General features: G+C 51.2%; 5 protein-coding genes across 10 annotated transcripts in view; 3 read left to right on the forward strand and 2 right to left on the reverse strand.

Moving 5' to 3' along the window:
* THOC3 (THO complex subunit 3) overlaps positions 1 to 396 on the reverse strand; it is a 10,175-nt gene extending 9,779 nt beyond the window's left edge. Inside the window, exon 1 of the mRNA XM_039878318.1 lies at positions 75 to 396. Within this exon, the coding sequence (XP_039734252.1) occupies positions 75 to 341 (267 nt within the window). The 5' untranslated portion in view covers positions 342 to 396. The remainder of the gene's footprint in view (positions 1 to 74) is intronic.
* Positions 397 to 13,476: 13,080 nt separating this feature from the next.
* On the forward strand, positions 13,477 to 51,431 carry SIMC1 (SUMO interacting motifs containing 1). Of its 3 annotated transcripts, XM_039878332.1 has the most exons (11): positions 13,478 to 13,712; positions 19,388 to 20,788; positions 23,439 to 23,671; positions 24,415 to 24,484; positions 28,061 to 28,215; positions 32,708 to 32,860; positions 34,573 to 34,701; positions 41,957 to 42,113; positions 42,243 to 42,327; positions 47,399 to 47,732; positions 47,921 to 51,431. In XM_039878332.1, exons 1-10 carry the CDS (start codon positions 13,584 to 13,586, stop codon positions 47,698 to 47,700), a joined length of 2,814 nt encoding a protein of 937 aa, XP_039734266.1. In that variant the 5' UTR covers positions 13,478 to 13,583; the 3' UTR covers positions 47,701 to 47,732; positions 47,921 to 51,431. The 3 variants fall into 3 exon arrangements, with proteins under 3 accessions (XP_039734275.1, XP_039734266.1, XP_039734260.1); XM_039878326.1 differs by having other exon boundaries at positions 47,399 to 51,431; XM_039878341.1 differs by lacking the exons at positions 41,957 to 42,113; positions 42,243 to 42,327; positions 47,399 to 47,732; positions 47,921 to 51,431 and adding an exon at positions 34,951 to 36,598 and having other exon boundaries at positions 13,477 to 13,712.
* Positions 48,338 to 60,786, reverse strand: KIAA1191 (KIAA1191 ortholog). Of its 2 annotated transcripts, XM_039878356.1 has the most exons (9): positions 60,569 to 60,786; positions 59,370 to 59,482; positions 59,027 to 59,113; positions 56,475 to 56,653; positions 53,922 to 54,048; positions 51,871 to 51,995; positions 50,042 to 50,148; positions 49,728 to 49,870; positions 48,338 to 49,625 (listed from the first exon to the last, which is right to left on the reverse strand). In XM_039878356.1, the coding sequence occupies exons 3-9, from the start codon at positions 59,052 to 59,054 to the stop codon at positions 49,417 to 49,419; spliced, it is 918 nt and encodes a 305-aa protein (XP_039734290.1). In that variant the 5' UTR covers positions 59,055 to 59,113; positions 59,370 to 59,482; positions 60,569 to 60,786; the 3' UTR covers positions 48,338 to 49,416. The 2 variants fall into 2 exon arrangements, with proteins under 2 accessions (XP_039734290.1, XP_039734296.1); XM_039878362.1 differs by lacking the exon at positions 59,027 to 59,113.
* Positions 60,787 to 63,888: 3,102 nt separating this feature from the next.
* On the forward strand, positions 63,889 to 73,270 carry ARL10 (ARF like GTPase 10). 2 transcript variants are annotated; one of them, XM_039878383.1, is made up of 4 exons: positions 63,889 to 64,160; positions 64,727 to 64,928; positions 67,995 to 68,170; positions 68,614 to 69,864. In XM_039878383.1, the coding sequence occupies exons 1-4, from the start codon at positions 63,978 to 63,980 to the stop codon at positions 68,656 to 68,658; spliced, it is 606 nt and encodes a 201-aa protein (XP_039734317.1). In that variant the 5' UTR covers positions 63,889 to 63,977; the 3' UTR covers positions 68,659 to 69,864. The 2 variants fall into 2 exon arrangements, with proteins under 2 accessions (XP_039734317.1, XP_039734308.1); XM_039878374.1 differs by lacking the exon at positions 68,614 to 69,864 and adding an exon at positions 69,894 to 73,270 and having other exon boundaries at positions 63,891 to 64,160.
* Positions 73,271 to 78,041: 4,771 nt separating this feature from the next.
* On the forward strand, positions 78,042 to 91,167 carry TMEM130 (transmembrane protein 130). 2 transcript variants are annotated; one of them, XM_039878396.1, is made up of 8 exons: positions 78,042 to 78,168; positions 83,173 to 83,478; positions 84,484 to 84,640; positions 86,039 to 86,205; positions 86,623 to 86,707; positions 87,121 to 87,323; positions 89,261 to 89,373; positions 89,792 to 91,167. In XM_039878396.1, exons 1-8 carry the CDS (start codon positions 78,084 to 78,086, stop codon positions 89,978 to 89,980), a joined length of 1,305 nt encoding a protein of 434 aa, XP_039734330.1. In that variant the 5' UTR covers positions 78,042 to 78,083; the 3' UTR covers positions 89,981 to 91,167. The 2 variants fall into 2 exon arrangements, with proteins under 2 accessions (XP_039734330.1, XP_039734340.1); XM_039878406.1 differs by having other exon boundaries at positions 89,828 to 91,167.
* Positions 91,168 to 120,721: the final 29,554 nt, after the last annotated feature.

A 120,721-nucleotide genomic window follows, 5' to 3' on the forward strand; every position in this document is an offset into this window, starting at 1 on the left:
CCCTTTCTCGCCTCATCACACCTCGCTCCATCCCAGCCCTTGTCCCTGGCCTTGGCCGGGCCCTGGCAACTCACCAACCGGTCCTTCTCCAGCAAGAAGACGCTGGCCGTCTTGTCGAAGGACCCCGAAGCCAGGCGACGCCCGTCGCAGCTCCAGGCCACCGAGTGCACCTTGGCGCTGTGCGCCGGGAACTCGCGCGTCTTGCTGTGGCCGCGAAACAGCTCCTGCATCCCGAGCACGTAGCGCGTCGGGCCGCTGCTCACTGAGCACCAGGGGGCCATGGAGCCGGGGCCGCTCTGGCCCAGCGCCGAGGGCCCCATGGTCGCCGCGGGGACTGCCATGCCGCGCTCGCGACCGCCCGCGCGGACGCCGCCGCCTCGGCCGGGTCAGTGCCGCCTCAGTGCGGTCGCGCTCGCCGCCGCCGCCGCCGCCGCCGCCGCCGCAGCACGCATGCGCGCCGCGGAGCGGCGTCTCCGCGCAGCCGCAGTGCGGCCCGCCCGGAGAGGGCGCGCAAGTCCCGGCGTGCCGCGCGCGCGCCTGCGCCTTCCCGTGCAGGGACGGTCCTGCTTTAAATATACATCGCCGTTAACGATCCCAAGGTGTTTAAGGTTCCTGTTTCCCCTTTACCTACTGCCTGGCAGGTATATTTGTACCCCCATCTAGTCGAAGACGGAAACTGACGCCGTCCTTCTAAACTTCAGTTCCCCGTGAGCAAAACACCTTTTTTCTAGGGTTGCTGCCCGCCCCTCACCCCGCCTTGAGTGCTCGCGGCGTTTCACCTCTTGCTGGAGAAGGGCCAGCTGGTGAGCTCGTCCCGAGTAAAGGGATAGGGGATTAGAGATAGCGGGGTGTTGAGAAGGTTGAGATCTTTTTTAACAAGCAAATTCTTTGTTTTTAAAGGATACTATATGCACATGATTATATGCAAAAAAGAAAAAAAGTAGGAAAGAAGAGTAAAAAATAAACGTCCTTATTCCTCACCCTTCAAACCTTAAGCACACGTCCAGCAGCCCCGTGCTGAAGAAACCGGTGGTGAGCTGTCAGCTACAGCCAAGACTCTGGAGAAGGGCTGGGGGCTGGGAGAGGTTTTGGGTGATGAAGAGGTGGCTGGAAATCTGTTTAAAAATGAATCTTTTGTGAACATGACAATTATCTCAAAAAGTTTAAAAACAAAATTTAAAGGTAATACACTTGGTGACAAATATAAACTGCAAAAAAAGAGTGAAGTTTCCCTCCCTTGTATGTCCCCAAATTCTCCTTCAGAAAAATATTGTTAAATTACTTGTGTTGCCTTCTAGAGATAGTATGAGTGTAAATAAGCACCTTGGGAGAGTTACATAGGTGAGTGTACATCCTTTTCCCCCAAGAAAAGGTAGCATTCATTACCCAGTTTGATTTCTATCATAAACACATGTAAGAAATGATTTCTCATCAGTATATGCATATGTCTCATTCCTATTGGATGTAGTCTTTAATAATATATACGTATAATCATTTATACATCCATATTCAACTGATTATTCAGCTGGTTCCACAAGGGGAAAAAAAAAAACTTTTTTTCTTTTTTGTATCTATATGAGATGATGGATGTTAACTAAACTTAATGTGGTAATCATTTCATAATATATGTAAGTCAAATCCTTATGCTGTACACCTTAAAGGTATGTAGTGTCGCATGTCAATTATATCTCAATAAAACTGAAAAAAGAAAAGATATGAAATACATAATTGTGGAGAGTGGGAAATCAAATTGATTAGGAAACTGGAGAATTGGAAGTGTCGAGGGCTGATACGATGTTGATAATCACATTAGCCTGCTGGAATGAAAACAAAAGACTCTGGAAAATGGAAAGTAAATGCTATCGGATTCAAAGAGAAAATCATAACCTCAAATATCCAGAGGGGAACATCGAAACAAAAGGTAAGAACACCTTGAAGGTTCTCCAAACTCAGCAGTGGACATGGTGAAATAGGAATGGTACCTGGCTAGGGCACCTGATAAGGTAATCCTGCCCAGCTTTTGCCAAGCAACTGGCAGGCAGAGGCTTCTGCCTCCAGGTAAGAGCAGTGAGAGTGAGTATAAGCACCTGAGAAAAGACAGGCGGGGTGTTGCGGTGCCCATGGCAATGATGTGGTTGTCTCAGGTCCAGAAGACTAGATACTAATATACCTCCCCAATCCAACAGCAAGTCTCTTTCCTGAAATTACTGGCAAAGAGTGGCGATAAACAGATCCAGCACTCACATGTGAGCTAAAGGGGAACTTCAAAAATTAAGGTGAGCACCCAACCCAAGACTGAGAAAACATCTGAGGAAAACTCTAACATCAAGAATGAGAAACACCACAACTCCATAAAAGAGGGAAGTAACACCTAAGAAAATAGAACTAACAGAGCAAACATAAGATGACTCAGTTCTTCTCTGAGTGAGGATGATGAAACTGGCTCAGAATGTCTCACACCTGAGCCTCAGCTTCGATATTCACAAACTAAAAATTTGCCTCTTTTGTATTCTGGTTCTATTGTGATAGTGTTCGGTATAGGATAACTCAGAGTCTAGCCATCTGAATGGAGAAAGGGTTACATATCAAGTAAAAATACATGGGTTTAAATATCAAAATATTTTCCCAGCACACCAAACAAAAGATTGTGCTGTGTGTGTTACAATATTAATGTAACAATTCAAGATGAAAAGCACTAGAAGGGACAAATGGTGATATTTTGTATGAATGAAAGGACAATTAACAAAGAAGTACTGAATTACATATCTCACATCAGAGCTTCTAAATGTATAAAGCAAAATTAATATAAATATCAGACTTTTGAGTTAAGATGATGAATTTTCTCCTTCAATACCTAATGAGATGAGCAATAAATGGTATACACACAAACACGCCCTCACACACACACACACACAAACACACACACATCATCATCATCATCAACATCAGCCAAACTAGATTGGTGCCCAAGAAAATAACCCGATTTGTCGGGAGCAAATGGAGAAGTCCAAATTAGCTCAGCTCCTACCTTCAACCTCACCTCCCAGTAGCCTTATTGGTGAACTGATAAGATACTGAAAATTCTTCCTAATGCCATAGGACCTGGAGTGATCCAACCTGAATGAGAATCCTTATCATTGACCTCTTCTAGGAAGAAGTATATATTGTTCCTAAAGAAGAACGAGGAAGGTAAGCGATGAGACTGACTCTCAAACAAAAGGGGAAATTCCAGAATGACCCACTGACCCGGGAAAATGTCCCAAAGAAGAGAAAATTCAAATGGACGATAAACTTTGAAAAGATTGTTTTAAAGTCCACTGACCAAAGGCCTCCAGGAGCATATCCATATTTAGAAACTAGATTCACTGGCCTTGCTGCAGCAAAGGAGAAAGTTCTCCAGCAGAAGCAAGGAGGCCACAAGGGGACCAAAAGGGGGTTCTCTCAGGATTTAGACTTGTGCTGGATTAGTCCAGGAATATTCTCCGAAGCAAATTTTTTCATTCATAAATATTTCAGTGTGCATCTCTACTATTATCGCATCTTAGAAATAACAAAAATTCCTTAATTTAATGAACTATCTAGTGTTTAGATTTCCAACTGTCTTATAGATGTCATACTTCTTGATTTTATAGTTTGAATCGCCATCCAAATGAGGTTCATATACAGCTTTTTAAAGTAAGTAACATGGCCTTATATATTAAAAGCAAAAAACATACATATGCCTTGATCTAGTAATCCTAGTCCTAATAACCTAATGTGGAATCTACGAGAATATGTATTGTGGTGCTGTTTGTAATGACAAAAAAATTTGGAAACAATTTAAACGTCCATCAATGGAAGAAGGGTGAATAAATGTGTATTTGATATTATGGATAACTCTGTTGCCATTGAAAAGTCAAGTTGGATCTGTAGCTACTGACCTGGTTGGTTGTCCTGGTGAATTAAGCAAGAAAGAATATAGTAACCAAGAAATATATATCGTGTATGATCTCACCTTTATAAAATCAAATGACGAATTCACGATATTTTATATAAATTATATACATTTATTTATATGGGTCCATATATGTATCTGTATATCTTTGTAGAGGTTTACATTATTATGGAGAAAAATGTGTGGGCTTACATACCTCCACAAATGGCATTGGGTACATGATAGGATTCAAGAGGAATGCATAAGGCAAGAGGAAATGAGAATAAAAACTGATTAGCAAAATGGGAAAATATCTGTGGTATATGTTAAACGAAACGTAGAAATAAAAATTCTTCAAATATAATATTGTATGTCAACTATAATTTTAAAAAATCTCTAGCCATAATATTGCTGCAAGTATATAAAACCGAATTTTCATGTAGCAGAAACAAGGATAAAGGAAAACTTGATTTAAGTAGTAGATTTTTGTCTTAGATTTTTTTCTCACAAGAAAGTAACAGGAAAAAAGAAAAATAGATTAATATTATGTGTGTATATATTCACAGTAATTGAATAAATGCATATTAGAACAATAAATAGAGCAAACCAATTTTTGTCTATTTCATTTTGTTTATCAATAACACTAATACAGAAAATGTCTGTTCAGATAATTATATCGTGCAAAACGGTGTTAATAGCCCTAGTTCTTTGCCGACTCACGGCAGACCTCACACTTGCTCACAACCGCCCCAAGCAATCCTGGAACACCTAGTTTGGTGCCCTGTCGCCAGATAACACTTGTAAAACTAAGGTTGGCATTGTGGTCATTAATGCAGTTTGGCCTGAATTGGTGTTTTAACCCAATTACACAAATCAGAAATTTAAACCTTTTCACTCTGTATTTTCTACTACACTTATTGCTAAGGGAACAAGCTGTTAGGTACAAAGATAGGATTTATGCAGTTCACCCTCCCCCAAATCTTTTCCTACATTCTTCTCATTGAATGGATTGCTTTGTGCACAGGTTCTTTTCAACTCTGGTTCCCTAGGAGTCCACCAGTCCCACAGATAAGCTGACTCAATTTTCCCACTACTTCCCTGCATTCGATTTAAATTCGTAAAGTACCGTAATGCCACAGTTTCTTCAAACAGTACCCACTGACTCAGACGGCTGTAAACAGAAATATGAAGCCAACTTTAAAATCGCACGGCCATAAAATGATTCAGAATGCGCTCAGAATTATTTTTAATACTATTGTTCACTTGAAAATCACAAAATATATTGTTTTCCTTTTTTTCCCCACAGAATTCGCAGACTCCCACGGGCACCCAAATAGAGGAGGAAATTTAGAGTTTTAAGCCGCTTATTGATGAAAGCAGCGATAAATAACATCATCGATGGGCGATAAATAACATCATCAATGAGCCTGAGAGCTCAACTTTAGTTTCGAGCTGATTGGCCTTGTAATTAGGAGGGACTATTAGTTCCTCCTTCTTTTTCCCCCTCTCACTTTCCCACTTGGAACATCCCCCCATCACACAATGTTATTTTGAAAAATTTGACAAAGAATTCAGCTTTAAATCAGTAATTCTACTTCCGGAAATCTAACTTAAAGAGATATTTGGTCCAGAGTACGAAGACGCCAGTACAGGGATGCCTGAAATGACTGTATGATATCGTAAACATCCTGTGCTCGTTATTCGGTAACTAGTTGAATAAATTATCCAAGCAACGTAATACTTTGCTCAGTAAATGTTAGCTATTCATACAGATTCTAGTAATAGCTATTGAAAAAGATGAACAGCCTACGAGGAAAAAAATGGTAAATGTGTTATGAACCGTTTAAAAAAAACGACAACACTACGAATGGCCAATGAGCATTTTAAAAGTATCTCAACTTCATAATAAAGTTAATGCAAATCAGAACAAGACACCAATTTTAATTTATTTGATTAGCAACAAGCGAAACGTTTGATAACCAGTGCTTGCAGAATTTCAGAAAACAAGCACTCTCGACACTTCTGTTGGAATGTTTTCTGGTGCAACCCTTCTGGATGACAATTTGGTCATTTCTATCAACATGTAAAACACTTAAACTCTTAAACCCAGTCGCCGGTGCTTAAGAATTCCTCTGCTGGCCAGATTTGTTAAGTACAAAGATGTTCTTATATCATTATTGGTAATAGTAAAATCAAAACCACACAATAAACAAACAAAACCCTAGAAATAACCAAAGTATTCATCATGGGGAACTAATTAAATTGTGGCACATCCTTACAAATGACTTTTTTATGCAGGAGTTAAAAAATATTTTTAGATAAAAGATATTTTTATCTTGCAGTTATAGAATGATCCCCAAAATATATTAAATGAAAAAAAAAGTACATAACCGTATAGTGTATAGGAAATAGGAATAAGAATATGTGGTATACAGTAATTTTGTATGTTTTGAAGGATTCACAAGAAACCCTACTTATTTAGGTATTTGGGTATTTAGACTTGGGAAGGCTAAATCTCTTATCTTTTTGTAACTTTTTGTATCGTTCCAATTTTTTTTTAGTATATGTGCTGCCAAAGGGAGCACTTTTTGTAACTTTTTGTAGCATTAATTTTCTAATCTCATAGATACGTTTCTTTTAATTTTACAGACTGTTCATCGAATGAATCAGGGATAAGAGAATGTAATATATTCTTTTGTTTGCTTCTTTGTGCTTTTTTATAAAATAAAAAGAGCGATGTCATACTATTTTGAGAATATTATTATGAGCCAATAAAATGGATGATGTAGATAATGTAGATCTATATTCACTGACACAGAAAACTGTAAAAACATACTTCTTAATTTAAGAAAGGCCAATTGCAATACAATGTACATAGTATGATCCCATTTACATAAAATTGCGTATGCATTTGTACCTGTGGGTATTAAGCCTTGAGAGATGTCTGCAAAGTGGTTATCTAAGTGTGATGCGTTTACACGTTTTGCTTTGTAACCATTCTGAATCGCTTTAATTTTCTCAAAATGAGGATGTGTCATCTTTGAATGTACAGGAGGATAAAACAAAATTTCTACAAAAGCTTTGACATTAACTTGATATCTCAGCAAAGTAGAAGCTGGGAGGGGAAGAGGGAAAGGGTAAGAAAGAGATTTATACGAAGTCGTGTACCCTGAGCAGCTCCCTACAAGAACAGTCCAGAAAGGCTAGGAGTGACCTGGAATCCAACAGCGGGGAGAGAGGATTCCTAGTGTAGGGGAGAAACCTGAGCTGGCTCGCTTTAGCATAAACGGAAGCAGGTCTGCAGGCACCAACCCTGCCATATAATGAAAAAAAGAGAAACGAGAGAAAAAAAAACTTTTAAAGATGGATATCCACCAGAAAATCCCCATTAATAAGGCAGGAAGCCTTATTGCTTAGAACATTTTTACAGGAAATGATGGTTTCAAATCTCTATACTAAAGCACTTACTCTTTGGATAAAGCTAAAAATATACATCATTTTGATAAGTACATATGAACACAGATAAATGGGTAGAAGGGTCTGGAGGAGTAAACAGAAGAGCTGAAGAGAGGGAGTGTTTTAACTTGTTAATAAAAGGAAAATAGTCACATATTTTCATTGTGGTAAAATATACATAAAATTTACCATTATAATCATTTTAAGTGTACAATTCAGTGGCATTAATATTCACAATATTATACAACCATCACGACTATCCATTTCCAGAGCTTTTCATCATCCCAAATGGAAACTCTGTCCATTAAATAACTCCCAATTCTCCCTTTCCTCCAATTCCTGGTGACCTCTATTCTATTTCCTGTCTCTATGAACTCGCCTAATCTAGGGACTTCACGTAAATCGAATCATACGATATTTGTATCTTTGGCTGGCGTATTTCATTTAGGGTCATGTCCTCGAGTTTCATCCATGTTGTAGCACGGGTCAGAATTTCCTGCCTTTTTACAGCTGAACAGAATCCCACTGTGTGGATGAACCACATTCCCTTATCTGTTCGTCTGCTGATGGACACTTGGCTTATTTCCACATTTTGGCTATTATCAATAATGCTGCTATGAAAATTGGTGGGTAAGTGTCCGAGTCCCTACTTGCAATGCTTTTAGGCAAATACCTACGAGTAGAATTGCTGAATCCTATGGTAATTCTAGGTCTAATTTTGGGGTGAACTGCCAGACTCTTCTCCACAGCGGCTGCACCCTTTTACATTCCTACCAGTAATGCACGAGGGTTCCAATTTCTCCACATCATCACCAACACTTGTTTCGTTTTTTTTAAATAACCATCCTCATGGGTGATGGTAGCTCATGGTGGTTTTGATTTGCATTTCCAGACATAATTTTTTTCATGCATAAATTTTTAATTAAAAATAATTTGTAAAAAAAGAAAGTAAGGGATTAGGGTTTGTTTTCTTGATTCACAAACTAGGGATACCTCCCTCCTTCACTGAGAAGTTCTGTGAAAACGGAGGCCATGGCTGTTACATCCCCAGCTCCAAATAAGGTGCCTGGCACCTAGTAGGCACTTGATAAATCCAGCATTCATTGGATGAGTAAATAACTGCATTAGCCTCTCAGTTTACATGAGATTAATGTATGCTCTGAGGGGGATAAGTCTATGAAGAAGTGTCGCCTTGAGAAATACACATGCACACACACATATTTACCCAGCCATAAAAAGAAAGAAATCCGACCATTTGCAACAACGTAGACAGACCTCGAGGCCTTTACGCTAAGAGAAATAATTCAGACGGAGAAAGACAAACACTCTACGACCTCACTTAGGTGTGGGATCTAAAAACCTCGAACTCATAGAAACAGAGTAGAATGGTGCCAGCCAATTTCCAGGGGCGGGAGACACGGGGAAGATGTTGGTCGAACAGCACCAACTTTCAGTTCTAAGATGAATAAGTTTCAGGGATGTGATGTACAGCAAGGTGGCTATAGTTACTACTGTGTTTAATATAAGAATAAAACAGTAATTAGGTGAGGCAAAGGCCATGTTAGCTAACCTTATTGTGGTAACACTTTGCAATATATATGTGTATCAAAACGTCACATTGTATACCTTAAACTTACACAGTGTTATGTGTTAATTATATCTCAATAAATCTGGGGGGAGGGAAAATGAGACTTCATACGGGAAGAAAAAAAAGGAAAGAAAAATACACAAAACATACTAATTTCTGAAAAAGACACCATTGTTTTGGAAGTCTTCGGTAAACGACATATTTCAAGACAGATCTGGGATGGCCAAGAGAACTGACCCTACTTACAGTTTTAAGAAAAGCAAGTTCGGGGCCAATATTCATCCATCTGCATTGCCAGATGAGGACAAGGTATTTTTCAAGTGTACTCATATTACACAACGAGGAACCCTGTTTTTCTGAGTTGCAGGCAGGGTGGCTGATGAGAAAGATATATGCGATAAAACTATTGTACCCCCTGAAGTCATATCACTATTTTTATGCTTGAAAGTCAGTTACTAAGATTAATCACTTTATCAGAAATTCCAAAACAATAGTAGATATTTGAATTTTTTTCCACTTAGTCCTTTTATCCATGGATGAACATTATTTCTCCCCAGCTGAAGAAGATGGGGTCTGTTCAGCTTGTTCCCCCATTCTCTACTCATGAGTTTAAAGGGTAGCACATTATTCCTCTCCCCACTCCCCATTCCCCAGGTCACCACCATTGACTTGGACAAGCCCCTGATGCCCTTGGCGGGAAGGAAGGGAGGAAAGAGGCAGTTGGTGCTGAGAGAGAGGCACCCAATGGGAGCTGCTTTCATCCCTTCTTCCTTGAATTGTGCGTTTAAATGCTTCATGTACGAGTCAGCTGGAGAGCACAGAAGGTGGTTGAGGCTGAAAGCTTTTGCTGGCACCCGGCAAGAAGGCCCTCCAGATAAAGACCCCCAACAACAAAGGCTATGTGTTAGATTGCCCCAGGCAGGAACTGGTGAAGATGTCTGGGAGAAAGGGATTGGGCTGACCTTTCCCAGGTTAGGGAGTGTACAGAGGAGGCCCCAGAGAGTAACGATGTGCCCAGTCCAAGTAAGAGAGCTGGCATCTATATGCCTGCCACACTAGGAAAACTGTTACTGAAGTAGCAACAATCACCAGAAGGAGAACAGACAACCCCTAGAGACTGTGTCTTGCAAAGAACGTTCCTTCCCACTCCTCCTCGCCTCTCTCTGGGAGGAGCAGGAGCCAAGCAGAGACAAAGGAGATGCATTACCACCTGCTCCACTAAGAGCTGTTGTGTTAGAGCCTCAAGCCCACCTGCATCGGGAGAATGGGGAGAGCAGTGAATTAAATATGAGGCTAAAGATTTAAAACGGGCAGGCCTAAGTCCTAACACTTGGAACAAGACTGCATTAGTTACTGAGAGTGACTGCACCATTACGGGACCAGAGTAGAATGGTCTTCAGGGAACCTGCCACCTAGGGAACAAGAGGGTTGCTAGAGACAGCGGTAATGGTTATTGGGGGGAGGGGGAAAGTTTCCATATTTATATCTCACAAGTTCAGACTTCTCAGGCTGGTTATATACTTTCATAACTTATAATTATTTAATAGTTTATTGTTTGTCTCTCATAAACTATAAGCACCATGGACCACAGACCATGTCTATATTGTTTACTACTTTATCCCTTGAGAAGACAGCATATGTGTCCAACCATTTGTTAAACAACAATTTCTTATCTTCTAAAGATACAAACGAAAATGTCTACAGAATAAACAATGTGATGTCTAGGATTTACTTTAAAATAGTTCAGGAAGGCAGGGGTGAGAGAGTGGGTGGACATATAAGTAGAACAAGATTGATAATTCTTAAAGCTGGATAATGGGCACACACAGTTCATTATAATCTCTCTCTCTTTTTAAAACTTTGAAAAATTGTCGTAAAATCATAATTAACTTTCTTAATTTAAAATTTCTCTCAACGTAGTATGAAAACATCCAAATATACATAAAAGTCTAAGGCGAACACTTATATAAATACCGTGGAGATTTGCAGTGTTAAATCCATCTACACGTTTATCCATCTATTTCTGATGCATTTCAAAGTTATTTGCACACAGCAGTACATGCCACTCCTCAACAATACAGTATATCATAGAGTCCAAAATTCTTTCCATTTTTTTAAGGTAAAATTTACTTACAGAGAAATCACATATTTAATATATATAAATATATTATATATTTACTATATATAACTTTTATCTATATAATCTACAAAAATACACATATATACTTACATTTGTTTTTATATTCTGAAGTTTATAGTATTTTGTGTTTTCCCAAAATTCATATGTTGAAGCTCTAAGCCCCAGTGTATTTGAAGATGGGGCCTTTGGGAGGTAATTAAGGTTAGATTAGGACATGAGGATGGGTCCTTCATTATGGGATTAGTGGCATCATAAGAAGAGGACATCTCTCTCTCTCCCTTCCCCCCACCCCTACTGGGGAAAGGCCATGTGAGGACATAGCAAGAAATCTGCAATCCAAGAAGAAAGCCTTCACCAGGAACCAAACTGGCCAACACCTTGATCTTGGACTTCTCAGCCTCCGGAACTGTGAGAAAATGACTCTCTGTCGTTGAAGCCACCAGTCTATGATATTTCGTTATGGCAGCCCGGGCAGACTAAGACATCGTGTTATTAGGAACCAACAAAGGAGGCTTGATTACGTACGTTCTTAAAGATCACTGGCCGAATGTGGAGGAAGACAGGAAAAAGGACAAGAATAGATTCAGGAAGACTGGATAGGAGACTGTAGTAGGCAAGGTCAGAGATGATCTTAGCTTATCTAGAAGCATAACAACGGAGGCCAAAAGAAGTGAATGGATGCAGGAAATATTTAGGAGTTAAAAGAGACAGGACTTGTGGACGAGAAAAATATAGAAATCAAGCATAACGTTGCGATTTCTCACTTGAGCAATTGCTGGCTACTGGTAACTCCTCTCACTGACATAGGGAACGCAGAAGGAAGAGCAGGCTTTTTTTTTTTGGCGGGGGTGGGGGGAATTCAGTTTTAGACATATCCAACTTGAGATGCCTGTGAGAGTCAACAGACATTTGGATACATGCATCTGGCGCTGTGAGGATGGGGTGGGCTGGAGATAAACCTGTGGGAGTTGCCGGCATAAAAATTATCATTAAAGCCATGGGAACAGTTAAGATTGTGCAGGGAGAAGTACGTGAAGGCGGCCGATATCAGAACTCTGAGGAGTTTCCAGGTTTAAGGACTGGGGAAAAGAGCAGGAATCGGCTAAGGAGCCTGAAAAGAAGCTTTATGAGCAACACCGATTCACAGAAGCCTAGAGAAGATCATGTTTCAAGAAGCAGGGAGTTACACAAAATAAACGTTTAATGGCACTTGGTGAAGACATCACAAACCGCTTCACAATGAGGATGTGATTTCAGCCATTCCGCCAGGACATCTGAACTCCGTCGGCCATGCACTGCCTGTCCGCCAGACCAGTGGTTTTCAGTGTGTGGTCCTCCGAAGAGGAGGATGGATATCACTTGGGAACAATCCGTGTTTTAACAGGCCTTTGGGGGTGATTCTGATGCTCACTGAGGTTCCAGAATCCTGGCACTAGACAAGGCTCAGGGAGCACTTGGTAACCATTCTTCTAGGAAGCACTTCCCTTTCTACTAAATACCTTTCCCATTAGATTTGTTAATACATTTTACCAAGCTGCTGGAGCCTGAGAAGCAGGATTTTGTCAATACCCAGCATTTATTGTAACGGAGATCCTATCTTGATTTTAATGTTCCTGCCCTACAACCAGCCAAGACCTACCACCTTCCCTCTACTGAGTGTATCTCTTTCCATCTTCGTAACTGTGCTCATTCATAACATCTAATTACCAAGGTGTCTGCTACCTCGTGGCTACTCCTTGTGCATATTTTTGTTTCTGATTCTGCTACCAATTGAATAAGTCTCAGTCTCACAGTGTAAATCCGTCCGTGACATGGATTGTTGATGAAACTGCAAACTGGTACAATTTAGGAGAGTAATTGGGCATCATCGATCGAAACAACAACGAACACATCACCTTTGACCCAGTAACTCCACTTCTAGGGGTTTATCCTACAGATGTACTTGCACATGTGCACAAAGAAGTGGGGCCTTTCCCCTCGCCTTCTCAGGCCAATGCCGGGTCCCCCACCCTCCAGGGTCCCCTCCGAGTGAGTCAGGGGAGTCGTCTCCGTCAGAGGCCTGTTCACACCTCACTTCACACTTGAGTCAGTCGGAAACAGCTGGGGAATCCCTCGCAGGCGCAGCGTGTCGCACGTCCTCCCCCAACAGCGGTCCAAACCGGTTTGCGACTTGGTTTTCTCTCTGTTCTCTTATCTTGGAAAGGGAGGACGAGCTGCCACGGCCAAGCTCAGTTACCATGGCCTTCACCGCGCGGGCGCAGCCCGCGGCCCCGGGGCGGGGCCCAGAAGGGGCGGGTCCCGGCGCGAAAAGGGGCGGAGCCCGGGGCGGGAAGGGGCGGAGCCCGGGGCGGGAAGGGGCGGGGCCGGCGGGGTGATGGCCAGGTTTGTCGCCGCCGCCGCCGCCGCCTCAGCAGCAGGAACCGAAGTCGCCGCCGCCGCCAGGGTCGCCGGCCACCCGCGCGCTGGCTCGGCCGGGGCCCGCAGCCATGGAGGACTTCATCGTGATCTCGGACGACAGCGGCTCGGAGAGCTCCGAGGGGACCCGCTCGAGCCGGGCGCGGAGGCTCCGCCGGGCCCTGTCCCGGACCCCCGGCGCGCTGTCCCGCCGGACCGTGGTGAGTGAGAGCCGCCGCGGCCGCAGCCTCGCCTCCGCTCGGGCCGCGCAGCCTCACGACCTTCGGCCCAGTCCGCTGTCCCCAGCGTCCCGGCCGCCCACCGGGTGGCGCCCCACGGCTGCAGCCGCTTCCCGCCTCGGAGGAGCGCTGCGGGCCGGGAGCGTGGCGCCCAGGCCTCCCGATCCCGCGGAGGCTGGAGAGCGGCGGCCGGACACATGGGCGACGTCCAGGCGCGCCCGGTGCGGGGGGCGCTAGAGCCCACGGCAGGCGGCGGTCTCAGGCCCGGCCGCGGGCTTCCCCAGGCCTCGGCGGCGGTGGGGGCTGGAGGTCTAGGGGGACAAGGGGTCCTGGTGGGGAGCCCCCTACCTCGAGGCCCGGACGCGGGAACGTGTAATTGTTTGGCTTGGGGTGGGTACAGATGTGTGCAGGGAGGTAACGGGAGCCCAGGCTGGGCGGGAGGGTACGAGGGAGGGCATTGCGGGCCTGGGCCAGATGGTGGCCGCGCTCCAGGGCCTGGCAGCCGAGCGAGGGGCCCGATTTTGGAGTTGAGCAGGAGGCGATTTATATAGCTTAGCAAACATTTACCGAGCTCTGAAGGAAGAGGGAGAGAGGTACATCTCGTACTATTTCTTTTTCCCTTGGGCTCCAGGTCTTTGTCCTTCCTGAGATGGTAGATAAAACGTCTCTGGTCCTTGCCTGTCTAGAATCCTCCACAGATATTTATCAGACCCCTATTATGGGCCAGATGTTTTAGTGGCTGGGAATAGAGTGGAGAATACAACACTCGTGGTCCTAGAAGGTGACATGTTCAACAAGTGGCTATTGAGTTCTCAATGGACAGGCTTCGATCAGAAGACTCTCAGCATCAGACTTCGAACAATCTTCCCAGCCACCCAAAGCCACACCCCAGAAATAAAAGAATGATCACGCTTATGTTATTTTTGTAGATCTGTAACATATAGTTTAAGGAAAACGCCTTTATTCATGTGCAAATACTCCTTCAAGACAAATCTAGCTTCTGCTCCTCCTTCCCAGCCAGTCTGGTCCCTAAGCCTCCACCGTGAGCCCCATCTGTGTCCCAGGTATAGTGCGAGGTGGCATGCAAAACCAATTAACATAGTGTGTCGCCATGGTTCAAGCAGGAGGGGTTCTCAATAAATCTCAGTAAAGACTTTAGAGGAGACGGGCAGACAAGAGATTTTCAAGGTAGAAGAGATCCGACTCGGTAAGTGAGCGGATGCACCTACTCCCGTGGCGGTACGTGGGGCAGAGTAGATCCAAAATAAATATTTGTTGGATGAAAGAGTGATTGAAGGAATGGCGCAGAGAGAGCAGTCCCTGTGAATGGTCGGTAAGTGAGAGCGAGCACAAGAGTAGGCGCAGGCTTGGAATGGAGGGGATGCTGCATTCGGTCCGGACCCACTGGGTTTAAAGTGCTGATGGGAAATGTACATGGTTGTGGCCAGCCCAGAGAATCTGACCTCCAGAGAAAAGTCAGGACTGGAGAGGTTTGGTGATCATCCAGACTGAAAGCATCCAAGGCCTCATAGTGACTGAGATCATCAAGGTAGAGAGTATAGAGAGGAAAAGGTGGACGGAGCAAACACTGCAGAATAACTCACGGCCGCTTCTCCTCCTGGTTGCTCCTCTTTCTACTGCCCTTTCTCTCAATCCCCCTTGAACTTGGTCCTTCCTATCTGCCTCTTTTCGTCCCAGGTACTGTCCCTCTTCCCTTATCCCAGTCTGTTGTGGCCCTTCACACATGCAGGTGTGCGCGCTCAAACTGCTCCCCTCCCCACGACCACCCGACCAGGCCTTTTGATCTTGAGCCTTTCGAGTTGATGACAAATGAAGGACAAATTCCAAAGAGAGTAACAACCAATTTAAATCTTGCTTCTCCAGATATTTTTACTCCGGCTTTCTAAAAACCCCAAGCTTTTCTCCTTTTATCTTTCTTGCAAATTAGATAAGGGTGGTAGGATAACCATGTAAAAGATCAGAAGCATTGAGAGACTTGAAAGTTTATAAAGCCTCAAGTGACTTTGTCTAGCTTTTCCTCAAGGCCCTGGGTGGGTCAGGACCCCCACACAGCGGCTGCGTGAGCTTGGCCAGTTCTGTCACCTCTGTCAGCATTTGCTCTTGGGAACATTGATACCTACCTGGCAGGACCGTTAGAAGGTTCATAATGAGGCAATGCCCAGCAGAAATGAGAGCTTTTGCTATACTTCGTGTTCTCAGCCACGCCTGACCTTCTCAAAGCTTGGCAGGCAATGAAATACATAGTTTTATCATTTTTTTTCTTTCGTATGAATATTGACTAAGAGGAAGCAACTTGCTTGAATTCAGGAAATCTGAAAGCTATCTTCAGTTCTATAGTTCACATTTCTGAACTGGTTCTTAACCTGGGTTTAGTCTTCATTAAGTTGATGAATGTGTCTGTTTTCGATGATCTATTTCTTTGTCTTCTCCGCTTATAAAAGAACATGTTCAGATGGTCAGTTAATTTTGGTCGACCTATTATAAAAAATTTAGAAATATATAAAGAAGAAAATTTAAATTGCCCTTAATTTTATTATCCAAAGATAACCAATGTTAATAGTCTGTCTAAATTTTCATTCATAATGTACACGTACGCACATATCCATGTGCACCCCCATATGTGTTTTTGCAGAAATGAAGTCTTGCTATATATGTGGTTTTTTTGCTTGCCTTTTTCTATTAATGTACTTTTTTTTATCTCTTTCAACATCAATACATATGTCGTCACTAATATTTTGAATGTATTTTATTTTACAGATTTATAATTATATTTATGATCTATTAATGGTATCATGCTGGTGTTTCTAAATGTCCTTTGTACTTTCAAATAGTTTGTGTAAAATCGGAATCATTTCTTCCTTGAATTTTTAGCAGAACTCTCCTTTTAAAATCAACTGGGTCTGGCATTTTCTTTGAAGGAAAAATTTTAACTTCTGACTTTCTTTCTTCATTGGTTAAAGGACTGTTTTGATTTTCCCGTTCTTCTTGAGTCAACTTAAAAATAGCTTTTTAATACGGAAAATTTCAAACACGAAAAAAATGGAGCGAATCATAATGATCCCCCATATACCTAGCACCCAATTGACTCAGTTTTGCTAAGCTTTATTTTTCTAGGAATGTATCTATTTCATCTAAGTTCCCAAGTTTTTTGACATTAAGTTATTCATAACATCTTCTCATCTAATCTTGAAAATACCCGTCATTTTGTGCCTTTTCATTTCTGATACTGGTTACTGTACCTTCTCTTTGTTTTCTTAATTTTCGGACCGGATGTTTGGCAGCATTCGTAGCCTTTTTGGGGAACAAACCTTTGACATTACTGCCCTTCTCTGCTGAGTGTTCTCCGTTTCCTCCATTTCTGTTGTTTTTATTATTATCGCCTCCCTTCTGCTTTCTTTGGGCCTGTCCTGTTCTTTTTGTCGTCTGAAGGTGTTTGCTTAACACATTCATTTCCTTTCATTCTTCTTTTCTAATTAAGTGTCTAAGTCTTGACATTTTCTTCTAAATTGCTGCAGGTCGTATGTGTTAGTACCTAGTATTGTCGTTATTGTTAAGTCCTACAATTTTTCTAATTCCTATTTCTTCTTTGATCTCTGAGTTATTTGGTCATACTTCTTAATGTGCAGTTGTGTGGAGTTTTCCCTAATTATGTTTTTGTATTGATTTCTAACTAATAGTATTTCGGTCTGAGTAATATCAATCTTTTGCCATTGACCGAGATGTACTTTGACTCCTAGTACGTGGTTAATTTTTGTAATTGTGAATAATTATTTTATCTGAGTCCTTCAGATGAAGCTTGTGAAATGTGTTTGAGTCTATCGTAGCCTTAATAAGTTTTTGTTTTCATAATCTATTGATCAAGAAAGACTTGCAAAAATTTCTCACAATGACTGAGGACATTCCTGTTTCTCTTTTTACTTTTGTCTGTGTTTGCTTTGGGGAGATTATGTTATAGGCATACGATTTTTAAATTATTACATCTTGATGAAATAAATCTTTTATTGTGCAGTGGCCCTCTTTATCTATTTTCATTGAAGTCTATTCTGTCTCATATTAGCATACCTACACTGGCTTTCTTTTAGTGGGTTTTTCCTTGTTATATCTTTCCCCATGTTTTTATATTTATATATCAATCTAGCTTTTATTAAGTTGGTTGCTCAGAATATCTATTTAAGTCTTTACGATCAGAAATGGAACTTTAAACAAAAAGAATAGTGGAGTCGATTTGCTAATAACTTATACAGGATATTGGCATGCATGTTCATGAGTGATATTGGTCAGTAATTAAGACGACGTTATTTATGATATGCACTGAGATGATTTTGAGAGTGAAAGGGAGTGCTGATAATAATTGCACTAGGATAAAAGGCATGGTCCAGGGCAAAGAAAGATCATCCTATCAATTTTTCTTTAGATCCCATTTTCATGTTGCATTTCAGCGCAGCTGGCGTTGGAAGAAGAGGTGAATTCAGACCCCCAGTGGCCTCGTAGCTCTCCACGTTGAGTTCAGCTAGCAGTAGAGAGCCCCCAAAGGCAGTGATGCCGTATGGCTGCTTCTTAGGAAGGGGATATTAGGTTTCATCAGGCAATCCCGATCCAGCGTGAGGTGCATGCCGATTCTCACTAGACCCACCTAGAACCCTGTGCCCTGCTTTGGTGCTGTTGACAGTGATGACGGTCACATCTGTTAAGAAAAACAGCATGGTAGCTGTGGTAGCCCCGCAATTGATACCTAACATACCAGTGGCAAGGTCCCCAACCAGGTCAGGAGACACCTGGCAGGGAGAGCACTGTCGTTCCAGGCTCAAGGCACAGAGGTTGATTACAGTGCCTCTGGCTGGCGTCTTCAGGCACAGAGGTTGATTACAGTGCCTCTGGCTGGCGTCTTCAGGCTTTGGGAATCGTCTCATCATTTTGCCAAGGAATGTGAGATGGAGATAGGAGGCTTTCCAGCAATTCATCTAGTTAGAGCTCAGACTTACCCTGCTGGTTTCATAACTCTGGTTGTATTATCCTCCGAATCTGACCGTAGGCTAATATAGGCCCTCACAGGGAAAGAAGGAAGCAGACCTGGCTTTGCATGTCTGTCTCTGCTACGTAGCTGTATAATCCTTGGGTAAAATAATCTAGTGTCACTGAACTCCAGTTTCCCCATCTATCTGATGGAGGTAATAATGCTTACCTGACAGGGTCATCGTGAAAATTAAAGAAATGAAAAGCACGCAGCATGTTCTTGGCACATAGTAGATTCTCTTATATTAGCTTCCCTTATTCTTTAGTTTGTGTTGTAGGTTGTCCTGGGTATTGGCTTCTCCAGACAAAGGTTACTTTTTACTTTGTGACTTAAGGTTGAAAATCTCCCCTAGTACCTCCCCGTCTACCTTGAGTCAGGAAATATTTCCCACCACTATGCCCTCAGTCATACACATGTGGCATGGGATAATTTAAGAAAGTATAGAAATTAACAGTAGTAAAATTTCAACCCAAGGAAATAAACTAATGTTTATGTTACATAAGATATATATATTGTCAGAAAAGGTAAGATGTGCTTATCCTTAAAAGCTGAGGCTTAAGTCTTCTTAGATAAAGCTGAGATTCCCTTCTTGACCCCTTATCTTCTCACAATCCTCCTACAGGACTTCATTGACTTAACCAGAGAAGCCAGACCGAGGGCAAAGGAGCGCAGTGGGCTCTGTGTGATTGACCTGACGAGAACTGAGGAAGAAAACAGACCTATCGCCACCCTTGACTTGACTATAGAACCTGTCGCTCCCTCCCAGAAGGAGCCAGCCAGTCTTCAGACAAGTGCAAGCCTCTCCAGCAAAGAGGTGACAGAGAGGTGGGTGGACAGAAGTGCTCGGCCTGCGGCCCGGAGAATCATTAACAGCGATCCTGTGGACCTGGAACTTTTGGAAGAAACTGTATTTGAAGGTCCCCAACCCCCTCCATCCATCCATGAGGACTCTGTTTATCCAGCAGAGCCAAACTGTAGCTCAACCACATTCAAAGGTGACCTCGGCTTCTTGGCCAGCCTCCAGCTATCATCAGATGTTCATTCCCTCTCCCCAGAAAGCAATAATGGTAGCAGCAGCAATCAAAGGGCACCCTTGCCATGCCCACAGCAAGATGTGCCTTGTCCACCACAAGCCTTGCCATGCCCCCTGCGAGCCCTGCCATGCCCACCGCGAGCCTCGCCGAGTCCACCGCGAGCTTCCTCATGCCCACCGCGAGCCTTGTCATGCCCATCACAAACTGCGCAGTGCCACCTGCAAGCTTTGCCTCGCCTGCCTCAAGAAGCACCATGTCCTCAAGATGTGCCGGGCCCTCGGAATGTGCCACGCCCACCTCAAGACTCATCACGACAACCTCAACACTTACCAAGCCCACCTCAACACTCACCAAACCCACCTCAGCACTCACTCTGCCCACCTCAGGACTCTCTGGGCTTACCTCAAGGTGTCCCAGGCCCACCTCAAAACATGTCATATCCACAAGATGTGGCACACCTGCAAGACATGCCACGATCACCGGGTGACATGTCGCAGCCACCAGAAAACATGCAACACTCATCGGGAGACGTGCCACAGTCACCAAGAGATATGCCACATCCACCTAGAGAAGTCTCACACTTACCGGGAGATGTGCTGTGTTCACGTGGAGACATGCCGCCCTTACCTGGACACTCACCTCACTTACCGCGCGACAGGCCTGACTCTCCCCAAAATGACATACGGAATGGCGACATTCCTATGGACATCTCCGCTCCACCCTCTCCAAGCTGCTCGCCTAGCCCAGAGTCCCCGCGGTCTGAAACTTCCTTAGAGAAAGTTCCCTGGCTCTCTGCCACAGCACCTCCGGCCAGAAAAGAGATTTCCCCATCAGAGCCTGCCAACCCCGGGCCTGCCCAGGTACAAGCACGAACGCCAGAAGGTGGGTTGTACAGCAGACCATGCCTGCATAGGCTGAAGTACTTCTTACGACCTCCAGTGCATCACCTCTTCTTCCAGACACTAGTACCCGATAAAGACCTAAGAGAGGTGAGCTAACCTGTCTTCCCCTAGGGATTAGAGGTCCTTTTCACAGGGCTAGCGTAAGGTTAGTACGCGTGGGAGAACAGGTCCCTTAATAACCTGGCCTTTATATCTTTCCCCTACGTGTGGAACCAGTGTAGAGTCAGATCTGGGTTCGACTTTCAGTCCCACTCTTAAAAGCCGGCACTGGAGACGTCAGTTTACCTCTCTGAGCCTTAGCTTTCGGTGGAGAGAAGAACGTGAGAGAACGTACGGAAAGTGCCTGCAGTGTCTGGCTCATCACAGGCCTTCATCAGGTGCTTCTCTTCCATCCCTGTGTCTTCACAACGCCCTTATTACAGCTCCCGTGTACAGAAGTAATAATACTCTCGACCCTTCAGTGCCTCCAAAGTTGTTATTCCAACTTTTGGGGAGGAAATTCAATTTTAAGATTTTCGTGGGAATGCTATTTCCCGTGGGTCTTCATTGATCTCTGAGAACTAAACCAGATGTGTAAGAAAAAAAAATTACGGCCACGTCCCACAATACGAAGCAATTTTCTCATCCATAAGCACGTTCCTAACGTCGAGAAAACCGGCTTGGGCTAGCTCAGGATCACAAGGTGTGTTCTCCTTGTCGGAGCCATCAGTGATCCAGCTTGGCACATCTGGCATTCACCTTGATCTGGCCTTGGCCAGTAAGTTGTTTTCTCTCGTTTTAGTTGTTGTTATGACTTCTGATATGTTCATTTCTTCTTCCGAATGACTCCCAATCCCTAGCCCCTTCTCTGTTTTCCTGTGGGTTCGGCTCAGGTTGGTGATATGTGTGCTCATTGTCAAGGGTGCTTGGGGGCCTTGAAAGAGTTTGTTTTCCTCCTCAAGGCTGTAGTGCACGACTGGAGAAGCCATCGGGAGATGCAGGTGGAGAGACTGTGTCCCCCGTCTCTGTACACGTAGCTCAGATTATAAGGTGGCAATTAGGCGACATAAAGTGGATTCTCCTTTATTTCTCTTTCTTACCTCAGCCATCTGGAAGACATCCGTACACCTTTTCTGTCCCTCCTGTGATTTCTTTGGGGCCTTGAATAAGTATTTCTTCACTGAGTCACTTTTCCCCTCTAGAACTTCTTAGCCAGTCCCCACGATGCCACTTACCAGCCATTGGCCTTAACTCCTCTGAGTCTCTTTGTGTAGCTCTAAACTAAGTCGTAAAGCCCAGATCACAGAGTTGTTTGACTTAAACGTAAACACATAAAGCATGAAGCCGCCTTTCAGGGCTTGTAAAAGTGCTCTATAAATATTAGTTCCTTTTAAAGGTACAGGCATCAGAACAATTGATAAACTTTATCTGTTTGTAGATGTCCCCTTCTGTAGGCAGGAAACAAATAATACAGGTTCGAGATTGTAAAATGCACCACACGTGTAATAGTCACCAACGCAAGATTTTTGTTCCCTCATCTTCTCTTGCTCTTCATTACATGCCACTTAGTCTTGGTCTCTCATCGGCGACATCAGGGCTTACCCTCAGGTGATCTGAGACACGAAAGGTACCTGCACCTTCTGAAAGGGTGATTCTAGCCATCGCTGTCTTACTGTTACGCATAAGCTGTCAAGTCTCTGGTTTAAAATGAACACTTCTCAGATTTTAAAAATAATGCTTGCTTAATAGAAAACATTTTAAACTATGAAATATAAATGTAGTTACCCCTGCTGTTATCAGTCAGCATTGATTATTATTAATAATTTGGTGTTTTTCCATCCTGCTTGCCTTTTATACATATTAAAGTTTTTTAATAATTGGGATTTGATGTTGTTTATGGAGAGTACAGGTTTACGGGATGGATCTCAAGTGATATCACTGATGTCTGCCAGCTTCTGCCATGAGTTGCATGGCAAATGCTTACTTTCTAAATCTCGGTTTCCTCATCTGTAAAATAGGAATACGAATAGTATGAATCTCCTAGGGTTGTGAGAATTGAGGATAAGTTAAACATTCACAAGTTGTTGTTTTATAATTGTTATTACATTCCTGTATCAAACAGAGTTTTTAATGTTTGTTTTCCTTCTGTTTATGAAAGTAATAGATAGATGTCTGTTATGGAAAAATCGAAAAATATAAAAAATGTATATAGACGAAAAAAATCATCCATAATTCTGCCACTCAGATAATAGGAAAGCGCTTTTCACATATTCTCTCCCAGTCTTTATATACGTACTTTTGGTGGGGAGAAGGCGATGATATTTACTGTTGACTCCAAAATCAGCAACGTGAGATCCTTCAACTAACAATCGAACATGTATAGAACATTTTTCTTCATTTCTTTATTTTGGTATCTGATATAATATTATGACTACTTCTAAATATCTTATCACCTTTACTCCAAAATCAATTTCAGCTACCTCTTGACTCTTGTACATTTCTTTCTGTGCTATATTTTAATGCAGATGATATTACATTACATGTAGAACTTCGAATGCTTATTTTTTAACTTAATATAAGCATCATTTTCCCATGTCACTAAAAGTGTTTTAGCTAAGGCTGTCCAGACTCTCCTTTTTTATGAATATTTCAAATGCATGGAAAACTTCGCTGTCTTCAGCCTATTTCCAGAACCTCTTGTGTTTGTCGTGTTTGTCCATAGAAACCCATCCTAATTTATTTCTTTTTATCTCTACAGAGTAAAGGTCAAAAATTAGAACCCATCCCTCATCGAAGGCTAAGAATGGTAACAAACACCATTGAAGAAAATTTTCCCCTGGGGACTGTGCAGTTTTTGATGGACTTTGTGTCACCCCAGCATTACCCACCCAGAGAAATCGTGTCTCACATCATCCAGAAAATTCTGCTCAGTGACTCTGAGACCGTGGATGTCCTGAAGGACGCCTACATGCTGCTCATGAAAATTCAACAGTACGAACCTCAGATGCTGGCAGACCTCCTGGGGGCCTGGACTCGGGGCCTGCTTTCTCTTGCCTACATTTTATTCAGCTAACCGTTAGAGAGGGTGACATAGCATATTACTGTTATTTGGGTTGCAACAGGAAACCCAATCCAAATTGCCTATAACAGCTAGTAAAAGAGAATTTAATGACTCATGTTACTAGAAACCTAGGATGAGACGTGACTTAATTCAGTTCAAAAACAATTACAAGGATCCATGTTTCGGCTCTGCTTTGCTTCCGTTTGCAGGCTCCACGCGGTAGCCTTCTTGGCCTCTGGCTTGTATGATATTCTCAGTGGGAGAGAAAGTTCGCTTCCATTATAATCACATGAGTCTTGTAGGTTTTAATTGCATAATATGAGACATGGGCCCACCCTTGAGCCAACGCTGAACTGGTCTAGAATTTCGTGACTGGCTCAACATGCTCCGCAGGCTTCATGCCCGGGTCTTGGTAGGGAAGGTTGTGGGCTATATAATCAAGAGTCAATTTCTTCAAGGTAAAATTGGGGTACAGATAGCCCCCAAAAGAGAAGTGACTACTGGGTAGCAAAAAAAAAAAAAATGTCCCGCTATCCTCAGATGACGCATTTTATCGAAGGGCGGGCAAGAGCGTGAGGATAAGAGGAGGCTTCTCGCTTCTGTCGTCTTCCAGATCCCGTCCCTTCTTCCACTAAACTCTCCAGAATGCTAATTGATGTCGCTTGACTTCCAGGCTTCATCCAGCTAATGCCAAGACAGTGGAGTGGGACTGGAAGCTGCTCACTTACGTCATGGAGGAAGAGGTAACACGACAATGATGAGGGTGTGTCTTTTGCAAAGGAAGTTGTAACTAGAAACAAGTAATAGCAAATCTGGTAGTAAGGTCTTTGGCATTATTCTCTCCTTATACTCTCCTCCCCACCAAAAAATTCCCTTTGGAATGGTATGTGCTGCCTTCCAGTTCAAGATCGAATACATTCACATATCCCTCTCCTTCTTGAGAGCTCATTAAAAATAACAGTAAATGAGTAGGGAAAGTTATAAATCTGTGGCAATGACAATAAGGGATGGACAATATATGTGAATGAAGATTGGAAGGTCTCTAGGCTGTGTAACAGCGAGGACCGAGGGAGCCGGCAGAGGGAGCCAGAGAGGCTAGAGTACACGTGGAAGGAGCTGCAGCCACGGCGGGAGGAGATCTGCCCACTGCAGCAGAGAGCTTTTGGACTCAGAAACACAATACATAAGAAGGTTGGAGTCAAATATGGACTGTAAATTCGTTGATGATTTGTAGATGACAACCTTTCCGTTCTTGAGTACAGAAGGTTCGGTTGCCAGGTAACCATATTACCTAACCCTTTAGGCAAAAAGCCAGAGGATTCATTGTCCAAAGACACTGAATGACCATCTGTCATACGTGAAGGCAGCTGGCGTAGAGCTGGTACTCCAGAAAAAACTCCTGCATGCCCACCTTTAGGCATCCCTACACTTGCCAGCTTTTCTGTCTGCTCACCCCAAAGCCCTTGGATGGAACAAATTATTTTCAGCTTAGAATTCTATACTCAACTGAACTGTTAGTCAAGTGTGAGGGGAACATAAAGACATTTCCAGACATGTAGGTGAAAAATATCCCCACACCTTATTTCTTAGGAGGTTCGTTGAAGATATGCATCGAAAGAATGGGGACATAATCCAAAAAAGAGACACAGGATCCAGGGAACACTGGTCTCATCCAGGAGAGTAAGGTTACAGTGGACGGTAGAACTAGAGAGTGACCAGTCCAGACTGGAGTGAAATAGAGAGCTTGAAGAAGGATGATCTGGGAGACATCACTTAGACGGTAGATAAGGAAGCTCCAGGCCCTTGTGGCCCCGTGGAGACACCAAGTTAACAACCACATATGGACCAGAACACCTTTGTGACAACTGTAGAGACCGATTGAGAAGCAGCCGTACCCGTGCCAATACGTAACCGAGAAGGGACTCCACAGGAAGGAGTAGGAAAGTCTGTGATGTTTGTGTGTGACATCAACAACCAAAAGGGGTGGGGACAGAGCTATGAAGGAGCAGAGTTTCGGTATGTTAGTACGGTGGATTTTTTTGTATATTATTGAAGTTAATCTGCTATAAAGTCACATTAGAGTATTATAACTTTACAGTGTTGAATGTAATGATCCCCATGGCAACCACAAAAACAGTAGAATATACCCAAAAGGAAATGAGAAAGGAATTTAAACGTTTCACTACAAAAAGTTAACTGAAGAAAAAATAGTAATGCAGGAAATTGGGGACAAAAAAGCTATAAGGCATTTAGGAAACAAATAGCACGAGTACAGAAGTAAGTCCTTTCTTATCAGTAAGTGGATTAAATTCTCCAATCAAAAGAGAAATTAGCAGAATGGATAAAAACACATGATCCAACTACATGCTGTTTACAAGAAACTCACTTTAGATCCAAAGACACAAGTAGATTGAAAGTAAAAGGGCAAGAAAAGATACTCCATGCAAATAGTGACCAAATATGGCTGTAATCATAGGAGACAAAATAGACTTTAAATCGGAAAATGTTACAAGAGACAAAGGAGGACATTCCATATTAATAAAAGTGTCAAGATAGCTAGAAAATGTAATAAGTACAAACATTTATGCATCTAATGACAGACCATCAAAATATGACCCAAACACTGACAGAATTGAAGGGAGAAATTGTTCTATGTTCATAGTTGGAGACTTCAGTACCCCACTCTCGACGATGGACAGAACAAACAGATGGAAGATAAGAAGAGAGAGAACTCAAGACAATAGACCGAAAAGATCTAACGGTTATATACAGAATATTCTTCCAAAAACAACAGTATACACATTCTTCCCTGCACATATGGGACATATTCCAGGACAGATCGTGTGCTAGGCCACAAGTTAAGTCTTAATAGATTTTAAAAGATAGATGTCACACAAGATATCGTCATTCTAGGAAGCTGGCATCACCCTGATATCAAAGCCAGACAAAAAATACTACAAGGATACTACAGACCAATACCCTTTGTGAACAGCGATGCAAAATACTCAGCAGCATGTCATAAGGATTATACACCGTAACCAAGTGGGATTTATCTGGGAATACAAGGACGGTTCGACATAGAAAAATCAATCAATGCAATACATACATTAACAGAATAAAGGGCCAAAACCACATGATCATTTCAATTGATGCAGAGTCTCCAACACCCTTTCATGATAAAAACTCCGAACAAACTAGGAGTGGAAGGAAACTGCCTCGTCAAAGCCCTATGTGAAAAACCCACAGCAAACATCCTACTCAGTGGTGAAACACTGACACCTTTTCCGCTAAGGTAAGGAACCGGGCAAGGATGCCTGTTTTCATCTAGTCATCATTGTACCGGAAGTTCTAGCCAGAGCAAGTAGGAAAGGAAAGGAAATAACATTATCTGTGTTCACAAAAGACATGCTCTTTTATGTAGAAAACCCTAGAGATTCCACACAGGACAACCTAGAACTGATAAACTTAACAAAGTTACAGGATACAAAATCAACAGGCAAAAATCAGTTGCATTTCTCTATACTAACAATGAAGAATCTGAAAAGGAAATTAAGAAAGTAATTCCATTAAAATAGCATCGAGAATAATAAAATGCTTAAGAGTAAACCTAATCAAAGGTGAACAACTTACACACCGAAAACTAGAAAGCATCGCTGAAAGAAAATAGATAAATGGTAGGATGTCTTATGTTCATGGATTGGAGGACTAAATGTTGTACAGCTGTCCGACTACTCAAAGCAATCCACGGATTCAACACAATCCCTGTTCAAATCCTAACAGCGTTTTTTGCAGAAGTAGAAAAACCCATCCTAAAATTCCTATGTAATCTCTACCTGTGTCATTTGGGCTTCATCAGTTAGGATCATCTCACCTGTAACCCAAAATCCAGCCCGGGCTTGCCGACACAGTTAAGGATATGCATCAGCTCGCACTCCTAAAAGTTCAGCAGTTGGGCGGGGGGGGAGGGGCGGGGACATTGCAGTTACTCAATCTAGCAGCCCAGCAATGTCACTTAGGAACCAGTTCCTGTCTTTCTGGTCTGATAGCCTCAGTTTGGGGTTTATTCTGAGACTGATAGGGTTAGTAAGAGTGAGAATGACTTCCTATGGCCATCTCTTAAAATCGGAAAGTCCTCAGTCTTCGGGCTGTAGCATTGCCCTATGTGTCCTCTTTTGTAATGACCTAGACTGCCTGCTCTCTGCCGTTTAGGGACAGACACACTTGTTGACTCGTGGCCTTCCTTTGGACTTAGTATCTATGAGAGTACTGCTCACTGGCATTCAGGAAATAGGAAATACTTCTCGTCTTTTCTGCCGTAGGGCCAGAACCTGCCCGGGCGACTCCTATTTCTGCGTTACGTCGTGCAGACCCTGGAAGATGACTTCCAGCAGATCCTGAGGAAGCAGCGGCAGCACCTGCAGCAATCCATTGCAAGCACCGTGCTGTCCTGTGACAAGCAGCCCCACAATGTCAGGTAACCGGTCCCCTGAGCCCTGGGGTGACAAGAGGCAGGGGCTGTAGGTGGGCCAGAGAACATCAGGTGGATGAGATATTCTAGTCGGGACAGTGTGACAGAGATAGTTATTGAAACTGTCGGCAGTCCTAATACATTCCCTGTCTGTCCCAAGCGTACATCAGGCACTGAGCTGTGTGCTTTTCTCTCAAGGCCATCAGACTTCCTTTGGCTTCTTTCACTATTGTCCAAATAACTTCACGAGGTCCAAGGAGAGACCTTAACGCATGTAAAACTTTTCACAGCTTTTATAAACACAGATTTATCTCCATCCTGCTGTGTAACTCAAGATAAACGTTCGTCACTACTGCTTTCTGAAAAGTAATATTATAATAATCAGTCACGTGGCTGACAATGAGGTATAATAAGGCTGCAGGCATGTGTTCTCTTTTTTTCTAGAATCAGGGCAGCTTCAGAGAAGGCAACCACCATATCCTTGTATCAGGGGGAAAATGTGATTTCGAGGGTAGGGCCCTCCTGCCGGCACCTCCCTCTTGGAACTGTATGATCCTTGCTTCTTTTGAAAATGGTTCTTGCCAGGCTAATCCACCAGCATTCCTTATTTCAGAGTATCATTGAAATTCTTCCACTCGTTTTTGTGTTCCCATATGTTCTCGTGTATTTGCTAAGAATAGTTTTACAGGCCAGCGTGGGATACTACTATAACGGCTTTAATGAAAGAAGGAGGCAGTTTCTTCTGTTCGCAGTGGCGGTCAGCTTCTGCGCCTTAGTCTTCATGTCTGTGTCATTTCCCTAGTGCCATTTTATAGAAAGTTTAAACATTCACCAGTAAAGGGGTAGAAAATCAGTAAGCAGAAAATCTACGAAGAGCATTGGATAGCATAGGTGGGTTTTCAATGAAAAAGTAACGGTTCGGACAGTGACAGTGACTGTCGGCCACTCTGCCATGTGAGCGCAGGCTCTGGGTTGGGTGGGTGACGGGAGGCACCGTCCCACCCTGACTGGTGTCATCAGCTGCTTCGTTTCCACCTGTCCTGCTGTGGGCCTCCCGCTGTGCCGACTGTGGCCCTTGGGTTTCAAGAAAGGCATTGATGGCCTCGAAATGCAGGCCAGGTCCTCCGTTGTATGCTTTATCGGTGAAAAATATCATCTGTTGCAGATGGAGGGAAAACCAGCTGTCTTTGATTCAGTAAGAGATGGCTATGAGATTAAGACTATGGTTACACGGATGTATGCACGTGCTTGTCGAAACTCCTCAAAGACCTTTGCGCAATTTATGGTGTATAAATTATACCCCACAGATAACTATTTAAAAAGAGAGATGGTAAGTCAGTCCCCTTAAGACCCCTTCGTAAGGGATTTTGTTTTCCCTTTTAACCGTGCATACAGAATAAACTAGTTCTACAAGATGTAAGAAATCCGCCAGTTCCCAGGTCACGTCACATGCATTTCCTTTTCCCCAGGGGTAACTACTTTCAAGTCTTTTATTTAAGTGATTCTCTGGAAATTTACCTCTGTATGGCTAAATAACCTGCTCACTTTGCTAATTCTTGATTTTTCATTATTAGCCATTATCTACTGATTTCCCACGTGAAAGATGAGGAAATAGCTCCTTTTCCTCCCTCCCTCTCCCTCCTCCCCCCCGCCACCCCCCGCCACATTTCCCAGCCCCATACCATGAATATAGTTAGGTCATCATTTTGCATAGGTCAGAATGCAGTGTTTCCATTACGATGAGCATGTGTGAAAGTCAGAGCTGAGCCAAGTACTAAACGACGAGTACTTTTCCTTTCATACATACCTTTCTGTTTTCCTTAAACTTAATTAATAATGGTCCTATTTTTAGCTTCCTTGTATTCTTTGTGCCTATCAGAAGTCAACCCTTAATTCTCTGCCCTTTGGTCTGAATCTCCCCTCGAGATGTCAGTTTGCACTGGACACTCTTACTAATTTCTTCGTCGTGAGGGTCTGTGGCGAACACTCTTTCAGTCTGGATGGCGGGTCCTCTCTGCCAGTCTTTGCCTTGCGTGTGAGTGAGAAGTCCCTTCGCGTGTGCCCAGCGTTGGGTCTCTAGTTTGTTTGTCCCTCATCTTCTCTTTCTTTGTTTACTTCCTCGTTTTGACGGATCAGTCTCCAGAAGCTTCTTAGAAAGGTGCGTGGGAAGTACAATTTTTGAGATCATTTATGTCTGAAAATATCTTTTTCTTCCCACACATTGATAACTGAATATAGATATTTCGGTTAGAAATAACTTTTCTAGAAAGAGTGTTGAAGGAAATCTTCCATTATCTTCTAGCTTCCAGAATCGCCGTTAGGTCATAAGCTACTTCGATTATTGATTCTTGCTCCGGGCCCCGGTTTTGAGCTCTGGAAGTTTCTGGGATTCTCCTTTGGCCCAGTATGCTTTCCGCAGGTCTATACTCATCCACTGTGCAGGGCATCGCGTGGGCCATTTCAGTCTAGAAACACGTCCTTCATTCCTGGAACATAGTTTCATTTCTGTTTTAGTGGTTTTAACTTCTAAGAGTTTTTTACTTATTTCTGTAAATGTTTCTCTTTAAAATTAATGAATAGTATTCGGTTCTTGTTTTCTTCTTTCATGGATCCATATCCTCTCATACTTTGATGATACTAACGATAGCTTTGTGTTTATTCTCTGCATGATGTCTGTTTTTGAGTTGCTTTGGGGCCAGGTCGGCTGTTGCGGTCTTTAGCTCTCATGTTCGAGTACTTCCACAGACGTCTGGTAAACCTCAGTAGTCTGTCCACATGTAAGGGCGACAGACTCAAAAGCTTTTGGAAGCTCGGGAGGACCTGTCATTTCTGAACTTCCCTGTAGGTGGAACTGGCTGCCCGTTGGCTAGACGGTACCCTGTCCGTGTCTTCAGGTCCTTCCTGTTGGGCTGGGTGCGTTTTCCATAGGAGACTTCCGGTCTCCCACGTGAACGATAAAGACTGGGATGCAGGGTTTGGAGGCCAGGTGTGGGGCGATGGCGAGGGTCTCTGCATTCAGCGTGCGCCTGTCCACTTAGCGGCCTGTTTCTGCTCTGTGCCTTTGCCTCCTATCTGCGCCTGGTGTCCCAGTCCAGAGACCCTCTGTTTGACCCCTCCACAGACTTAACCTGTAGCCCGCAGGGTCGGGGAAGAAGATCTAGGGGTCTGAAAGTTTCTTAGACATCTTATGATTCATCATACCTATTTTAACTTACGCCTTCCACCCTCACTACAGAGGAACCTCGTACTGCCATTTGCAGAGCTCATTGCAGATTCTTTTTTTTTTTTTTTACTATTTTTAAAAATAGGATTAAATAAGATTACTCTTCTCCACTGCTGGTTTAGGATTCAGCTTTCCCGAATCCGCCGTCAGTTAAAATGTATCCTTTTGCCAAAGTCGTAGACTTAGATTAAACATTATCCTGGACATGATCCACTTGCCTTATTTACTTAATTGGTTACTTTCGTTAATTGGTTACTTTTGATTTCCTAATCAGCATCTCTTAGCCAGCCTCCCAAGTTAAAGGCTGGGACCTTGACCATTAATCTGCATTTAACCACATATCCACCCGTCACCTACTTTTGCACCTTCTTGCACCCAATATAATCAGCATCCTGAATGTCTGTCGTTTCTTTTCCTTCTTATGTAGTTTTATTGCATCTGTATGTGTTCCTATCAAGTATATATTTTTCTTTTAGTTCCTTTTAGCTGTATATAAAAGGGTATCATGCTGTATGTAATCTAGTATATAAAAAAATCTTTTATTTTTCACTTACTATTACGGAGTACTAAGATTTGTCCACATTATTAGCTGTTACTGTAGCTTATCCATTCTCACTATGTAATATTCTATTTTGTAAATATACTTCATTTTTCTTCCAGCTTCCAAAATTTCCTCCTTATCTCCCCTTGCTCGTGGAATTTTAAAAATTATTGTAGTACTAGCAGGATTTTAGGAAAGAACAAAATTAGATGTGTGCGTTCAAGCTACCATTTTTACCTGAGTTACCTAAGTGACTGTCAAAAATAATTTCGATTATGTGAAGTGTTTTTATTGTCCTAACTTTTAGAGCCTACACCCTGTATAAAATATGACTCCACTGTAATACTCTAAACTTCAGTTATTAGCATTAATAGATAATACCTAATAAAAGAAAGCCGGCAAAGGCTTCTGTGGACATCCAATCCAACCTACAACCTTGTCAAGGAATGTTCCTGGTCAGGAAGCCACAGATAATATTCTTTACCTCGGAGATAGCTTTCAAGAATTATAACTCAAAGAAAAACGTGGCTGTTTCAGTTAGCATTTGTAATCTTACTGCAGTTAAATATGTGGTTTCCATTAGACTCATTTAAATGTCGGAAATAGCTAAGGGTCCTCTTCGCTGCCATTGGGGAAATCTAGGGGTCTCGGAGCCCAGGTCAAGGCTGCAGTTCTGAGCACCATGCAGTAAAACAGACGGTTAAACTTCCCTCCTCATCCCTTCTCCGTCACAGGGACGTCATCAAGTGGCTGGTGAAAGTGGTAACGGAGGACGGATTGACTCAGCCGCCGAATGGGAGTCAGACCTCTTCAGGGGCCGGAATCCTGAAGGCCAGCAGTAGCCCCCATCCTCTCCAACCGGACCTGGCAAAGAACGCCGCTCAGCTGTAAGGGGCGGAGCTTGCCGTCTTTCCTGGGGCCCTGGGGATTTACCGGTGGCCAGAACAGCGCCACTCCCTAAGAGCGGTTTCCCCCAAATGACCCAGCCATTTTCTGACTAAAGACCATCCTGTTTGCCCGAAGGCTGACTTTCTAATCCCAAAGGTAGCTCAAAAGCAGGTGCCTGCCCCGTACATGGATAAGACTGCACTCAGTGAATACAGACTGGCAAAGCCGGAGCGCGACAGAGGGACACTGCGCACCCTTTCCTGGACTCCAAGGGACGGTGGGGGTTAGAGCTGCTCGTCCCTTCAGCCACCGGCTGGCAGAAGAGAAGGAGCCGTGGGCAGCGGTGTCCCGCGGTCTCCGGTCCTCGAAGACCTCCGTCTCTCTCCCCAGTCTGGCAGGTTCTAACCACACCGGCTCAGGCCAGGGCACGTCAGAGCACCTCAGGGCACACCGGAAACAGTCCTGGCCTTTCTTCTCTGGGGTCGAGGGTGGTCTTGGCATTTTTTGAGAGACGCCAGGATTTTAGGGGCTGGAGCTGCCCTTGAATAGTAGTAACTCACCCTCCTTGTCAATCATACTGTTAAAAGCCGTCACACTGACATTTCAAACACAGCATTTGTGCCTAAATTTACAATGCTGTATTATAAACTCATTGCACCAAGCTGATTTTCATATAAGACCTATGGGTTTTAACTAATTTAGAGATAATCTTGTTTCTAAAGGGGGAATGTTTGGAACAATGAAGCATTTACTTGGACAGATTGAGGAGTCCAAGAGAGAGGCAGACACCATTCCTCCAACAGAAGCTAATCTCATAAATAATAATAATAATAATAATAATAATAATAATTTATTATAAATAAATATTAGTAGAAACAAAAATAGGATCCTCTCAAAGTCGGTTTATTATGATCTTAACAACAATGATAAGCGCTACCATTTTCCGTTAATGAGTGCCCATCTGCCAGATGCCCTACGAAGCACTCACAACTTTACGAAGTAGGTGGCATTAGTAATTTGTCAGAAGTCGAACAGCTTGTCATTGCAGCCCAGGAATCCGCCAAAGCCCCGGTCTACCTATTCGTATCACTGGCCGCGGATGTCCTTCCATCACAGATAATACCTACCGCACGCTAGAAAAGGCTGACTGTGGCCAGGCCCACCTTTCTGAGGGGCGGCCTGATTCCTTCTGCCCCATCAGCCTGCTGAGCTCTGGTGGGAGAGGGGGTCACGTTCTACCAGTGAAAGTTCTGAGACCAGGCTTAGCGAAAGACTGGTGTAAAGGAGCCAGTAACAGGAGAAAACTGTGCGGTAATTATCTATTTTCCCCTGTCCTGTGTCAAAGAAATTCACACAATTGTTAGCCATTCTGGATCTGTTTCTTCACCTATAAAACTAAGAAGTCAAAGGTTAGATGACCTTTAAAGTCTCTAGCTCCTTAAGATTGTATGTTTCTATTTTCGAATTTAAAAGCAGCTTGCTTTTGCAGCGCAACCCCAGGTTCTGAGAGGTTCAGATAGTATGATCTGGCAGAAGGGATTCAGGTAGGTGACATCGCTAAGTCAAAGCATGCTGGTGGCTTGAGTAGTCCTCCCTGACCTAGTGTGTGCGTTACGAGGCCCTGTAGTACACTGGTGGGGACCTCCTCCCGGCCAGCAGGTGGCTCCTCGCCAGACCTCCCGTTCACTTGTGTTCTGTGTTCTGGACCCAGGATTGTGTGCCAGCTGCAGAGGATGCTGTCCATAGCCGTGGAGGTGGACAGGACCCCCACCTGCAGCTCCAATAAAATCGCCGAGATGATGTTTGGGTTTGTGCTGGACATTCCTGAGAGGAGTCAGAGGTGAGTCTTAGTTTCATTTTTTTATTCTGGGAACATAATTTCAAAAGAAGATCTAAACAGTTGTTAAATTGGGGAGGAAAAGAGGTGGAGGGATAGTCCTGTCTCTTTAACCTTTTGAAAGAAAGTTCTCGATTAATTATTACTGTTTGCCACTGGGGCACAGTTTTGGGGGGAAGAGGTAGGCTATCTTAAGTGGAGCCTAAATTTTCCTACTTTGTCCATCTGGCTAACAATTTACTCGTCCTTCAGGGTTCACCTGTTAATCGTGACCTTCTTCCCTGACCCTCAGCCACAGGGCCTGGCGTGAACATTCGCGGAAGGCTTGAGAAATGAATGAAATGGGCATGTCCCATATCAGGGGAAGAAGAGGTGACTCAGGAAGGCGCGGGGTTGGACCTGTAGAATGAGCCCAGATAGTAAGAATATGGAATTCCGTTTCTTTAAGCACGAATTAGTGAAGCATCTATCAGGAGGAGATAAAGAAATAAGAGTTCTTGGCTAGAACTAATGATTCCATCTTTGAACCAGTAATTTTAGAATCCAGAGGAAGAAAAATAAACTAGAGTGAATATGAAAGCATGAATAGTCGCTGGCACAGGAAGTTACTTTGAGAGGGCCATCGTGCAGCGGTGGCTCTTAGGGAAGTTATCTCTGTCAGCTCCTTGTCTGCTTCTCATCTCCATGCTCTGCTCCCAGTTATCAGCCAAGACTATTCTTGTACAGCTCTGCTTCCTCTTATTAAAAGAATGTCATGCCAAATGGCACTGTAATAAAGATTTAATTAAAATACCCTGCTAAGATTAAGACGAACATTTATTAGGTCCCTACAGTGTGCCAGTCATTGTCACATTAATTATCTCATATTTCCATGAAACTTTATAACATTATTCCTACTTAATGAATGAGAAAAAGTAATGAAATAACTCGCCCACGGTTACCCAGCTAATCAGATTCGGAATCCAAATGTAAACCCAGGACAGCTTAACCCCGAGTTCAGCGTCTAAAGGAGGCAGCGGGTTAGAGCGGTCAGGATGAAGGACGTGCACGCAGACGCCGCGCTCGCTCCACCCCCGTTCCAGGAGCTTCTGGTTTAGGTTTCACTCTCACACCTTCATTCATTTAAGCCCAGATTCTGGTGAGAGATGGGAAATCTAAGCAATGGGTAACTGTGAACAAACTTAGACTTAACATAGACGAAAATGATGTAAATCAAACCTGGCCCGACTTTAAAACTCTCTCAGAGGGGCGGACTGGCAGCCACCGAAATTATACTAGAGGATACTTTCTTTGGCCTTTACTTTGGTTCGTTTTAATTTTTTAAAGTTTAGGTATAATTTATATGTGTTAAATTATATAAACTAACTTACATAAGTATCATTCCGCGAGTTTTGACAAATGGATACACCCGTTGTGACCTATCATTTTCTAATAGCTCATCGATAATATATAGAAATCCTGCAACCTTGCTGAATTCACTTATTCTAATAGGAATATTTTTGCGGTTTCCTTTCTACATACAAAATCATATTGTCTGCAAATAAATATAGTTAAACATCTTCCTTTCCAATCCGTACGCCTTTTGCTGCCTCCTCTTGCCTTATTGCTTGGGCTAGTGCCTCCAGCCGTCATCCTGGTGGGGGCACAGTCAGGCCTTGACCGTTAAGTGTAACGCCACCTGTAGATGTCTCATGGGTGCCTTCGTCAGATCGAGGGAGCCTCCTTCTATTCCAAGCTTATCGAGTTATTGAACTTCGTGAAATATATTTTGCGTATCTATTGAGATAATCATAGCTTTTTCTCCTTTCATGCGTGTGATGAACCACACTGGTTAATTTCCTAATGTTAAACCAACCTTACGTTCCTAAAATAAAAAACCCTATGTGGTTGTGATACGTTATTCTTTTTGCTTATTGACAGATTCAATTTGCTAATATTTCGTTAAGGGCTTTCACGTCTATGGTGACTAGAGATATTGATCTCTAATTTTATTTTCTTATAATGTTCAACCTCACTCATATTTAAAGAAATGTAAATTAAAACTGCACTGAGATACTATTTCTCACCTATCTGAATAAGTAAAAAATGTAAAATATACTAATACAATCCATTAGTGAGGCCTTAAGAAAGCAGATACTCATACATCACTGGTGGGAATGCAAAGTGGTACGAGCATCGTGGAGGGGAATTTTGCAGTATCTAATAAAACTAAATGCGTATTTACCTCTCGACCCAGAAACCTCACTTCCAGTAATTACCCTGAATACACAGTTCTAACAATATGAAAATATATATGCACAAGGATATTCACTACAGCACCGTTCGTAACTGTAACATATTAGAAACCACCCAGATGCCCTCGAATAAGACAGTGGTTGAATATCTGTGGTACATCTACACAATTGGGTATTATACAGCTGTAAGAAAATGAAAATTGAATAATTTCTATGAACTTAATTCCAGAATATGTTAAGAAAAAACACAAAATACCAAAGAATATGCATAGCAAATATTTTTTTTTTTTGTAAGGAAGAAGGAAAAAATTCCAAATGTACATGGTTTTGACCATTTGTGAAAAAGAAAGTTAAGAGAAACCATAGACTAGTCAAATGGCTTGCGTCCAGCAGGCGGATGGCAGCTGGAAAGGTGGCGGGGTGCGGGGTGCGGGCGGGAGTGACAATGGCGGTTCAGGCGGCGGTGTGGGTGGCGGCATACTTTCCTGAGTGTGCTTCTTTGTATCGGTGTAACTTTGAGACTTTCAGAGCCACATTAATGTTTTACATACTAAAGAAAAATCAGCAGCGAGTTGCAGGAAGGGGTGGGGGGAGCGTAACAGAATACCACCAGACACAGATGCACCGAACTGTGTTTTAAGACGATAACTCCTGAGTCTGGAGGGTAGCGGGGAGGTGCAGGACAAGCCCGAGTAAACTTTTTTTTTTTAACTTTTTAAATAGTTATAGATTCACAGGAATTTACAGAAACTAGCAGAGAGGTTTTATATTCCCCTCAGCGATGACATGTTGTTAACTGTATACGACATCGCAAACAGGAAACTCACACTGGTGCCCTCCACAGACCGTAGTCAGATTTCAACCCATTTCCATGTGTTCGTCTGTGTGGAGTTCTGTGCAGCTTCGTCACCTGCGTAGATTCACGTAACCACCAGCACAGTCAAGATATCCAGAACTGCTCCATCGCCACCCCAATCCCTTGTGCTAATTTTTTGGGCCACGACCATCCATCTTCCCCAACCCCTGGCAACCACCAATCTGTCCAAGTAATTTAAAACATAATATCTGGACTAAATGCCCTCGGGCTAACGACAGAATGAACTGTAAATAAATATGGAACTCTAGTCAGCAGCTGTCTTTTCACGGAAGTCTGAGTTAACAATTCAAAGATGACCTTACGTGTATTCTAGGATTAAATAAGTAAATATGTTATGGATAACGAGAGCCACATTCCTCGCTGTCAGAGGAGAGAGTTACACGTGTGAAGAGGGGAAAGTGCAGAAGGAGCCCTGTGGTGCCGGATTGGAGTCGGAGGTGTCAACATGAACCGTGGTCTCTAATTGAGATAGAGATAGGAATAAATAAATGTAGATGTGAGGGTGCTTTACATGTACCGTATATACACGTGTGTGCGCGCACGCGCACGCATTCCTACCTCTGGCCACCGGGAGCACAGAAACGATTACACCTTCGTAGTAGTGTGCATACCTAGCACTCAGATCTTCGTTTTTAAATACTGGTTTACGCTAACAGGACCCAGAGTTCTGTGAAGAAATGGCAGATTCTGGAGCTGAGGTAGGGAAAAGTATGCAAGATGAGCCTGGAACGTCTTGTGCCCAGAAGTGAGAAATGTTCAAAGAAGGCTCCAAACATGTCAGAAGACACCGGAGCCAGCTTAAAGGCCTTCCACTAACCAATCCGATCTCCATTTTTATAATTTTGTCATTTCAAGAATTTCGTATAAATGGAGTCATACAGTGCGGAAGCCTCTGGGATTGGCTGTTTTCACTCGGCATAATTCTCTGGAGAGCCAATCAGCTTATTGTGTGTATCAGTAGTTCATTCCCTTTTTTTTTTTTTTTGCTGAATAGTATTACGGTGTGTGTGTACTGTGGATTTTTTTTTTTTTTTAACCATTTACTCATTGAAGGAGATCTGTGTTGTTTCCAGTTTGGGACTTTTGTGAATTAAGCTGCTCTGAACATTCACGTACAAACTTTCATGTGGCCGTTAGTCATTTCTCTGGAATAAATACCAAAGAGTACAATTTTTGCATCATACAGTAGTTACCTGCTTAGTTTTTTGAAGAAATTGCCAAATTGTTTTCCTGACTGTCTGTACCATTTTACGTTCCCACCAGCAGTGTGTGACCGAGGTGGTTCCTCTGCATTCCGGCCAGCCTCTGCTAGACTTCCCATGTGGTCCATTATAGTTTCCATTTCTCTTCCCCGATAGTCCCCATCTAGTCACTCATTACAGACACCTTGGTTGGTTCGTTTGTTGGTTGGTTGGTTTTTTAACCTCGAACATATTTATAGTAGCTGTCCTAAAGTCCTTGTCTAATAATTCCAACACCTGTATCACCTCTTAGTCTGTTTTTCTGGCATTTTGCTCCCGGTTATGGATCACATTTTCTTGCGTTTTCTCTTATCTAATCATTTTTTATTGTGTGCTGGACATTGCGAGTGATGCATTGTTGAGAGTCTGAAATTTGCTGTCTTCCTTGAAAGGGTTTCGAGTTTTATTCTGGCAGGCATTTGATTTGCTGGCAGATTAGCTTTCTCCTATCGAAGCTTGTTTCTAGGGTTTGTAAGGGCTGGAGTCTTGAGGCTTAGTCCTTCTGGGGTCTCAGCTGACGGCCCAGGTGTTTAGTGAGACCCCTTCACTCTGGCTCATCGAAGCCCCAAGGTCTTAGCACTGGGAGAGCTCCAGAATCCCGCTCAGCTCACAGCCCACCAGTAGCTGTTCTGACTTTTGGAGCTTCTCCCTGCACCTGGACCAAGGGGGCCCCTTACTTACATTTCTAGAGCTCCCTCTTCTCTGACACAAATTGCACCTCAGCCATCCTTAACTCCAATCTCTGTTTACTCTGTCCAGCAAGTCCACTGCTTTCTGTTTGGGACCCACACTGTCCTCTGGCTTAGTTCAAAAATGCCACTAGCAAGAAATCTGGGGGACGTAGTGTAGCGGTTAGCACGTCTGCTTTACACACAGAAGGTCCTGGGTTCACGTCCCAGTGGAGCCACGGTCCATGGTCTATGGCCATGTAACCCAGAACAAGCCCTGTGTCTGATCTTGGAAGCTAAGCAGAGTCGGGCATGGTTATTACTTGGATGGGAGACCACCTAGGAAGACCAGGTGCTGTAGGCATAAATAATAATAATAAATATATAAATAAAAAGAAATCTGGGGTAAAAGTAAAAATTCACCTTTCTTTCCCTTCTCTCAAGAACAAGTCTTTTATAGCAGCTAGTCCAATGCCTGAAAATAGTTCTTTCATGTATTTCGTCCAGTTTTATAATTGTTTATAACAGGAGGGTAAATTGAACACTAGCTACTCTGTTAAGGCTGAATCTGGATGTTGGCCTTCTTCCGCGTCTTGTTTTTTAATTTCGAATTTGAATTGCTAGAGATAATTGTACCTCCACGTCCTACTATGTCCACTACAAATCACTTTCTTGTCCTCTATATATCTCTGAGTTTGCCATCTGTGAAGTATCAAATGAGGACAAATGCAGGCCCTGGAATAAAAATTAGAAAATACAGTTTTGAAATAAAAAGTTATTGAACAGGAAAACTGCCCCGTGAGAGTAACAGGCCAAATACAGAGCAGAAATTAGACCTTGAAAGAATTAGGGGATATCTTGTGACTGTAATCATTTGGAATTCTTTGCATTAAAGAAGAAAATTTGTCAGAGAGGATATAGAAAATGGTTTTTCAAACATTAAAGAGATCAAATGGATTTTCACAAATTTTATACTTTTAAAAAAATTTGAGTAATAAGAAGCAAAGTTTAAAAAATATTCATTCTGCTTTTTAAACTTTGCTTTTATACAAATTATATATGTGCCTGATGGAAAAACAAAGGGAAATGGCTAAAAAAAAATGGATCGTTTGTTATTTCTCATTTTTATAAGTAACAGTGGCACGAAGAGGCCCCTATTTTTCCAGTTGTTGCAAAACCACGAAGGGGCGGGGTGTGGCGGGTGTGGGGCCAGCTCCGCTGTGGTTGACCAGGCACAGGCCAGTCCTGCTGTCCCTCTGCTGCCATCTCCTTATCTGCCCTCGAGCTGTCTGCTCCCAGGACTGCCGTGAGTAGCAGACTGGCAGGGGCTGCCAAACCAGCCCTCAGGCAGAAAGCTTTGGGCAGCTCAGAGGGGCTTCCGTGTGTCTGAGGTCCCTGGTGGGTTGCTTCTGGTTTGGGGAGCCCGGTGAGCGGCTTCACCTTCCTGGAGCACAGCTGGCTCCCCTGCTCTGAGCCTCTGCATAGGCTCCAGCCCGCCCTTGCTGGTCAAGCCCTGCACCGCTGGAGTGACAAAGTCCAGGGCAAGAGTCCCACAGGGAGTCTCAAGTCCTAGACTTGAATTTAAGACTCTGCAATGCCATACCTGTGTATTTTTTATGTCTTTGTTTTTAACCCGTTTTTCCCTCTGTTGAAATGCCTCCTGCCTTGGGCCTTCTTTAATCCTCCTTGACCCCTGCCACCGGTGCCTGCTCCTTCGTAAAAGGGCCACTTCCAGTCCCCTGGCCAAATGTGCTGTCTTCTTGTATCGCTAGAGCACCACGGCACCCCGCATATGGGGACACTGGCCCTGCGCTGTATTTAGGTTCCAGCTGGGTACCTCTCGGCCCTGTTCAACTGTCGCCTTTTTGAGCTCAGCACTCTGTTATTTATCCTGATACTCTCTGCTGTGCCAAACAGCATCTAGCACATTGCGGACATCGGAAACGTTTATTCTCAGTAGTAATTCTCTTAGTCACAATATAAAGTGATTCTTTTTAATGTGTCCTAAACACGTCTTTTCCAAATGTCAAAGACTCCCCCGCCCGGGAGTCGTTAATTCATAAACAAATCTGTTTCTGCCTCGTCCACAAGCCTCATGATTTCTTAGGCATCCACCACATTCCTTCTCAGCCGCCTCTATTTTCGGGCAAACGTTGGAGCGTTCGGGGGGAATTGTGGTATATGCTCCCTGAAATAACGGCAGTAATGGTTAGCTCCTCTTCCCTCTTCCCCACGTAGGGAGATGTTCTTCACTACCATGGAGAGCCACCTTCTGCGCTGCAAAGTGCTGGAGATCATCTTCCTCCACAGCTGCGAGACGCCCACCCGCCTGCCCTTGTCTCTGGCCCAGGCCCTGTATTTTCTGAATAATTCCACGTCACTGCTCAAGTGTCAGGTACACGTGTCCCTGCCTCGAACACCTTTCTCCTGATCCCTGAGCCTAACGGAAAAGTGACTCAAAAACTGTACGAGACATTCAGGCGAGGAAGGCATTTATCACCGAGTGCTTTCTCTGTCTCCGCAGTCGGATAAAACGCAGTGGCAGACGTGGGATGAGCTCGTCGAGCACCTGCAGTTTCTGTTATCCAGTTATCAGCATGTCTTAAGAGGTAAGGAGCGCCGAGTACAAGTGAGAGGTGTGGGGATCTGACAGCAGGTGTCACTGTGAATTAAAGGTACAGAGGGTTCTCGTTCGTTAGCCTACGCAAAACATCGTTCCTTGGCTGTACCTAGAAGGGACGAGGAATGACGTAGCTGGAGCCGCTGCTATGAGATAGAAGAATTCGCAGACGCTTGTTACGGCGGGTAACACGGTGGCCCTCCCAAGTATTAGGCCGTGTTGGTGGGCAGGAGTCCTCGCGACGTGAGACGTGGTCACTGCCGGCCTGGCCCATCACCACGATGTCTTTGTTGGGTCGGTTACGCACTGACTGCAGACATTGTCAACATCCGTCTGTGTGGCGCAAATACAGAGCAAATCTGTGGCAAGGCGGGAGTGTTTGCAACAGGTGTAAGGTAGCCTAACGTCTGTCAGCGGCTCTGCTCAAATCACAGGCGAAGCTGGGGACCGTCAGGCTCCTGAACACCCAGGAGACAGCTACTCATGAGGATAATGGTGCAGGAGCTGCTTCAAGTGGGAATGGTTTTCTGGCCAAGGATTAATGAGGGCCCTGGGAAAACCGATGTGCTTGTTAATTACAGGAGGAAAGACGGTAACTTTAGAGGCGAGAAAGCACATTCCTGTTGACATGAGGCCCGCACTGTTCTTGCCAGAAATCCAGACCTAAATCTAATCACCAGAAAGGTCAGACAAACCTGTTTTGAGGGACCTTTTGTGGAATAACTGGCCTGTACTCTTCAAAAGTGCCCATTTCTTAAAAACGAAGGACGACGGAGGAACTAGTCCCCGTTAGAAAGAATCTAAAGCACATGAATACTAAATGCAAAACACGAGCCTAGATGGGATGTTGAACAGAAAGAAGCTACAAAGTACATTACTAGGATGATTGGTGAGATTTAAATAGATGAAATAGAATTGTGTTAATAGTAAATTTCTAATTTTTGATAATTATGGAAGTAAATGTTCTGGATCCTGGGAAGTCCATACTGAATCACTGGTGGGGCAGAGAGGCAGAGTGTCTGCAGTTCATTCTCAGGCAGGAAAGGGGAACAGTATGTATGTAAAATTCATCGGCCGTGACCTTGTCGCGGCAGATTTAGGTCAGTAACGGCACTTGGGAAGGTAAGACTGTGCTTATACCCGCGGGCCTGGAGCTGAGGAAGCTGCTGTAGACATGGGAACAAAGCACTGCACTTTAGAAGCCAGGGTTTAAGTCCTCGTCCCAGCTCTGCCTCTGTGTTGGCCAGCTAACCTCACGTCTCTTGACCTGTTTCTTCCTTCTGTCGAGCGGAGACAGTAATGTTTAACGTGCCAAGGCCGACTGCAAATGGTTATAAGTAGAGGTCAGCAGGAGCGGACCTCTGCCCGGCCGGGAGGAGGCCGCGAGGAGACTGTGCTTCAGGCTCTTGTCACTAAAACTTAACGACGTGCACCATCAAGGCCACGACACGTGGTTGTGTAGTCTGTGCGGTTGGAGCACTGTCCACAGAACCTGTCCTTCTTAGAACAAAGCCCCAGGGGTAAATTCCGTGTGTCCGCGGCCCCACTGAGGTTTACATCATCGTTTCTTTTGGCGATCTAGCAGAATGTTTAATGTTAAAGCAGCTTGGTTTGGTTTCAAGTTCACGTTTAACACTTGCTATTCATTCGTTTTGCTTCCCAGGGACTACACTGGGGTCAAGGGCAATAGGGGCTTAATTAGCATGGACACGGGATTGGTTTTCTTTCAGAATATCCTTATGCTCGGAATAAGGGTGAGGAAGGCCTCAGACCAGCACATTGAGTAAAGGGGCTGTGTTCCACGCTGTTTTATCCTTGACATCCTCTCCAGCTTCTTTAGAGACCAAGAGTTAAGAAGGAGACAAAAATATTTAGAACCAGTGGTTTAAAAACAGTGTCCTACAAAGAACGCTGTACTCCAAAACAGTTTCCTACAGTGTCCTACAAAAGACACAGCTGCGGTGGCCTGAAATGGCCCTCCGTGTTCCCGTCAGTGGGTATTTGACAGTGAGGACTCTGCCTCTTCTGGTGGTCTGAGGACGTTGCTGAAGTCACTGAGGTCAGCCTGCACTGTGCAGCTCCAAGGGTGGGGGGGAAGGGAAGCAGTTCAGCCTTGTCGCATGTTGGGAGAGAAGAAAGGCTGGGTGAATTCACATACACTGGCTTCTGTCATCCCCCGACCTTGGGAAGGTATCACCCCCTTTTACAGATGGGAAAATAAAGGCCGAGAGAAGAGTAAACGCAGAGCCAGGACTTGGACATCGGTCTGTCGCCGGAGTCCGTGCGTGAAAACGCACTAGGTGGAATGGCTTTTCTGTGGGGTCGCTGGGTGAGCGTCTACGGGATTTCCATTTCTCAACTCTGTACATGGTTAAGTCACTTCCGTTGAGACGCTTGACCTTGGGGAGAAGTGGATCCCAAACCTCCACATTTTACAAATGTTTCCACTGATGGCAGAGCGGTGCCACCGAGGCGTGGATGCTGGGCCGGCTGTTGAGCTCCCATTCTCCGGCTGCGAGAAGCAACCCCCCACCCCAGTTTCACAGCGGTGCAGCTCAAGTTGGAGCCTGAGCAAAATTATAAATTGCTATGCGCCAGGTTTCCTGATACTTGTGAATAGTCGGAACCTCATATTTTGAAACTATGAATTCTAGGGACATAAACGTAATACTTTGTAAGTGAACAAAATGCATGCCTCTCTTGAATTCCACTCTGCTGGACCGCTTAGCCAGGGGGGCCCACGGAAGCCCAGCATCGGTGTGCTCCTAGGAGAGTCACACACACGGCCTTTCCGCAAAGAGCCCAGTCCACAGAGGGGAGAAAAGCAGGTGCTCGTAAGGTCAGCTAACTGCACACGTTCACCCAGGCAACTGATATTTACTGACTGCCTGCCTCTCCGCCTGGCTCGCTGGGCATCAGTAAACCCCACGCCGCCCCTTCCCTTCTGGGGCTTACTGCCGAGTGAAGGGATGGCCCTTAAAGAATCCCACAGGTACCATAGTCACAGTTAAATGTTATAAAGGGAAGCACAAGTGCACAAAGTAGCAAGACCTAATCTATTCCTGGCGGGACCTGGGAAGGCCTTCCGAAGAAGTGGTCCTTCAGCTGAAACATGAAGCTCCGGTGTTAGCCCAGCGAATAGGAGGGCAGTTTTCCAGAAAGAAAACACAGCAGGGTCAAGGTCCCTGAGGCAGGAAGTTGCTTAGTGAGTCCGAGGAACGTAGAACGAGCTAGCAGGACTGGGATGTAGTGAGCGAGGGAGGAACAGCCAGAGATAAGGCTAGAAGAAGAGACAGGATGGGGCGCAAGGGGCCTCTGGGCCAGGTTAAGGGATTTCAGCTTGATGCCAAGAGTGAAGAAAAGCCATCGAAGTGGTTTTAAGTCAGTCAGGTTGCTCTCCCCGATGCGGGGCAGATAGTTTGGTGCCCAGGGTGTGGGTGGGATGGCAGGGAAGGAACAGAGCTATGAAGATCGATTTGACAGGACCTGGGTGACCGAGCCTGAAGGATGACTCCCAGGGTGCCTCCATTACCGATATGCAGATAAATGGAGAAAAAGATCTGCAGAGAAAAGAGCTCGGTGTGACTTCCTAGGGTGGGGAGTCCAACAGCGATGACGATGGTGATGGTGGCTGTTAACTCTTTGGTCTCCTTTGATCTAACACGGTTCCTAGCCTTTGTCTTTCCTAACACAGACATTTTGGAAGAGCCCGAGCCAAATGAGTCATAGAATTTATAAGTCATAGTCCCATAATTGGGGTTGTCTAATTATTTCCTCATGATCAGATTCATGTGAATCCTACTGGCAAAGACATTGAATAGATGAAGATGTACCCTTCTCCCCTGGCGCATGACGTCCCATGACTAGTAACACTGAGTTTGATCACTTGGTTAAGGTAGTGTCAAGTATTCCGAGGGTAAAACTTTTGAGACTGAATATCCTGTTCAAGCCTTTCACTCAATGATGTAGCATCCGTGATGGTTCCCACCCAAATCAATCATTATATTAGATTGAAAGGTGGTTGGTTGCTTTAGTTATACGTTCCTTCTACACTTAACTGGCCTTCTGGAAAAAGGGCCCTTCCCTTCTCCCTCTCCTTTGTTTTTAACTGTGGACTCAGGGCTTTTTAAAATTCGATATTATAATCCGTTTTTTGTCATTTCTTACGATCACATTGTCCCAAAAATGGCCAACAGGAGTCCCCTTCAAGCTGGCTTCTTTTTTTGACACGCCCCCTCAGTTTTTAAGCATTCCCTTACTTCCATGTAAAGGTGTTCTAGGTTCACCTTGTAATTTCCTTACCACGGTCCTGGAATCAGCTTTTTCTCCCCAAAATTTCTCATTTCTCAGTGGGGAGTAGGGAATAGTATAAGAAACCAAGATCTGGGTGTTAAGTATGCTGATTGCTACTGGGGTGTCTGCTTCTAGGCCCTTTCTGACAAGAGCTAGCAAATCATATAATTTAAAAAGTGTATGAGTTAATACTGATACCTGTTTCCGCTCCCACAGAATTTTTCCTCTCCTCCTATTCCATAACTGAATCTCTTCTCCCATAATACGAACACTTTTTCTGAACACAAATATAATTACTCATTTGTTCTATCCTATCACACATACCCAATGGTTCCTTTAAAACAGAATTACTACAATAAACCAAAACCCACAAACTTACTAAGTAAAAGTTCAATATTTCTTTGCAATTCTTCCATACTTAGGATTAATCTCCCTGAAGATATCCAAAATTCACATGAATATTTTTCAAGTGGTTAATTTAAAATAGTTTCATTGTTTAATATAGATTCACTATTTAAGTCAACAAAGGAAAAAACTAAAACATAATATAAATTTGTTTTAATACGAAAAACTTGAGGGCCACAGAGAACCAACAACAATGGACCTTTTGAACACAGAATGACCACAGGTCCTCGCGTGGCCTTTGCCCTGTATCCCCGTAATCAAGTCTTTGCCCAGACCCTACCCACCAAAATGGGACTTCATCGTCTTAAATGAGAAAGGACTAAACAATTCAGAACAGTCAACCGACTCTTTCCTTCTTGCAGAGCACTTACGGAGCTCCGTGATCGATCGAAAAGACTTAATAATCAAAAGGATTAAGCCCAAGCCCCAGCAAGGCGACGACATCACGGTGCTAGACGTGGAGCAGCAGATAGAGGCCTTCCGCGGCCGCCTGGTCCAGATGCTGGGGGAGCCCCTCGTCCCCCAGCTCCAAGACAAGGTGCACTTGCTGAAGCTCCTGCTCTTCTATGCCGCGGACTTGAACCCCGACGCAGAGCCCTCCCCCCAGGACCTGAAGCAGCCCCTGAGGTCCTTCTACGCCCTCAACACCAAGAATACCTCCTGAACTCCGCCTGCAACTACTTGGAAGTTCTAAAAGTAAAAAAAAGTAGAAATTTTATAGGACCAAACCTGTCTTATTTATCTGTAGGTTATAACAACTTTCTCTTTAGTAAATATCTCTTTTTTTATAATCCTGTTCTAGCCTATTCTCAAATATGGCTTAAGTATATACGAGGTGTATATATTTTTTAATAAATTATTTATCTATACCTTTTTTGAAACAGGTAACACTACATGCACTTATACGTTTAACATTTCCATTCAAGATGTGAAAAAGAATCCCTCTGCTGAACAAATTCTAGACATCAATGTTGTTACTCAAGGTACTGACGGCCTGTTTCAAAAGAGAGAGACATATTCACTTCTCCCTTGGAACACAAACATCGATGTAAGACCTGTTATACTGCCCATGAACTTGGCTCTGTGGCCAGTGTATTAAGATCTAATGTAATGGGGGAGGAGGGGAGGTCAGGAACAAAGAGATGAGTGTGTTACAAAAAAATACGATATTAAAAGGATATAATAAAGAGGCAATGGTTTTTCAAAACACCAAGCTCAGCGCTCAGGCTCCATGACTGTGAGTGGGCAGAAAGGAGTGACTTCTCTTAACAGTGCGAAAAAAACAGCCGTCCACCCTGGAAAGCAGTACGGACTTTTATTGTCAAAACGAGTAGAGTGCAAGCCTAACAGAAGACAAATAAATTAACTGTCTGATCATTTGAGACTGCGGGGCCTCGCTACTGAAGGCCAGCTCAGCTCCTGCCGTGGATGTGCTTCTGTCCAAAGCAGAATCCGCCGGGATTTGAGACCGCGTTCAGGACAGTGACCGACAACAGACACGGGGAGACGGGAACGGTGCTTTCCCAGGCTGGTCCCCTCAGGAGCCCCGTGCCCACGCAGGACGAGGCCCGGCTGGGGAAGTGACTGCGAGCCGAAGTTTTTCTCGTTCGCCCACCTCTCCGGTCCTGGCCCCTAACCAGGAAATCGGAACCGGGTGACACGGGTCTCACACGAACCTCAAGACTAGCATCTACGTGTCGTTCCCACCTTCCTTCCTTTAAAAAAGCTTCACGTCCCTTTACCTACACCACACCAGCAGGCTGAATTTTCTCCCTTAGCAAGTTTTCAACCAAATTGGAGTTAAATTGATCTCACTTTCAAGTGCTACAAGGACGTGTGGGACCTGCGTTTGCTCAGGCCCCGCAGGGAGGACCGGCCCGGCCTGGGAGCAGGAAGAGGGTCCCCGCCGCGGCCGGCTTCTGCGTGTGCCCGATCGCAAACAGACGGCAGGTCCCCGGGCTGACGGGGCGGAGCGCACAGCAGCACAGCCCAGAGGGCTGAGGCCTGGCCAGCGAGCCAGCCACGCTCACCGGCTCGTGGTAGAGGGGTCCAGGCCTCGGTCAGGGAGCAACTCAAGTGTCTACCTAGTAAGCAGTGGTCAGTCTCGTCTAGGCTAAATGACACAAAAAATAGCAACAAGGCCCCAGACCTCACTGCCGGGAGTATTCGGTCTAAACTAACGTGACACCCGATGGCTCCCTCCACAGGACAAGCTTCACACTGCTGATTCTCAACAACCCGCCCTGTCTCCAGCTCCAGCCTCGGTTCAAGTGATTTAAAAGACAGACAAAACTCCCAAAACCTCTCCCATGTCAGAGCCAAGGTAAAAAGGAAACGGGTGCCAGACACCCTCTATCCAGAGTCCCTAGAAGAGAAAGCTCTAGAAGCCGGAGGGCGTGAGCACATTCAAGTCGCGGGGTTTGAGGTTATGGGTGCGTGGCGCTGGTTTCTTCACTTCTACCACTGGGCCGTCCAGCTTGGGTGGCTTGAAGGCAGCGGGGTCTTCAGCTGTTCGGGTGGCCTGCACTCGGATCAGATCCATGGGAGAAGGCTTCTGGGCCCCTCTGTAGGCCTGGGTGGCAAAGCCTCCTGCAGAAATAAACCAGGGCAAAGGATTTCAAAATCAGGAGGCAGCTCCCAACACGCAGTAAGACGCCCGCCACACTGCTTTCTCTGAAGGCGCCGCCTTACCCGAGTCGACCTTCTGGAGGGCCCTTGATCCAAAGAGACTCCATTTATCTGCCGAGGTTCTGTCTTTATCCCCACTTCCAGAATCCATGGTGCTAAGATACGGGCCGGGTAAGGCTGCAGGAGGCCCAGAAGGGAACCAGCCTCTGCAGAGAAAGAATGAGACCCGTCCTAGTACGGCCTCTTCCCGCCCCTCCAGGGGTGTCTCGTGCCGACTCCCCTTTTCGCTCTGAGAACACAGGCTCGGGTCCCTGTCCCACGTGAGCGCTGCCTCCCGTGAGCACGTGGCCCCCCGCACGGCCCCAGGAAGGGCTCACCTGGGCTTCTGCTTAGGGGAAGAGTGCGGGGTGCCACCGGGGCTGGACTGGGCCGAGGCCGGCTGCTTCTCTTCTCTCGTTCGCTCTCTACTCTGTAACGTTAACTTCTGTTCAGGTGGGTGAGAAGAGAGACTTTTTAAAAATCGAAGCCAATGTTAAACGGCAAAGTTTGGGTATAAACTACGTGGTTCACACCCACTTTGGGCAAAAGGAAAACGCTAATAGGCGGCATAATTTTGGATCAGGACAGATGTTCCTTTGAGTTTGCCATTCTAGATTCCCTCTTTCAAAACACTGTATTCACTCGACAGTGCCTCTCATGCATCTCTGTACTAAATACCACGCTAGAGCTTGCAATTCTCCCACGCTCACCCGGCCGGCAAGCGGAAGGGCCAGGAAAGCAGCAGGCTCCCTGGGCCTGTGCGTGGGGCCTGGCAGGCCGCTGCTCCCCCGCCACGCTGGCCCCACGCCCTCCCTCGTCCCTCCCATCACCATCGCCAGTGGCTCTGGGTTCCCTCCGCTGTACACCTGCCTCTACCTACGGACTAGCAGTCTGCTGGGGGAGAGACAGATTGACTTCCCACTGCTAGATCGCGATCCCACAGTCTCTATGCGCCACGTCCGGTGGGCCAATGTTTAGCCCCAGCTACATTCCAAACGACCATGACTGAATTTTCTCAAACACCCAACACATCGATTTACAGAAGCTGGCATTTCAGCCATCCGCAGGCTCCGTTCCTGTGGCTGAGATGCGGTACTAGGCAAAAGTCAATCCTACCACTATATGGGGAATCACTCAGCTGGAATTCTGACTGACACCTAACCTGGGAAGTTGTCAGTGTCAGAGACCTCTCTGGAAGCACCTGTCCTGTCTGACAGCTTAAAATGGCACCTTGATTCCCCATAGCACTGGTTCTGAAACTCAGTGCAAAACCCTCTGGGATGCGCACTACGAAATGCGACAGCCCCCCACGGGCCGCCAGCCGCACACTCCCCCTCCCACGTAGTGGGCGCCACCCTCCTCGCCACCCCTTCAGGGCCGGGTTCTACGACAACTCCGGAATGTGGGGGACCGAGAGAGAAAAAGGCCACAGCGGACCTGAGTTCAGGTGCTGTGGCTAGTTAAATACATGAACTTGGACCTCAGTCTTCATTTATAAAACATGGAAAATTGTATCCACCCCAAAGGATGAATACGAAGATTAAGTGAATGATTAATGAGTGCTGCATAAACCACGAAGCACAATTAAGTAAAAGTGGTAGTCCCTGAAATAAAGTCATTTGGAATTATTTTATTCATACAGCGATTTGGTCCCCATTAACCTTACCAAAAATTATTCTTCATTTATTGCAATTTTACAAATAAAAGAGCGAAAACATTCCGATTCTACATTTGCTTTTAATTTTTTTAAAGAGTAAACATAGAGCATGAGATTCCTCTCCAGCTCAAGTGTCACCTCTGTCGGGACTGCCCGACCCTCCTCTCTCCTCCTCAGGGTCGAACACTGGGACACGAAGAGACCCACGCGGCTCTGCTGTCCCTAACGTGCTCACACCCATCACATGCCTAAGTGCAGAAGCTCGTTTCATCCTCCTACCAGATGCCCTGGCTCTGCAGACGGATAAGCAGAACCTCCAGGCCTAAAAGCCCTGGAGCACAAGGTGCCACCACGGGGCGGGGGACAGCAGTCCTAAGTTCCTTGCCCCGGTCTCCTTACATCACTCCACAACCCCAACTAGCTGAGCTGGTAACTGCTAACCCGCAGCCCCCTCCCAAACGACGAGTGACGAGGGCTTGGCTTTTCTAAGTCCCTAAGAAGCAGACTTACGTGGAGCGCTTCTGCCACGCACAGGTACTTGGTCTCCTCGGTGGTGAGGCCCTTGTGGGGTGTGTAGCCGGCCTCTCTCAGCCCTGCCTGCTGCTCAAAACGCTGAATGCTCTCCTGAGTCTGTCCTGGGAACAGGAGACGACAGTCACGCCCATCCCCGTCTCCCAGCACAAACTGGGGGAGGACAACGCAGGTATCCGCCGCCCTCCCCAGAAGCAGGCGGCCACGCCGAGCATCCGAGGAGCACTCCTCAGAGTGATGGATCGTGCGGAAGTTCTCTAGCCAGGAGGCCTCCCTCGCACCGGACGAGGTCACTCCCGAAGGGACACACTCCTTCTCTTCCTCTTCTTCGAGCACTGACGCTCTCTTTGTACTTAGAAATGCAGCATGGAGAAGCCAGCTGACATTCAGAAATAATGGAAGTTCTCCAAATACAGTTTCCTAGGAGACCCACCAAAGACTTTGCCGAAGAGAAACGGGCCACATTTCAGCAGGATGGCACCCAGATGCCAATGAGATCCAAACCACAGAGAACGTGCCTTGAGCTGGCCAAGGTGTACCAAGCCGGCATGTCTCGTGCGTGAACGTGCCTCCCCCGGTGCAGGCACGGCCCATGGGCCACTCAGCATCAGCACAGCTTGACCAGCTCAGCTCGTAATCGGTCAGTTATCCCGCGGCATAACTGACAGCTTCATCTGCACACACTACGTTAACACACCCCTACACACAGGAATGCGACAGCTGTGGACCAGTCCAGATGACGGATGTCCTTTACGACTGACTTAGTCACTCCCTTTGAGGGGACGTTTTATTTCCTTTACGACTTAGTCACTCCCTTTGAAGGGATGTTTTTACTTCCATCAGAAATAGAACCATAGAGGGGAAAAAAACCTAAATATATAAAGATGTTTTCCAGTCTTACTAGGTAGCCACCTGAAAACTTAAAAGGCGGGAAAGGGTTTAATGCATCACGGTACCCCCACACTAGGATTTTAAATGCAGGTATTTTTTTAAAAATTTTAAGATTATAGAGACATCAAAAGCTCGCAGCAGTATTAACTGAAAAAAAGGTACGTCTACTACATCTGCAGTTCTAAAACAATGCACGGGTATGCGCAAGTGAATAGCCACGTACATGTCAGAGTGACAAGGGCACTCGGGGACGTTAGAGCCTTCTGTGTGCCGCACGCCACTCTCCATAAGGAAGTGCGCCGTGCAGAATGACGACCTCTTGCTCTGCTAGATCACAGGCTCCAGCTTGCAAAGTACAAGCAGCAGTTGCTGATTCAAACGGTGCGTTTCCATGTGATTAAGAGAAAGTCCAAGTAAGAGTCTGGACTTTTGATTCTTGGGCGAGGTCTCCAGGAATTGCCTACGACAAACTGATGCTCCCTAGAGCAGATAAACGAGGGCGTCCGATTTCAAAACGGCGCCCCTACGTGCCCTGTCCCTGGCAGAGGCTGCTGCTGACAAGCGGAGCTGTGTGTCTAATAACTGTTAGTGCCCCACAGCAACTGGAGGAGCCCTCCAGAGCCAAGGCTTTAAAAGAAATTTGAGCTCTCACTTCTGGTCTCATTAGGACCACAAATCACACATCGGTCAGTAAGACTAAAGAAGCCTCACACACCAAACCTGCATCAAGGTCCAGGAAGGAGAACAACTTTGAGACGTTTAACTGAAAAATGATAACACAGGCAGGTGGGGGATGCCTCTGAGTGTCCCCTCCAGCAGCAGCTCCCGGCCACTGAGTGAGCACCGGGTCATCTAACCCTCCCTCCACCTGCCAGCCAGTCTCCATCACTAGGTAACGTGCCCCAGACCACACAGACGTGGGCAATGAAGGCCCTAGCAGCCGGGCAGCAGAACTGCACCTCCGTGACCGTGACCGAGACAAAGCTTCCACCTCAGCGGAGCTTTAGTGCTGGTGACTCGGCAGCCACGCTGACCTCCGCCAGGCACATGCAGGACAGGCTAACGCAGGCGTGTCTGCGGAAACCCCTAAACTCTTGCTGCCCCATCTCCACTCTGTCCTGAGGGTGCAGAGCGCTTACTTGTGATCAGAGAATTCATGATGACATGGGTGGCTTTAGCCTTCACCACGGGGACTTTGTCCGTACTGTCAGTGGCTGATGACAGGGTCACGGCAGGGGAGGAGACACTGGCCTCTCCTTCCTCCACCTGTTTGAGAGGAGAGAGGCAAGGAGGCACTGAGCAGAGCTGGGGAATCACGCACCCAGCCTTTGGGGAAGAAGCTACTGAAATTCCTTGAATGGGAAACTAAGGAACTACCTGAAGGGAGGAGTTTATACCATCCATAGTGACAAGAGATAAAGACGTTACATGAACAGCTCGAATTTATACAAGTGGGAAAGCCAGAATTTGAAGCTCGGAGGTCCCCGACCTTCCCAGCCCATTTGTCCCATCGGACAACACTACAACCTATTGCTAAGCACTAACCTTGTCCAGGCCCAAGGCCGGCTTTTGCTTAACCCATCAGCGCATTCACTAGGCAGTTCTCGCCTCTAGGCCATGAGAATCCCCCAGAGGGCCTGGTACACAGAATGCTGGGCCGGAGCTGATTCAGTAGGCTTGGGAGGGGCTCCCAAATTTACATCTCTAACAAAATCCCAGGTGGTGTTGATGCTGCTGGACCCCGGACCAAATTTTGACCACGGTTCTAAAGGTTCAAGGAATGGTCTTTAAAAATAATAATAAAAAATCTAAGTGGCTCCTAATCCTCCACGTGAGCCGAGTTCGCCGCCGTGTCATCCACACTCAGGACTGGCAGGGAGGAGAGAACGGGGTTTGTTCTTTGTCTCTGCATCTCCAAAGGAACGGAGAAAGCGGGGAGCACAAGTACTAAGGGTTGTGTCCCCATCGCAAAACAGGACTCATGCTTTCAACGGCGACCCTGCTGGAGTAAAACTCGCATTTCCGCCCCCTTCCCCCGGGAGACGGCGGACGTCAGGGCAGACGTCAGGGCAAACGCAAGAACGCGCATAACCGGGCAGGCTGGGCTGTCCTTTGAGCGCCCGGCCTGTGCCTCGCGAAGCGGGCAGCAGCCTGTCAGTGAAAGCGTGGCGCTGCCCTGAGAAGCACTGTCAGACGCGGTGCTTACTCATTCTCTGCTCCCGTCTCGGAGTCCACCGCCTGGGCGCTGTTCCCCCAGCTCAGCCAGTCCCCTTTATACAAAATGTTTTCTACTCGAGAGCTGACTGGGTCAGGTCTCATGAGATAGCGGACATCGGGAATTTCCCACAGGGAAGGGTGCGGGGGACCCATTAGAAAGGAAGAATGACACGGCTCAGCCTAGTGACAGTTACGCTGGGAGCCGGGAGTCCTGATATGTCAGGGACACACCTAGTACATGTCAAATCTTTTATTTAACCCCCACGACATCTCCACGACAAAAGTATTCTCATCTCTCAGATGGAGAACTGTGGCTCGGGGGTGAAGCTGTCTACCCAAGGTCACTGCTAACACATAGACCATTAGGGGATTCACACCCAGGTCTGCCTGCTGTGGACTTCCTGTCCGGCCCAGAGCTGTCCCTCAGCTCAGAGTTCAGTGAAATTGTGGCTGCAGGTTAAACAGCCTCATGTGAACTAGGCAGGCCTAGTTTACTCAGGCAACAGTACCCCCTTTCCTGCATTTCTGGTGACTGGAGAGTCAGAAGTGACAGAGACACGGTCCCTGCAGGCAGGAAGCCAGTGACGCCTGCAACGAGCATGTGCGAACCTGTGAAGCTGGACTGCACAGAAGGGCTGCGTGAGCAGGTGGAGGCGTAACACGGCGTGTGGTGTCTGTGGGTGTGCGAGGGGCCGCAGGAGGGGGCGGGCCTCACAGAGAAGGCCCCTCGGAGGTGGCTGTGGCAAGCGGGGGCGTAAGACGTGTGCCGGAGAGAGCCGATTTCTCCCACTTGCGACAAATGTTTTTCTGGAACCTGCTTTATGCCAGGTCCTCTGCTCAATACTAAAGCTAGGGTTCAAAACTGGCCACGACTCCTGCCCTCAAGACGCTAATGGAAGGTGACAAAGTAACAGGGGGCCTGTGACAGGCCCACGCTGCGGTGGAGAGCGCAGAGGGAGAGGTGACCGTCTCGTTGGGAGGACAGAGGAAAAATCTGTACAGGAGACTGTCTGTGCTACGGCCTAATGGACCATTTGTCAGGCAGTGGGGTGGGAGGAGGACGGGGGGACTGTAAACACTCCAGGCAATCAAGCCCTTGAAGCAAAGACCCGAGGCATCAAACTCCCTGTGAAGCGTGCGAAGCCTGAGGCAACGTTCAGGGCTGGGCCAGGGCAGGGAGCGCACGCAGGCCCAGGATCCCGCGGAGCCAGACCAAGGAGCAGCCAGACCAAGGAGCGTGTGTCTGACACGGGGAGGTGGGGTGAGGGAGGTGGAAGGAGGACGGAGGAGACTTGGGCAGAAGACGTGACCATTCTAGTTTGAATTGAAAAGAAAAAAAGGCCCACCGACTCCAGCTGAGGCACAGAAAACACATACAGGGACTGGTGGTGGCCTGAAGCCACTGAGGCTTCCAGGGCTGCGGAAGGAGAGCGAAGGGGCTGGGCTTGCCGGGGGCAGTCCGCGGGGTCAGGTACCTTGGCGAGATGCTGGTACTTGCGCTCTGGAATCACTGGCTTCCAGGGGATGCTGCCCATGTCCGCTGGAGGAGGAGTTATGGGCGCAGGGTCCTCCAGGGCATCATCATAGCTGAATGCCCGGCGGTACATCCCGATGGGCAGGGACATCTTGCCCAGAGGCCCACTGGGCTCAAGAGCTAAGAACAGAGACACCTGTCAGGATGGGTTCAGCGAGTGAACACACTAATAGCTTTAAACCGACCTGCAGGCAGGAAAGCTCTGAAACACTCTTATTCTAGGACCGAGCAATAGCCTGTTCTGGAATAGAGAACCCACTCAAGGAAATGTAATCCGTAGTACTAATTCCTTCCTTGGATTCTCCTCTTAACCCACTTAGTAACCCTAATCCACTTAAATGGATTAGGAAACCGAAGTTCAATATAAATTTACCTGAGCAAGGTCACACAACTTCAAAGTGCAGTAAGGTCAAAACCCAATCCCGTCTGCTTTCAAAGCTTGTGTTCTTTATGTCATGGGATCCGCCCCTACGCAATGCCAGCTCTCAACTTATGCAAGACTGAAGACACGAAGTTCTTGTTCCCGGTTTTTAGATGAGGAAAACAGTCCTAGAGCTGAACTGATTTGCCTAAGTTCATATGGACAGCAGCCAGCCCTCTGCCTCCCTACCTCACTAAAGACAAGAGCACGATTAACAAGAAGTATTTAAAACACTATGCTGTCCAGGGTTATCACTTGTTTCATGTGTTCTGTACGATTTAAACAGCAGAGCCAATTACCAGCACAGAAACTGCTCTCATAAAGCACTGCCAGCTGATCCTGCCAGTCCCGTCCACTGGAACTGACTGGAATGTCCCACAGTGAGGTGGGCACCCCACTTCAAGGGCACTCGGCTCTGCCAGACTAGGGAGCAGAGTTCATTCTGTTTACTAAGCCTTTCACAACAGAACTACTGTCCAGATCCTGCCTTCGGCGTGACATTTGCCTTTTGCTAAAATTATACAATCACTCTCCAAGACATCGACTTGAGGGGCACGAAGTCCAAAACCAGCAAAGACACTTCGTTTAAACGGCAAAGGGACCAAGCAGGTACCGTGATCATTACTATTACTAGTAATTACTAATAAATCCGTAAAAACAGAATGAGGATTAGTGGCTGCCAGGGCTGGGGGAGATGTTGGGGAGTGGGAAGTGACCACTCATGGGTATGAGGTTTTATTTTTAGGATGATGAAGATGTTCTGGAATGAGACAGTGGTCATGGCTGCACAACCTTGTGTAAACTAAAAGCCACTAAATTTTTCATTTTAAATAGATGAATTTCACAGTATGTGAATTATCTCAAAACAAACACACGAGCAAATAATAATTGCCAAGTACTCTTCCTTGCCAGGCATGTACATCCCTCATCTTACCTAATCCTCATAAAGCAGATTTTCTTCCCATTCTCCAGCTTAGGAACCTGAGGCACAGATCTTAAGTGACACCCAACCGGTACACGTGGTGGGGACTAGAACGCATCTCAGCCAGCGTCACCCGTGACGGGCACTGCTCCATGCTCCCCACATGACAAGCATTAACATGATGAGTGTCACGCTAAGGTCTGGGCCGGACACAGGAGTTTATGGTAACCACACGACAACGAAAGACAAACTAAAACACCAGCTGATGAAGTCAGACACTGGAGAGGGACCGATACTGAGAGACATGGGGAAACGCCTATTACTCTAGTTAATTTGGGAGCAATTTCAAAAACATCTTAAAGGCTCCCAAGCGCCATCCCGACAGCCTTCTTAAAATAAATAAAGTCAGCTAATATATTTACTAGGATATACATTCCTACAAACAGAGACCCCGAAATTTTCTGGGCAGTAAGTGCTTATTCATCACTACCTTTTAACTCACATTTTCACATATTTAACGTTTAATCTTCACATCAGCCCTGAGAAATAGGCACGATCATCTATATTTCACTGATTATCTAAAATTGGGTGATTCAGATTCGATTAAAAATCACTGCCCTTCTCACTAAAAAGTCCAAGGCGGGATCAATGACTTCAGTAACCCAAAATTATTGCTCTATACAGATCCAGACTCATCAAATGCCACTGTGAGCATTTTCATGACCAAGTTCAATTTGCTGCCTTTAAATCAGGCTGGTGCCTTTTTGCCTAGACCTCCATTCCACCTGTCCCCTACGTCCCCTAAGAAACGAAGTGAGTTTAATCATTTTGGTACATACTACTAGAACTACCCAATTTCTTCTGAATTCTTATTTGATGCCCTAGAAAAGTGATAAATTTGTCACACCCTTGAGGGAAATGATTGCTCTCTTTTCAGTTAGATTTTGGGTTCATACCCTGGCTGGGTGGTTAATAAGGTAATATTAAAATGATGCCAATCCATTAAATCTAAATACTCTCCTGGCAGCAGAGAGTAACCATCGATATCAGAAAAAGTGGTTTCTGTCTAGCTCAAAATAAGGGCAAAGCATGACTTGACCAAAAAGAATTAAGGGCAAAACATGACTTGACCAAAAAGAATTAAGTTTACCAGGCACTTCTGTTTGTCTCGAAGCCATTGAAAGACTGGGATCCAGGTGCTTTTTCTATATAGATTTCAGAGCTGAGTCCCTGCCACCTAATAAAAATAACAAAAAGCATTTTCTTACAGTGAACACCAAAGAATAGCTCCAATGCTGTTCTTTTGATAGGCACACAGTTTTATGGCTTGTTTACAAGGTTGAAACACACATAAAAGAGCCAACGGGTAAGAAACATGACAGAGGAGGGAAAAAAAAAAAAAGGCTAAAGTCAAAGGTCTCACCACACCTGTGGCTGATGTCAACACCTATGATATGACAAAGACGATATACCTAGCGAAAAGGTCACCTTACCGGAGTGAAATGAGGTGACGATTATGCTGACAGGCAGATATTAATGAGGAGCATGGTCCAGCTGCAGCACATTAGCAAAGGTGCTCAGGAAGAGTCCGTCCATTCCAGAGGTTCTAAGAACAACAAACGACCCGCATTGGTACAGCCCTTCACAGTCTGCCAAACACCTTCCTGTGCAGTCATGTATTCCCCATGGCACAGTCTTACAAGAGGGATTTACCAGTTTGTGTGTTTTCATGTTAAAGCTAGGGCTCAGGGTCCAAACAACTTGACCCACAGCGAGGGGCTAGGGACCACAGCAGGCAAACTCATTCTTTGCTGCTAACACTGACTAATATTTATAAGGATTTTATACAACATTTATCTTGTGTTTTAACCCTTGCAGCAACCCTGCAGAGCAGAAATTATTTATCCCCGATTTAATAATGATAAGGAAACTAAAAGTTAGGAGATAAGTGATTTTGTCCAGGATCACAGATAAGTGGCCCATATGCAAGACAGGTAGCTCCACCCCCGTTTTACAGGGGCGTCCAAACGAAGCCCTGAGAAAGCCACATTATTTGCATTCCAGCTTGCTACACTGTCCTCCTACCCTGACGGAGCTCAGAAGGCACACTAGTTAGTTCTTCTTAAAGAGCATCTCGGAATCCAAAGTTCAGCCATCTTCCGGGTCCGGGAGCATTCCGAACCAGACCATCCCCTTCCACTCCCACTTCCCCGTCCCCTCCCCGGCAGAGTTTAAGTATCTCTTACACGGGATAAAAGACAAGGAAGGCCTCCAGGATTTGAAAGGCCAGGTCTGACCCAACCTCCTGTCCCACCCTACAAGGCAGAGAAATAATGAGATTAGGGCCGGGGCCCCGCACGAGTCCAAGATTCCCCGATGGCAGGGCAAGTAGGAGGCTTAAGAGGTGACGGGGAGGGCGAGGTAGGGGGTCCCGGGCTAGGCCGGTTTGATCAAGTATAGACGAGGCCCCGTGCCTGGCTGGGCTGCAGGGGCATCATCAGAGAGAAGGCCCACTGGGGACCCCAGAATGTGAAGCGAGAGACGCAAAGGCAGACCGGCCAACGTAAGAGCATGGAAAAGGTGGAAGGGAGAGGCCCGGGGCCAGGGCCGTGGTGGGCGGCCAGGAGCGAGCCCCTCAAGATGAGCGGAGGACGCAGCCCCGGGGACCGCCAGGCCCGGCCCATCCGGTTACCTGTTTGTTTCGCCGTCGTGCAGCTGCCTGCAGCCCGAGCTCCCGCACTAATGGGGCTCCGAGCACCCACGTCTCCCGAGAACCTGTGGCGCGGTCTGGACACAAACCATGGTGTAAGCGGTGCTGTTCCCGTAGTGACACCGAAGGCCTCGGGTACGGACTAGAAAACGACAGCAGCCAGCGGGCCGGCGGCCTCCGTGATAAAGCCTCCCAAGATCGCGTCACGTCGCGCGAGACTTGGTCCGGAAAGCTCTCAGAGCATGCTGGGATTTGTAGTCCATGATCGGAAAGGCCCCAGGACCTTAGGGGCACTTGAAAAGAGCGGGGACCCTCTTCCAGGAATAGCTGGGTTAGGCATAGCTCATACAGAACTAAAAAAGGGAGCAAACCCCATCTGCCTCCCCTAGGCGAGGCGGGCCTAATGTCATTTTCCTTTTACACTAAGGAAAGTGATGCTTGAAGAGATGCCAACTCAAATGTCGCATACTGAAGGCAGACTCATTTTTTTCCTATAGAGTTTACAAATATGATAAAGCTTTAAAGCTGAGAAAGTAAAAGAAGATTTTAACAAATCTACCCACGTTCCTTTCGACCGCACAGCCCAAGCTTGCCATCACAGCTCATCTCCAGAGGGCGATGGGGCCTGAGGGGTGGGTGTCACACTGAAGTTTCAGCATTTGACACTTGTCAGGCCTACTGGCAGGACTGAGAGACTGTCCTCAGGCAATTTTAAACCTGAGTGCCATTAACAGGCCACCACTCATGAGTGTGCTGTGAATTAAAGTCTTTCTCAAACTCTATAATTAGCTTATGAATATCACAATTACACTGCAGCGCGATTTTTTTTGTTGTTGTTGTTAAGTGTTACTTTGTTAATTTGGAAATTTTAAAATACTGTATGCCATAATTTGTTATCCTCTGTGGAAGCAAAACTGACACCTTGCCCTCCCCTCTTCCATCAGAAGGGTTACACATCACCCTTCAGTCAGCAGGGGAGAAAACAGCACTTTGCACCCTTATGTAAACCAGAAGACAGGATCACCTTATCCCCAAATAATGGAAAACTCAAGACTTTCCTGGAAGTTATTGACTTTCTGACAAACAATTTTACCCCTGACTTTTGTGGCACTGATGTCCGAAGCGAGGTCGTGATCGAGACAGACAGTAGCCACGTGAGAAAAGTGCTGTTTTGCACGAAGGACAGACTAACTGTAAACTTTTAACCTTCACGATTTTATGGGGTTTTCCTCTTTATATGGATATCGTATTTTTTTTTATTGGGGAGCTTATTTGTTTGAAGCCTAGACTCTCTTAGAAGCCTTCTTTGCAAGTAAACTCGTTTTCTAAATGATTTGGTTGCATAACTAAGGAGGATTCAGTCAGTCACAATGGAATCCAATCCACGAGGCCAAAGCTTCTCAGCTGTTTGAGCTCAGGCCATCTTTCTCAGCTCCTCGGGCAGATCTCTTGTGGCAACAGAGGTTCTGCTCTACCTCTTTTCTGTGATTTTCTTTCTGACTCTGGTTTTGGTTCTTAGCCAAACCTGCTTCCAATTCTGTGCAGTCACTTTATTTCCCCAAGAGCAGCGGCACCATTGGGAAGTTCTTCCTTGAAGTCTGTGTGGTTCTTGTCTGGGGGCAGACAACAGTCAAGGGACCCTGTGTGTGGCCGACCAGGGGATCTGGCTGCCTTGGTATGTATTGTTGTTTATAACATACACTTACCAGGAAACTAATTTTCTAAACGTTTTTGACTCTGAATTGTCCTTTTGGACTTCCTTGAGCATTTCATACTTTAATAAACTTGGAGCCTCAAAAATTGGAATTGACCAGAGTCTCTTGTGCATCCACTCTGGATGCCCATATCATCCTAGATTCCTATTTCATGGGGGAGGAGGCGCCTCCCTTCCTGCAGACATCTGCCATCTCTGGTCAGCCCAAGCCCTCAGAAAGACTCACTCCCTAGCCGACTTGCCAGTGTTCTCACCGCCCATCAGCAAGACGAGAACTTGGTGCTGGGAAGGGGGGGTGGGGAGAGAAGGGAAGGGAGCTTCTTGAGGGGGTGGATTTTCTGGGAGTCTAAACTGGGGAGCTCTTCCTGGAAGCCTACCCTTATGTCATTATAGATGAGGCATTCTACCCAGTAGTGCTCAGGAATTGTCCATTTCCAATGCACATTTGGACCTTGGCAAAAGTACCTCGGTTAGAGAGCGGGAGAGTTAAAATTCAAGCCCCAGAGTGTCTGGCTGATAGTTTGGCTGTTGGCTGTCTTTGGCCTCACCTCCTCCACTTTTAATATTCCTGGGGCAGGAAGGTTGAAGGCACAATCCCAAGAAACACCTGGAAGCAACAGCTCCCTCTAGTGGTGAGGAGGAAGACTTCATTAAAGAAATAAAGGATGAGGATCAATAGTCAAACTGTCCTTAGAAACCCACTCACTTATCCAATCAGATATTACAGATGGTGTAACTAAGATGCAAAGGACAGAAGGAACCAGGCCAACGTCACACAGCTGATCTGGGGCAGTCGGTTAGATAGAAAACGTGTTCTTGTGTCTTACTTTTTATCAAGCACTATGCTGGGTGTTTGGGATACAAGGGAGGGACAGTCCCTAACTGAATTCTGTCCTACCAAAATTCACATGCTGACGTCCCAGCACCCCCGTACCTCAAAATGTAATAGTCCACGGTCTTTCAGGAACCCCTCCCCCGAAAAAAAACTGAGTCCTAAAAGAACTGGCTCCAAAATTTAAAAAAAACAAAAAACACTGTAGAATCAATATTAGTATGTTTAAATGTCTGCACCACAGATTATTGTCAACTTCTTTTATGGCAACATACGATTTTCATAAAGATGACATCTGAAAACAATTTTGGAGTTATATTTCTCACCTTGAAATAAATCTCCAATGAGCACCTTAGTGCTCAAAAAAAAAAAAAGGAAAAGAAAAAAGCCCCACAATCACAAATTAGATAAGTTACTGCAGCCATATCCTCTCCGAGCTCGTGAGAGATGCTCAGGAAACAGGTCGCTTGGGTTTGCAGCCTGCACCGATGCACGATAGTGCGACCTGGACCTGTTTTCCCTCCTACGACGCAGTGTTTTAAGGGGTAACCGAGAACAGCCGTGAGCCAGCCCCTCAACACACAGCAAGTGCTCGGTGGATGCCTATATCCCCGTCTCCAGTCCTGCGCCCATCGCTCCCTTCCGCATCTTGCAGAGCCGGCGGGAGGTCCCCGCACTCGGGCCCGGCGCCGGTGCATTGTGGGGCTTGTAGTGCGGGGCTGGGCTGGGCTGGGCTGGGGTGGGTGGCTGGGTGGGCGCGGCCGCGGCAGTCGCAGCGGGGCCATCTTCGGCGAGCCGGCTGGCCCGCCCTGTGCAGCCCACACCCGCGCCCCGCGCCCGGCCCGATGGCACCGCGGCCGCTGAGCCCCTTGGTGCTGGCACTGGGCGGCGCCGCGGCCGTGCTCGGCTCGCTGCTCTTCATCCTCTGGAAAGCCTACTTCGGCCGCGGACGCGAGCGGCGCTGGGACCGCGGCGAGGCCTGGTGGGGCGCGGAGCCCGCCCGCTTCCCCGACTGGGACGAGTGGGAGGTGAGTGCGGAGCGCGGGGCGCGGGGTGCGCGTCCGCGCGGGGGCCGAGGGGCGCACCGCGCCTAGGTGCAGGGCTTGCCCGCAGCCCCCGCGCGGGCAGCCGGGCCGTTGTGAGCCCCGGAACTGAGGGCCGGGAGGGCGTTTGAGGGGTGGGGTGCGGCGCCACCGCGGGATCGGGCGTCCTCCGCGGCGCCGGAGCTCGGAGGGCGCGGCCGCGGGCGCGCGCGGGGTGCTGCCCGTCCCGTCCGGCGCCTGCGCAGTGCGCGCGGCCCGCCCCCTCCGCAAACGCGTGGCCACGCGGCGCGGAGAGGTTCTGTCCCCGGATTCCGTGGGACCTAGGGCCCTGGGACGCGGGCACGAGGAATTTGCCCGAGGTCACTCGGGGAAAGCTTGGAAAACGGGGTTGGGGATTCAGGACCCGAAGCCGCGTTCGTCCCGTTGCACCAGGCGGCGCCTGCCTACCCTTAACGGTTGGAGGGCAGGGATGGGCGCTTTGTGGCCTTCAGCACGCCCTCGGGCAGGGCCAGGAGGGTGAATGAGGCCACAGCCTTACCTGTGCCCCGCAGCCCGAGGACGAGGACGACGAGGAGCCGGCGCTGGAGGAGTTGGAGCAGCGCGAGGTGCTGGTGCTGGGGCTGGACGGCTCTGGGAAGAGCACGTTCCTGCGCGTGTTGTCCGGGAAGCCACCGCTGGAAGGCCACGTCCCCACCTGGGGCTTCAACTCCGTGCGCCTGCCCACCAAAGACTTCGAGGTGGACCTGCTAGAGAGTAAGCAGACCGCCCCCTTTCCCCCCCCAACACACGCACCGTTCCCCTGTCACCCGAATGGGACCCAAGCGGGGTCTGCTCAGCCTCCTGAGCGTGGCTCCGAAATGCACGTGTCTGCAGGACGCGCGCCTGCATGAAATCCTTCCCCCGCCTCCTTGGGGCACATAGAGAAGTCCAAGCTCCATGTTTGGATGCGGAGGGCCCTTCGTGAACAGGCAGCTCCAGCTTGGTCCTGATGTCCCTCACCCCTGCTGAAGCCCACCTTCCTAACACGGATACCAATAGCTAAAGTTTCCCATGTGCCAGTCGTTGGCAGGCATTCCAGCCCTGCCTCGCTTAAGGACAGGGATAGGGTCTGAGAGATACAGACGGGGATCTCATCCTTACTGGAACATCACTGCACTTACACCTGGGCGGTCCAGCCCACTGCACACCTAGGCTGTGCTGCGTAGCCACTTGCTCCCAGGCTATGTGCCTGTGTAGCATGTTCTGAATACCGTAGGCACTAGTAATGCGTTGCTCTGTGACGTCACTGGGCTCCCTTATAATCTCATGGGCCCACTGTCATATAGGAGGTCCTACGTCGACTGAAACATTATGTGGCCCATGACTGTCCTTAATGAGACCCTCCCAGCAACTCCACACAACTGGAGAGTTAGTACCCTCGTTATATACACGGGGAAGCCGAGGCCCAGCAAGTTAATTTATCTACGTTCACCTAGCTAATGCGGACCCAGCTCTCGAGGGCAAGCTGCATGCTATGGTGCTTGTTTCTGAAGGACACGTGCTGTTTCATATCTTTTGCGAGCAGTTCCCTTCGTCTGAAAAGCCCTTCTTCCCTCGATAAACTAATACTGATCCTTCAAGGGTTAGGCTGAGCGTGATGTCCCTGTGACATCTTCTCTGATTCCCAGGCTAAGTTAGGGCTTCTCTCCTGCTGCAGTATTTGCCACGTACCAGCCTGTACCCCCGACTAGGTTTCTGGGATACAGATGGGTAGGACCAAGCCAGTACCTGCGAGAGCTTGTTGAAGGAGTCATCAGGATGGTCTTAGCAGCCCCCTGCCCTTGGTGTTAGGCTTGGGATTCTGAGAGAAGACAGCAGTACTTAGCCACCTGTGTCCAGCCAGACTCAGTGAGGAGAGACAGGTGGACTTCCTGACAGCCAGAGGACTCCGCCCATAAACACGGGGTGGGTTTAGTTAAGCGCTAGGCAGGGGATCGGACTCCGAGGGCCTGCCCGTTGGCTTGAATGGGCGCCATTCCTCTGATTTCGGGCGCTTGCTTGCTGGTCTGTCCTGGCTGCATCTTTCCTCCCTGCTTATAGCAAACTGATATTCATCTGGGGGTCAGTCCTTCAACAGACTTTCCCAGGGACACAGAGAAGGGTCAGCTGGGGGTTCTACACTTGAGGCCCACTCTTCTGGCAGAGATGGCGCCCCCTCCTCCAGCCCCAGGAGAAGGGGTTTGGTGTTTTCATGTTCGCCGAGGGTCTAACCAGTACCAGTCCAGCTTCCACAGGGTCACTCGGCCGGGATCCAAGCCCAGTTCTCCCATTCGAGTCCTGGGGGGTGGGGGGTGGGGGGCCTTCCCTTCCCACAACCCCCACTTTGCTGTGGTCTCCTGCAGTGTCAGTGCTGGAGCCCAGCCGAGAACAGGCCTCTGTGGATGTCTGATAACGCCTCCCTCCCCCCATCCATATCCGTTTCATCAGCTAGGCCCGTCTGCCTACTCCTGCAGTACATTCTGGTCTGTCCACTTGTCCCCACCTCCACCACCGCCTGCTTGGTCCAAGCCGCCATCACCTCTCAGTACTGCAGCAGGTCTTCTGCTTCCACTTCTGTCCCCAGGGTCAGCCAGTGTTATCTCTCAGATCATGTCACTCTTGATGAAAACCCTTTAAGGGGCTCCCCACAGCTTCACTGTGGTCTTACCGGCCCTGTGTGGTCCAGCCCTGGCCACCCTTACCGATGTCATGGCTTTGTATGGCCTATATATCTCTGGCAGTGCCTCAGCCACCCCGGCCACTTGTTTCTCAAACACGTGGAGCTTGCTCTTCCCTTCCCTGCCTCTCCCCATGGCTGGTTCCTTCTCATCGTTCCAAACTCGGCTCACCTGCCACCTCCTTAGGGAGACCTTCCCGGACCATTCGATCCAAAGCCACCCCCTCAGCCCCTTTCGCTTTCTGTCCTTCCTTTCTGGAACGTGTTTGTGGTGTTGCTGTGTCCATCCTGGCTGCGGGGGCGGCGGGGGGGTGGGGGGGTGGGCACTCCTTGCACACAGGGCCCCTGCCTGCCTGGTTCCCCTCTGTATCCCCAGCACCCAGGTCAGTGCTTGGCACCTGGTAAGCACTCAGTAAACACTTGTTGAGTGCCTGCTGTGTGCCAGCATTGTGCCGAGGGCTTTGAGGGGACCCAGAGGTAAACAGCTCTAACTCTCAAAGAGCTTAGAGTCTGCAAGTGTCAGAAGTATAACCAGAAACACCAGGATGCACAGTGACCAGTGGGGGCTGAGCAGAGGGACGGGAAAGCAGTCCACGTTGGGGACGCTCCGCGGGCAGCTATGTGGTGGTAGGCGCGGCTATGGCGTTTCTAGGGAAAGGAAATGGGGTGTCCAGGCTGAACAAGAGGAAGAGAACAGAGAATAGCTGGGCACAGGCAGGGCAGGCAGTCCTGGCCTCTGACCACAGCCCCCGTGACCCAGGAGGAAGCTAGGGATTGGCAAGAGGCAGAACTGGAGAGTACTCTTTGTTAAGCACCTGCTATGCACCAGTCCTCTGGAAGGTGCATGGCATATGGTACCTTTGGGTTTTGCTGCGACCTGTTAGGTAAATTCAGTGAGGAGGACACCGATATTAGAAGGTGGCGGCTGCCCGGGGAGCCCCAGCTGTCAGCTGGAGCCAAACCCAGTCTGATTGGCTCTGGGATCCACAGTCTTTTCCTGGCTCCAGGCTCCTGGTTCCTGGCCGGCAGGTCCTTGAGCAGCTGGAAGGTGGGTTGGGGTGGGGCTGGGAGTAAGGGAGCCAGGGCCCGGCGAGGCTCTGAGCTGGCCCCTGGCCTCTCCTTAGTTGGCGGCAGCCAGAACCTGCGCTTCTACTGGAAGGAGTTTGTGAATGAGGTGGACGTGCTGGTGTTCGTGGTGGATTCGGCTGACCGGCTACGGCTGCCCTGGGCCCGGCAGGAGCTGCACAAGCTGCTGGACAAGGACCCTGACCTGCCTGTCGTCGTGGTGGCCAACAAGCAGGTGAGGGCCACAGGAGGCCGACTCAGGCCGGTAGGGCTAGATCCGCAGATGCCTGGGCAGGAGCAGCTGCACTTGGGAGAGCCCAGACCATGACCTGGAGCACTTGACGGAGAGTCTGTCCCCACCTTTTCCGCCTGTGCTCTGTCCTCATCCTGTCTGCCTTCTCATTTGCCTCCCCGTCATTTGTCATCCTGGAGAAATGAGAAAAATAATCGTTAAGTATCCACTAGATGCCAGGTGGGGTTTTGAATGACATTTGATATTATGCTTCCATTGACCCTCAAAGGTATGGGACACTAGTCCTATTTTATGGATGGGGAATCTGAAGCTGGGACTGTGGAATCTCCCCAAGGTTGTACACCTTGAAAATAGTGAGACTGGGGTGTCTCATCCCAAACACTGTCCCTTGTTCATTCCGCCCTCCTTGTGACTTCTGGTTCTAGATCAAAGAGCTAACACTGGGAAATGCTAAGAAGTTAACAGATTAAATAGTAACTAACATTGACTGTGCTCACGGTATGCCAGGCTCAGGGCTGAGCACCTGACGATCACGGCCTCACTTCGGTCCTACAAAACCCTCACCGCAGACCTTGCCCTGACCCTTCAATGCCCAGAGTAACAGCTGGGAGGCGGCAAAGCCAGGACCCGGGAACTCAGATCGCCCTCAAAGTTCCCGCTCTTAACCACCACGCTGGGTGCCAGAAGGCCGCCTCGGGCCCGGCCACCCTCAGGATTCCAGACCCGCAGCGCCACCCTCAACACCTGGTGGAGCTGCCACAGCACAGAGGCCTGTCACGTTTTCTGTGGCCTATGCCCGTGTGTCCAAGAGCCATGAGATGTGTTTCCAGCCTGGCCAGAGTGAAGCTGTGCGTCTTTGACCTCGGATTCCCCCTGCCTATTGGGAAATAACTTGATAATCATTTGTAAATACGTGACCGTATGTCCTGCTCTGCCTGGGACAGTCCTGTTTTTCTGGCGTAATTATTAATAGTGCCCCCTTTGAGTCTAAGAACCACCCCAGTTTGGACAATGAATGACATCACCCTCCTATGTATAAACTAATTTATAGCAATTTAGAACCTTCAGGAGATAGCAACTAAGGTCCCAGTAGTCCACGAATTGCTCCAAGAAGAATCATTTTAATTTGGGGCCAGGGTTGAAATGAAAACGTACCCTCACCCGCCGTGCTCTGTCGTGGCCTCTTTTTTTCCTTAGCCAGTGTCGTGGAGTGGTGGAGGTAAGGCTCTCGTTTGTAAGTGACCCTACTATGAGACCCCAGTACCGAGTTTAGGAAACCGAGCCAGGATTCCTCTGAGGGTCCCAAGCTTGGGCATCACACCAAGTGGCATCACACTCAAAGTGGCTCTGCCGCTTATCTTCCTTTCCTTGGCTAAATGACTTCCGCGTCTCTGAGCCGATTTCCTCGTCCGTAAAGTGCAGACTGTGAGAATTAAATAAGACTGAGTGCCTATCACAGTGCCCCACACACAGGAAGTACTGTTTCTTAGCACAGTGGCTGATGACGGCGTGAAAAGAGATTAGGACAAAGGAAAGTCAGAGACGAGGAAGGGCGTTTAGACCACGGGGCCCAGAGGCCGTCTCTGGGAACTTAGGCTCCAGTGTTCCCTAAAGAAACCCCAGGACAGTGTATCTCCTGGACGACGAGGCGGGGTGCTGGGAAACACTGTGGGCTGCTCCGACGGGCTTCTCTGTTTCGCCCCAGGACCTGAGTGAGGCCATGAGTATGGCGGAGCTGCAGCAGGAGCTGGGCCTGCAGGCCGTCGACAACCAGCGGGAGGTTTTCCTCCTGGCGGCCAGCATCGCCCCTGCAGGAGCCGGCTTTGCAGACCCCGGCACCGTGCACATCTGGAGACTGCTCCTGGAGCTTCTCTCCTAGGCCGGCGGGCGCTCGCTCACTGCCCAGCCCCGGGGAGCCCAGCTCTGCTGCTCCGGCTTCTTCACCAGCCCGGACCCAGGGCAGGAGCCACGTAGTGGCACTTCCTTCCGCTCCTCCAGGCAGGGCCTCGGCAAGGCCAGGAACCACACAGAAGCCTTCCTGGGGAGATGGCCGTGAGGCTGAAGCAGGGAGGCGGGTGAGGCAGGGGGTGGGCGAGGGTGCCGTCTGGCTCATTCAGGGCTGGGAGTGGACCCAGCCTTCACCAGCGAAGGCCTCCTCCTCTGACCCCTTCAGTGAGCTGTCCAGCAGGCACGTTCTCCCAGAGGTGCTCCCAGTCCCAACCATTTGCTCCTGGCACTTCTTGCCCCTCGGGCAGGCAGGTTCTGGCCGTGCGCAGGGAGCCCTGGCACCCAGTCCCACACTGTCCTCCAGCCACAGCTCTGCCCACTGGCCCACGGCCCTGTGCAGCCTCTTCCTCTCTGGCCCCGGGCATCCTTTTTAAAAGAAAGTGATTTCTATGTTTTTTTTTCTAACTGGGAGATGCGTCTCAGGAAGTACCAGGATGAACCTGGAGACCCTGGCAAGCTCTCTGAAACCCTTGCTTCCTCCAAGCCCAGGCCTGGCCCCCAGCCTCCCGTGGCTACAGGAGAGGTGGCGTTCACCCCCAGTCTGGAGACACAAGCTGCCGCCGTCGCACGAAGTGCGCCAGTGCCATCCATGTTTACATGAGTCAGACGGGGGTGGGGTCCACGTTCCTGGAAAGACCAGCTCCCCCTCCGCCCAGAGCGGGGTGCTGGCCTCAGAACTGTGTTGCGATTATTTATTTACGTATAAAAGGAATAGGCTATAGGTTTAGGCTGTTTCCAGGTGCTGTTATTAAAACCCCAGATGATTGTCATGGAAAATTTGGATCTTTGAGGAAAATAGCTGGACTCATGAATGACAAAGTGATAACCTACCCGTGTCCAGGGGGCAAAGCACTGGCTTTCCCCCTGCCCTCCGGGACTGTAATTCACATAATACTTCACATCGATCACATGTAACTCCTGGGCTGAGGGCACGTGAACCCCTCCTGTGACAAAGGACTCGGAAAGGAAATTTCAATCCTGTAAATCCAGTAAAGAAATATAGGAACCAGCAGACCGGCCAGCAAGGAGCCTGGGTGCATCACTCAGCCTTTCTAGACCCTTTGGTTCGCCGGCTCCAGCGAAGCTGGACGGAATTTCCAGTGTTCTTTCCAGGGCACAGTCTATGATTCTCTTTCCTGTGACCAGCCAGTTTGAGGACCGTCTCTGCACTGATACTTCTCTCCACTGCAGACAAAGGAGCCTTTTTGTCTGTCAGGCCACTGAATAATCGACAGTCACAAAGGGGCTCTTTTGGGGAGCAGATAACCAGTTCAGTTTGCTTTTTAATTGAGAGTAGAGATTACGTGCCTTTGTCTCAAAGTGACATTCTGCTTCAGTTCTGTGGCCGGAGCGGGAAGAGGGACGGGGGGGAGGTGGGGAGGGAAGCACCCCAAGTCCAGACCGAGTGAGGGTCGGGCCGCGAGCGTTTCAGCACAGAATCGCTGTCCGAAATTCTGACTTGCTTTCTGCTTGAAGAACTGATTCGTCTGCTTTTAAGAATTTAAGGACCAATTTGGGTTTTAGAGGAGCCTTGCAACTTTTCTGACTGTTTTTCATTTTGCCTTTGAGAGTCTGAGAAACCTGACTTCCATGTTTATGGACCCCGCCCCCATTTTTCCAGCAATTAAGTTACCTAGGGAACCAGCACTGGTGAGGGGGACCCCTTTCTCACGAAGATCTGCCTTCGGTCTATCAAGCACCATTATGTGGTAGAGTTTTTAAAGCCCCCCATGGAGAGAGGTGAACTTGAATTAAGAGTTTATCTACTTGAGCTACTTTTAAAGATCACTCACAACCGACAGGTCCCAGCAGCACCAGAAGATACACACCAGTGAGGAGCACTGAGGGCCGAGGGCCACCCTCTTTGACACGTACGGAATGGACCTTCCGTTGACCTGTGGGTGTGCCTCAGCACCTCTGTGACTAATGGGGCCACTGACCCGTCCGCCACGCAGAGTGTCACAGTGCCCATCTGCTCTGGTTTCTACCAGTACCAGACTGGGCAAAGCCGGAGAATTGTCTTACTTAAGAGCAAGATGCCTGACCTTGCGCCCTTCCCAGCCGCACTGGAATGTGACTTTGTGATTGAGGAGCCAGGTAACTGCTTTTGGCAACTGGGTGTTAACCTGGAGCCGTTCACCTCAAAGGGAGGCTGCTGAACCCACCTGGGTGGCACAGCCCTGACTCTACAGCTCCCAACCCTCCTGAGTGTGAGAACAGGGATTAAGTGTCTGGGCAGCTCTCATGTGACAGACTGAAAGGAACGCTCTGCTCTGCGTGCTTGTAGAAGCTGTGCCTGGACCACTCACCCTGGCACGGGGCATCTGTTCTTACGGGTCATCCAAATGAAATCATGGCTTCTGGTGTTCCATTCAGTGACCTGTTGGCATCCCAGTAAGGAGAGGCCAGCCTGGCCCGGAGCTTAGACATGTGGACGGTCTGGGCAGGAGGGCTCTTGAGGCTGCTGGGACCACCACCTTGGACTGACTGCCCATCCCAAGAGGCCTCCTCGAGTACCTCTCGGTGCCCAGAAGTGCCCATTGTAAGCTTCTGCTGACACAGTGGAACCGGCCGTAAGACGGGGGGCGGGGCGGGGGGGTGTGAAGTGGGTCCATCACAGCCCCCCAGTCCTCTGCAGGTCCTGATGGAAATCACACAGGTCTGGCCCATCTGCTTAAAGGAAACACCAGATTCTCCAGAACCGCTTCCACTCGCCTTTGAAAGACACTTTGTTCTTAACGCTAGTTTAGCCCTGATGGCCGGCGTTTCGCACCAGCTGCTGAAACTCGCCCTTGGTGCCATCCTCGTGCCAGATCTCAGAGCGGGCAGTCCACTCACACGTCCCCACAGCCCTTTCTGGCAGCTCCGGAAGGGGACCTCCAGCCTTTCCTCATCTGCTGCCTAAGAGGTGGGCCTGTTAGGGGCAGCGAAGTCCCATTCAAGCTCAGAAAGTTGAGGGGCCTTGCCACCCCGCCCATGCCTTGCAGACCCAGACACCCACAGGGTTGCCAGGGGCAGACAGAGAGAGTGCAGGCAGCAGCTTAGGGAATGCACAATAAATGCCAAAAACTTGAACGTGGTTTCATTTGAATTCTGACTCTGAGTGTGTGTTGGCTACTTACCCCTCCCGGTGAGGGCCGCTACAGAGGGTGGTCCCTGAACTCTTCCTGCAATAGTTTGTCAACGGCAAGTCCCAGTCCCCTGGCCCTTCAGCCCACACAAGGGTGGGGTGGTAAGGATCACCAGCTTTGGCCTGACTCAGTACCTTCTGGGGGACAGCCAAGGTGTGGAGTGGGCACCCAGTCTAGTAGGGGACATCAAGCAGATTAAAAGGCAGTTATGATCGTGAACGGTATTGCTACAGGAAGTCTGGCATAGGGACCCCAGGACACTTAAACAGCCTGGGGGCAGGGAGTAACGGTAGGGAAGACTTCCTAAAACAGGCACCTGAACTGGGTAAAGAAACGAGGTAAGGAGTCAGCCCAGTCAAAGGCCTGAGTTTGAGATGCTGTGAGGCCCAGGGCAGAGGCCCTTTGGAGCCATGCTGCAGACTGGATCCTAAAGGCTGTGCTCGAGGTGCTTGGTGACCAGTCACTGCTGGAGTCCGGGCAGGCTGGGTCCTGTAGGGAAGGGGTTTCCGGAACACCCCCAGCCTGCCCCGATGTGTGGGACAGATGGGCTGCCTTCAGGAGCCACGGGGGGAGGACAGCAAGTAACAGCCTACCTAGGCTTAGTTGTTGGAAAGACCTGACTTCAGTCTCTCTCCTCTCTTGACACCTCTCAAGCCTGTTTCTTTACCTGTGAGAGGAGGATAAAACCACACACCTTACAGGGTTTTATGTGAAATGATCTATGTAAAAACATTAAGCCCTTAGGAGCAGTGAGAAGAGACATTTTAGGTGCTTGTGGGAGAAACTTTAGGGACGAGAGGATTTCTGTATTATCAGTAGCTGAGGATAAAGTATCAAAACAGAATATGCCCAGTGCCCACCCTACCTTGTCTGCGATCCTGCTATGGGACAGTCATCACCTATTCATGTCACCCAAGTCAGGCAGGCCTGGCCCCAGAGAGTGGGTTTGGCCAGCCTCATCTGTCACCCCATGCCCCTCCCTGCCTTAAACCCTGGCTCCAGCTTCCGGGATCTAGGAGGAAGCCTCAGCCTGGGGCAGGTATAAACCGGTCACTCAGCTTCCATCTTATTCTGCAAAGAATGAACGGAGGCTTGCCCCTCCATTGCGTGAAGACGCTTATAGATGTTAATCTTATTCCAAATCTGTTTCGGGGTATCTTGATAGTAATTCTCATTCTGGGCCATTGTCTAAGAAGGGAGAAGGGTCACTCGTGGGCTGGACAGGCACAGGTTCCTATGCTGGCTCTGTTGGCAAGCCACTTTCTGTCCCTGAGGTTGATTCCTCCCCCTCAAAAGACACGATATATGTGGGGAAATGAGTGCAGATGTCCACAGGGATGGGGCAGGAGCTGGAGCCAGCCGAGCGGCTCATGCTCCATCCACAGCCACCTAATCTTTTGTAGGCGCAGGGGTCCTATGTAGCCAGATCTTTTTGATTTTTAACAGAACCTGAACATATGAATGTTTATTTGAAACCTCCCGTAATTAAAATGGCAACTAGTTCAAGTTCTTTAACAATACCATGCAAAGAAGACATCGTATCTGGGACAGCAGCTCTGCCTACCCCGCTATGCGCACTGTCAGCGGGATCCATGTCCCAGAGTCTGTCTTCCTTTTGTGTCCACCCGGTCTCAGGAAACAAGCCCTAGACAAGCAGATCGGATCTCGAATGGTCCAGGGCGCCTTCCAATGGGCCTGGTGGTCTTTCTGCCAGCCTGAGCCACGCCCCTTGCCCTCCCCGTGGTCCACCATGTAGCGTACGTAGTCTGTGAGGTCCCGGGACAGCAAATTTCCTTTCTGGGAGGCTGGCTTCTGCCTCTAGGTCTGGGGTGAGAGAAGCCAGGAGACGGGAAATGTGGCATTGCTCCCTGTGGTATTTGAGCTGCCCGGTCACCCCTTTATGCAATCCCAAGCAGCAAGAGTCGCTACACCAGCCATCTGAGGGGTTTTACCTCTCCATCCCCATGTTCAGGGCTGGAACCTTCCCCCTCAGCCTATGATACAAGCCCAGGCTCTGCCTATGACACGATCATCACTCAGCAGCAACTACCTGAAAGGCACATCATCTTTTGAGTCTCAAGCGGGTAAGAGAAAAGCACCAAACTAATAATTTTTACTTGGTGCCAGGTCCTGGGGACAGAGATGAAGATATTTTATTGAGCAATTCCCAGGACCACTGGGGATTTATTAGTGAGCCAAACACAAAGTCCTTGACCTGAGGAGATTGTGTTGGGGGCTAGAGGCCCAGACAATACACGGATTAAACAAATAAATATATACCACTAAGTATCCGCAAGTGCTATGAATTAAAATAAAGCAGGGAAGAAGTTATGGAGTGAAAGGGGGTGCTATTTTTGAAAGGGTGGTCCAGAAAAAGACGTTCGGGAGAAACTAGCCCTAGGGGAGCCTCAGACCAAAGATGACGGGATGACTGAGGGATGGTGTAAGGAACAAACAGTACGTAAAGATCTCAACCTGGGGAGTCCTTATTAGGAAAGTTAAGGGTAGAAAAAAATAAATTCTGGAAAATACTACTGAGATGCCAAGGGCCCCAAGCAAGTTAATTTCAGAGATTAAAAAAAAAAAAAAATTGAGACAGGGAAGCTCCAACCCAGGTCCCATGTGTGCCATGGAGGAAGTATGAGGGAGGTCGTAAAGGGACCTTCGACAGGTAAGGGCAGGCTGGTTGAGTTGACTGTGGGGAAGTCGCAAACCTAGAAAGGGCGGGAGGGAGGTAACGGGCAGGATCAAGTTCTGAAACCCAGCCCAGTACGGCGAGGGCGGGAGCAGGGGCCGGGACCCCGTCCTGCCAGTACCTTTCTCTAACGAAAGGGCACCGCCCTGTTGAGGTCCACAGCCAACCCCATCTCGAACCGGTTCTGCCGCACGGATCTGGCATGGTCCTAGGCATGTCGGATGTGGGAGCTATGGGCAAAAGAGAGGGAGACCGCGGAACCGTCATCGGGCCGGCGGCCTCCTGACCCCGGCCCCTTCAACATTCCATCCAGCATTCCAGTAAACACTGTAACCAAACTTCTGCCTCCGGGTGTTCCCCTTGGCCTTGGGCATCGCGCTGACCACCCAACAGGCAACTCGGACACCGCGCTTCTCACTCCCAGCACCTTGCGCAACAGGTTCCTTCCAGCAGGTGCGCGCAGGGCTTGGCAGACTTTTTGGGAAATGTAGTCCTCCGGTAGCAATATCGTGCTGATTACTACAACTCCCAGAATGCAACGAGCGGTGGCGCCTGCGTACTACTCAGCTAAGGTTTTAATTCTGCCCCCTTCGTGACCTCATCAGGCGGCGAAGCTCAGCATCTCTATTCTCTCCTACCGCCGATTACTGGGACTCGACTCCAGGGGCACCCTTTTGAACCATCGCATACCTCAGCCACTGCCTCACCTGCAGATTCCATCAATGGATGTGGCTGAATAGTGAGCGGTTTCTGGTAACCCGCGGTTACCTTGTTAGCTGGACAGAGCTGGAAAGTGCTGGCTTGACTTACCAACACGATTGAGAGCTTACCATGTCCAAAGCACAAACTCATCTTATCCTTACAACAGCTTCTTGGGGTAGGGACTGTCATTCCATTTTAAAGAAAAAGGAATTGGGGCACAGAGAGGAAAGTGACTTTCCCAAGGTCATGTAACTCTCAGGGAAAATCCAAAGTCTTCTGGTTTCTAAGCCTGGCATTTGTCCCCATGACGGTGCCTGATGCAACTGGTAAGTGACATCTGTCTAGCATTTTTAACTTTTCTAAGGGGGCTTCATCAAATCCGTTCCCCGCTCCACGACAGTGAGATGGATAGCAGAGCCCACAGCTGTGGGAAAGACAGGGGCCTTTACGGCTGCCTTAACGTCCGTGCAGCCGGTTGTACGATCTTAGCCCAGCACGGCCTGCGGGCTGGAGGTGCCATCCCTCGCCCCGGTACGGAGCAAAACAGGCAGAGCTAAGACCAAGACCAGGTTGGCCTCTAGGAGGAAAGACACGTTCTGCACTGTGAGGCGGATGGAAATGACTGCTTTAGGCCGAGGAGTGTCCGAGAAGCTGCCTGGTCACTCCTCGTCGCGGTTGTCTGAGCTTCGCAAGGCCGTCAGTGACAGCAACGTCACAGTGGTTCCAGGTATGAGCCCAAACCCCATTCTACAGCAAGCGCAGAGAGGGTAAACTGAGGCATGACATCAGCCCCAGCGCAGGGGCCCTGTCCTCAAGCCCCTCTTTTCAGGAGGGATGTGAGATGATCCAGGCCGGTCGCCCAGCGCCTGGCACACAGTCGGCGCTCAATGCTTCTTCAGTAATGAGCGCATCTCCGAGCCGTGTGCGTCATGAGCGGAGAAGGCACCTGGAGAGGAGCCCAAACGGGCCTTCTTGCGGCTCTGCAGCCCTTCACGCTCCTCTGGGGACACTGAGTCAGAGCCGACAGGCGCGGATGCGGGAAAGGGAGGGAGGGGCGCGGGACCGGAGGGGAACTGACCCCGGGAAGCCGATGGGGAGGATCGAGGATCGGATGAGGATCGTGAGGAAGATCGTGCGGAGAGGAGGTGCGGCGAGGGAAAGGAAGGAAGCGGGAGGGGGCGCAGGGAGGGGGCGCGCGGCGGCTGACGTGGGCCGGGGTCGGCGCCGCTGGCTGTGGGAGGCGGCGGCGCGCAGCGGCACAGCGTCCCCAAGCGAGGACGAGCGAGCGCCGCGCCTGCACCTTCAGGCACAGCCGAGTCGAGCCGCGTCCTGGCGGGCTCCTGCCGCTCCCGGAGCCACCATGGCCCTGGCCCTCTGGCCGCGCGTCAGCCGTATCCTCTGGCTCGCCTGCCTCCTGCCCTTGGCCCCGGCTGCGGTGGCTGCAGGTAAGGCGCTGCGCGAGCCGGCCGCCTGCCCTCCCCCAGCCGCGGCGCGCCCCGGGCCTCTCCGGGAGCCCGGGCTTCGGAGCTGGCACCGTGCGCCCTGCGCGCACCTCCCTCCTCCCCCGAGCCCCGGCACCGCCCTGCGGAGGGGACACGGCCAGCTGGGCGCCGCAAGGCCCTCTCCTCTCTCCCCTCGCCGCTCTCCCCAGAAGTCGCCTCGCCACTCGTGGGGTTCCCCGCGCCCCTCGGTTCCACCTCCAGATAGGCCTTGCCCAGGGAACCGCGCGCGGTGGCCGTCGCATCCATCCCGACACTTGGGGAACTCGCAGCCGCTGGGAGTGGGGGAGGACGATGCGGGGACCCGGAATGTGCGAGCTCGGTCCTCACGCCACAGCCTCCCAGGAGGCGCGACCAGGTTGCCCGAGGAGCGGCATTTTTGCCTTGAAATGTCGCCGTGTCTGGAGAGCCTTTCCACTCTGTTTGTGTTGGCTCCGGGAAGGACGCGATTTTAGAGCCCAGGCGGCCGGTCTGCCATTTCCTCTCGGGGAATGACTTCCAAAATGGACCCCGAACATGGTCCTTCGGGTCCCACTTCCGTGTCCCCCGCCGCGCATCTACCGTCCCCACCGCCCACCGCCCACCGCCAGAAGGCCAGCACTAACTCTTCTGCCTTATTTTGGGGACAAAAAAAAAAAAGGACCCAGATTGGAGAGTTGTTGGGGGACAGTTGGGACGTGGGCAGCTATGGGAGGGGTGTTAAATATTATCCAACAGTTTTCATTACCTGCCTTCAAAGAATGGGGGACAGAGGAAGCGATTTAAGGCAATTTTGTGAAATAAAAGCCACAAGATCAAATAAAAAAACTTACATCTCAGGGATGAAGTAAGAGAATTATGGGAATTATGCTTGGTCAGGGTCATTTACTTTCCCCTAGAAATTCGTATAGAAATGGGGTCTCTTGTCCATTAGGTTACATGTATCCAAAATGACCGATGTGGCCTAAATTATCAAAAAAAAAAAAAAAAGCGGATTCATTATTTGGAAGTCATGTGTAGTCCCCAGCCTCCCTGTTGCATCCAGGATATGTTCAAATTGCTGAGAATGGGGTTGGGGGAAACCCACAGGGGAAAAATAGAGGTCGGGTCGCCCTTCCCCCGCCTCCTGGGGTGTGGTCAGCCCCTGGGGTGTGGTCAGCCCCTGCAGAGTGCTTCCTGCGCCTGGGGTCCAACTCAGAAGCCCATGTCCTGGACCATTAATTAATTCCGGGTGGTTTTCTCCAGACCTCAGAGGCATCTTGGGAAAGGTTTGGGGCTGTCAACAAGTGCATATTCGGGGCCCCTCATGCTGTGTTGTCAGGGAAAGTGCGTGTGCTCTGAGCCGAAGCCCTAGGGCCTGCTTGTGGCTTTTGCTCCCAGGGGTCAAGCTTTGCAGCAGTGGCCCCTAATCATTTTGCCATGACCCTTCCAGCGCTGGGTCTTCCCCAGCATCTATGGCACTCCAGAAGCCCCTCCTTGGCTGCTCCATACTCTAAGGCTGTGGCATCTGGGCCCCCAAACTCAGAAAGATGGATTTGGATGGGTAGAGTAACAGGACCTGGGCTTAGTTCCTCCAGCCACAAGTGGCAAAGCCTTCACAGTCCATTCCAGCCTGGATGTCCTAGACACTTCCCAGAACCCTGAGGAAGAGGGACAGCATCACCCAGAAGCTATGAAACATCTGCTCTAAAAAGATAAAAGAAAAGAAAGCTTGAGGGGAAAAAGTGCTTTTGGAGGCTTCTTGTGCCTGGACAGGTGGGGTTCTCCCAGGAGCTGCGCCAGTGTCTGCGCAGTCGGCTGGAGCCACGGCCCCTCCCCCACCCTTTGCTCCTCCCCCTCATCCTGCTGCCCTCCGGATTCCATTCCCCTGGCAACCGATCTGCGTCGTGCTGACAGGCGCCAGTCTAGCTGCCGATGCTGCATGGCCATTAGCATGCAGCCAGCCACATGTCCACGCCACCTGCCAGCCTCACTTCAGCCCCCACTCTTGGCCTGGGGGTGAGCAGGAGCGGAGGGAGAAGGCAAGGCATGGCTTCTTATCCGAGCACCAATCTCAGCCAGAGGGAGATCGAATAGAATTCAGTCAAGATGGGGCACATCTGCTCGTGGTCCCAGGGGATCAGGGGACTGAGTCTCTCAATGGAAAATACACGCCTTATCTTCTTGGGAAAGCTTCTCCCACAGCATCTGGAGTTCTCTCTTTGGGACACGGGCAAGGGGAAAGCCTGGAGCGGTGAGGGCAGGCAGCGTTGCCATCGGCGGATGTGGCCGAGTTGAGGACACTCACTGCAGGTCTCATGAGGCATGACCTGCGCTTCTGGGGTGGGGCCCAAGGACAGGGCTCAGTCCATATCCCCGAAGTGAACAGTCTTCCGGGGCATTGCCAGGAGGGCGGGTGCCTCCGCCACACCCTTCACTCCAGGTGCCACTCGGCGACAGCAATGTCGGACATTCACTGTGTGCCAAGCACTTTGCTAGGCACAGGGGAGATGGAGGTGACCATAGCCCCCGGCGAGCTTGCAGTGCGGTGGGGACAACGAAACTATCATCTGAACATAGAGTCGTGACAGCCGTGTGCTCGGGCTGTTAGGCGAGCGCCAAGGAGGTGAGGCATTCAGGGAAGGCTTCCTGGAAGAGGTGATGTCTAGGGACAGATAGACGGAGGAGGGCAACAGGAACAGCATGGGGGGAACTGAAAAGGTAAAGTGGCCAGCTACAGCGTAGACGGACCGACACGTGCATCCGGGTTTCACCCTGAGACTGGCCCGTGATCAGATTACCCTGCTAGAAGCCCGCTGTTGGGGGTGGCTGAGTGTACGGCAGGACTAGAGGCCAAGGGTCAGGGACAGGATGTGGCAGTAATCCAGCCAGGGCCTTGAGCAACATCGACAGTGATGGAGAGGAGGGAAGGGTGCCCAAGGAGCAGTTAGGGTGGCAGAGGTCTAGGGGTTGATTCTTGGGACAGCCGGATCCTCTAACTCCAACACGGGGTGCTAAGCGAAGGCAATAGCAGGTCTCTGGAGGAGAGAAATCCAGAGGGTCGAGAGCAGTGCCGTCCGGCGGGACTTTGGGTGACGAAGGGAATGTTCTGGATCTATGTCATCTAGAAGAGTAGCCACTAAACCACCTATGGCTGGCTATTAAGCCCTTGAAGTGTGGCTCGTGCAACTGAGGAACTGAATTTTTAGTATTCATTAAATTTGACTAATTAATTTTGATAAACTTAATTACATGTGGTTAGTGGCTCTTGTATTGATTGCTCAGCGCAGGTCTGGAGCCCAGAAAGTAGGTCTGCGTGGCTGGGTTCCGTCAGCCTTTAGAAGGCGCTTGAAGGTGGGTGGGAGGGAGTGGAACGAGCAGCCCCTCCCCGCTTCCTTCTGCCCCACCTCTTGTGCCAGGTGTGCACTGCAGCAGGCCGGATGCTCTGTAACCGCCAGCCCTGCAGAAGTGTCACCTGCAGAGGAAAACTACAAATTACAGGAAAAGAGTTACGGAGACGCAGTGTCACCGCTCACAATGCTAGATGGGATTAGCGCGCAAATACCGAAATGCATAGCGGTCCGACCATGGACATGCTTCGGATATATTACCATGTGAAAATAAAACAATTAAAACAATTCAGAATTGTTTTATGCATGGAAAAGAGACGTGAGGACAGCAATACGACAGCAGCTGTGGTCTTTGGGAGGTAGGAGATAGGACATTTTTAATGTTCTTATGTGTATGGATTACTTTTATGATGGAAACGAGCCTTGTTTTTAGACTCTTACCTTGTTTGTATGGTAAAATATCATGCAGCTGTCTAAAGCAGTTGAAGAATAATGACTTAGAAAAATACCTATGATATAGAATTGGAAAAAAACCAATAGAATATATAATCTCAGAGTAAGGGCATGATTTTAAAAAAATAGTAGGGAATGTCCAAATATGGTAACAATAGTTGTTACTGATTATTTTACTTTTTAATACAATGTTTTAATATTTGTCTACTTTTCTTTGTTTTCAGGTTAAGATTAATCTTCCCCTCGGTGTGGTTGGGAGGGGAGGGGAGTGTTATTTAAAAGGCCTCTAGCCTGCCCTCTTCCCCATATGCCGAAGACTGTGTTCTCTGGTAGCAACCTGCAAGACTAATTCCGGGGTTTCCTGTAAGAGATGCATCCCCAGTAGTTCAAGTTCCCCAAGGAGTTGACCCGACTGGAATCATAGAAGTTACAGCGTTGGCCCTGGCAGGAATCCTGAAGTCACTTAGAGCAGTGAGGCCCAGTGGAACTTTCTGTGATAATGAAGATATTCAAAATGCACAGTGTCCAAAATGGTGCCCGTCAGCCACATGTGACCACTGAGCCCTTGAAATGTGGCTAGCGTGGCTGAGGAAAGTGGGTGTTCAATTTCGCTTGCTTTTACTTGAGACTTAATTAGCCGTGGTTGGCTAGTGGCCACTGTATTGGACATTGTGGATCTAGAACCTCTCGCTTTACGGATTTAGAAATTCAGACCGAGAGACGCGGGGACTTGGCTCGAATCTCCTTCCCACGGCTTGTTATTCCACTGTCAGGGCGGTGGGTCGCTAACAGGCTCGGCTTTGTGTTTCCGATTGGCATTTTGCTTGATGTGTAAACTAGCCCAAAGAGTAGGTGACGGCGGGCATCTCTTGGCAGCAGCTGTGGTGGCTCCTCCCGTGACATGCGTGAGTAGTCATTTTCATAGCTAACATATAAGTCTGGCCAGGTCGGGCCCATGCCACACACATGGTCTGTAATGTAAACTGGGGACACTAGAAAGAACATTGTGTGATTTGTAGTCAGTCGCGCCTGGGGTTGAATCGAGTTTGACAATGAACTAGCCGTACTGGGCAAGTCACTTGAGCTGGCTGGGCCTCCGTTTCTCCACCTGTAACATAGAATAATAGAAGCTAGCCCAGAGGGTGCCATGTCCCCTCCTGAAAAGCAGTGTTTGTTTCTGGGCTCCTAGGCCGGTATGAGCTCCACCTCACCACGGATAGCCCTGCCACCACGGGCGTCGAGGTGACCGTCACGGCCAGCCTGGTGGCCAGTGACAATGGCAGCCTGGTCCTGCCCACCAGCTTTCACTTCTACCGCTTCCATTGGATCCATACCCCGCTGCTGCTCACGGGAAAGACTGAAGAGGCTTTCAGCTCAACCATCCGCGCTGTGGGGAACACGCCCGGGGACTTCCCCGTCTCCGTCTGGGTCACCGCCGCCAACTGCTGGATATGCCAGCCTGTGGCAAGGAGCCTCCTCGTCCTCTCCATCACAGGTGGGGACCTTTCCTGTTTGCTAATTTGCCTCCAGACTCTTGGTGCAGAGAAAAACCGGCAGGCCTGGCTAGTCATCACAGAAATGCAAATTAGACCCGTGGTTCCTTCTTCGTTGTCAGCGGAGTTAAGGGAGGATCAGAAAATGGTAATACCCGTTGCTGGCAGTGTTGTGCTTAAATGGACACTCAAAGTACGTTTTGCTGCTGGGGGTCTAAATTAATACAGCCCCTTGGAGAGCAGCTGATCTATCTATATGTGTCAGTGGTTATAAATTATTGTACTCTTTGGCCCGTTCATTCTCATTCTCTCTCTCCCCCAACTTCCCTCCTTCCAAGAAGTCCCTGCTGTCTTGGAGCTCACAATCTCTGAAAGCATTCATCTTCAGGAAATACACCTCCATTTGGGTAATGCTTTATGCACGAAGGATCTCACCGCAATGTTTGTAATAGCAGAAGAAAATATAAACAAGCTAAGTATGCGACTGTAAAGGGAGCAGATAAGTATATTGATAGAACTTGTATGACGAGTCATAATGACCTTTACAAAGAGTTTGTAATGTCCTGGGGGAACACCCATGTTTGTAAAATTTTCAAAAGCAAAACACAAAATTCTATAACCAATTCGATCAGCCATGTTCAGTACACCGTATACATCACACACACGCACACACCATTACTTTGCAATTCTTCAAAGTGTCAGCGGTGGTTGTATTTGAGTGATAGGCTGTTTCCTTTCTTTTCGATCTGCTTTTCGGCATTTTCCAGATGAGCTTGATCGAGCACGCCTTACTCCCTGCTTTTATGGTGAGAAAAATCGGCTCTTAAATATTTTTTTAGAGAAATGGCTGTAGAACAAACGTCTTCACCCAGCCACGACCTAGCTGTGACAGCCAGAATGTCAGGTGGGAGAGAGGCCGCTCTGCCCGCGGGCACGTGAGGTCACTCCCTGGCTCCGCCCTCCTGCCTCCTCAATGGACTCACCTTCCGTTGGTCTCTCTCTCCCAGAGTTCCTCATGGGGAACCTCGTTGTCACTCAGAACACGTCCCTGCCCTGGCCCAACTATCTCGCCAAGACAGCCCTTAAAATCTCCTTCCTCCTCCATGACCCGAGCAACTTCTTCAAGACCGCCTCCTTTCTCTACAGCTGGGACTTCGGAGATGGGTATGTCCTGACTCCCCTCGACGCCCCAATGCCTTGGCCCACGGCGGTGGCCCCGTTGTCCCACGCAGGGTGCTTCCTACTGTCCCACCTCCACCTGCTCACAATCTTGCTCCGAACATTCCTTGAGCACCTTCCCCGTGCCAAACTCTGGATGTATGGCGACGAGGCAGGGAGCCAGTCACGGGACCTGCCTTCGAGGTGCCTGATAAAACCACAGCTTGTACTAGAAACTTAAAAAGACTTAAAAAATGAAGAGAAATTTTCTCAATATTGTCAGAAGGGGAACAAAGATCAGAAAAGCAGGATGGTGTTGAAGGGGGACAAGGAGAGGAACTGGAAATGCAAACGTAAATGTATTTTTAAGTCTACAGATAATTTGCAGCAGCACAAGGCAGCTCAATGGAACAGAATAGAAAAGACAGAAACAGCCTAAGTTTATAGACTCATTTAATATATTATAGAGTGGTACTTCTAGCCAGTGAACATAGATAAATTAATAAATGGTACCAGGGCAGTTGGCTAACTCTTTGGGAGAAAAACAATTCGATCCCAAACAAAAGCAACTCCAGATAGATTTTAAAAATTAAACATAATGAACCAGGATTAGACTGAAACGTAGGCGATTATGCCATTGGATAAATTAGCAGTGGGGGAGGCATTTCTAAGAAGATAAACAGAGGAGGAAACTAAAGGAAAAATTGTTAGATTGGGCATCACCAGATTTAAAATTTGAGTGTGAAAGAAGTAAATCAAACCAAAGACAAAGGTTAAACAGGGAAAAATATTTGGGAGATATGTAATAGATAAAGGTCCGTTAAACTTCATACATAAAAAGCATTGACAAATCAACATAAAGATTTTCTTTATTGTTATTAGACTTTTAAAAAAGCGATTCAGGTCAATGAAGGGAAAGAGCATGATGTTACTTACACGTTTTATACATTGTATCATAATTCGTGACGGGGCGGGGGTGGGTACGATCCTCCCTGTTTTACAGATGAGAAAATAAGGCTTAGTGTTATATGGATAGGAATCTGGAGCCGAGATTGAAAGCCAGATGTGTCTTAACTCCAAAGTTTGTACCCCTCCCCTCCCCAGACTGGGCCTGTGTCTAACATATGGCCTCTCCCAGATTCCTGCCTTCCTGGTAGGTGATGGGTACCTGTTGCTGGGTAGTTTTCTCACCTGTAACTTACATACACGAAAACCACCAGCATCTACCCTTCCCGAGTACTGTCCACCTCGAGCCCCGGCTTGCTCTGGGGGATGCCACTGTGATGACAGATTTGCTCATGAGGTGTCGGTAGCTGAGCGAGTCACCATACAGCCCCCCACCCCCAACTCTAAAAAGCCACGTGAGTCACTTCCGTCGCCTGTCTCCTCCCCGTCACCTTACAGCACCCAGATGATCACTGAAGACTCTGTGGTGTATTACAACTATTCGATCACTGGAACCGTCACCGTGAAGCTCAGAGTGGTGGCGGAATGGGAACGGGCCACGCCGGATGCTGGGAAGGGTGTCGCGCAGAGGACGGGTGACTTTTCCACCTCGCTGAAGCTGCAGGGTGGGTCTCTGGGGGGCTGGCGCAGGTGGAGTGATTTTCATCTCCCCGTCACGTTGGCTTCTGGTCGGGGGCACAAGGCGCAGTGGGCTGTGCCCCAGGGTACTGCACAGGGAGGGGATGCAGAAATCCGTCTCTCCCTGGCTTTGGCGAAAGGGGCCTCTGGGGCACTGCAGCAGAGTTCTCGGTTGTGCTGCGGTGACACTATGGGGTGGCCCTTTGCGCACGCGGTGCAGATGGTAGGGGACCGGGGGACTCCGAGCCACTTGGGCTCCGGCGCCTGCTGAGGACAGGGAGGCAGAGAGTCCAGAATTGCCCTGGACAGACTCGCAGCCGCCCTTGGGGGAGGGCTGCGGGAGGACAGGGTGCTGGTCACTTGTCTTCAGTCGCCAGGTTAACAGGGTCTTCTCTGCCTTTCAGAAACCCTTCGAGGCATCCAGGTCTCGGGACCCACCCAACTTCAGAACTTCCAAAAGATGACGGTGACCTTGAACTTCCTGGGGAGGTGAGTGAAGTGGGAATTCTCGTCCGGCGTCCGCTGATGGACCTGCGTCTTCTGGCGTCTGAGTTGATGGGCAGATAACGCGACACGCTCCCGCTCCCTCTAAACCGAGCAAAAGCTGACTCATCCTTTCAGATCGTGCTCAAGCGCCACATCCCCCAGAGAGCTTGCACGGCACGCCACGTGCGTCCATGGAGCAGGCTGTGCATGTCCCTGCTGGTTTCATTGGCCTGGCATCCCCTTGGGATCCCAGGCCATCTCTTAGGTACCATTCTGTTCTCTGGTCTGGAAAGTGTGAAGCAGAGGCCAGGACAGCTGGGAGTTCTGTCCTGGAAGGGACACTGAAGTTCATGGCCGCCTGGCCTTTCTTGGACTTGTTCTGTGTTCATACCCTGTGCCACGTCATTTCCCCACAGCCCTCCTCTGACCCTGTGCTGGCGTCTCAAGCCCGAATGCCTCCCGCTGGAGGAAGGGGAGTGTCACCCAGTGTCAGTGGCCGGCACGGCTTACAACCTGACCTACGTCTTCAGACAACCTGGAGATTACTGCTTCAGCATCCGGGCCGAGAACGTCATCAGCAAGACGCATCAGTACCACAGGATCCAGGTGTGGCCCTCCAGTAAGTGTCACTACCCCTTCTGCAGAGCCACAGGGGCAGCAAAAGCCAGTCCCCCCTGCCACCACCGCCACTGCGCCGCCACCACCAACTCTGCCGAGGCCGTCACCAGCCACCCCGCCAACATTAGCCTCATCGGTAACCCCACTGGCCCCGACCGACACCATCGACTGACCACCCATAGCCTCCCGCCACCAGATTCCGCCGGTGCCACCGACAAGCAGCCCTAGCGCCCACCAGTCCTGCCGACACCCCCTCAGCACCAGCACTACTGGAAATGCCACCAGCACCTCGACCGGCACCGCTGTCACCAACACCACATGCACCACCGTCAGCTCTGGCACCGTCCAGAGCCCACAGACAGCCCTGTCACCGCTACACCCTTCCCGCCCACCAGCCCCCACACCGGCCATCTTGACCAAAGCCATCACTGCCATGCCACCCCAGTATCAGCTCCCACTGCCACCACCATCTCTGTCAATGTCCCTTCCATCACCCCGATTACATCGTCTCCAGTGAAGTGACGGCTCCCACACGGAATCAGCGACACACCCCCCTCCACCTCCACCACCGCCCCCCCCCCGGCGCCTGGCCTCCGACGCGGCGCTGTTACCACCACGGAAACCGGCATCCCCAGCAGTGACTGCCGGATGCACAGGGCTGGGGGGGTTGGGGGTGGGTCTCCAAGAGCGTGAGCTGCTCAGAAAGTGTGCATCGCGGTCCCTCTCATTCAGAAGGATGCCCAACCTTCTCCCTCTGGGGTACCCTCCAGCCATCGTCAGGCCCAGCCACTGGCTTACGGGCACGGGATGAGCCGATGATGGCATTGGGTTCTATCCTTCATTTCCAGGGGGACTCTTCTGTGACCCCAGAAAAGTATTTCCTTAGGTAGAGAAAGATGGATCCCAGAACCCTAAGGGACAGATGCCCAGCCAGGTCCCACCTGTATCGTACAACAGGAGAAACTCTCCCAACTGCACTTGTTCCCAGGGTTGGCCCTATAAGTGCACCAGATGTTGTCACTGTCCCTTCCAGTCTCCCTAGTCCCTCTAAACACTTGTGCAGACATCGCATTTCACTCCAGGCCCTGGATGACCTTGGCCAGGCAGACTCTGTGAACTGTGGGTGCTCTCGGGGTGGCAGGGAGGGCTTGGGCCCTGCCTCCCCCAGCACCTCCTGGGCACTGAGTACCTGTGATCCCCTTGAATTCCGCAGATAAGACAGCGCTCCAGGTAATCAATGCCACCTTTTCTTGGGACACGGGTCCTTGTGGCACATGGTGGAGCCCGTGTGCAGGGAACGTAGGAGGAGGAGGGGGAGGGGCGGGGGGAACCTCACCCTCGCCGGTCACCTGCCACGCACCTGGCACGTTTATACCTCCCCTCGCCGCATCCCCACGGCAGCCTCGTGGGTCAGCATTAGCCTTAGGTAGCCTGGTCGGAGCCAGGATTCGAACCCAGGACCGCCTGACTCCAGACCCTGGGCCCTTCCTGCTCTGCCACGTGGCTTCCTGAGGACAGGATCCGTGAGTGGCCCTAGAGCTGCCAGAGGGTGGAAAAGGGCTTTGGCAGAGGTCACAGGGCTGCTCACGTGTCTGTTCAGCATGGCTTCCCATCCCCAAGAGGGAGCAAGGCGGAAGCCACGATGTGCTCGGAGGTCCTGTGCCGCCACCCGTGTCGTGTGCTGTTCACTAGGAGCAAGCCACGCCTCGCGGAAGTTACTGGCGGGACTTGCGGACGAGTTTTAAAGCACGTGCGCGCACCAGCGTGGTTTCCGTGAGATCGCGGCTGGCCCTGCAGGGTTGACCAGTTGGGACGCGTGTGCCTCCGGGAAAGGCCCGTGTGGGCTCTGACGCTTCTCCCCGCCCCCCGCGGTCTCCCGAGAGCTGGCGTCCAGCGCCAGCTGCCCCGGCCCGTGACCTCGCCTTCTCTCGCTCCTAGGCATGCAGCCAGCTGTCTTCGCTTTCCCCTGTGCCACGCTCATCACCATGATGCTGGCGTTGATCATGTACCTCACCCTGAGGCACGCCACTCACCAGAAGGACATGGTGGAGGTGGGTGCTCGGGGGGCAGGGGCTGGACCGCCGGGCCCCGAGAGGAGGAGGATGGAGAGGGTCTGTGGGAGGGCACGGGGGCCAGGACAGAGGGCCTGGGAGGGGTCTGGACAGCAGCACAAGGCCCTGCGGCTGGGGGAAACGTGCCGAAGAGGCATCCATAGGCCAGGAGTTGGCTTCTTCCCATCCGACCTCCCTCCCGTGCTCACCCCTTGCTGGCAGCTGTGCCCATGAGCTGGGAAGGGAGAAGGCAACTAAAACAGGGAGCCCCCGAGAGCAGAAAAGCCGAGGGCGCGATGAAGTGCCGTGTGGCGCCAGAAAGCTCTTTCTGTGCACGCCGCCACCAGCCGCTGAGCTCGCGAGGCCACCGGAGGGGCTCCCAGCGGGCAGTGATTCACCTGTGGGGTTTTCACCGTAGGTGGCTGATTTTGACTTTTCTCCCATGTCTGACAAGAACCTGGAGCCCCCCACCGGGGTCAAGTGCTGCTGCCAGATGTGCTGCCGGCCCTTCTTTCTGGAGACTCCCTCTGAGTACCTGGAGGTCGTCCGCGAGAGCCACGGGCTGCTGCCCCCTTTCTACAAGTCCGTCAAAACGTACACGGTGTGAACGGCGCCCCCGGCCCCGTCTCAGCTTCAACTAACTGCTGACTCAACGTTTTGGGCAGGGTGGTACACGCCACCCAGCAGGGGGTGTTCACGAGTTCAGGGCCATCCGTCCTGGCCAGCCGTCCATCTGTACAGTCTGGCTGCTGCCACCAGCCCCCTCAGTCACGCCCCTTAGCCAGCCGTCCATCTGTACAGTCCAGCCGCTGCTGTAAACGCCTCTCAGTGAGCCGCGCCCCACCCCTCGCCTGTGAAGAGGCCCCAGGCGGGACCCCACACTTGACGTGGTCTCTCCTCTGGACAGCTGTGCCAGGCTGCCCCTTGCACAGTCCTCCCACGTTTGGCGTGTCTGCTGCCCATCTGGGAGCCGAGCTTCCTTCCCCAGGCTGCCCTGCCCAGGTCAGAGAGCTAGGAGGACGGTCACCAACAGTTAAGGATATATGACGAAAGGCCATGCACAGAGACAAGCGGGCGCGTGCACACACGTCTCACACACGGGTCACGCGCATCTCAGGCGCTTTCCTCTGTATCGGTTCAGTAGGTTGCTGGGACGTACCCTGAATTAGAACTAAGATGAAATCTGACCTTCTGCACTTGGCCCAATAGCTCCCGGCCCTGGCCCCTCCCTTTGCGTGCTGTCACTACCTGGTCCCATTCTAAGGACATCCTGTTTCCTGACCGTTTGCTGGGGGCTGGATGGGGGCAGGGTGAATACTTTGTGAGTGCAGAGTGCTTTATAAATGGCACTTTTTATTGAGACCGTGTTAACTTCCACTGAGGAAAAGCCCTTGAAGCAGAAGAGGAGTCGAGCCAGTGGGGACACGGCCTCCCCCGGAGGGGAGGGGAGGGTGTCCTTGTGCGGCCAGCTGCTCCCAGGGGGGCCTTGAGAGGAAGAGGCAGGGCGGGGAACCAAGCCCACTCCTCCCTGCCGGCCCAGTGGCTGGGGCAGGTGGGACAGGCGGAGCAGGTGGAGAGGGCAGGTGGTAGGTGGAGAGGGGACCGCGACGAGGCCCCATCCAACCGTGCAGGGGTGTTCGGCGGGGGGCAGGGCTGTGGGGCAGAGCTCTGCTGCTGTCATCGTTTGCGCTCAGACCTTGTGCAGAAAACAGCGTCCCCTCTGCTGTGCAGCTCATTCTCACGAAATACTGCCATTATTGCTGAATAAAGTTTGCGTGCCCTGCGTATAGCCAAGCCTGTGCCAGGTGGCTCGAGGCTCTTTCTTTTTCCATGCACGGACATTTGAGGGGTTCTCGGCCACAGCAGGACATGCCTGGTGTGCTCTCTGGCCACGTGGACCGAGTGGAGCTGCCGTCTGGGGCCTCCAGCCTTGGCTAGTGGTTTGCACCGGTGGGCCTTGGGCCGCGGCTCGGGCTGCATCTCAGACTGATCAGACTCTGATGAGGGTCTCGTGGAGGAGGGTCCGAGTGCCCCTGGGTGACCAACGTGCAGCCAAGTCTGACACTGGGCCCACCCTAGATCAGAGCGGGGACAGGATGTTGGCTGTACCTGGGCGCTTACTGAAAATGCAGATCCTTGGGCCGCGCCCCCCTCTGAATCGGCACCTGCGGAGAGGGTCGGCCGCCTGTGCTTCCACCAGCCCCGGGCTTCCAGTGCAGCCTCAAGCGTGAGAACCCCTGGTCCGCAGCTGGGCTTCTCCAACGTGGACGTACGTGAAAAACACGGGGGGGTCTCGTTCAAGGACACGGTCTCTCTCAGGACGTCTGAAGCGGGGCCGGTGACTCTGCGTTTCTAACGGATTCCGCATCCGCTGACGCTGCTGGTCTGGGGACCACGCTTTGAGCCGCAGACCTCTGGTCTGCACCCTTCCTAGGCTCTTTTTCTTCTCCGAGGGTTGTGGCGGGTTCTCTTCACGGCCTCTGCTCTTCCACGCCCAGCACCCAGCCCTCAGCACCCAGCGGATGCGCCCCGAGACGGACTTCGCCCCCTCTGTGCCGCTCAGGGAACCCCGCTGTGAATGAGCAAAGCCGTTGAGGGAACCCCTGGGACTAAAGCGTCCCTGGCGTGTGACACGGATGCTGTCGCGCGAACCTCTCCTCCGACCCCTCCCATCAGGGGTCAGCCGGCCGCCACCAGAAGCTGGGAGGGGCCCGGGGCGGATTCTCGGGTACAGACAAACCCCGTGTCGTTGTACTTTGCTTTATGGAGCTTCGCAAATTTTGCATGCTTTACAAATCGAAGGCAACACCCAAAATGTGTCCGAGGTATTCCTGTCTCCGTCGGCTTGGGCCGCCAGGACAAAGACCACCGCCTGGGCGGCTTAAACGACAGAAATTTATTTCCTCACAGTCCTGGAGGCTGGAAGTCAGAGCTCGGGGTGCCGGCGGGGTGGGCTTCTCCCGAGGCCCCCTCCTCGGCGTGTGCACTGCTGTCTTCTTCCAGACCCTCGCATGCGCTTCCCTCTGTGTGTCTGAGTCCTGAGCCCCTCTTTTTATAAGGACGCTGGTCAGACTGGACCAGGGCTACCCTAGGGGCCTTATTTTAACTCAATCACCTCTTTCCAGGCGCTACCCCTACCTACGGCCATGTCCTGAAGGGCTGGTGTGAGGACTCCAACGTTTGAATTTTGGAGGGACGCCGTTCAACCCCCAACACTGATCCCGGACTGCTGGCCTCTAGGACTGAGAGAGAATAGACCTCCACCATTTTACGCCCCCAGTCTGTGGTGTGTTTCGGTGGCCACAGGACACGCATACACTTCCCCGTGTTCGTCACAGCCCCCATCCATCCAACAGGAAGTCCTCCAAACCCGATCCTGCATCACTAAGCAGACATAGTACAATCACTATTTTGGCATCAGTATTTCAATAATTGGCTTCCTTTGTAATCCTATTATTTTATGTTATGCTTTTAAAAACATTATCCCGAGGGCTTGATTCGATTGGAGACAGGCTCATGGTGCCAAGAAGGCTATGGGGCCCCTGTAGCTGTTCCCTAGAGAGGCCCTCAGGGACACGGGGACGACGGAGGACTCTGCTTTCTTCTGGCCAGAGGAAAGGCTCCTTCTAGGAGCTCCGAAAGCTGCCACCTTAGGCAGCTGATCCGTGAGACCAGGGGCCAGGCCCGCATAGGCTGCCTGCCTGCAGGGCCCAATGTGACCAGCAGGTGGCAGCCCTGCCTGGCCGTGCTCCCCGCAGGCCCTTTCCCGCAGTGGCAGGCGGGTGCCACAGGGAGACAGAAAGGACGTGGATGACGCGGGTCCTGGCAGCTGTGGCATCTACAGACAGGCACACACCTGTGCACATGTGTGAACACACTGGCACACGCCACAGGCACATCCTTGCTCTCACACAAGTAGAGCAGCCTACCTGGGAGTCCGTTTCCAGAACATTCAGCCCTTCCAGGAGGACGAGGCACTTCCCAGGACTCTTGTCCTTGGGAAGTCCTTTCAGGAGAGGGGACCCCCTTCGTTCTGCCTCATCTCTTCCTTCCTAGTCGCTTTTCCGAGGTGCCCGCAGGTCAGCATGAGCCAACAGCTCCAACCACGAAAATCATCTAATTGCAGCCGAGGTGGGGTGTGGGCTGAGCAATGGGGCTCTGAGTCCTAGCCCGGCTCCCGAGACCTTAGGCGGTGACTCAGTCAGTCTCAGCTTTCGTGTTTCTGTGTTGCAAGATCAGTAGAAAGAGTGAACACTTACGGCTCAACAGCTAAAAGACAAACAACCCAGTTAAAAAATGGGCAAAGGACTTAAGCAGACATTTCTCCAAAGAAGCTATATAAATGCCCGGTTAGCACATGAAAAGCTACACACCGGCGTTAGTCATTCGGGAGCTGCAACTCAAAGCCGCAGTGAGCCCCGGCTTCGTGCCCACCTGACATTTCCACCCCTGCCCCCACGCCTGTCCGGAACTGGGCTCCAGGATCCTCCTCAGGCCTGCCTTCTGAGCCGGAACCTCTGGAAGCTTCTCCTTCGTGGGAAACCTCCTCTCCCACCGCTGGGTGCGCAAGCTGAACATCTGGGAGATGCTGGTTCTCGCATCCAACCCCTCAGCTGGTCCTACCTGCTCTCTTTCTAGACTATGCCCCCCACCCACCCCGTTGGGCTGTCTCCCCTGCCAGCACCATTCCTCGCCTGGCGGGCTGCTCACTGGCTCCCCCTGCCCCCACCTGCAGTGGCCTCTGAACAACATCAGCTGCACCGCTGCGTGTCCCTGTCCTCTCACGGCTCCGTGGCTCTAAGAATAAGCCCAGTCCCTTCATGCTTCGCGGGGTCACCCAGCCCCTGCCTGCAGCCTTCCCACCCCGCAGCTCCTCCCTTAGATCTCTAGGACTGCTGTAACGCCCTGCCACACACTAGTGGCTTAAAGGGACAGAAATGCACTGTCTCGCAGCGCTGGGGGCCAGGAGTCCAAGGTCCAGGTGTTGGCAGTGTCGTCTCTTCCCGAGGTTCTGAAGGAGAACCAGCTGCAAGCCTCTCTCCTGGCTTTTGGTGGCCCTCAGGCGGCAATTCTGCGTTCCCCGTTTCATAGACTCGTCACCGCCTCCTTCACACCACCTCTCCCGCTGTCTCCGAGCTCCGTCCTCTCTCATACAGACGTCGGTCATTGGACTTGGGGCTCACCCTAAATCCAGGGGGATCTCGTCTCCCGATCCTCAACTAATTGCATCTGCTGAGACCTTATCTCCAAACAAGCTCACATTCTGAGGCTCCGAGTGGACGCGATTTCTGGGGGACAGTATTCAACTCACTTCACAGGCCAAACCGGAAATCACCCGGAAGGCGATGACCAGTGAGTGGGACCCCAGGGCCTCTGAGTGAGAAGGACTCGGCGGACCCAGGAGCGGGAGCGGAAGGAGCCAGGGCCGCTGCGAGCGAAAGCAAGCCGGGCACCCCTCAGTCATGAGAGTCGGGTTCTGAGCCAGCGTTTTGGAGACTGGTCAGCAAAGAGGTCTCTGTGAAGGGAGCGGGGCTCGGCTCGGCTTTTAGTTCCTCCCCGCCAAAGCCGCGGTGTGCTTCCAGCAGTGGACAGCAGGGGGCGCGACAAGCCTGTCGGCGAGAAAGCCGGCCGCTGAGCCCGGAATGGAAGGCCAGGCCTCCTTGGAGACTGTCCGCGCTCTGGCTGCAGTCTCCGGCCGGTGCCCTCGCCCCCAGGTCCCCAGTGGGTGTCTGACCAGGCGCTGGGCCGCTCCTGGCCTGACCCTGCAGGGGGCTGGGGTGGGGGGCAGGTGCTGCGTTGCATCTTCTCACCAGCAAAAGCCGCAGCCTCTGGCCCCAAACAGAGGTCCGATCAGCTCACTCTCCAGCTCAAACCCCTCAACGCCCCCTGCGCCCCTCTGTGCCCCCCAAACTTTAGCACCACGTGCAGACCCGCGGTTCGGCACTCCAGCCAGGCCGCCCGACCTCGCTCTCCCGTGCGACACGCTACGGGCATTCGCCCCTTGGTGGGCCGCACGTGGTCGGATCACGTGCCCCTGGCCGTCAGGCTCACCCTTCATTCATTCAGCAGACGCCACTGTGCCAAGTGCTGGGAGCGCAGCCACCAACGAAGCAAGGCCCGGCGTCTTGCGGCTTCCAATCCCCTGGATGACCGACATGGAGCCAAGAACCACAGGAACAGCCGCCCGCTGGGGCCTGGCGCAGAAGAGGCCTGGGAGCCCCGACTCCCGGCGCCAGTCCGCGTTCTGGTGACCGCGTGCGGCTCTTCCATAGGAAAACCAGGAGCGGTCCCCAGGCTCAGGCTCCCAGGGAGATGTTCTCGGGTTCTGAGCTGCAGGGGGTGAAGGCAGCAGCAAACATGCCAGCGGGCACCTTATCCCGGCCACCGCCACCAGCAGCAGCCCTCCTCAGGGACAGACATGCTTCTGCCAGATTTTAACAGTGAGCAGGAAAAAGATCAATGCGCGTGGCCTGTTTTTCCTTCTATTTCGCAATGTGGACGTTCTTGCTGTTCTCAGGTTTGGCCTATTGTGAGGACAGTGCTGTCGCTCTGAATGGCACTGAATGGGAACGGAGCCCGGTGCTCCAGGAAACAGAAGTTTAAGGCCCCCCCCCACACCCCCTTTGTGTTCTGGAAAATGGCTTATGGCAAAGAACCGCCTTCTCCATACGACTTAAACAAGAGAGGCACAGACACCTCCCTTGTTTACCTATGACAAGGCAAGGCCAGTCGTGAATCCTGAAATCCTCTCTTCGCCTGGTCAGTGGTCCCCTGAGCTGCTTGTCCCCACGGGCCAGTGAGAACAAAGTGCTTGTCAGCCGAACTGGTTAAGCCTCTCCTTCCGCCAGGCCCCTGCGCCCTGGCCCAGCGGAACCAGCTGACAGCCCCTGAGAAATGGCTGGCCTCGAGGTAAAGACACTCTGATGGCCTGTCCCATCATGCCACCCGTTCACCCCCCGACCCCCACCGGGGTCTTCCCACGCGCGGTTCCTCCCGTCACGGGAGAGGCCCCTAGTTGTGGGGCTCTCGAGATGCTCGAGATGCTTGCGGTCCCGCCAAGGTTCCCACCTCCCTGCCCTGCAGTTATCCTTTCGAATACAGTCTCCCTCCCTAAGTCCGGAAGTGTTTTTATCTGACACATTTGTTTTTATTTGAGCAGAAACAGCTGCTGACCACTCGATGTAAGTTTTAGGAGGTTGGGTAATGTCGAGCTGCCCACCGGTCTTAGGTTCCGGGCAGGGCTCACGGCTGTGCAGGGAAAGTGTTTTCCTGCCTCAACAGACAAGACCTCGCGGGTCCTAGGAACACGGCACAGCTGAGCCATCCCAGGGGACGGCCCCTTGCGTTCGGCCCTCACCAGAGAAGCCAGGAAGCCATGATTACCTGATACAAAGACCTGGAGGCCAAGCAACACTGAGGCCCGCTCTCGGGTTGGAACCAGGAAGGAGAAAAACGCAACGGGAACAAAATGCAAATTAATAAATTAGTTACTCAGTGATTTCTCCTGTCTGATGAGTGGGGATAGGCTGGCGGGCTAGGATTCGACCTCCTGGCTTGCCGGCTCCCACGGTTCCCTGGGCTCCTGCTCCTCAGGCCTTCAGAGGGGCCCACCTGTCCTAGGGGACCAGGAAGACAGAAGCCGAGCCCAGAGGCTGCTCTGACCACCCAGGGGTGCCCAGGTTCCAAGAATCGGGAGGGAGAAGACCTTACAGCAAGGCTGAGAGCAGACATGGAGGGTTCAAACCCCGTCTCCCCCATTCTTGCATCTTCCCAACAGCCCTGCGGGGTAAGCCAGGCTCAAATCTGCGCCTGCCACATGACCTCGGACAAGCCATTTTACTCTTCTGAGTCTCATTCCCTTGTCTCAGTCGGGGGACACAACAGCGCCCACCTAGGGCCCCTGTGCCACATGCCCTGCGGTCAGGACCCAGTAAACGTCCACGGCTACTGCCTCTAAGACCAGTAGTTACCAACCTAGTCTGCGGCGGAGGAGGCAGGCCCAGACCGTCACCCCACGCCGACTGAAAATCCAGCTGGCAGCATCTCCCAAGCACATCCTCACACAAAGGTGCAGAACAGCCCGAGTCCCCTGAACCGGAGGTCCCTAGTGTGGGAGAGAGGGCTCCTTGCACTGTGAAAAGCAGGCTGGCATCATGCAGGCACAAACAGCCCTGGTTTGAGCCCCGGCTCAGCCACTGACCTCTCGGAGTCTCAGTTTCCCCTAAAGAAGGCCTTGGAAGTGGTTGGGAATTAGGCGTGGAGTTTGTGTCCCCGGGCGCATTGGCTCCACCTTGGATTTCCCGGAGGGTAGGGAGGGACCAGGTCTGAGGTCTCGGTTCCCTGGGTGGAGCGGGGTATGTGTACACGCTGAATGTGTCCCAAATACGGACAGCCAGGCCCATGCGGGGCTCAGGGTGGGCTGGATTGATTAAAATTCACCAGTGGGCATTGGAGGCGGAAACTTGGAAGAGGAAGGAATGTATGGAGCAGGGGACAGGATGGGCGAAGTTCCGCAGAGGACAGCAATGTCCTGGACGAGGGGACTAGGGCTGATGGATCACAGAATTCCTGGGCCAAAGGGACCGGGCTGGGGACACTGCAGAGGAGGGAGGGTATCGTGGGAAAACACCACCCCGGGCGCCCCCGGGGGCAGAGCGGAGCTGTGTTCTAGGAGTCACACCCAGGGCCCCCCATCTTCTGTTGAGGCCCAGTGCATGGGGTCGTGAGGTGCCCACCAGCTCTGGGTCCGTCCCTCCGTGCTGGTTGACCTTCAGGAGATCGCTGTCTGTGATTTTCCTCACAGCCTAGCCAGCAGCTCCATCTTTAAAAATAGTTGCAGAGAAGCCCATTGCTTATTCAATGAGCTCTTTTGTTAAAAAAAAAAAAAAAAAACCCTGCAGCTTTGGTTTGTTTAGTTCATAAAAGGCGGACTATGATTATCAAAGAGCTGGCTAATTAAAGAGAAATAGGATGCCGGGAAGGAATGAGAGAGGACGAGGAGGGGAAGGTGGAGGGACAGGCGGGGCTGTGGCCCGGGGCGGGGTGGGGGCGGGGTGTGGTCTTGTGGAAACCCGGCTGTCCCTTAGTCTTCTCATCTGTCTGTTGGGGATGATAATAATAATGGGTCCTGGGATTCAGGGCTGAACGGGACACCCCACTTCCTTCCACCTGCCCCCCTCTCCTTTGGCCTCCCCGGCCAAGCTTCTGGAAATAAGAGTGTCCACTCAGGCCTCCCCGCCCTCTCCTTCCACTGCTCAGTGCAGCCCGGCTCTCCGCCGCGTCCGCTCTGAAACTGTTCTTCCCAAGGTTATCCCCAGTGCTCACAGCTCACACAGCGAAACCCGCGTTGTTCGGTAAATATTTGTCGAGCACCTCCTGTGAGCCGGGCACTGTTCCCAGCAGCTTCTGGCCGACACCTTGTGTGGCTTGCGGCAGCCTTGGGTCCTGGGCAGCAGCCCACCCTCCCCAAACCTGCAGACTGCGGAGGTCGTCGGAGCCTGCGCCTTCCCCGTCCCTTTTCTGACTTCCCACCCAGAACTTTGCTTTTTCCATTATCCTCAGGACGGGGGTCCCAGTTCTGTCCTGGACCACTGTGAGTCCAACCGAATAACTTTTCCAGTCCCCGCTACAGGCCGATGAGATAAAAGCAGAAGTTTTGGGTGAAATGTCCATAAAGTCCCCTTAAAAGGGAGACAGACAGCTTCTCTCCATCCTTGTAGCCACCATCCTAATCCAAGCCATGAGCGTGTCTCATAAGCTTGATGACAATGGCTTTCCAATGGGTGTGGCGCTGCTCCCATTCTCCCCCAAGCTGCTCCCGGGCATCGCCCTGCTCAAACACCTGCTGTGGCTCCCCATCGCCCAGGAAGAAGTTCAAACTCTGTATCATGCCGACAAAACCTCCTTGCCTACTGCAGGCCTCTCAGCTCACTGCCCACCCCCCTTCTAAGCCCTAGTCCTGCGCTGTCCCATAGGAAAAAAATTCAAGCCACATCTGTCATTTTTGATCTTCTAATGTTCACGTTTAAAAAATGGAAAGAAACAGGCCAGATTATTTTAATAATACCTTGTAACGCAATATAACCAAAACATCATCATTCGACGCGTATGCGGTATGAAGTCTATTAATGAGATGAGGCACCTTCGTTTTTCTGTCTTGCGTTTTTGCCATCTGGTGTGTGTGTTTTCCTCTCACAGCATATTTTAACTTGGTCTGTATTTAGATTTCATAAAATGTACAGTTGGAAAAATAGACTCACATACCCGAGTTGTTCCAAATATAATGAAAAGTCTTCCAATGACTGAATTAAAGATCCGTTTTTACATTTTAACAAATAAAAATGAAATAAAATTAGAAAATCAGTTCCTCAGTGGCACTAGCCACATTTCAAGGGCTTAGCGGCCACCTGTGGCTGATGGCTGCCACCACGGACCGCACAGCTTGGGGTCCTGCCAGGCTGACACATGAACTTTCCGATCTGATGACAACATCCTACACACTGCCCTCCCATCGTCTAATGCCGTGTGGCTTTTGAGCACTGAGGAACCGAGTCTTTAATTCTGTTTAATTTTCACTGGTTGTAATTTAAAAGCCACGTGTGGCCAGTGGATACCTTCCTGGGAGACTAACTGCCGTCCTTCCCAAACCTCTCACCTCCCTGCCTCGACCCTCTGCTTCCTCTGTCTGACCTCCCCGCATCGGCCCCTTGGCTGAGTCTTAAACATCGATTCGTTGTTAGGTCGCTGCCCCTCTTCTGTGGTCCCCGTCACCCTCTTTTGTTCCCCGTCCCAATAATGACATTTTTATTGCAATTAAATGTTTAATTTTTCTTCCCAGGTAGAGGGTGAGCTCCAGGAGGGCGTGGGCCCTATTTATCTTGTTCATCATTCTATGCCCAGTGTCCCAGGACTAGTACAGAGTGGGCATTCCATAGTACTATTGAATGAATGAATGAATGAATGAATGATCATGAATGAATGAAGTGACAGACTGCCTGGATTCCACTATTAGAAAGTATTTGCTTTGCGGTTAACCATTGCCTTTCTCTTCATAGAAAACACACTTTCCCTTTTCAGATGGACCAGTTCAGTCAACCTGGACTCCCTGTCCCCTGGGACCACTCACTCATGGTGTGGCTTAGGCAAGCTGATTCATCCTCTGGCCTCAGTGTCCCCTCAGAAGGTGAGGGGTTTCGGAGCAAGTGGTCCAGCACACGCATTCCTGGATTCTCACCACCGAAGCTCAGGCTCGGGGCACATATCAGCAGGTCTCTCCAGGCTGTTTCTAGAAACACCAAGGGCGGGACTTCCTTCAGAAGGGCCGGGAGCGTCCCCAGAGCAGGCCTGGGAAAGGGCACAGACACCTGGGAGGGGGCACAGTCCAGCCCAAGCAACTTCCATGTGGGGTGCGGGCGGGGCATTGGAGGGATGAAGGGCTGGGGCAGGGGGAGGGGCTGTCTTTGTTTAGGAAACCCCCCCATGGGCCATTCTGATGGCAGGAGCCTTGGCGAGGTCTGGACGGGGGACAGGGAGGACCTCTGGCCGGCACGGCTCCCAGAGGCAGAGTCGGCGGCGGCACATCCTGGGCCTGCGTTGCCTTGTTTCAGTGGAGTGATGTCAGAGTCTGTGACGGAGGCGGGGAGAAAGCCGCCCACGCGGCAAGTCCCTGAAGCTCTGTGCGTGTGACGCCTGCAGAAGGGACGGCTGGTACACGGCGACGTGTGGCAGGGCAGATGGAGCATTCGGCGAAAGCCGGAACTCAGCGCCAGGCGGGCCTGGAGCCATGTCGGCCTGCGGAGAATCCCCGGGGAGTGCCACGAGGTTGGCGTCTCTCCCAGGCCCTGGACAGGGGCCAAGGCCAATTTTGTTGAAATATAACAGGACAAGGTGACTCCAGCTGGCCGGCGGGCGTGAGGGTGATGAGAGAGGCTGGCAGATGGGCAAACGGCAGAAGAAAGCCTATGTCTCGGTTTCAGCTGAGTTCCCCACACTCGCCTGCACACTTGCACACCTGTGCCACACCTGGGCAGATGTGCACACAGCGGGCACATCCGCAGACACGCCCAGACGCACTGGGCGGGCTTCACCATCGACATTGTCCGTTTCCTAGAGGTGCGCTGTCCTGGAGATCTCCTTCCATTCAAGGATTTCTTGGACGCTGCAGCCAGTTCTCATCCCTGCCGTGGAGTTCCTCAGCAGACCCTGCCAGGAACGTGTCTCTTTCATTTATTTTGGGTGCCAAGGAGGCAGTCTCATCAGCACGACAGCCCCGTGAGCACGTAAGCCAGGGCCAGGAACCGGGGCTCTCTCCTGCTGGCAGGAAGGGCTGGGCCACAGCCCCTGCCCCGGAGGCGGAGCGGGTGTCCCGGTGCACCGTGCACCTCCTGATCCTCCCCACCTGCCCCATCCCCAAAGCTTACGTCCCGCGAGGCCAGGGCCGGCATCTGGGTGGCCCACCTTTGTAGTGCCAGCACCCAGCACAGTGCCCGGTGTACAGAGGGTGGGGTAGGGCATCCACCGGCAATCGGGTGCCAGGATGGGATCTTACGAGGGAAATGTCTGGGTGGTGGGTTGAATAGCGTCTCTTCCAAAAAATTCACGTCCATCCAGACCTCAGACCGTGACCCTGCTGGGAAATAGGGTCTATGCAGATGGAATGGGTTAGGGAGCTCAAGATGAAATCATCCTGGGTTCGGGAGTACTCTAATCCAGAGACCGAAGTCCTCTAAGAAGAGGCGAGGACTCGGAGACGCACAGGGAGGACGGCCACATGACGGCGGAGGGGTCTCCGACACCACTCTCGTTTCTGACACCAATAGCAAATTTGAGGATTCCCCAAGACCATCTTTAGGTTCAGTAGGTAGCCAGGACTCTCAGAACTCACTAGGGTCGTGGTTGATCACAGCAAAGGAGGCAGATTAGAGTCGGCCAAGGGCAGAGGCTCATGGGACGGGGGCCGGGAGGGCTCCATGTGCGGAGCTTCTGGTCGTCCTCTCCCAGCGGAGGCGTGGACAGCGCTAACAGCTCCTGGCAGTGGCGCGTGACAACGCCCATGGATTATTGCCCATCAGGGAAGTCCCCTGAGCCTTGGTGTCCAGAGTCTTTATTGGGGCTCTGTCACATGGACATAGTTGATGCCCACGTGGCTGACCTCAGCCTCCAGCCCCTCGGGAAGTCAGGCTGCAGGCTGACACTGTGTGGCCCAAAGCCTCATCCCGTTCACGTTGTTAGACTTCTCGGGGTGGCCCAAGGCCCCAGGTAAACAAAGACACTCTTATCAGGCCGAGCATTCCAAAGGCTTAGCGGTTACTTCCCCGGAGCTGAGGACAAAGGCCAGACCTCTCTTTGGATAAAATTGATTCTTTGCTAGACACCCATAGAATGACCTTGGACAAGATCCTGAACCTCTTGGGACCTCAGTTTTCACATCTGCAAAAGGGGCATGTGGGCACCTTCTTCCCAGCATCAGGGGAGGATGATGTGACATGGAATCAAGAAAAGCCCCCAGCCCAGCCCGCTTGCGCCCAGCTGGTCCTCTGGAAGTGAGGGGCAGGCTTAGCCCGACACCTGACTCGCAGGTGATTCATCCCCAGCCTCAGGACGACAAGATCTAAGGGTCCCCCTCCAGGGTGCGGGCCTCTTAAAGGTGCGCTGACAGCCCCAGGGGCAGAGTAAGCGCTGAGCTCATTATGTGTGACCTTTCTGATGAGTTATAAAGAGCTCACGCCACACGCTGAGGACGGAGAGGGAGCGACGCGAGGCCCCAGCGGGCGGACGGATGCGGTTTGTCACCTTTCGTTTCTGAAGGAATGGGATGCTCACACCAGGATTGCTGTGGCTTCGTGCAGGATGCACACGCGGGCTCAGAGCTGAGAGGTGCCGCGCCAGGGGACGGGGGCCCACTGAGAAGACGGTGGAGGCCCAGGTGGCAACGCACCTTTTAGGGGGTCGTTGGAAGTCCAGGGCCGTGTTATCTGTTGGCCGTGAGGATCCGTGCAGATCGCTTCCCTGAAGGCGTTTCTTCTCTCTCCCTTGGGAAACGTGCTCACCCGCAAGGACCTTGCAGGAGCGGGAGACCCTGGCCTTGTGGCGGGGGTCCGAGGGGCGCCCTCCCTGGAGAGGCTCGGCAGGCAGACGGGTGGCAGGCAGCGGCTCTCGGATCTCCACCTCCCTGCCCGTCGCTCCCCTTCCTGTCCCCTGGAACGGGCTCCCAGGGGCTCCGGCCGCACCCCTGGTCTCTTTTCAGCTTTGGTCCTCGGGACCTGCTCTTCTCGGCCTTCCCCGCCCCCCTGCCTCCCTGACTCTGTGTCTCGGGACAAGCCTTGGGGTCACCCTAGACCTCTCTCTGTCTCTCTGTCTCTGTCTCTCTGTCCCTCTTTCCAACACCACATCTACTTGTCAACAAATCCCATCAGCAACCTCTTCATTTATCCAGAATCCTCTTGTTTCTTCCCACAGAGTAAAGTCTCCAGCATCCTTCGCCTGGATGACCGCTGTGGATTCTTCCTGTCTGCTCACCGTCTAGTCTCAGCCCTTTAAAACCTCGGCCCTGCCCCAAGCCCTCCGAGTCCACCAGTCTCGTGCGGAGTCCCTCAGCTGCACCCTCTGGACTCTCTGCACTGCGGCCAGGGGACCTCGATGGGCGGCGGGGGTCACGGGTGCGGGGGGGGTCACCCAGGCCCTCTCATGTTGGAGACGCCCATCCCGTCATCACGGGTGGGACACAAGCCTTCCTTTGTTTGGTTAATAGGGGTTTGGGAGCCCCCCAGTTCTGGGCTAAAGATGGAAGAGTTGACATCCCGGGCCCCTCACGCCAGCTGAGCACGGGGGACAGAGCTGGCAGCTTTGCCGCCGTCACCGCCATGCCTCCCCGTGACTGTGATTATGGCACTAACAGCTGACGTGAGCTCTGGGCCTGTACGAGCCAGGCCTGTTGCTAAACGCTTTATGCTTTCTTCTGCTTTCATTCTGCCGACCATCCAGCAACAGGGTTGGGGGACGGGTGGCCTCCAGTTTGCAGATGAGGAGACCGAGGTTCAGAGAGGCTATGTGACTTGCTCCAAGCCACTCAGTGGCGGAGCTGCAGAGCCAGCCCCGATGCTGGGGGATTCACTCTGATCCCTGTTCCCACTGGTCTCCGCGAGGGTTTTATGCAGCACAGGAGACCCGCAACCTCAAGGGCAGGTCCCGAGGCCCCTCCCCGCTCCTACGGGGGCTGGGATGGCTGCTGAGCACCTCGCCCCATCACTGTGTCTCTTCCCCTCCAAGCCTTTCACACCTGACAAGCCCTGAGTCCTCAGGGCCACCCGGCACTGTCCACCCCTTATCCACATTCGCCAGGCTCCACCGCGGGACACACGCTTCCAAAAATACACGTCGGCTCCAGCGCGTGGCTGAAGGGCAGGGCAGCTGGGAATTGGTGGGGGGGGGGTGCTGCCGCGTTGGGAGAGTGAGCTGGCGGCTCCCTGGGATGGAAAATTTCATCCAAACTCCTGCGGATGTGGTGGGGGGGAACCCACCGCAGACGCCGAGGCCCATGCATGGGGAGGGGTGTCCGGACAGCTGGTCTGCCAGGGTCTCACCTGTCGCCTCTGACAACCCCAGCGACGGTCAGGAGGCTCTTCCCCACGGCGAGGGCAGATCTGCGTGTGGGACCATAAAACCTAACACATTTGCCTCCAGGAGACATGTTAATAGAAGCCACTATCCACCCTTTTCCAGACAGGCTTTTGATGGGTCCATAGCAGCCGAGGACTGTCCACGCTGCCTTTCAATACGACCAGGAGAGAAGTCCCCCTCCTTCTTCACTCCTTCAAGTGCACCTCAGAGTGAGGTTCTCACACCCGAGACCCAGAAGATTCTGTTAATCTCTCCCGACCTTCTGACCTTCCACCTCCCTTTTGGCTCCATGGACCGAGGGGGTGCCGATTGTCCCAGCCTGCCCCTGAGCTGCCCATCCTGGGTGGAACAGAGGCCCAGCTCTGCACTCAAGGCCTCGGTGGCTGCTGACCAGGCTGGACGGCGAGGCCGTGGGCCTGCCGGGGACCAAGCGGGAGCAGGTCTGCGTCTGTGAGGGACGGTTCTGTAGACAGAGCTGCCCTGCTTCTCCACCGTGTCCCCAGCTGGGCCACGTGTCCTTGACGGGCACCTGGAGCAAACTGTCCTGGAGAGGAAGGTGCAGGCCTGAGGGACACAGTGAGGGCGTGGCCGCGGACTTCAGAGCCTCCATGGCCGTGGCCAGGCTTCGGCGCTGAGGCCGGGCCGGAGAGGAGACCCTCCTGCCGTGTGTGGGCGTGAGGCGGATGCCGTCCGCTTGTCACACTCCCAGTGCGGCCTGGGCGGGCGGCGGCCGGGCTCCCCGTGTCCCAGTCCGGCCCACGTGCTTCCTCCAGGCCCGCGGCCACGCGGACAGGGCCTTGACCTTCTGCTCCTCCGTCCCCCACGCGGCTGCTCGCCCTGGAATGCGTGGAAGCAGAGCCCTTCCGCTGCCTTCAGCGTTTTCTATACCCGTTGAGAAGGCGACGTAGAGTCTGTGGAGTCTGCGGGCGCTGTGGCTGTTTGCTGTCTTTTGAGACCCACTGTCTTGGTCTGTTCCGGCTGCTATAACAAACTACCACGGACCGGGTGGTTTGTAAATAACAGGAATTGATTGCTCCCCGTTCTGAGGCTGGGAGGGCCAAGATCGAGGTGCCGGCAGATTTGGCGTCTGGTGGGGACACTTCCTGTTTCACAGACGATCCCCTTGCTGTGTCCTCGCTCGGCAGAGGGGGCGAGGGGGCTCTCTGGGGCCTCTTTCGTGAGGCACTAACCCCGCTCATGAGGGATCATGATCTAATTACCTCCTAAAGGCCCCGAAATGAGCTCCATCACATTGGGGGTTGGGATTCGATGTACGGATTTTAGGGGACACATTCAATCCGTAGCACCCATGAAGCGTGATTTGTGTCCATTATGATGAAAGAAAGTGGAGATTTTTCTTAAAATGACCCAAAGGTATCTATCCACACACAAGTTTTCACAGGACAAACATTTACGGGGCTTCAATTCCCCGCGAGGAGCCGCCTCCCAGAGGCAGGGTTTCAAAGATCCATCGATGGCGTCAGCGTGGGCCGAATCGAAAGAATCGAAGCTCTCGGCGGAGCCACTGCGACGGTTTATGTGCATTTCCCAAGTTCCTCTGATTGCCATCGTCACGACGAGTAAACCTCAGCCTTCACGCGCCAGGGACCGGGGACTCGAGGATGCGTCAGACATGGAGTTCATGGCCGAGTCGGGAGGTGGAGGTGGCGGAGATGGAGGTGCTCAGCGCCCAGGATGGGCAGGTCAGCCAGCGGGGGCCCGGGAGAGAGCAGAGAACAGAGATTAAACCCCGGGGGTGGGTGGGGGAACTGGCTGGTGGTGGGGTGGGGTGCGGTCACTCGGCAAAGGCTGCTCAGAGATAAGGAAGGAGAGTATTCTCTCCTCGCTGGAACTCCTGAGCATTTAGATTTGGCCTTGAACCCTCTCTGAAGAGGTGGGCTGCCAAGTGAGCGAATGGTGAGGGCAAGATCGTGGGGAGAAGGTTCATAAGTTGTTTTAGAAAAACAGTGTTTGCAAGCACTGTCAAGAAATTTGCAGCTGATGGGTGAAGCCAGCTGGGCAGCAGGCCGGTGTCCCGGCGGAGATCCTGACTGCCTGCCCAGTGAAACGACCTGGACTTGGACAGAACCCCAGTGGCACCCTGATTTTTATCGGCCTGGAGCAGGGCCTGCGCGTTGGGATTTTAAAAACTCTCCCTGGATGATTTCACTGGCAAAGTGGAAAGAGGCTGGTCCAGAAGCAGGACAGATGGGTTCTGCTGCCAGCTCGTCCCCACCTCGCTGCTGTCCTGAGCCCCAGTGGCCCTAAATGCTCCCACACGGAGGCAGGACTACGTTATCTGCAGCGTTGTGGGGGGTGCGGGAGGCGCTGATGGTCAGCCCGCCCTGGCCGGCAGACATGGGCCCTCCTGAAGCGGAAGCCACCAGGAGCAGGATTTCTCTCTTCCTCCTCTTGGAGACGGCACTCCCCCAAACCTCTGGGAGCACGCGCCTGCTCCCCGTTCCCACAGCCTGCGACCGGCATCCGCGTCATCGCTCACAGCTCTCTCCACGCGGCCTCCTGGGCTCCCGTCTTTTCCCAGTGCACGAGGACCGAAGAGAGGACTTGGTGCTTTGGCCTACTTTCCCAGCCAGCCCTGGCTCCACCGCAGCCCAGGGGGACTCGGGAGCTTGGATCCTGTGTGTTGAGCCACTGTGGTCCACGCCCCAGTTTCTCCTGGAGCCTGGAGAACCGAAGCCAGTGTGCCCTCTCTGGGGGGCAGGCTGGTTGCCATGGACACATTTACCTCTCAGCTTGAGTTCTGCCTCCTGCATCTTCCTAGGATGGGGCTGGCCCTGCTGAGCAGAGTTCCACCCTCAGATGTGGTCCTTGCCACCCGGCGGGGTGGGCCACCCATGGCGGGGTGGGCCACATGGCACAGAAGAGAGTCTGGATTTGTACCCCCAGCCACAGCCACGGTGGCGCAGATGTGCCGAGTCCTTACCCCTGCTGAGCTCGGCAAGCACGTCCACGACTGCCCCAAGGCCCTCCGCTCGCTACCACCCCGGGAGGTGGGTGCAGGCTCCGGCCAGTCACCGCTGTGGACATCTGGGGACAGGTCCCCTGAGCACAATCAAGGACCCAGTAGTGATGCCCTGCCAGTGATGTCTCAGGTGGGGTATGGCCAGGTGCGTCAGAGGTGGGCGGGTTTCGCTCCATCTGAGTCCTTGTCCATCGGAGGCGGAGGTGACATGTATTGAAGGAGATCAGAAGCGGAGCCTTTTCCATAATTCCGTGTGCTGGAATGTGAGGCCCCAGCCAGCAGGCCCAGCACCAGCAACATTAGAATCTGCTCACGGTTCTGTCTGGTCCATGCTCACCCCTGGCCTGGCCGGCCTTGCCGGACTCAACACACTTGTCCCTCACCGTCAGCCAGGGCCTGCTGGGAGCTGGCCTACCACTGCGTGGGGCTCAGAGACCCACCCCCAGGCCAGAGTGGGGGTCTGGTTGTTCCCCAGGGGATGCTGAGCCAAGCCCTGGCACAGGGGAGTGAGAATAACACCTGTGTGGAGTCACACCCATTGGGTTGGCCAAGCAGCCCTGGCGAGACCAGCCGTGAGACTTTGGACAAGTCGCTTCACTGCCCTGAGGCTCGCCTTCCTCCTCCAAAAACCAGGACTATTAGCAACCGGGCTCACGTCACAAAGTGGTAATGAGGGTGATGGGAGATGGTGCAGGAAAGCGTGGATGTGATCTGAGCTCCGAAACGTTAGTTATAAGCGTTATTAATACTGTGTCGACAGGTACGCCTGGCTACTGGGCCTCCGAAGAGCCAGTGTGGATGGGGGCCTGGACCTGAGGCTTGACTCAGGTGTCACTGGTGAGGACCCTGCACTGGCTGTGGCCACGGGGAGGATCTGTCACAGGGAGGGGCTTCTGTGTAGAAAGACAAGGTTTGTTAGATTTGTCAGTGAGATCCAAGCCAGGAAGAGCTGGCGGGTGTGCGTGAGCCCCCACCCTCCTACCAGGACTTCGTGGTGATGACCTCAGGCTTCGGGGCCTTGCGAACCCATCCCAAGTCCTGGCTCTGCCACGGTGTCAGCCACGAATTGCCATGGTGATGCTGGGTAAGACACCAGCTCGGGACCCAGCGGGTCACAATGGTAAGTGCTATGCTCACGCTGATGGGTCTGCAGGTTAGCTGTGGGCCCCGGAACCAGCACCTGGGCTGCTGGTGGGCTCAGGGCCTCCCCAGTGTGTTCATGGGGCTCAGGCTGACGGGGCTGCAGCTCCCTGGGGGAGGCCCTCTTCAGGGCAGAAGAGGGAGGGGCCGGCCCAGTTGGGTGGGTGCATTTTGAGTCTTTCCTCCCCTGGCACCTGCTTCTAGCCCACTGTCCGGTTACCTGGCTGAGCCCAGCGCTGATGGGTGGGGAGTAGTCGGCCTGTGCTTGATAATCCAATGACCCTGGCCACTTAGCAGGCAGGTCGCCCCGGGCACACCCCTGCCGTCGAGGTCCTTGTTCCTCTCATCTCTAGGGCGTGGAAATGCACAGAGCACCTGCCGGCTGTGAGTGGCAGTAATGCCCGGAGCGGGCTGGCCCAGCGCCCACGCCAGTGACCGTGACCGGTTACCTGGGGTGTGTGTCACAGCGGGTAAGGTCGGGCTTTCTGTCAGCCCCAGGATTTCTGCTCCTTGCCTGATTTCTGCTTCTTCGTGTTCTAAATAATGAGATGTCAGCGCGGCCAGCTCGGGCCCAGGCGGTCCCCAGGGCCCTGCAACTGACGGCAAGCATTTCCGAGGGCATTGGGAGGAATTTTCCTGGGGCGCCCTGAGCCCCGATTTCTAGCCGGCCCCCCGGACGGCTGTCCTCTGCTTCCACTTCCTCCCCACAGCGAGCCCTGTGAATCGTGACTCTGGGCTGTACTTTCTGAAAACTGGGTTCTCTGTTCTCTGCTCTTGTGCCGAAATTGTACATGCAGATGGCGTAGGCCACCACGGTCAGCCCTCACCACCCCCGCCCCGCACCTGGCCTGCTCCGCACCTTTCTCCAGCACCTTCATCTTCTTTTTCAAGAGTGCTGGGAGGTAAGTATTGATTCACCAGACGCTCACTGAACACACGTTTGCAGGGGGCACCGACAAACACGCCTGGACGCCGGCCGTTCACAGGCCCTGCGAGCAGGGGACACTCAGCTCAGACCCCGGGCTGCCGGCCTGTCCTGGGCAGGCCTCTGTCCTGGCTTGTATCACGTTGTTGGACCCTCTGTATTCATTTCTGCCTGGCTGGCCAGTAGGCGGGGGCAGTCTCGTCGGCGTGTTTCATAACCAGCGCGGCCACCGGACATCCGGTTCCCACGCCCTTCGGGCCTCAGGCTTCTCAATCTGGAAAACGTCGTGGGTTTTTTCGTGTTTTTCTTTTTTTAACTTCTGCTGACAGCCTGAGAATCCTGTGATGTCTACGATCCACATGAGAAGCAACATCATTATTCTGTTAATATATTATTCATTTCGCTGGCAATCTATCCTCCCCACGCTGAGCTCTGAGAGTCGACTTTCCCTCCCTGCGATTTTAACAGAGCCGCATTTTAAACGACGAGAACAGTACATTAAACATGTATGAGATGTGATCTCCTTTAGAATGTGCTCGTCCTGCCCGGCCAGCTCGTAGGCATGAAGACAATGCTGTCGGCTCTTAGCGGGAAGCGCACGGGTGGGCGGCGGAGAACAGAGTCGGCTCTAATTAAGGGATATGTAACGACTTCTGATTGGGGCCTTCGGCTCATGAGCGAGGGGGGTCCGCTCTGTTCCAGGGAGCCAGCCTCTGATGCTCAGCTTTTTCCCAGCAACCCAAACATTTTATCTAACTTTTTGTTGTTTGCTCAGCGACGGGCACGGGAGCACCTCCTTCCAGCTGCGTGGACGCACACGGCCCCCTCCCCCACCCCGTCCGAGGCTCAGGAGCCACGTGGCAGAGAGAGGGGGTGGCATCTGTCCCCCATGGCATTCGGCAACTCTCTGTCCTGGGGGCGCCCACCGCCCTGCGCAGTCTCCAGCAGCCTCCCCTGCATCGGAGGTGTGAGGGCTGCTCTCTGGGCTCCCACAGACGGCCCAGCCACCCAGCCTTGCTCGGTGGCAGATTGGCTAACGATGCTCTTCGAGAGTCACTGAGTCGTCGGTTCGAAGCCCAGTTCTCCCTCAGTCTGAGAGCCGTAGGCTTTGGCGAGCCGCCTCCTGGCTCTTATCAGTAAGGACTTGAGAGAAATGTCACTCGGGGTAAGAAGGTACCGACAGCCCTCACCGATAGCTCACCTAGGGGCTTGTGGGTCTGCAGACAGCTAGGGCCTCCCTGGGGTGGGCTCTGCCCTATTCTGAGGAAGGGCCACACCATAGGGCGTGTGACGGGGTGTACGTGGGCTAGCCTGGGAGCCTGGCTGCCCATGTGCTGTGAAGCCGGCACCTGACTCACCAGCACAACTTGGGTGTCCAGGGCAGATCGGGGTGGGGGCCTGTCCTCTGCTGGGCCCAGGCCAGGGCTGGGGGCTCCCTGCGTGGACCAACCCCCTCTGGAGCCGTCAGGCCCCCACCTGCCTTGTCCACTAGATGCTGGTGGTGGGAAGAGGCTAATGGGCTGGGACGGGCTGTCCTCCTCCGGTCTCGCTGGGCCCACTGTGTGATCCCGCACCCCAGGAAACGAGTGGCCTCCCAGGCTGAACCCTGTGATCCAGAGACTCCCCGATTCCCCACTGGCATCTGCGGGTTTTGGTGTCTCGGGTTCAGGAAGTGGCAGGTTTGGGAGAAACCCTTCCACCGGTGCGGTGTGAGCTTGGTGGCTCCCAAGCCGGTCCCGAGGCTGTGCTGTTCCTCTCCCTTTCTCTCTCCCTCTCTCTCCCTCCCTCTCCTTCCCTCCCCTGTGCCCCCCACCGCCTCCCTGTCACCCCCACTCCACCCCGTTAATGAGTCCCGAGGAGATGCCGCGTGGCAGGTGTTGCCTCTCCCGTTGGCAGGCGAGAGGCCCTGAGAGCTCCTGGCATGCTCGGCTCTGCTGAGCGTGGCCCTGACTCATGGTTTCCATGGCAATGGCACTTGCGGTAACAGCCTTGGCTTGCCGCCAGGGCAGGTGACAACCATGACAGCCAGTCAGACCGCGTCCAGCTGTGCTTACAGCCGGAGGGGACAGGATGCTGAGTGGGGGCAGCCCTCCTGCCCCTCTCCGAGCCCACTGGGCCCACCCCTCACGCCAGCAGGGATGTGAGGGTTCAGGAGGAGCCCTGGATGGGGACCAGGACCCAGGAGCAGTCCGGACCATGCGACTGCCTTGCTGTGCAAACTGAGGCAGGACTGTGTCCGCTCTGCGCCCCGCCTGTGCTGGAGGAGGTGCAGGGCCCTCCAGCTGCCCTGGGAGCATGGTACGGAGGGACCACACCCCCAGGTGCAGGCGTGAGCACCATGCCTGCAGCCCTCCCGTCCACGGTCCAAGGCTGGACAGTTGCTTTGGGGCCCTCCTTGTGGTCCCAGGTGATTGGGCTAAGTGGCTTCTCTGTGACACTGCTGGCTCCAAGCCTGAGGTGGGGGGCGGGGGGGGCTGCTTCTCCTCAGAGAAGGCTCATTATTGTTCTGACGCAGCTTCGTGTCCTTGTAGAAGGACCGCCTATGGGGTCACGCTGCACCCCCCAAGCTTGCAATATCCCTGGGCCTTGCTGCTTCCGACAAGCCCACAGTTCTTAGTTCCAAATAGCTCAGAAGGGACAGCGGGGGAGAGGGGGCTGGACACAGGAGCCTTCCTCAGTGGCAGACACTCAAACGCGCTCCCTCAAGTCATCTGCCGTTAACGTTTCATGCGAGATATTTTTGCAGATTCCAGCCCTGCGGGAAGCGGAGCGTGGAAGTGGCTGTCCCGGCATCTGTCACAGTCCCAGGGGCCGGCTGGGCTCAGCGGGGCACTTCTTTACTGTCCCCAGATAGTGGCCGGGCGGTGTCACCTGTGGGCTTGACGGCACCGTGGACAGTGGGACAGAGTGTAAGAATCTGCCTCCTCATGTCCCGTCCCGACCTCCCGCAGGTAAGCGCATGGCCTCGGCCTCCGTGGCGGTCACCCGAAGGTCCCAGGCGATGCAGCCGGAGTGCAGGGGGCGGGAGGGCGGTTAACTCCCCATGGGGACAACTTTGACCAGTGGAGACAGAAGGCGGGGTGACTCTGCCTCCTCCTTCTGAGAGACCGTCCTGCGGCGTGTCTCCCGCACAGCCCGTGGGGAACCAGCCCCCGTGCCCGGGTGCCCTGCCGCGCCCCTTTGCGGCTATGAGGCAGCCGCCAGCCCGGAGCACGTCCCTCCGCTTACGCCTCCGCCACCCTCGCTCTCGCCGCCCTGGGATCGCACCTTCCAGCGAGGCATTCGCTGGACAACCTGGACTAAGGTAAACACGAGCCCCGCTCACACTGTCCTCCGTGTCCCAGAGAGGATGGACTTCTCTCCTGAGGTAGGACGGCAGACAGCAGCCCAAGTTTGTGGTTTAATTTCATATCCAAATCCGGGCGCTTCACTCAGCGACACGCGACCCGGACAAGTCATTCCCCTCTCTGGGCTCCGGCTTCCTCATCCGTAAAATGGAGACATGCTAGTTTCCTGGGGCTGCTGCCTCAAATTCCCAGAAGCCTCGTGACTTAAAATGATAGAAATGTATTCTCTCTGGAGTAGGGAAGGCTCTGGAACCCCAGTCCTTTTCAGGTCAAAAGATTGAGGGGTCCCCTCTAGTTCTGTTTCCCTAAGACCCTGACTCCCTGAACAGTGCTCTGCTGAGTGCTAAGGTTGCCTGGGCCTGCGTCTGTCGCATTGGTGACCTGCTCTTTGCAGGCCCTGCCTCACCTGTACTGGGAGCCCCCCGCTAAGCCCCCAGTGACTCTGGGAGTCCTCTGGTGCCCCCCAAAAGAGGCGTCTGCTGTTCCCTGCCTCTCTTTCTTTGCTGCTTGACAAGCCACGGGAAGCCCTTGGCTGAGCTGCCTCCTCCAGGCCCCTGAGAGAGGAACCTTGCCTCTCGGTGACTCCGCATGGTGAAGGTTTACTCCTCGCTCACACAGCAGCCTGACACGGGCCGTGGGGGTGTTCTGCTCCATGCAGTCTTGCAGGGGCCCAGGGTCCTCCCATCAGATGGCCCCAGTCTCCCCGAGGGCCCCCCATCCAGGGAGGGAGGGAGCGAGGAGGAGGGTGTGAGGGGCCAGGCCTGCAGGGGTGGACTTCACTTGGGCCTACACGAACTGTCTGAGAGGGGGCTGGGAAGCGCGGCCCAGCTGAGAGCCCAGGAGGCACACACGAGACAGTGTCTGCTCCAAGCACCACCACGCGTGGAGATTTCTGCACGCCCGAGCTTAGACCTCGATGGACCTGGAGGGCGGATGCGAGGAGGGCAGGAGGGAGGGCAGGGGCGGGGGGAGGAGCAGTCCTCACAGGAGGAGCGTGAAGACCCGCTCACTTTCACCACTGGCCTTTGGCCCTAGAGTCTGTGGCTTGTGCTCAGGGATGAGCTGAATATCATGCCAGCCATCTGTTCCAGGGTTGGTGCTGTCCTGTGAGACTCGGGCACTAGACCTGGGGGTCAGGAGATGCCAGCCTGAGCGGTGGTGTAAGCCCAGACCGGTTGCTGCAGTTTTCAACCTTCATCCCTGGGCAAACTTGCCTGCCCAGCTTCCCTCCCTGATCCCCTGGCCCCCGACACAGATCCCAGCAGCCCGCCCACACACCAGGGCCCCCTGAGACCCCCAAGAAGGCTGGAGACTGACCCCTCCCCCTGGAATCAGTCAGCATCCAGTTCTGGATATGAGCTCTGGTCTGTCTGTGTGTGCAGTGTTGGGGCTGGAAATGACCATTTTCTCTCTAAATAACAACATCAACAGCAACCTAATTTAAACATAGAGAGCTCAGCGCCTCCACGAGACCTTGAGAAGGTGGCAAGACTTGTGGGCACAATCGAGCGGTGCCAGAGGGAGGACAGGCTCTGGCCTGCAGGATGTACAGGCAGCAGAGGGAACGCACCCACTGCTCAGCGTGGCAGAGGATGGGCTGGGCCTGGCAGCGGGCGCCCTTGCTGGCCGCTGGCCCACCATCCACTTGGCTGGACAGTGCAGCTCTGGGATGCTGAGTGCCGGTGGGTGTGTTCCACCCAGGCTGCATCTGCAGCACGGGCAGCATCGGCTGAGCCTGTGGGTGAGAATCTGCCCACGGGGACCCTGTCACCATGACTGGGGACTCCCCAGCTCCTGTCACCCACTGTGCTCAGGGTGCCACCTCAACTCTAAACTCCGGGGCTGATGATATGGGGAGATCAATGCAGGTTCGAATCCTGGCCCCGCCTTTCCCCTGCTGTGTGACCCCGAGCCAGTCTCTCAACCACTCTGAATCTCAAATTTCTCATCCATAAAGTAGGGTCAGTAGCAACTACCTAGAAAGACTGTCTTCAGGAATTGGAAACCACATGTAAAGCACCAGCACCTGGTACACCTCTCAAGAGTGTGGCTAGTGTCATGGTGATGAAGATGCTAAGGAGGATGACGATGGCTCCCGGGCCTGACCCTTTCCATACCCTTCTCCCGCCCCCCATATACATACGCCTCCTGCCTGGCCTCGCCCTGCCGCATCCCAAGAAATGAGAGGAACAGGATCTGCCTCCTCCAGATTATTCATTTTCAGAAAACCTTTCTTGGCACCAGACTCGTCTTCCTGGGCCTCACCTGCGAAGTGAGTGTTGGGAGCCACCCCTGGATCAGCCGCTTCGAGGCGATATATCCCAGTCATTTAAAAGAGCCTTTGAGCAGAGACAGGAACAGAGCCCACCACGGAATCCCCAGAGCTGGCCCTGGCGGAAGGGACGGGGCACCCACTTGATGAGCTCTCTGGGGCACTTGGAAGCACCAGGCAGGTGACAGCCTGGGTGTCTCCAACACCCCTCTAGCTCTGAGGTGCTACACCTTGGGGGCACGGTCACCCCTCAAACAGAATGGCCCATGTTCGCTGTCTAGGGAGAGCCCTTAATGGCCGTCCACCCACATTTTACAGAGGAGGAAACCGAGGCCTCGGGGACAGAGAAGGACAAGCTCAAGGTCACTCTGAGCCACAGCCTTGGCCTTAAAAAGGGTCATGGACGTGGAGCTGCTCTGGCCTTCCCTACAGCTGCATCCGGTCCTTGGAGTCCTTGACCCAGACCCAGCTCCCCCGCCCCGCCCACCTTCATCCCCACGTGTCCAGTGACAGGTCTGCACCACTCACACCCTCCATTGGCCTCCGACACGCAACGTGGCCTCCTTGTGTGGCATCAGCACGAGGCATCCCTAAGGCGCTTATCTCTGACTTTAATCTCGTGTGACAGGTACTCAGAGTCATCTTCCCCTGTTGGTTTATTGAGACACAGTGAATCTTCTTCCAGACCCCAGGGTGGGCCGCTTCAGCACCAGGACACCGGGACAGCTCCTTAGGGCCCGAGAGGGTGTCCCCTGGGCCACTTTGCCCAGCCAGGGAGAGCAAAGCCCCTTAACCACTTCCGAGGTGCTTTATTTTTACTTATTCATTTTTATTGAATGAACATAAACTTTACCATTTTAACTATTTTTGAGGGGGCGGGGCATATCAGTGGCATTCATTACACACATTGTCACCATCACCACCATCCGTCTCCGGAACTTTGTCATCTTCCCCAAACGGAAACTCTGTCCCCATTACACACTCACTCCCCACCCCCCCTCCTCCCAGCCCCCAGCACCCACCCTGCTACTTTCTGTCCCTACGAATATGACTAGTCCACGTACCTCATGTTAGGGGAATCGTACAGTATTTACCTTCCTGCGACAGGCTTATTTCACTCAGCAGCGTCTTCCAGCTTCATCTACATCCTGGCACGTGACAGGATTCCCTTCCTTTTTAAGGCCGAATACTATTCCACTGGATGGATGGACCTCATTTTGTTTATTCATTCACCTGTGGATGAATCACCAGGTGGATGGTGTCCACCTGGGTTGTTTCCACCGCTTGGCTCCCGTGAAGAAAGCCGCTGTGAGCATGCGCGTGCAAACACCTGCTCAAGACCCTGCTTTCCGTCGTTTGGATACATACCCAGAAGTGGGATTACCGGATCGTACGGTATTTCTATCGCTAATACTTTGAGGAATTCATCTCCTTCTTACTTGCGTGGCCACTTATGAATCTGCAGGAGGGACAAGTGCACGCAGGGAAAAGCCTTGTGTTTCCTCCAGCAGGTGCTGGAGGCATGGCACCCGGCGAGGCCTGTCCGCCTGCTCGCTGTCTTCAGGCGTTGCTGGCGAAAGCTGACATTCTGATCTCGTCAAATTTCCAAGGGAAAGGAGAAAGGAGCTTTGATGGGGAGGCAACAGGATACAAAGACCCCTCCAGAGAAACCTCACGGCTGGGGAGGGAGAAAGTTGTGGGGAGCGAGGGTTGTCTTTGCTCCATTCTGTACAATTCAGGTCCTGAAGCTTCACCCAAAATGCTGGTTTGCAGCTATGGAGACTCACCAGGCAGGACAGGGGGGAAAATAATTCTGTTACTCAACAGTGCAGCCCTGTCAAGGCAAGAGCCCAGCTCTGTGCATGGTGAAGAGATGTCGGGGATGGCACCGAGGTCCACGATGCGAGGGCAGCACCCCTGTAAAGTGGATCCAGCCAAACCGTTGGATTTAAAATGACCACAGTGGCCCTGGGAAAGAGCTAGTCACTATGCTGCCCCAGATAAGGGATCGTTCATCACCCTGAGGCCTTGTCGTGGAAACTCGAGAGTCATTCTGATGGTCGAGCCTGGTCAGGGCTGCCATGCTGGGCCTGGGAGGAGAGAGGGAGGGTCCGGTCTCTGTGGCCCCCGGGGTGGGAGGCAGAATCAGGGAGGGGATGTGTGGTGGAGCTCAGGGGTCTGCAGACCCCGAGACAGCCTGCAACAGCGTGTGTGCGCGTGAGAAGGGGCACATGTGTGCGTGTAGCTGCCTGCATCTCTTCAGGAGAGGGTCCGTGGCTCTCATCAGGGTCTGAGAATGGGCCTGTCACCACCACGCTCTGCCCACAAAGGCTCAGAATTACTGCCCTCTCCACCAGGACATCACCCTCAAGGTCCCTGCGTGGGACCCTGCGTGGCCTCCTGCTGCCTTCTGCCCCCACACTCCATCCTCCACGGCAGGCACAGACATCCTCGGAAAAGCTGCAGATCTTACCACACCCCATTCCTTCACGGACTCTCCCCAGCTCTCCCCTCTCTGTAGCTCCGAGATCCTCACCTTCTCCCGTGGGCGGCAAGACCCCTGACCACCTGTTCCTTAGTGTCTCTCCACCCTGTGCCCTACGTTCTCCAGTCCAACCACAAACCAGTCCCCTGGGTGCCACTGTCCCGGTTACCTGGCACTATGGGGCTACCCAGGACAGGCCCAGGCAAACCCGGACAGCTGGTCACCTTATCTTCATCCTCTTTCTGCCTTGCCGGCCCTGTTCCCTCCTCCTCAACGACCACCCGTCCCGCCCCACTGAGCTCGGGACCCCTCATCTGCGCGACCTCATACATCCTGTCATAACACCCGCCCTGCTGTTCAGAGATTGCTTAATTGTCTCTGTTCCTGCTGCCTAGTCACTGCAGGGTCCCCACGCCAAACTCACGACCTAGATTAGCTGAGTGAGCTGCGGTCGGGGTAAGGGGGAGGACAATTCCACACCGAGTGACCCCGATGTGTGGGGAGGTTGCACCCCCACCCCCCAACCTGGAGACCCGCCTTGCGAGGGGCAGCTCTGACATCAGTCAGGAACATTCGATTGCCAGCAACAGAAAAAATTAATTCTGATACAGTGACCCCATGCATGCCTGTGTCTGAATTTCCCCTTTTTATACGGATACCACTCCCATTGGATTAGGGCCCAGACTACCCCGTTATGATCTCATTTTAACGAATGACATCTGCAGTGACGCTATTTCTAAGAAAGGTCACTCACTGAAGTACTGGGGATCGCGAGCGGGGCATGTGGATTTGGGGAAGGGGAGACACAATTCAACCCATCACGCCCATCAAGACAGAGTCCGGGGGCGAGACGGCCCCTCAAAACAAAATGAGGGTGCCACCCCCAGAAGAGGGGAGAACGGGCAGTTCCACATTCGCCCCGGTGGCTGCTAGAGGGACTCGCTAGGTGATCAGGTGGCAGAAGGCCACAGTGTAAACTGACAGCTCGCGTTCCCCCACATCGACCTCACTCAGGCTGTCAGTCAGGTCTTCCGGATGCAAGACAGGTAAAACACCTACTGTCCCGGGGCTTCTGTCCTGGCGGTAAGACCCACTTTGGAGCATCTGTCGATCCAATTCCAGAGGGAAGCAGGGCCTCACCTTTCCCACCAAGTCCTTCCTTCAGTGACATGATCTGTGCAACACTTCTCCTGGGTGACAACTGTCACCTGAGGTACCGGCCCCCACCCCACCCCGTTCATCTGTTTCCCCGCCACTCCCCATCCATCTGTCTCCCCCTGCCCACGTCTCGGGAACTAAAACGGGAGGTGAGTTTATCAGACACAAATTGCTCAAGGACCTTATTCATTTTGTGCAGTAATTAAATAGAAGCTGTTTGGAAATATGATTATAGATTGGCCCATCAAAGCAAATTAAATCTTTGAAGAGTAATGACTTAATTAGCTTCCAGATTCTGCCATTAAAAAATATCCGAATGCCCCGTTGTCCCGAATCGGGGAACGCTGGGGCCCAGCTGTGAAAGGCATCGAAGGGTCATTCGTATGGGGTGGCTGTAGATTCTGAGAGGCGGAGGGGCCACAGGGGTGGACCATGATCAGGATTAACCAGGCTGGCTACACTTCGGTTCCTTATTCATCATTTCACAGGGTCTTCTGCTCAGTCGACATTTGTGTGCAAACTGTCCGCCTTGGGGCTTCTCGGCTCAAGATCTTGGCGGGGCCCCACCCCCACCACACACCCTTCCTCTCCCAGCCCTGGCTCTTGGCCTCTTTTCCTTCTTAAAGCTGATCTGGGACATCTGCCTCCTGTTTCCTCAGGACAAAGCCCGTCTCTGTCACGGCCTCCCTCACCCCGACCTTGCTCAAGTCCTCTGTTTTCCTGCCGACCTGGGAGATAAGGTGGATGAGGTTCTGGAAGGTTCCGGAATGTGCGGGGATGTCCCGGGTCCTGTCTCTGTCTGAGCCTTGACTCCATAGAACGGGCACCCATGGCCTTAGGCTCCCTCCTGCTCAGCTTCCAGAGGGTGGGGCTCACCCAGCAGGGCAGATAGTGCTGCTCCTGGCTGTCACCCCTCAGTAGCAGCACCTAGGTTTTTCCATGGGGAAGCGCCCTCCACTCTCGGCCCTTGTGGATTGCGCTGGTTAACCCCGCCCCCCGGCCCAAGGATGGACACGTGATCCAGGTCAGGCCAATCAGAACACTTGATTCCCTTGGCCGAAGTGATTGGCCTGAGCCGGCCTGATCAGAAACTAAGCGGAGCCACGTGGGCTTATCTTTGGAGGTGCTGAGCGAGAACTCTCGGTCTTGCTGCTGGAGGGGTGAGCCTCGCTGAGGACGCCCGCTGAGGAGGAGAGCTGACCCCCAGGGCAGGCTCGAGCCCGGGACCTCCGTGGGGTGGGAGACCTCCCTAGACTTTTCAGTTACTCTGCTAGACTTTCCGTTTTTACTTTGGCAGATTTGAGCTGGGATGCTGGTAGTTGGCAGGAAAATGCTCCAGCTATGCAAACTCTTCCTTCTCGGCACCCCGAACCCCAGGGGCCTGGTTGCTGGCATATTGCCAGATTCGTGGGCTCGGGCC

The sequence above is a fragment of the Pteropus medius genome, unplaced genomic scaffold, assembly GCF_902729225.1.
Source record: "Pteropus medius unplaced genomic scaffold, Ma_sr-lr_union100, whole genome shotgun sequence".
Classification (NCBI taxonomy): Eukaryota; Metazoa; Chordata; class Mammalia; order Chiroptera; family Pteropodidae; genus Pteropus; species Pteropus medius.

Coding starts and splice junctions, on each gene's coding strand:
- SIMC1 (XM_039878326.1), top strand. CDS start 13,584: ATGGAGGACTTCATCGTGATCTCGGACGACAGCGGCTCGGAGAGCTCC. Junction 20,789..23,438: donor CCGATAAAGACCTAAGAGAG/GTGAGCTAACCT, acceptor TTATCTCTACAG/AGTAAAGGTCAAAAATTAGA. Junction 28,216..32,707: donor AAGCAGCCCCACAATGTCAG/GTAACCGGTCCC, acceptor TCTCCGTCACAG/GGACGTCATCAAGTGGCTGG.
- KIAA1191 (XM_039878356.1), bottom strand. CDS start 59,054: ATGGCTTCGAGACAAACAGAAGTGCCTG. Junction 49,871..50,041: donor TCCCCTAAGCAGAAGCCCAG/GTGAGCCCTTCC, acceptor CTTTCTCTGCAG/AGGCTGGTTCCCTTCTGGGC. Junction 49,626..49,727: donor CCTCCAGAAGGTCGACTCGG/GTAAGGCGGCGC, acceptor TTATTTCTGCAG/GAGGCTTTGCCACCCAGGCC.
- ARL10 (XM_039878374.1), top strand. CDS start 63,978: ATGGCACCGCGGCCGCTGAGCCCCTTGGTGCTGGCACTGGGCGGCGCC. Junction 64,161..64,726: donor CCGACTGGGACGAGTGGGAG/GTGAGTGCGGAG, acceptor TGTGCCCCGCAG/CCCGAGGACGAGGACGACGA. Junction 68,171..69,893: donor TCGTGGTGGCCAACAAGCAG/GTGAGGGCCACA, acceptor GTTTCGCCCCAG/GACCTGAGTGAGGCCATGAG.
- TMEM130 (XM_039878396.1), top strand. CDS start 78,084: ATGGCCCTGGCCCTCTGGCCGCGCGTCAGCCGTATCCTCTGGCTCGCC. Junction 78,169..83,172: donor CCCGGCTGCGGTGGCTGCAG/GTAAGGCGCTGC, acceptor CTGGGCTCCTAG/GCCGGTATGAGCTCCACCTC. Junction 86,206..86,622: donor CACCTCGCTGAAGCTGCAGG/GTGGGTCTCTGG, acceptor TCTGCCTTTCAG/AAACCCTTCGAGGCATCCAG.